The sequence below is a fragment of the Anomaloglossus baeobatrachus genome, chromosome 1 (assembly GCF_048569485.1).
Source record: "Anomaloglossus baeobatrachus isolate aAnoBae1 chromosome 1, aAnoBae1.hap1, whole genome shotgun sequence".
NCBI classification, from domain to species: domain Eukaryota; kingdom Metazoa; phylum Chordata; class Amphibia; order Anura; family Aromobatidae; genus Anomaloglossus; species Anomaloglossus baeobatrachus.
The window spans coordinates 105892576-106036754 of NC_134353.1; positions in this window are offsets into that span (position 1 = coordinate 105892576).

Below are 144179 nucleotides of genomic sequence, written 5' to 3' on the forward strand. Positions count from 1 at the left end.
TAAGGCAGCAAAAAAATGTTTTTCTCCAATTACAAAGATCTTTATTTCTGCACATTTTGCTAAATTGTATTTAGATCCTATGTTACAAGAGGTATAAGAAAATGTAAATTAAATGAGTTAAGCTAAAGGATAAAAAGAGTAGAAATTTATATTAGTTGAACCCAGAAGTTTACATACACTATCTAAAAAGACACATATGCATGTTTTTCTTACTATCTGACATGAAATCAGAATCAACCTTTAGGTCAATTAGGAACCAAAATTATTTATATTTGCCAAATGCCACATAAATGAGAGTGTGAGAATGTTTTAAGGTTTTTTTTTATTACTTTCTGAATAGTCAAAAGTTTACATACAGTAAGAGTATTATACCTTTAAACAATATAGGACAGCCCATGTGATGATGTTATGTCTTTGGAAGCTTCTGATAGGTTTATTGGCAACATCTGAGTTAATTAGAGACACACCTGTGGATGTATTTTATCGCACACCTAAAACACATTGCTTCTTTGTGTAGCATCATGATAAAGTCAAAAGAAATCATCCAAGATCTCAGGAAGAGAATTGTGGACTTCCTCAAGTCTGGTTCATCCTTGTGTTCCAGATACCTGAAGCTGCCTTCACCTGTACAAACAAGTATGCGCAAGTACAAACAAGATAGGAATATCCAGCCATCATACTGCTCAGGAAGGAGTCAAGATTCAGAGATAAATGTGCCTTGGTCAGACATGTGCATATCAAACCAAGAACAAAAGCAAAAGACCTTGTGAAGATGGTGGTGGAAGCTGGTAATATTGTGTCATTATCCACAGTGAAACGAGTACTGTATTAACATGTGCTGAAAGGCCACTCTGCCAGGAAGAAGCCATTACTCCAAAAGAAACATAAAAAAAGCCAGATTAATGTTTTGAAATGCACATAGGAACAAAGACTTTAATTTTTTAAGACGTAATGTGGTCTGAGTAAACTAAAATTGAACTCTTTGGCTGCAATGACAATCATTAAGTTTGGAGGGAAAAAAAGAGAAGCTTTGAAGCTTAATAAGTACGAGAGACGAGCGATCCTTTCAAAGTTTGTTTCATTGAGCCTTACCGAACAAACGCTACATTTGCCGAACGATTCGCCGATCCAAACTACGGACCTTTTCGAACCCCATTGGATTCAATGGGAGGCAAAATGAAAGGCAGAAAAACACCTTTAAGGGGTCAAAAAACTTCCTAAGAAGCAAAAATACATTTTACAGTGTAGCCCCACTGTTTTGGCCTAGCCATTAGCTTCCTAGACTATTGACATAAGAAATATAGAGGTGAATGAGAGACACGGGTAGGGCTGGTGCTCCAAACCCCTGCCAGTACAGACAAAACAAGATTTTGAGACCCATCTTGGAGTCTTGACATTTAAAAACCATTCAGGCAGGCAGCAGGACACTTCCTGATAGTGTGTTTGCACAGCAGGGAATTAGGTCCATGCAACACACAGGATGTGGGCTGGCATTTTCATTTTAAAAAGTGAGCACATAGCAACAGCAGCGCATCCAGGTCGGAAGAGTGCCCTAGCAATTTTGTTACAAACAGGTTGATCCATGCAATGCATATGTGATGTCACCAAGATGTATTGCCACCATCAGGTTTGCACCATTATCGCACATAGTCTTTTTAGGCTCCAGATTCAGTTGAGCCATTGATCAAACTAGGCCTGGATAGTGGTCCACAACTTTGCAGCTGTGTGACTACATTTTCCAATGCATATTAATGTAAGCACTGCCTGATTGCCTTGACTTACATACAGGATGTGGCCTCTCATTTTCACTTTAAAAATCAAGAGATGCATGAGTGGCAGGCATAGGCCTCTTGCTCCCAGAACCCTGGCACTGCAGACAAGACACAACTTGGAGACCCATATCGGAATCTTGATATTTAAAAACATTCCAGCCAGACAGCAGGATAGTGGCATCATTTCCCACCACCACCATTTCCCCATAATGTGTTTGCACACCAGGGAAGTATGGTCCATGCAACACACAGGATGTGGGCTGCTATTTGAATTTTTAAAAATAAAGAGATGCATGAGTGACAGGCATAGGCCTCTTGTTCCAAGAACCCTGGCACTACAGACAAGACACAACTTGGAGACCCTTATTGAATTCTTGATATTTAAAAACATTGCAGGCAGACAGGCAGGCCAAAACTTTCAAGGTGTGGCTGGCAAGCTTAGGCCACGCTTCCATTTTTGAAGACCAAAATGTAAAAGGTTCCAATCCCCTTTATGGCATCGTTATTGAGCTCTAGATACTCCTGCACCATCATCTTAAGTCATTCACTATGTGTCAAACTTCTACTCTGGTCTGCTGGTGCATGCATTCCTGCCAGTGTATTGAAGGATAAGTGCATCCGGCTGTCCTCTGAAAGCATAGACCGACTAACTTTCATAAAGATGAACAAGTCATGGATGTCCAATGACTTTCCCATACTGAACAGAGTAAGCGATGGTGTATTGCCAGGGTTCTGGGAGCAAAAACCATACGCCTGTCTGTCATCTTGCTGTCTCTGGTGAAGGTAGAAATGTTGGTTGAGGCTTTGTTACAGGGCAGGTACCAAGCATCCATGTTGCGTTGTTGGACTATTTGTACTCTGTCCCAATTGTCGACACTTTTTTGGACTGTTTGTAGTCTGTGCCAATTGTTGCCACTTTTCTAATTGCCTAACTTCATTTTTGGAAATGTGGAGACTCCATTGTATTTTGTCTGTAGTGCCAGGGTTATGGGAGCAAGAAGCCTACACCTGTGACTCATGCATATAATTTTTACAATAACAATGCCAGCCCACATCCTTTATGTAAGTCAACACAATCAGGCAGTGCTTAAATTAATATGCATTGGAGAACGCAGTCATACAGCTGCAGAGTTGTGGACCACTATCCAGGCCCAGTTTGCTCAATGGCTGTCTCCACTGAACCTGGAGACAGTGAAGGCCATGTGTGATAATGGTGCAAACCTGGTGGTGGCACTACGCCTAGGTGACATCACATATGCAATGCAAGGCTCACTTGCTCAACATGGTTATACAGAAATTTCTAGGGCACTATTCTAGCCTGGATGAACTGCCACAGAAGGCATGGTCACTGTGTGCTCAATTTCTAAAACGGGAATGCCAGGCCACAACCTCGGTGTTGCATGGACCATACCTCCCTACTGTGCAGACACTATGGGGAAATGGGGGGGTGCAATTGATGCCACTGTTCTGTTGTCTGCCTGAAATGTTTTTAAATCTCAAGAATCCAAGATGATCCCCCAAGTTGTGTCTAGTCTCTACTGGCAGGGGTATGGGAGCACCAGCTTTACACCTGTCTCTCATCCGCCTCTATATTTCTTATGTCAATAGTCTAGGAAGCTAATGGCTAGGCCAAAGCAATGATGCTGCAATGTAAAACCTATTTTTGTTGTTTTGGAAACTTTTTGACACCCCCTAAAGGTGTTTCTCTGTCTTACTTTTTGCCTCCCATTGAATTCAATGCGGCTCAAGATGGTTTCCAAAAGGTTCGGAGTTTGGTTTGGCAAACGTAGCGCTTGTTCGGTAAAGCTTGGCGAACTGAACTTTGAAAGGTTCACTCATCTCTAATTATTAGATCTTTAAAAGGTACTCCTCTCTTGGTCACATTGAAGATAGCATCTCTCGCTTTGGAGGACTTCTACATATGCATCCAATGGATTGTTTGGAGACAATGTAATCCTTCATTTCCCTTCTGGTCGCATTGCATTTATTGCTAACAGAAAAATATTTCCTGCTTTCCACACAAATTACATCTGATCACATGGATATACAGTACTTTATCTGCTTATTGCATGCGATCCTCCTAAAAAGCTGTTCTCTCAACCAAAGTGGACAACCTCTTTAACCTCCCTTTTACCAATTCTTTGTATAGCAGGAACGCCATTTTTTTTATCATCCTGTATATACAAAATGTACTTCATTCTAGAGAAGAGAATCATTTTTTGCTGCAGAGGCAATGCAGAAATAGCTAAAAAGAAAAATAAAACCAATGATTCATGGAGGAAGGTTTCTAAAAAATGTGCCCATTGTTAGTACTGTCACATCCCATAATAAAACTTGTCAGCGACTGCAGGAACATGAAGTATGTCAATATGACATTTTATTCTACCACTGATACACTTTGTATATCTCAATGGAGAAGAAATTCCATTAAAGGGAAAGTATTACGCTATAATCATGTGATTCAGTTATCCGTTATCATAAAACAATACGGCTGAAGCCTTGAATCACCAAGGTTCGATAAGCAGTGTGCCGTAATGAGCAGAGCGCTCCATGACCCACTGGTGGGTTCACCGAGCAAGTAATGCAAAAATAAAAAATGACGATTGTTAACGGGAAGTGACTTCCGCACAGATAGCAAGAAGCATTATGTTGTGTGTGTCTTAATAGGAGTAAAAATGGACATTAACAATGTCCAATTATATGATACAGCACAGGAGAAATGCACAAGGTCATGACCTGTAATTATCGTATTTGTCACAAAACTCGCAATTAAAATGCATAAAGATGACAATTCATACATTGACCATGCTCTTGATATTCAGCTACATGCATTATTCACTGTTCACCTACACCTCTGAGATGTCAGCCATCCAGTGCTTAGCAAATGGGATTAGAAAAGCTGTTTGGAGCTTTTCTCTTGCTGTACTCAACAGGAAAATCTGACAAATCCATACAAATGGATACATATATTTTATTTATTTCTGTTGCTTATACTCAGCCCACATATTCCACAGAGATACTCAACACTGACATCAATCCCTGTTTCCAAATGAGGCTTAAATTCTAATATTGCTATCTTAAAGGCACACAGTGATGCATCAGGGAAAATTTTAGCAGAAAGCAATTAATACAGTAGTTTTTGGAATGTTGGGGGAAACCATAAACCAGAGGAAATTCTACACCCTCTGTGTTGAAATCTCGGCACCAATTCTGTAAGGCACCAAAGCTAACCAGTGGGCCACTATGGGTAAAAAGAGTATAGCCCCACAGACAATGAATTTTGTATTTTGGTTCATTGTAAATGTAAATAGCTTAAAGAGTTCAGCCACTACTTCTTTATTGATGGCCAATTCTTATGTGGGCTTTACACGATACGATAGATTGTGCAATATGTCGTCGGGGTCACAGTTTTCGTGATGCACATCCGGCATAGCGCACGACGTCGTCTCGTGTGACACCTCTGAACGATGCAGTATCGCTCATAAATCGTGAGTCGTGTGCTTGTCGTTAACTTTCATAATCTCGTTTATTTTCATGGGTGCAGGTTGTTCATCGTTTCCGTGGCATCACATGTTGCTCCATGTGACACCACGGGAACGATGAACACAGCGTACCTGCGTCCCACGGCACCCACTTAATGGAAGGAAGGAGGTGGGCGGGATGTTTACATCCCGCTCATCTCCGCCACTCCGCTTCTATTGGCCAGCTGCCGTGTGACGTCGCTGTAACGTCGAACGTCCCTCCCACTTCAGGAAGTGGATGTTCGTCACCCACACTGAGGTCGTCCGGAAGGTAAGTGCGTGTGACGGGGGTTAAACGAGTTTGTGCACCACGGGCAGTGATTTGCCCGTGACGCAAAAATGACGGGGGCGGGTACGATCGATTGTGAAATCGCACAATCGGTCGTCCCGTGTAAAGCAGGCTTTAGGATAGGCCATCAATATCTGAATGGCCGCAGCAACCTGAGGTCAAATAATAACCTCCGGGTTTGCTGTCTACAGTGGCCTGTTAGACTATGCCAAGAGCATGATCAAAAAGGCATTCTGTCAGCCGCTAATTCTTTATTGATGGCTGATTCTTAGGATAGGTCATCAATATCTAAATAGCCACAGCAACCTGAGGTGAAATATTAACCTCTGGGTTTGCTGGCTACAGTAGCCTGTTTACCATGCCAAGAGCATGGTAAAAAAGGAGTTCTGTCGGTGTTACACTGACGTGTAACACATTGCAATGCTTGTGCATGTTAATGCTGTGTACTAGCGATAAAACTAATAAAAATGAATGTCCCATAGGCCCCTTTCAGACATCCATGTTTCAGGTATGTGTGACATCCGGTTTTAACACGGATGCCACACGTACCCTTATCGTTCTATGGTGTTACTCACATGGACCATGTAGCCCTGCCCACACACAGACATGTCCGTTTTTTCTCTGGCAGTACGGGTGTCACACGTACCACACACTGATGTGATCTGTGTCACATCAGTGTGACATGTACCATAGAAAATATGTGTCTTTGAAGTAAAATGCTTTTCTATACTCACCTGTCTCCACCTGTCTCGCCTGTCACCTGCCCTCCTGTCTTCGGCACTGCTGTCACTTGTTTTCGACCCCCGCTCATTATGCTCATTGCATATGCACTGCACCAAGGACCTGGAAGCAGCAGCATTGCCAGAAACATCAGCGCTAAGGACAGGTGAGTATCTAGCAAGCAGTTTGTGTGCAGTGATATCAGGAGGTCATCGGAGTATGCAAGGAACTCAGATGACCTCCTGACAACACCTCCGTTCATTGTGAACTCTGATTAACCCGTGATGTCACTGCCGCACCCACACACACACTGGGCTCACCTTATGAGGTCAAGGTCACAGCAAGGAAGCACACACACTGCTGAGGGCGCCCTTTCAGTGACATGGGCTGACCTTATAAGGTCCAGGTCACTGCAGGTAAGCACACACAACAGTCTGTGTGTGCCCACAGGGGTTGCTCTCACAGTCAATGAGGAACGTTCAGTTCTCCATTGAATTTGCCAGCAGTATGGGATCGACATGGGTTCCCCTAATTGGATTACGGCGGACCAGGATTTGGGCTTTAACAGGGAACTAAATTGTAAAAGAGGGTGTCTCTTGTCTTTATTTATTGAATAAATTTTCTCTTTTTTATATCTCTCCAGTTTTGTTTTTGAGGAACGTCATGGGACCTCACCATGGATTATGGTGGATGTTTTTTAAGGTTTTTATTATTAAAAAACAAATACATTGGTTTATGAGGGACGGAGTATGGGGGGTTTTGTTCAAATAAACCTTTTAATTCTCCTTTCCACTACTGTGTTAGTAATGAGGCTGTCTGCTAGACACCACCTATTACAAATAAAAAGGTTTGATGCCAGCTGGAGCTGACATCCACCCCACAAATATTACCCTGTTTGACATCAGGGCAATGGGAAGAGCCGTGTCCAACACCAGAATTGGCGCATCTAATGGATGTGCCACTTCTGGGGCGGCAGTGACCTGCTATTGTTATGCTGGAAAGGGCCAGCCCCCAGTTTTCTGCTGCACCTTGGCTGGTTTTAGTAAAATGGGGGGGACCCACATCATTTTTTTAAAAAATAAAATCTTAAATTTCAAAAATGAGCTTGGGATCACTTGGGATTTTTAATAACCATCCAAGATACAGCAGACAGCTGAGAGTTGCAGCCCGCAGCTGCTGCTTTTCCTGTGCTGAATATGAAAATTGGGGGGACCCCACGTCATTTTTTTTTTTAAATTAAAAGATAAAAATGCTGCAATATAGCTGGCCAAGCTAGTTACCTCTATATATATTAAGCTATTCTATCTGTTCTTTCTTTCTGTCTATTTTATATGTTCTTTCTTATTTTCTTTCTTTTTATCTCTCTATTTATTTTATCTATTCTATCATTTATCTATCTTATCTGTTCTACGTATCTATTTATCTATCTATCTATTATCTATTTTATCTGTTCTGTCTTTCTATCTATATCTAGCTATAATTTTACAGGCTTTGCCCATCTTTTTCACATTAATAAAACCATTCATTTTAGTATCATGCATATTTTACTGGTACCAATCACATGGACGTCACACATATGACACACGGATGTCACACGGATGACCATACCGGTACGTGTGGCTTGCATCTGTTTAAACACGGATGTCTGAAAGGAGCCATAGGGGGACTAGGTAAAAAAGTGCAAAATATAGTAAAAAAAATAAAAGTAAAAAAAATCCCCAAATAAATAACAAAAAATGATTTTTTTTTACCAATAAACGAGTATATTTAAGTGAAAAAAGTACACATATTTGGTATTGCCACATCCATATCAATATGTTACACTAGTCTAGCCCTTCAGTGAACATTGTAAAAAAAAATATATATATATATTCCAATTAGACTGTTTCATCAAACTGATGGAAAAAAATGGAATAAAATGTGATCAAAAAGTCAAATATAAATAAATATGGTAACTCTGCACAGTTCATCTCATCACTAGTGATGAATGAACACTAAAATGCTTGAGTACTCGGTACTTGAATCAAGCAGGTCGGATGCTCGGATGGGCTTGATTCGAGTAACGAGTATAATGGAAGTCAATGGGAAACTCGAGCACTTTTCCGGAAGACCCCCAAGGAGGGCTGTGGGGAGGTAATCACTGAAATGGATGGAAACAGCTCTCAAATGGAATGGGCACAGCATGAGGAAGAAACCTTGATGCATCTGACTCCAAGGTCGCTGCTGGAAACATTTTTGTCAGGGTATTAGGAATCTTGATGCCTGCAAAGTTAATCAGAATCCTGAAATGTCGTGCACACATTGTTATTTAAGTCATACAGATTTGGTGCAGAAAATACTCCACTTTTACAGACTGACAATAAAACATATAGGATTGAAGATAAAATGTATTTAACATGAGAAAATGTTACGAAACATTATTTTCTGTGTAATCATGTGAATATAAGGCACTGCAACATTAAAAAGGGAAAAAAGCCTCCTCCACCCCTTACTAGATGGGCCATCTCTCAGTGTATTTACCTATCACCTATGGCTACAGTAGATAACATAATCAAGGGAAAAATAAAGCAAAAATAAAACAACCTCCACTACTAGTCACTGGTAAATGTAATTTTAGTATTTTACTATTTTATCTGTACATGTGGTGTGTGTGACATGGTTAGAAACATCCTGTTTAATTTATGAAGGAGAGACCCCGAAACTCACAAAGACTTTGCAGACGATGCAAGAAGTGCCAAAAATTAGAAGGAAGAGGGACTCAGATACCCCATGTATTAGACATAAGGAAAGGTCTCATACACATTCTGGTAAAATTGTTAGGCAGTGGTACACATAAACTCATAGAAGACAAATAGAGGAGGGCCTCAGAAAATATTTTTTTTTTTCCATTTATAAGGAGTTAGATGCCTAGACTGGAAAAGTCTATGCAAAGAGTGCAAGAGCTGCCAAAATTTTTGAGGGAGGAAATACAATATAGCCTCCAAGACATATAGAGAAGGGCCTCAAAAAAAAAATGTATTTCCCATTTTGAAGGAGTTGGACACCTAGACTAGGAAAGCTAATTGTCACACTGTATTCTAAGATGTTCTATAGCAGTACAGCACAGTAATGTGGTACAGAGAAAATTCCTGAAACTACCTGAGAAGGTAGTTAGCAGGTAAACCACTAGGGGGCGGTAGACTGGAGAAAACGTATCAGCAGAGTATTCCCTAGCAGAGGTAATACTAGTCAAGCCCACGAAATGGCAGTAGAATCATCAGAACGCTGGATCACAACACGAAGTCTTGTAAATACACAGGGGAAAAGTTTAAATGTAGTCAGGTGGAAGCAAGGAGTCAGTAGCCGGGAAGCCAGAACTCAGGAGCAGGGAAGAATAGGAAGAGGACAGGAACGGAATCAAGGTATGCAGACAAGGAACAAACAGGGAGACAGTGGGAGAGACGCTAACAGGATGGGAACAGAGAACAGAGGTCAACAACAGGTCAGGTGAACACAGAGGTCAGAAGGGGGCAGGGCAGACAACAGGTCACTCACAAGCAGAACGCAGCAGAGCCGGAAATATAACTGGCGTAGTTTCAGAGAAATAGTTCCCTAATTTAGTGGCCTGACCTCCAGAACGAGGCAGGAAGGATTAACACCTAACATGACCTGTATCAGATGTGAAACTAAAAAAAGGCTCAGCTGCAGCTGAGCCTGGTGTAAATCATGACACTAATGCAGTAAGTGCAAGAGCTGCCAACATTTAGAAGGAGGGACTGCAATGCTTCTTGGAAGACAAGTAGAGTAGGGCCTCAGGAAATATTTTTTCCCCATTTGAAGGAATGGGACTCCTAGACTGGTAAAGTCTATGCAGTAAGTGCAAGGGCAGCAAAAAAATAGGAGGGACTGCAATACACCCTGTAACACATGTAGAGGAAGGCCTCAGAATTTGTATTCTCCCATTTTGAAGGATTGGGAAACCGAGACTGGGAAAGCCCATGCAATATTTGCAAGGGCTGCCAAAAATTAGAAGGAGGAACTGTGTGACGCCCTGGCTTATCAGATCGTCACATGGTATTATGCAATCTGCCCTTCTGCATGATATCCGTCTCCTCCTTGGTTACGGGTCCCTGACCTTTGGTGCTGCTAAGAACAAGCTAATCAAAACCCTATGAACACTCTGCACCACACCCACCAGACACACCAGTGGACAGCCTGAAGGGAATAGGGTTGGCCACTTGGGGGGTTGGTTAAGGGGAAGTCAGGAGTGTCAGGAGACAGTAAGTTGTGTGGTCACTCTCAAGAAGAGAGGTCACAAGTTGGTTGAGTGGTGACTCTTGAGAGGAGAGGTCAGTAGCTGGGCTCCTTGAGACTACTAGATGGCAGACGTTGGTCTGGGCCTGGTAGGAGCTAGACCCCAGTCGCAGGGGATCGTGACAAGGGGCACGGACTGTCGAGGAGGACAGTCAGCAGCCTTGTGCCACCACTGCGCAGGGGCCAGGGCACAACGGGGTATGTGGACCCTGGCCGGGAAGTAGCTTCAGGCATCCTGGTAATTTACCCGACGAGGACGGAGCCTTCAAAATCTGTTCTCAACCCGCTCCAAAATCGGGGTACTAGCGCAACAAGGGGGATAGGACTTTCCCACTGTATAGTCCAGAAAATACCAAGCGTGAACCCTGAGAGCAAGCTCACTCCGTTAGCCATACAGGTGAGCGGGACCCATTTAGTTTCATGCTAAAAGGGACCAACTACAGAAGAGAGGTGCCAAGGTTAAGGTCACAGGCTAACAAGCAACACCAATGGGCACAGGATCCAGGCGTGCTCCCTCCCTGCTGCATCGGCATTAAGAACGTTGGTTTACCACGGTTGTTAGCATCAGCGTTATTGTACTGAGTGAGTACGCAATTAACCCTTACCGGCCCGACGGCACCTCCCCAGCACCATCACCGAGTCCCAGGGCATCCCCCCTACCCGTGGAGGGGTTAAACACCTGGCAGCCAACACCATCGCCACCGGGTACTCCCACCTGCAGCAGTGGTACTTCACCCGTACCACACACCATGGGTGGTGTCACGAACGTTCCACACCATCCCCTGTACATAGCCCCCCTTTATTTGAGTGGCCGCATGACCCCCAGGTCCGAAGACCCCTCGAGCCACCCCGGATCCAGATCCGAGCATCCCGGCTGCTGACGCGGGGGTGGCACAACTGCAATACACTATGGAAGACATACAGGAGGGTTTAGAAACTCTTTTTCCCATTCTGAAGAAGTGGTACTCCTAGAATGGAAAAGCCTATAAAAAAAAATGCAGGGGCTGCCAAAAATTAGAAGGCGGGACTGTAAAACACTGTGGAAGACATGAAGAGGAATCCATCAGAAAACATTTTGTCATATTTTGAAGGAGTTGGATGACTTGACTGAAAAAGCTAATGCACTTAGTGCAAAGGCTGCCAAAAATTAGAAGGGGGAACTGCAATACACTGTGGAAGACACACAGAGGAAGGTCTCAGTAATTTTTTTTCCCTTTTTGAAGGAGTAAGGTCTCTGTATATGGAGTCTGCAAACTAGTCTAGGAAAAATTGTACTCCAAGGGTCAAACAGCACTCCTTCCCTCTCTCACAAGTCTCGCCGTGTCACTAAGCAGTACTTTAAAGCCACATATAGGGTATTGCCTTACTCAGCAGAAATTGCATGACTCATTTTAATGCCATTGTTACCCATTTACATGTGTGAAAATGTAAACTCTGGGGCTAAAATAATTTTTTTTTGGTAAAAGTGTAATTATTTTTTCTTCACTGCCCTATGATATACAATTATGACACACCTGTGGTGTCATTATCATCACTTCACCCCAAGATGAATTCAATGAGAAGTATATTTTGTAAAATGAGGTCACTTATGGGGTTCTGCTGTCCTGACACATTAGAGGCATTGCCAATGTGACATGGCACTCGAAAACTATAACAGCAAAATATGCACTATAATATGGTGCTCCTTCCGTTTAGAGCTTTTGACTGCCTGAAAGGTAGTTCCTCATAACATGGAGGGTATTTGCACACACAGGAGAAATTGCACAAAAATCTGTGCAGTCCATTTTTGTCCTATTTAGTCATTTTAAAAATTAAAAACTTCAGGCTACAAAATTTTAGTGTTAAAAAGTAATTATTCTTTTTTACCACCAAATGGTATAAAATTCTGTGAGGCACATTTGGTGTTAACATGCTCACTAGATAACTTATTTGAGGGGGGTAATCTGTAAAATGGAGTCACTTACGGGTGGTCTGCTTTTCTAGTTTTTCAGGCACTCTGTCAATGTTACATGGCATTATGAACCAAAGTGATTCCCATAAAATAAAGTTCATTCAATTTACATCAAATTAAGGTACATAAATACCAAAATTATCATAGAGGACAAGTAAACAAAAGGAGTGGTAGTCGTCCTGGGTACTACAAGGTGACTTAGTACCCTTACCCAGTTTGGTCTATTTAGGCATGGAGGAAATATGCCCAATCAAGATGGCACCCCCAACTCAGCGGCTACACATGCACATTGTTTTCCAACATGGTGCTGTACATTACAACACCTCGGACTAGCGGTAATGTTATTATCATTTTCAGCTGTGCGTATTACACGAATATAAATGGGAGTGTTTGAATCACTCGATTAGAGTACCTCCTCCCTGTTACATCTCATGGATGGCCCCTTACCAGCATTATTTGGCTGCTCTATATCAGTGACTTGATAGTTCTGCTGTTGGGGATTGATATCCGGACTCTTCATGTATTTATCTTTTCCATCAGGGTAAGTATATTACTCTGATTTGTTTACCTGTTTTGATCTATCTTTTCATGTATATTGTCATATTGCCATATTGTTATGCTGCTATTTTATGGCTATTTTATTTTGCTTTCATCTTTTGTTATTTGGTATTGGATCTCTAATAGACCAATTCTTCTATGATAGCCTCCTGATGCACTGTGTATAACGAAGAAACGCATCGAGGCATGAGGCATGCAACTGTGATCCTCTTCTAAGCTGCTTGGCATGATCCTGGCTGTCAGTATTTCCTGGAGCGTGGCTGGGGAGAGTGCCTCGTTCCTGGGATCATGGTGCCTTTATCTTTTGGGCACTTCCATTCATTCGATGCCAGTTATAATTCTGCTCTGCAGTAAGTAAACAGCAAGTTTACTAAATGGCAAGTAAACAGATGACAGGGGCTGCGGTTCAAGATGTTTACTCACTGATTGTTCTTTTTGCCCATGGGGTGCTGGTCTCTACCAAGATGGGCTCCAGGTGATCCGGAACTCTTCAGATCCCGGTGCCAGTATTGTTACTGGTGGGCCCTTCCTCTATGCGCTCTGTTGTTGGCGGGTCCCCGTGGCTTAAAGCTACTTGGGGTCCCCTTCTTATGTGTAAAAAGTCATGGTTCGTTCGCAGGCAGTGTGAACCTCTAGTGGGCTAGCTTTAAGTCTCAATTACCAGGCTCTATGTGCTGCTGTACCCCGAACACTGTGGTAGGTGAAGAAACGTGAATTCTTCTCTCCCGGTAGATTTATTTGGTGAGCTTGAAGCATCCCCTAAGCTAGGGCTCTACACCCCGACTACGCCAGTCCCGGGGAAATGACACCATATCTCACCGGCGACCGTGACTCCTATGTCCCACCGACGTCACTAAGTGAGCTCCTCTCTCGAATGAAGTCCCTGTTTGACTCTCTCACTCCAACTGTCACTAACGGTTCTTTGGCTCCTCCCACTCTCCGGTGACTCCTCTTCCCTGACGCTAAAGTTGCGCTAGGCTGTAGTCATGTGTAAAGGATTGACTCCGGATGCATCTGCATGCTACATACAAGACATCGTCCTAGCTGGGTATGTGGACTTGTATTGTGTGGATTTTACACTCGAGTAGGCTACATGTTTCCATTGGCGTCAGCTGGCCAGAACCAAAAAACGACTTGATTCCACAAGGACATGACAGTTCAGTTCAAATTACAGCTCTTTATTTAACAGTTCATCGTCACAAACTTTATACACAAGAGAATGGGCACACTTCTTCCAGCAAGTTTCAGTTGTGCCAAGCATAGACACATTTTCAGTCCCCCGCTGAGTTTCTGATCTTACTGGTCCTGTGAGTCCAAGCTCAATGCAGCCTAATGCTACAGTCCAATTCATGATGGTAACCTTACCATCCAGTGGCTCCACGTCCAGTCTCCTTGTAGAGGAGGATGTCAGAGGTTCTGTCATTAAGGTCAGAGCATTGTGCTTCCAGATGCTTTAGTATCTACTTCCCTTTTCTTCGTAGAGGATGGGGGTAAGAAGTACATGCGACCTCCATGACCTACAGACTACCCACCCTTATCTGTTGCACACTAGGTCTTCACTAACTATTCTAGAAGTAACCATCTTTTACCACATCAGCAAACCACGCCCATTGTGAGTTAGTCCCAACAATTAAGTAACTCTTACCTTACTGCTGTCTCTGGAACTACCTATACACTGCTATATATTATTCATAAAACATTACAATACATCACATTACCATCATAATGACACAGAATATATCACACTTTACACTGACAAGCAAAAGGGTAACAATGTTTTCAACTTTTACCTTTCAGTCTCCATATCTCACCATCCACTACAGCTTCAAATGTGAGACTGCCTTTCTTTTATAGACAATCATCTTGGCTATCTCATACATAATTTGACTTGCAACTATTTAGCATATGATTAGTTATGTAGATTTTTTACATGTCACTGCATTGTTACTGTTTTGCTCCTGATAGTGGCAAACTCCTAGACCCCTTCCTTACATATGCAGTATGGTATATAGTACAATTGTACTTACTGAGGGCTTACTGAGATTGTATAAATCACTTTGTGTCATTCATAGTGATTTTCATAATCACTAAAATAATAAAAGCAAACAATAAGACATTAAAGGGGTTGGCCACTACTTTTTTTATTGATCGCCTATCCATAGGGGGTGCATTTGTAGTAATTGGCAGTATTTACTGCGGCCACTATTGAATTGATGGAACAGCATCTGAGAACTTCTGGTGGCCATCAGGTGTTGCTCAGTTATTGATGGCCTATTCAAAGGAAAGGCCATAAATTAACTGGTAGCGACCAACCTTTTTAATAGTTTCTACTTATTCCTTGGTAATTATAGGTTTGAAAAAGAGTCATATGCAAGAAGTGATCAATGAGTTTCTAAACTAAGGTTGCCAAATGTTTACAAATGAATTTCTGTGGTTAAATTAGTTATTTTTTTCAAGTAAACATATTTCTTCATTTGTTAATCACATGTAAAATATGAATGTTAGCAGATCCAGCTTATAAGTGTTGTCATTTCAATTTACAATGGCGCCGTGTGTGTCTGGGGAAGAGTTTATTTTGTGAAACTTGAATCTAAAGTATGTAGAAGACTTAAAATAAAGCACAGAAGGCTTAAAAACACTGTGGAGACACATTTCTGCAATATTTTTTTCTATATTATATAATACACCTCTCCCTTATGTGCAATGACTGGGGGCCATTACTTTGTTACAGCCCATATGACAGCAAGTTGTTCATCCATGTTTAGACATTAGTGTAATGTTATGGTCACCTCGGGGAGAAGAGAGATACACAACATAGGCACACACAGTGCAGTCTACCTATTTAGACCCTTTCTGTTAACCAGACCAAAAACAGCGCTGACAATTTTACTAGAAGTAAAGCCTGCTTTACACCTTGCAATTAAGCATACGACATCGTATGCGATCATACCCGCCCCCATTGTATGTGCGGCATGTTTAATTTGTTGAACGTGTCACACAAACGAATAACCCCCCGTCACACGTACTTACCCGTCCATACGACCTCGATGTGGGCGGCGAACATCCACTTCCTGGAGTGGGAGGGACGTTCGGTGTCACATTGACGTCACGTGGCAGCAGGCCAATAGAAGCGGAGGGGCGGAGATGAGCGGGACGTAAACATCCCGCCCACCTCCTTCCTTCCGCATTGCTGGCGGGAGCCGCAGGACGTATGTAAGATCTGTTCATCATTCCCGGGGTGTCAGACACTGCGATGTGTGCTACCCCGGGTACGATGAACAACCTGACGTTCAATTTCTAGGAATTGAACAACGTGCATGCGATGAATGTTTTACCGTTCAATCGCAATCGCATGTAGCTGTTACATGCTACAATGTAACTTATGATGCCGGATGTGCGTCACTTACGACGTGACCCCGCCGACACATCGTAAGATATATTGTAGCGTGTAAAGCGCCCTTAAGGCCTCCTTCACACCTCCATTTAAAAATGCTTGTGTTGCATGGTCTGTTTTGTCCATCCGTGTGGTCATCTGTGTGTATGTGCGTGTCATCCGGAAACCAAATGCATGATACTGAAATAAATGGTTTTCTATACAATGTGTCCACCCATATCCTGTCCACCGCCATTAACTTGAGAATGGCGGCAGCTATAGGAATAGAAGATGTGTCTAGGTATAGTAAAGTGGCCATGCGCTACGCAATGAAACCACCTATAGTGCCACCTGGTGGAAAACAACGGAGTTAGCATTTTTATCTCGAAAACGGAACGAGATAGAGAAATAAAGTGAATTACAAAGTTGTAGGGCATCATCAATTCCATACAAATCAACACCTTTCATACAGAAATGCTATGAATAGAATGTGTAAAACTCACAAGGCTGCGGACGTGAAGAGATACCTCATGGAGACCTTCCTACAAGTCATTGGGTATGGTGTCTGTGTGGAGTGGCCTCCACACTCACCTGATCTGACCCCATTGGACTTCTTTCTGTGAGGTCACATCAAACAGCAGGTGTATGTGACCCCTCCACCAACATTGCAGGACCTACGAAGATTGTTACAGATGCTTGTGCAAACGTGTCACCTACCATATTCCCCAATGTGCAGCAAGATACAGTATGCTGTCCAGAGTCCAGATGTGCATTGCAGCTGACAATGGCCATTTTGAGCATAAAGGTTAAATGAGTGCCATATGCGTGACCAGCATTCAATGTTTTTTGGGGGGGTCATGGGTTTCATATCATAGCATGTGAGAATCTACTCGGTCCTATATATAGCTCACCAAGACACAACCTGTGTCTTGGTGAGCCTGCCTGTGGTCTCCTGGATTTCCTTCACCAGCCTGTCTGCAGTCCCCTGCAAGTCTCCCACCTGTTTATATAGCAAGATACCAATTCACACGATCAAAAGACAAATTTAAATAGGAAGATGTGTGGACATTGTGCAACCGCACACTAAACATAAAATATAACTTTTAATGGTGCTCATTTAAAACGAGTAAACCTCATAAAAACGTGAGTATAAAATGAGAATACCCAAATCAGTGGTCACCAAGCTCAAATGGACCCTGGTTTGGGTACACTGCACAAAACACTATCTGGACTGGGTCACTATTATGTCACCTTAGTACTATATTAGAGGTCATATGTACAGGGAACTGCCCTCCACTCTGTACCTCCAATATTATCTAATGTATAGATAACTGGTGTAAACGACCGCCATTAAACATATACCATTTCTTATATAATATGGTTATAATAGTTGGAACGGTCTCACCAAGGATGTGTGGGCTTCAAAATTCTCATGGATAGGATATTCACTGATAAACCTCCTTCATGTTTATCTTTCAAAAAATGTTAGCAGCAGACCTCTGGTCACAACCTACGCGTATCATCCCCACATAGAAATCATCAGGGGAGCCCGTGCTCATGGAAACCTTCCAGCTCTGCAAGTCTCCCACCTGCCAGTGGATTCCAGTATCCCACCTGCTTACCTGTTGTCTCCTAGATGTCTTTTGCCTGCCTACCTACGGTTTCCAATTTCTCAGCTGTAAGTGTCCGTATGCCCCACCTGCCTACTGCACTGATGCCTGTTGTATGTGTGCCTCCCCTAGATTTTGGGCTTGGAGGATCCAACTTACTCAATGAGTCTAACAGATGATCACAATACAATACCATCAAGCTTATGTTCTTCACTGTGAAAAAAGAAGGAATTTCATGCTTCTTCTCTACACTGCAAGGGATGGATAGAAGAGTGTACAAGTAGTCAGAAAATAAAGTTTTGGACATCACATAGTAGTTGAGCAAATGTAACACACTAATTGTGAAACTGACCTCTGTTCTGAGTATGACCTAAACTTGACAGCTTTTCAGTCTGACTGACAGGGATATCATTGAGTGCAACCAGTGGGAATTTTCTTTGAGCCCAATCTTTCCATGGCTCCTTGAAAGGGCAAAGGTTCTACAGGACTATATCTAATGATGAAGCATGCTGGCATGAAACTAAGAGATGAGAAATGCTTGTTTCTGGGTGAATTCCAGGAGGTCTAGGCATAAGGGTCAACTTCTAGGAGCGTACGGAAGATCTCCCTTTTCTTGAGGAGGCTCTCGAATGTTTCCAGACAGTTGCTAGTAGTGAGGAGACTTTATACCACAATGCTCCTCTGGGAAATATGGAAATTGTCTCTTCAGTGAATAAGTAGAGGAATTCTAGTGCCATCTACTGGAGGTAGCAAGCCTAAAAGTCAAAAGTGACTCTTTAAAGAGCCTTGTCATGTGACTTAAGATTAATGCTTGTTAACGGGTCATTTTTTACTTTTAGGATTGCTACCTCCAAAACATGGCACTAGAGTTCATCTGCTTCCTCACCGAAGAGACAATTTGCATATTTCCCAGAGGAGCAATGTGGCATAAAGCTCCTCACTAGTGATGGGCGATCCCGAACTGTAAAGATTGGGGATCGTACCAATTACATAAAGATCGTGTACACAATCCCGATCACGAGCTTTCCTGGGAAGCTCGTGTTACAGATCTGGGCCAGATCGGTTCAAGGGGCTGTAGAAAAAAAAAAAGCACATTACAAAAAACATTATGATCATACTTACAGGTCCCGCGACGCATCCTGCAGACTCTGTCTCCTGGCCGGCCGCTGCTTTCGCGTTCGATCATTGCTGTGCCCTTGGTAAGCACCACTGCCTAAAAGACCGTGTATGACGTAATAGCCATGTGACCAGTCTGGTGTGAATGTTGTACAGACATTGGCTTACAGACTGGTCACATGACTATGACATCATCATAGGTCCTGGAATCAGGAAGGTGGAACCATACCCTCACTGTCAGCCTGTTTCTTGCTCTGTACAGAGCAATGTAGCAGAGCTGACAATGCTCTTTGCTTCTCACTGTGTACATTGGACTAAGGAGTTTTTTTATAATAAAGATTGAGTCTCAAAATGTTTTTTTTTGTTTTATTTCTGATAAAAACATTTTTTCTATGCGTTGTGTTTTTTTTACTGTTTACTAGAAATTCATGGTGGCCATGTCTAATTTTACATGACACCATAAATTTCAGGCTTAGTCCCGTCTGAGAATACAAAGCTGGTATTAACCCCTTTATTACCCAGTGTGCCACCGCATTAGGGCCACTGGACGAGCCAGGTAAAGGTATTTAAAAAAATATGTGTGGGCTCCCACTGTATTTTGATCACCAGTCAGGTAAAACTAGGCTGCTGGTGGCTGGGATTCTCTGCAGCTGCCCCTGGAAATGGTGCATTGTTTCTTAGCGCCATTTTCAGGCGCTTTACCCGGATCCTCCAGCGGCCCTAATGCGGTGTCACGCTGGGTAATAAAGGGATTAATACCAGCTTTGTATTCTTAAATGGTACTAAGCCCAAAATTCATGGTGTCATGCCAAATGAATTTTTAGTAAACAGTAAAAAAAAACCACACAGAGATTTTTTTTTTATTACAAATAAAAACAAAAAAAACATTTTAGAGACTACATCTTTATTTCTTTATTATAAAAAAAATCTCCTTAGTCTGACGTAATCCACAGGGACAGCAATGTCAACTCTGCTTCATCACTCTGTACAGACAGTCTATACATAGTGAGAAGCAGAGAGCATTGTCAGCTCTGCTACATCGCTTTGTACAGAGCGATGTAGTAGAGTTGACAGTGAGGGGATAATTGCACTTGCATATCGCAATGCATCACCCCGCAAAGCCTGACACTCTCCGGACAGGAGTGCCTCAGTTGCATAGAAGTATATGCAGCTGATCGCTCCTGTTGGGAGATTGTGCACCGTGATGCAATGCGACACTTGCACAGTGACAATCTCTTAACAGGAGCTTTGATGATGTCATAGTTATGTGACCAGTCTGTAACAAACAAGGTAATACAGCATTCACAAATGACTGGTCACATGGCCATGTCATCACAGAAGGTCCTTTAACTCGGGGACACAGCAATGATTGGACTCAGAAGCAGAAGTGGTCGGGAGACAGAGTCTGCAGGACGCGTCGCGGGACCTGTAAGTATAATGACAATGTTTATTATTAACTATATTCTTTATTTTACAGCCCCTCACCCCATCCCATAACTGTAAAGCACGAGATCGGTGATCGGATGCAAGATACGATACGATACGATACGGTACACTTTATTGATCCCGTGGGAAATTATGGTATCACAGCAGCACAACTTAAATAATAACATGAATTACTTAATTGACAATAGAGTTGACAGAACATTATACATTAGATTAGGTCATACACAGTGGGTGAACTGAAAGTAGAAAAAATAAAGTAAGTAGACATTCACCTTGATGATTTAACACTAATGTTATTGTTGTACATTCCCATAGCATTTGGCACAAATGATTTCCTATACTTTTCCTTATTACACCTCAGAAGGATTAGCCGGTTACTGAAGGGGCTCTTCTGTCTCATGAATAGCTCATATAATGGATGTGCATTATTATTCATAATCGCCATACACTTTTTCAGAGTTCTTCTCTCCACTACCTCCTCAAAAGAGTCAAGATTGCAGCCAACAGCGGAGCTTGCCTTCTTGATAAGCTTATTCAGCTTATTAGCATCAGAGACCCGCACACTACTACCCCAGCATATGAGTGCAAAAAAGATGGCACTTGCCACTACAGACTGGTAGAGCATTTCTAACATTTTGCTGCACACATTAAAAGACCTCAGTTTCCTTAGGAAATACAATCTGCTCATCCCCTTCTTGTAGACCCTCTCTGAGTGGCATCTCCAGTCCAGTTTGCTATCTAGGTGGACCCCCAAATATTTGTAACTCTCTACCTGCTCCACCTCCTGACCAGCAATAGTGATCGGTAAACATTCCATCTTTCTCCTGCTATAGTTGGCCACCAACTCCTTACTTTTCTCAACATTTAGTTGTAGATAGTTACCATGGCACCAATCCACAAAATTTGACACCACCCTTCTATATTCCTCATCACCCTGGTCCCCCCTAATACATCCAACTACCACAGAGTCATCCGAGAATTTTTGAAGGTGGCAAAAATCAGATTTATACCGAAAGTCTGATGTATACAGTGTGAATAGAAAGGGCGCTAGCACCGTTCCCTGAGGGGCACCTAGACTGCTCAATAATCTGCTAGACACAACTGCTTCCATCTTTACAAACTGTGGCCGATCTGATAGGTAGTCAGTTATCCAATCATGTTATCAAGATCATGTTATCTCGATCCCGATCACAATTTTCACAAAACAATCAGGCGAATCTCTCGACCCCAACCATCGTGGGGATTGCCCATCACTACTCCTCAACTCTGGCATGCTGGAATGATGTGTCAGTCTCCACAAGGAGAATAGCTTCCCCTTTAGACACCATCTTAGCCTCTCATACAGCTAGATCAGATGATACACCTTGCACTGATGAGGGACAACCATCCCGAAACACCGTGTCTGCAAATTGAGGTTCTGATCTGGCATAAGTCCTAGGTCATATGAAAAGGCTTGTTAAAGGGTCACTTTTGACTTTTAGGATTGCTACCTCCAATACGTAGCACGAGAGTTCATCTACTTCCTCACCGAAGAGACAATCCGGACAGTTGGCAAGATTTACTAAATTGCAATGGTCCTGGGCAGTGATCAGCGTGAATTGACATGAGTTCATGCATTGTACCAGGACGGGAAAGGGAGCAGAGGATGTGGCTGCGCACACCTCTTCTAATATTGGTCAATCCCTTATATAACATATTTGTTTTATTATTATTTTAATAAAGGATATGATTTACTGAGATTGGTATTTTATTTGGCCATCTCGAACAGATGTGCTGGCCCCCTAATCATTTTTGGAAGTTCATGCAACAGAATATGAAATAGATTTATGCTAAATTTTAGTCCAATTTCTGGTGTTAATAAAAGTAAGTATGTCGGAAGTTGGGTTTACATGTTCTTTTCCAGCCAAACCCAGCCCCTTCTGATACAATTTTGAGGAATTCAACCAGAAAGAAACAATATGGCTGGATAGCAGATCAAACATTCGGTAAGGTGTGGGACCTGAGTTAATAACTGACTTTGGAACAGTAACATTTTTAATAATTTGAGTGACAATAATAATTCTTATATTTTTTTTCATTATTTGTATTAGCACGTTCCTGCCCTGTGTACTAATTGCACATCACAACAGGTGACACCTTATATCCAGGCAAAGTTGCCAACACTATTATTTTTTCTGGACAGATTATCAAAATATCAAGGACGGCCAACTTTTTTTATGGACACACTGTAAAGCAATAATAAATCTTTTACATTTTAAGTGATATATGTCTAAAGCCAATAATTTTGAAATGAAGACATTAGCTGCATTTACTGTAAACTGTAAAATGATGATAAATAGTCATAACAATCTATACAAGCTTCATCATCTTCATAAGTGTCACAAACACAAAAATTGTTATGGACAGGGAAAAAAGTGTCCTATATTTGTGGATTACACAAAAAATGTTGGTACAGTTGGAAATTCTGCATCCAGCCTTCTGAATTTCTTTGGGAACTGGAAGAAAACTCTAATCCCTTAGGGGCCTACCCGGAGCTACTGCCACTCTTATCTGTACTGGCGTATACAGCGCACAAATATGTTTAAGTTCTGCGGTACAGCAGGGAAACATGATCTCCCTTCACTACCACTCTCCATTCTGTAGACCACAGGTTGTTTTAATCCTGCGGTCCACAGGACGGCAGTGCATCGGCACACACAAAAGACAAGAGACTCCAGGCATAGTGACATTGAAGCATTGGTCAGTCCATGCTTTGCCGGTGGAATCATCAGCCTTCTGGATTAAGTGAGTATATGATGCTTTTTATTTTAATTAAAACTTGTGCTGTGACTATAGGGACATCATTAAATATGGGAGACCCTTATATAGTGTAAGCACTACTGTACGTGGACCTCATACAGTGTGCAACGCCATATACATTATAGGGACTACTTTGGGAGGTTTCATTAAGTGTGGGGTCATTATATAGCATGGAAGGTAATGTTGGGATCATTATACAAATTGGATCTACTATGGAGGCCATCATATGGTATGGGGGACTACTGTGGGGGCAATTATACAGTGAGGGAACTACTGTAGGGGCCCTTAGTCATTTTGGTGGTCCTCAAAATATAGGGACTACTGTGGAGGCCATTATACAGTGTAGGGGCTAATGCAGGGGCCATTACACAGTTTGTGGGCTACTGTGGGGGAAAATATACAGTGTGAGAACTACTGTGGGGACACTTATTCAGTGTGGGGGCCCTCAAAGAGTGGAGACAAATGTTGGAGGCATTATACAGTGTGAGGGACATTTTACAATGTGGGGACTACTGGTGAGGCCACTATACAGTGTGAAAGCTAATGTGAGGGTTTGGACACTACTATAGGGGACTACTATGCAGTGTGAGGGCCCTCACGAAGTGTAGGGACTACTGTGAGTCCCATTGTACAGTGTGAATGTCATTACACAGTATAGGGGTTACTGTGGGAGTTATTATACAGTGTGGGGGTCATTATACTGTGTGGGGGCCATTAGACAGAGTGGAGGCTACTGTAGTAACCATTATACAGTGTGGAGGCTATTATACAGTGGGGGTGCTACTGTGAGGGGCAATATACAGTGTGGGACTATGGAGGCTACTGTAGTAACCATTATACAGTATGGAGGCTATTATACAGTGGGGGTGCTACTGTGAGGGGCAATATACAGTGTGGGACTATGGAGGCTACTGTAGTAACCATTATACAGTGTGGAGGCTATTATACAGTGGGGGTGCTACTGTGAGGGGCAATATACAGTGTGGGACTATGGAGGCTACTGTAGTAACCATTATACAGTATGGAGGCTATTATACAGTGGGGGTGCTACTGTGAGGGGCAATATACAGTGTGGGACTATCATACAGTGTGAGGAATATTTTGGAAGTCATACTGTGTTTTAGGGGAACAGTGGGAACTTTATATAATGTATAGGGGAACTGTGTGGGTTTCATACTGTGTATGGGGGAGCTGTGGGCCCATCATGCTATGTATAGAGGGTTGTGGTGGGATTATACTGTGAATAAGGGAACTGTGGTCCCATCATATTGTGTATAGGGGAGCTGTGGGACCATCATACTACGTACAGAGGAGCTGTGGGCCCATCATATTGTGTATTGATGTTGAGCTGTGGATCCATCATGCTGTGTATAATGGAACTGTGGTCCTATTATAATGTGTATAGGAGAGCTGTGGGCACATCATACTGTGTATAGGGGATCTGTGGGCTCATGTACAGGGGAAATGTGACCCCCATCATACTGGGTATCATTGAGCTGTGGGTACATCATGCTTGTGTATAGTGGAGCTGTGGGCCCATCACACTATGTATAGGGGAAATGTGGGCCCATCATTAGAGATGAGTGAACCTTTGGAAGGAATAGTCGAACCTTAAAAAAGTTCGGTTTGTGACCCCTGACTTGATCAGAACACAAATGGAAGTCAGGAATTGGGCAGTTCATGGCTCCACCCACATGTCGCCTGCCATAAGCAGAATGTGACGCCCGGGCAAAACCAGGTTGTCACAGAGCCTGCAGAAATCCAGCAAAGTGCAGGCCATTCTCCTCCTTGGTAACCTGATCCCACACCAGTGCAGCAGGACAGACACCCCCCCCCCCCCAGGGTAAGAGCAAAACAGAGCAGCAGGGGAGGGGCTGGAGCAGAGTGTGTGGGGAGAGGGAGAGGAGAGGAGTCCGGAGTTGTAGCTCCCGGGCTGCTACAGAAACGTGCTCCAAAAGGGCCGGGACAGGCTGTTAGTGAGGAAGGGACTTGAGGTGACCAGGGCAGGGTAGTGGCCCGCCGGTATCGAAAGAGATCCCGGATCACTGCAGGGGAGTGGACTCCCCATTCCCGGCCCAGGAGGAAAGAAAGAGAAAGAGTGGAGAAAGAGGCACCTGACTGCAGGGAAAGAACAGGGGTCTGCTGCACCGTGTGTGGGACTTAAACACCCTCCGTACCGAAGGCTGCAGACTCCGGCAGTTTCTAGTTTACCAGTGAATCTGTGTGGTTCAATTGTGAGTACAACAGTGCCATCAGGCACCGCACCGCAGCACTGCGCCCTGCAGCACGCTCCCTCCTACCGGGCCCCGGGACACCAGCCCCTACCCACGGAGGGGCCAACACCTCAGCTGCTCCCCGCCATCGCTTCCAGGAACCCCCGTCACCAGCAGCGGTGGTGCCCACCATCACCACAACCCGGTAGGTGGCATCACAACTTACATCCCACCACCAAACCTCCCCCTTTTCACTCATGGGCGAGGAGGCGCTGCTCGAACCCCTGGTCTGTCCCCGTGCTCGAGCCACTGAGGAGCAGAAGCACTGGACCCGAGCGCCAGAGATTCCCCTGGTGAGCGGCGTTCCCCAAAAAACCCTCTCCGCCCGCGACAAGAACACTTCAGGGGAGGGTGGGCAGAGTTTTAAAAAAAAAACTGAAAAAAAAATTGTGTGCACACACTACATCTGATCACGCTCCTCTTTCTCCCAATGTGAGCCATTCAAACACTGCACGCGGCTCGCACAAGGCAGAGCATCACTCATATCCAAGAACAGTGCTGCTCTCTTGAGTGGTTTGCACTCGTAACTCACTTGAACTTTGAACCCAAACTTTGTTTTTCGTCAAGCCAGTCGGTTTCTGAACCTTAACCTCGAACCTCAGGTTCACTCATCTCTACCCATCATACTGTGTATAGGGGAGCTGTGGGACTATCATACCTTGTATAAAGGAGATGTGGGGGTATCATACTGTGTATGTGACAGCTGTGAGCTCATCATGCTATGTATTCGGGAGCTCTGGACGCATCATGCTGGGTATAGAAAAGATTTGGGCACATCATACTGTGTACAGGGGAACTTGTAAATGGGTGACTCAGGGGACATTATTAATTAAGAACCATTATAGTTATAGGTGAACTCAGGGTATTATGACCGTCAAAGCTGCTCATGGGGAATTATTGCCTTCTAGGTGCAAAATGTGGACACTGTTTTCTATGGCACTTTTACAGGGCATTAATATTTTCAATAGGAATATTTTAACATCTAGAGGGCACAAATTATATTGTGCACCATAAATTGTAAGATGCACAATGAGGAGCATTAGTATGTGGAGCAGTAAGAGGAGTCTTGTTATTGTTCCACACGGCAGATGTGTGACGCCCTGGACTAGCCAGGTAGTCACAGTTAGGCCCCCGCACAACACCCTTCCCCTAAAAAGGGTACCAGCAGCCAACCTAAAACCCTGAGTCACCCCTCTCAGGTTCTGACATACACAGCAGGTGGGCGGAGCCAGACGGTTGGCCACGCCCACCGAGGAGTTTGGATGGCCTAAGGCAGGAAAACACAGAGAGTTCAGAAAGGACAGTGAAAGGGAGAGGAAGGAGAGGAGTAGGGAGAGTAACAGAATAGGATGAGGAGTTTGTTTAGATTGGGAATAGATGAGGTCGGAGATGGAAATGTGAGAAGTCAAATTAGTCTTTGTTGCAATCTGTGCAGATGAGTTGTGGCTGGTGAAGTTGTCATGTTGGTCTGGGCCAGATGGAAAAGATCGCAAAAGTGAACAATTACATAATAAAAATGTTACCCATAAGTCTCTATCTATAACTGTATTGTGATATATTATATGCTCTGCATTACTTGTATCTACCATTCTATGTTCACATATTGGAGGTAATATCAGTGTGGCGCCTCTGAGGCTTCTGTCGCCACAGAGACATTGCACCTCAGCCAGAGGTGTGATATCCCATCCTGGGTAAGGAAAGGAGTAAACGCCGGTCCACAGGCAAATTCACACTACACCCATTGTTAGGCATATTTTGGGACCGGGGATAGTGGCAGCTACCCTCCCATGCTGCATGCTGGGGGGGCCGTAAGACCCATCCCTTCTCCCATAGGGTGGGGCCTAGCAACTGGGTGGGTGGGAGGAGCCAAGAGCCAGATAGAGCAGTGACAGGAAGGTCAAGTTTAGTCTGTGAGGAGAGTTAGTGGAGAAGGAAGAGGAGTGAGGAGTGAAACAGAGAGAGATTGAAACCTCAAGAAAGCAAGAGAAAGTGACGCTTCCTGGTGGAGAGCCTGGGGCCCAGCTAGGCCCAGGTGACACCACAGCAGAGAACTTCAGAAAGGATTCCAGGGCCACTGCAAGGCTTTCAAGCTTGTGGCCTGTTCCACTAAGTCATCAGGTGGAGGGATCAGGCTGCATACAGGGAACGGTCTCTAGAAACTGGAGGAAGAGAAGTCATTTCCAAAGGTGAACACCGAGGCCCAGGGTGGTTGCAAGCGCCCAGGGCTACATCCCACTGTAGAACCCCTGGGAAGAGGGCAAAGTTCCATCCAGGCAAGCCTTCTTGTCCAGAATCTATAGTGGAGGCCAAGACAGGTTTATCCAAAAAAAGTCTAGGCTCTGAAGACAGCCGAGGGAAGAGACACAACAGCAGGGTGCACCGGCTTTTACTCCCCAAATTACCCGGGATCGGCGGAGGTCCCTGACAGTGGATCCCAGCAATCCAAAGGCACCAGTGTGCTGCAGCCCTGGAACTGTGAGTAAACATCTTGAAACTGCACCCCCTGGTGTTGCCTCCATTATTTTGCCTGCACTGCACCAACTACCACACTACCATAGACTTTAATAGGCACCAACAGTTGCCCCAGGGTACCGCTCCACCTGTGGGGAGCAGAACCATCCTAGCTGCTAGTCCATCAGCTCCGGAGGTCCCATTCAGCAGCGGCGGCTCCATAGCCACAATCCACAGGTGGCGTCACAAATATTCCACAAACTTTATTATTAATTACCACCCACACTGAAGCCATATTAGTTGACCCCGCCAGGGTCACGGAGTCGGGCCCCGCCACCACTGATTACCCCCGAACTAGTCCGGCCTGGCACCGGGTGTCCCAAAGCCCTGGGGTGGGCGAGTCATCAGCGTTGTTTTTTATGTAGAGATTTATTTTCAGTAACAGCGTGGTCATCTGCTGAGGTTCCCCTATACCCATTATCAGGGTGTGCCACCATAGTTGTAATCAGGGTTACCGGTTATGGTCCCACTCAGATGTCTCTCCCCCCAAAGCTGAACATCTAGGTACACATCTGCCGCAGTTCAATGCTTAGGTTGTGTTCACACTGCAGTCACACGTTCCATTTTTTTCCCTTACACAGTGAGCCTTTACTCCTCTGCTAATTCTCATACATGTCTCACAGTTACTAATAAATTGGGAAAAAAGGGCCCAGAAAGTGAAATTAAATTAATTTCTATTTTCACTATTGACATTTTTAACAAGTATTTGAACTTTGTGTAAATCCCATGGGTCATGGACTGAAGTGAAACCCTACTGGCAGCTTTCCCACTGTGTCATATTCTTTATTCCCCTACTGGCATGCATAGAAACATCATACACCAAGTCATTAGAATAAATCATTAAGCATGTGACTGCATATAGTGGCGTATATAGAAATCTCTCAAGAGTTCATGTCATCATCCCTAGTCAAGATCACAATTGCACCATTGATATTAGATGGGGAAGGACGTGACCTCCCTGGTGCACTGGGCCCCACTATAGAATGCAGTTCACACATAGAAATGGCAAACACATCCATTTTCACAAATTCCAAATGCATACATGAAGATAAAAGAAAACAGCGGATTGTTTTTGTATAAAAGGATTTTTAATTATATTTTGATTTGCAAAAAATCAACTTCTAAAATACTCGGATTTGCAAATATTTTTATAACAACACCAACAACTTTTAGTATACCAGTATTGGGGAAATGCAGACAATCAATAATAAATCACCAGCAAGAAAAATATAGTCAATATAAAAATTAACTTTTATTGATTAAAAAATATTAAAAGAAACAGGATGTCTCAGGAAAACAAGCCCCCCAGAAGGGGTTAAAAATTGTATCACAACTCTCACTCCTGGAAGAAGCGCTATAAGTGCGAAACGTGCGTCGGAGAGAGTGTGGGACACTTATTTGCACTTTTGTGATACCCCGTTGGTATATGTTCTGTTACTTGCTTTGTCATCAGCTATTTGGAATTATTGCTTTTTTTATAAACACACTCGTGTTAGTATATCTATTTATTAGTATATTGTTCCAATGTTGTATACACCATTTATACAGGGTGACATTAACTATGTAAATTCTTTTTGTGTTCCCAACATAACAACAAGTTGTGATACAATTTTTAACCCCTTCTGGGGGGCTTGTTTTCCTGAGACATCCTGTTTCTATTAAAATTTTTTATTCAATAAAAGTTAATTTTTATATTGACTATATTTTTCTTGCTGGTGATTTAAATATTTATATAAGCAACAACAGGCAAAGAGATCAACTGATACGAGGGACTGCTGATGAGTCTTTGGCTTTACCCAGAAAGAAACGAGATAGGATGTTGAAACTTTACATTTATTCCACATACTCGCTAATGATGTCAACACACTTCTTACATCAGTTTTCTAAGTCCTGTAAACCTAGCAAAAAGAAGGATTTCAGTTGTGCCTCAAACCAGGAATCCGTAGCAGCCATGGCATCAGAAATGGTGTGAAATTTGGTTCCCTTGAGGTGTTTCTTCAGGTTTTGAAACAGATGATACACAGAGGGAGCTAGATCTGGTGAATAAGGTGAGTGGTCAACCAGCTGGAAGTCCAGCTCTGCCAGTTTTGCCATGGTCACTTGTGCAGTGTGAGCAGAGGCATTGTTCTTGCAGGAACAAGATTCCTTTGGACAGCTTGCCGTACCTTTTGGCCTTCAGAGCTGCCTTCAGTTGGTCCAAAAGTTCAATGTAATACCTTGCATTGATGGTGGAACACTTTTAAAAGGTAGTCCACTAGCAGCACACCCTCCTTTTCCCAGAACACAGATGCCATCACCTTAGTGGCAGATTTTTGCACCCTGAACATCTTTGGACGAAGAGAACAACTGTGCCTCCACTCTTTTGACTATTCCTTGCTTTCAGGATCATACAAATAAATCCAGGTCTCATCCATAGTGACCAGTCGATCCAGGAAGTTCTTATCAGTCTGGAAACACTGACAAATGGACCGGGAAGTTTTCACTCACATGTTTCTCTGATCTGTTCTCAAACATTTGGGGACCCACTTTGCAAATAGCTTCCTCATGTCCAAATGTTCATGGATAATGACACAAACACGTTCATGGGAAATCCCCATGATGTCTGCAATTGCTTCAGCGGAAATTTGTGGATTCTCCAGTATGAGGTTGTGGACAGCATCGACAACAACCACTATCGCTTGTCCAGGACGTTCCTCATCATTGGTGCTGAAGTGGCCCGTTTTAAATTTGGCAACTCCGTTCTAAACTGTGGAATATGAAGGGCGTTGATCCCCCAATGTCTGTGACATATCACCATGAATATCCTTTGCGGAATTTCCTTGGAGAAAGAAGAATTTTATCACTCCTCTGCTCTCAGTTTCTGTGAATATCACATTAGACTTCGCCATTTGGTTTTTCTGTGTTGCCATAAGCAACAAACACAAAATTTTGAAAACATATATCAGATACATAAGGCTTTCATGTGATGTAACATTCGTTACCATAGAAACAAAAAAATCACAAAGCCAAAGACTTATCAGCAGCTCCTCGTAGAGGTCTGCCATTGTTTGGTGCTTGACATTGGTGTAAATGTATATCACACAGTGGTGGAAGGAAAAGTAGCTAGTATGGTGTACCAAATTTAGCCAGCAATGTATACTGGTTTGATAAATTTTAATCATTTATGATAAAGTTTGATTAATCCTCCTTCTTTTAAAGGACCTTTGGCAAAGTCCGTTGCTACAAGAATCAAAGTAAAATCCAAATCCAATCAGCTCGTTGAAAAAACAAGGTCAGTCATGAAGGATGAAGAAATAGCTGAATTCTTCACTTGCATCTCAGGTTTACTCCTGCTGCTCAGTTATTTTTACACTGAAACAAACAATTTTGAGGTTCTGTTCTACATGGATGATCACCACCAATAGCGTCATGTGACAACTGATCTAGCAAAGGTTACCTTGACTGAGGTAACAGAGCACTGGGATATCATGGAACAAAAAAGTGACATCAGTCAATGGCTTCTTCTTTTGTGAGTATTCTTAATATTCTTAAGTGAGATAACCTTCTAACAAGTTATCAGGATGGAGCGTTGTGAGTTATGCTAACTTTTGCTGCAGCTATATGTTAAGTAAACTTTATATTCATGCCTAATATTCATTACTTTTATGGAATTCTTTTTTTCCACATTTTATACCTTTTTGGATATTTTTTTTTTTTAGATTTTGCATACCCGTTATTTTAATTTTACACAAAATTCATGTATTAATAAGCTACAACAGTAGACTGGATGGTATATACTATAGGTAAGGATATAATAACGTGCTCTACAATCATAAACAATAATCCCTGCAGTCACCCGTTCACACGTGGTGTTTTTAAGGATTTTTTTTCTGCAGCTAAAACCTTTCCTCTTGGCAGTAAAAACAATATGTATAAAACATAGCAATAGCTATATTTTTTGCTGTGTCTTAAAAAAGGTTTTCCCATGAACAAAGTTCATGTTAATCAATGTATCTTGGCATAAGAATAAGTTAGGCAACTGGATGGGATTATAAATAATGTTCCTGTGCTGAGATAATCTCATATAAAGTGTGTCCACCCATATCCTGTCCACTGCAATTAACTTGAGAACGGCGACAGCTATAGGCATAGAAGTGGTGTCTAGGTATAGTAAAGTAGCTATGCACTATGCAATGAAACAACCTATAGCGCCACCTTGTGGAAAACAACGGAGTTAGCATTTTTATCTCGAAAACAGAACGAGATAGAGAAAAAAAGTGAATTACAAAGTTGTAGGTCATCATCAATTCAATATGAATCGACTCCTTGCATACAGAAATGCTATGATATGAAACCCATGACCTCCAAAACATTGAATGCTGCTCACGCATATGGCACTCATTTAACTTTGATGCTAAAAGTGGCCACCGTCAGCTGCAATGCACATCTGGACTCTGGACAGCATACTGAATCTTACTGCACGTTGTGCAATATGGTAGGTGACACGTTAACACAAGCACCTGTAATACATCATCGTAGGTCCTGTAATGTTGGTGGAGGGGTCGCATACACCTGCTGTTTGATGTGACCTCACAGAAAGAAGTCCAATGGGGTCAGTTCAGGTGTGCGTGGAGGCCACTCTATGAAGCCACCATGCCCAATGACTTGTAGGAAGGTCTCCATGAGGTATCTCTTCACGTCCGCAGCCTTGTGAGTTTTACACATTCTAATCACAGCATTTCTGACTGTAAGGTGTCGATTCATATTGAATTGATGATGCCCTACAACTTTGTAATTCACTTTTTTTCTCTACCTCGTTCCGTTTTTGAGTTCTCAAGTTAATGGCGGTGGACAGGATATGGGTAGACACACTGTATGTGTCCCTGCTATGTACTGTGTAATGGCTGTGTCTGACCGTATCAGGACATGGTCTGATCATACCACAGCTCCTGGGCCAGGGATGATGCAAAAGAGTATAAAGAAATTATAGCACAGGATTAAAAATAATTCTTTATTTGAGGTAAAACATTTTTTAAAAACAGACAGGGAAATGTTTTCTGTCACAGAAAGAATTGGCTGTGATCCCGTGCGGTAATGTCTGTATAATCTCTTTTGCATCCTCCCCTGTCCAGGAGCTGTTGTATGATCAGACCATGGCCCTATATGGTCAGACATGGCCAGTCAGGTGAAAGAATTAAAAAAAATCTGAAATCTTTTAGCTTTTGCTGTTACCATAATATGTAGCTTCATTTCCGCCCTGAAAATATGCACCAAAAAAGCCACATGGGAACACATACTAAGAAAATGGCAAAAATTAACTATGTGGACCTAAGGGGTACTTTACATGTTGCGACATCGCTACCACTATATCGTCGGGGTCATGTCGTTAGTGACGCACATCCGGCGCCGGTAGCGACATCGCAACATGTAAATCCTAGGTGGAACAATGAACGAGCACAGAAGCGTACAATATCGCTGATCTATGTAGCGTCGTTCATTTCCATAATGTTGATGCAACCACAGGTACGATGTTGTTTGTCATTCCTGCAGCTCCACACACCGCTGTGTGTAAACCCGCAGGAGCGACAAACATCTCCTTACCTGCGTCCGCCGGCAATGCGGAAGGAAGGAGGTGGACGGGATGTTACGTTCCGATCATCTCCGCCCCTCCACTTCTACTGATCGGCCGATTAGTGATGTCGTGGTGACGTCGCTGTGACGCCGCTGTGACGCCGAACGCACCTCCCCCTTGAGGGAGGGATTGTTCGGCAGTCACAGCAACGTCGCCGTGCAGGTACGTGTGTGTGAAGCTGCCGTAGTGATAATGTTCTCTACGGCAGCAATCACAACATATCTCATGTGCGACGGGGGCGGGTGCTATCGTGCTGAACATCGCTAGCATCGGCTAGCGATATCGCAGCGTGTAAAGTACCCCTAACGATAGCTCTGTAAGCTAAAGTATTGCTAAAATATGTTTGCATAGTTGATTATACACACAATACACACTGTATACCTATATTCTTCTGTCCTTAGTATATAGTAGATAAATACATCATAGTTGATGGCCAAGAAAAGAATGATTATTTGAAGCTTTTATGAAACAAAATGTCCCGCTCGAAGTAGACCGTGTTCAAAAACACTGCGTGACCGCTGTGCACAGACCCACAGAAGTCTGGCGCACTACACAACACACAACAGGGATAAGGGGGACTTTTAAAATGATGTACCCTGCATCTAGGGAGAGAGGTGAGGAGACACCTCATGGACTCACCTCACGCTGTTTCCTGAACTCTCTAGCATCCCTATACGGAGTGTTTCAATCCGTTGGCGATCCAGATACCTAATCCCTCACTAGTCCTACAAACACCTGGCTAGTGTAATGGCCGGAAAGAGACACTAGTCCCACCACTGTACTAATAAACATGCAGGGAAAGGTAGACAGACAGGGGAATATGAAACAACACAAACGTGATAGCTGCAACATCACGACTCCAACAACAGGAAAGGCAGCAGAAGTCCAACAGCTCCTAGAGACGAGCAAGTCAAGGTGGTCAGGCATAGAAGATTCTATTTCCAGCGGAGGCTGAAGGATGGAGAGGCTACTTAAAGTAGATGGGAAGGGTAACTCACTGGTTGCACATAAGGTAATTAGCAAGGAGCTTCTAGCAAGAAAAAAACTGACATTAACTCCTGAAGTGCCAACAGAAAGCAAATGCATTTAATATGCTGAGCCACCCAACAATAAGTGAAGCTCAGCTCGTAGGGACATCACGCATCTCTCAACTGCGAGACACACTTGTCACACAAAACCTGTATCAGGGACCCAGGGAGCCTTAGCTATGACGTGCCATTGATAATGAAGCTTTCGTTGTCTGGTATAAGAGCCCTGAGGAAGCTACAAATTGGTGATTCCTCAAGTTATTATGTTATTTGGTTCCGAGAAGAACATTGGAAAACTAATAATTGGTTCCAAAGCCCCAAAAATGTAATCCAAATGTAATTTAACTCCTGTCTCAACAGTGGCACTCTTCCACCTCAAGCACCATTCTCATCATGTTTTGTCCTACATTTAGTGGGTGTGCCAGAGAAGCTTCATGAGTAGACTGGGCTCTACCAGAAATTGTATAATGTTAAAAAAACAAATATGGATACTATAATAATCTATGCGAATGCCTTAATATGCTTTACAATTTAATGCCTACTTCTTGGGTGTGTCAATACCTTTTTTAAGAGGTATTATAGTCTATGGAAGATAGGAACAATATATTCTCTCTTTAGTCCAAATGATAGTTTTAATTAAATAATGTACCAATAAAATATGGATCTGAAAGCTGCATCTCTAGGGATTGATTTTGATTCTACTACTACATACTGGTTCTAAGCAAAATCCGTACTTTTTGGAAATTTGAAGGTCGCCTGGACTTTGCGACCTAGTCTATTGCTTGATATTTATATGGCTATGGATTAGTGTTGAGCGGACCCGGATCGGCAAAATCCGGATCCGCACGGTTTGAGCGGCAGATCCGAGTCCGACCTGGACGCGGGATCTGGGTGCACGATCCGGATCCGTTTTTTTTTTTTTTGTTCTCTCTCACTCTCCTCTCTCCTCTCTCTCTTCTCTCTCTCTCTCTTCTCTCTCTTCTCTCTCTCTCTCTCTCTCTCTCAAGGAGGCAGTTTTAAAAAACTCTCTCTCTCTCAAGGAGGCAGTTTTAAAAAATTACTAAATTATTCTCTTCACTCAGTCCTCCGCTCACTCACTCCAGTTTTTGGATTGGTACTTGGATAAATCTTCAGATTGGACTTTGGATCCTCTAGTGCTGATTAGGCCTCAAATGGTCATGTGGGGTGTGGAACAGATCAATGTCATAAATAACACATAACCAGCTAAAGCCTAGTTAGTGCCAGAGGATTCAAAGACCAATCCAAAACTGATCTGAAACCTGAGGGTGCTAAATGAGTTAAGGATGGGGAGCTGTCTCTGTAGGACAGGTGAGGGGATGAGAGGTACAGTTAGGTCCAGAAATATTTGGACAGTGACACAATTTTCGCGAGTTGGGCTCTGCATGCCACCACATTGGATTTGAAATGAAACCTCTACAACAGAATTCAAGTGCAGATTGTAACGTTTAATTTGAAGGTTTAAACAAAAATATCTGATAGAAATTGTAGGTACACATTTCTTTACAAACACTCCACATTTTAGGAGGTCAAAAGTAATTGGACAAATAAACCAAACCCAAACAAAATATTTTTATTTTCAATATTTTGTTGCGAATCCTTTGGAGGCAATCACTGCCTTAAGTCTGGAACCCATGGACATCACCAAACGCTGGGTTTCCTCCTTCTTAATGCTTTGCCAGGCCTTTACAGCCGCAGCCTTCAGGTCTTGCTTGTTTGTGGGTCATTCCGTCTTAAGTCTGGATTTGAGCAAGTGAAATGCATGCTCAATTGGGTTAAGATCTGGTGATTGACTTGGCCATTGCAGAATGTTCCACTTTTTTGCACTCATGAACTCCTGGGTAGCTTTTGCTGTATGCTTGGGGTCATAGTCCATCTGTACTATGAAGCGCCGTCCGATCAACTTTGCGGCATTTGGCTGAATCTGGGCTGAAAGTATATCCCGGTACACTTCAGAATTCATCCGGCTACTCTTGTCTGCTGTTATGTCATCAATAAACACAAGTGACCCAGTGCCATTGAAAGCCATGCATGCCCATGCCATCATGTTGCCTCCACCATGTTTTACAGAGGATGTGGTGTGCCTTGGATCATGTGCCGTTCCCTTTCTTCTCCAAACTTTTTTCTTCCCATCATTCTGGTACAGGTTGATCTTTGTCTCATCTGTCCATAGAATACTTTTCCAGAACTGAGCTGGCTTCATGAGGTGTTTTTCAGCAAATTTAACTCTGGCCTGTCTATTTTTGGAATTGATGAATGGTTTGCATCTAGATGTGAACCCTTTGTATTTACTTTCATGGAGTCTTCTCTTTACTGTTGACTTAGAGACAGATACACCTACTTCACTGAGAGTGTTCTGGACTTCAGTTGATGTTGTGAACGGGTTTTTCTTCACCAAAGAAAGTATGCGGCGATCATCCACCACTGTTATCATCCGTGGACGCCCAGGCCTTTTTGAGTTCCCAAGCTCACCAGTCAATTCCTTTTTTCTCAGAATGTACCCGACTGTTGATTTTGCTACTCCAAGCATGTCTGCTATCTCTCTGATGGATTTTTTCTTTTTTTTCAGCCTCAGGATGTTCTGCTTCACCTCAATTGAGAGTTCCTTAGACCGCATGTTGTCTGGTCACAGCAACAGCTTCCAAATGCAAAACCACACACCTGTAATCAACCCCAGACCTTTTAACTACTTCATTGATTACAGGTTAACGAGGGAGACGCCTTCAGAGTTAATTGCAGCCCTTAGAGTCCCTTGTCCAATTACTTTTGGTCCCTTTAAAAAGAGGAGGCTATGCATTACAGAGCTATGATTCCTAAACCCTTTCTCCGATTTGGATGTGAAAACTCTCATATTGCAGCTGGGAGTGTGCACTTTCAGCCCATATTATATATATAATTGTATTTCTGAACATGTTTTTGTAAACAGCTAAAATAACAAAACTTGTGTCACTGTCCAAATATTTCTGGACCTAACTGTACAAACACTATAAAAAAGGAAAAAAAAATAGAACCAAAAATAATTATTTTCACTGCAAGTTTTGCGCCTTACATCTCACTGGTACATCTCTTCAAATTGGTTCCTTTTCTCACCAGGTCAGGCAGTTTATTTCCTGCAAGACGAAGTATGTGGTTTATGTGATTGTATGCCCCTGTGGAAGATTTTATATAGGGAAGACAATAAGGTGCATGTACATACGCTTTAGGGAGCACTATAAATCGATTTCCACAGGTAAAGGTTCTCCTAGGCTAATAGAACACATTCGCACAGCACATGAAGGTAATCCCAACATCTTGCGCTTTGCAGGACTAGTCCAGGTTTCCCTGCCTCCACAAGGGGGCGATCTCCATAAGTTATTGCTACGTAAAGAAGCAAGTATGATAATAAAATTTGGAGCGCAGGGAAACCTGGGTTTGAATGACCGTAACGACCTAGCGGTATTCTTATAATACCGGCTTGCATAAAACTGATTTTTTGCAAATTATTTTCGAGTGATGGATTCATTTTGGATCTTTTGATAAATGAGTGGTTATGTCATTAAAAAGAATAATATGAACATAATGGGTTATGTATTGATATGACATTGATAAATGCCTCTGTACCTTTCAGGTGAATTTTTTCCTTTTTTTTTTTTTCCCCTGTTTTCATGTTTGTTTTTGAAATGTGTGTCACATTGATTATATGACCATGTTTTAAATGGGATGTGTTGTCTGCACTTATGTTAATCACTATCATGTGTGCATTCCTCTGTTTTTAATGTGCGGTGATGTGGCCTGGATGCACTCCCCTTTATAAGGTGCGTGCGGCCATTCCCCGACGTGGACCCGTAGAAGTCTGGCTTACAGACGAAACGGCCGTCGTCCTTTGGAGGGACTCGCATCCTAGTCACCTCCCGCATTTTTATCTGCACCGATGAAAAGAACGCTTGAATAAAAAAGAAATTGTTTGGCATAGCAGCTGTTTGCGGTCGATTTTTCATCTTCCTGTTGTAAAATAAAACTTGTGTCACTGTCCAAATATTTCTGGCCCTGACTGTAGATATAGGCAGGTAATTACTATTTTTTTTTTTACCAGTTTCCTAGAGGGCTGCCATTCTGCTTGATGCATATCAATCCAATCCTGAAAATGTTAAATGTTTTCAAATCAGACATTTGGGAGAAATTGGTAACAAATTAAAATTGTTATGAATCGATTCACTCATCTCTAGTGAAAAATTCCAAACTCTGAAGACAAAAGATCCAAGGTAGATCTGCTCAGATGAGCTTCTCTGTATTACCACAATCACCAAAGGTTCATCTCAGGTTCACAACTATGTTGAAACATAGAAAACTACAGTAATTTTTATCAAATAGAGAATAAAATGACAAAATTCTCGAGTTGGACAAAAAGAGTCACAGGAGCCTGGTCAAAGCACTGGGAACCTTTTACTACCTGTGGCCTTCCTGGTACCTCTTCTCGGTTATAAACCCCCCATGTCTTTAGGTTGCAGCATGACACACACAAAGTTGTGAGAGCCTACAAATCAGAAAAATAAGATCAAAATCATCAAATACATCATTGTAAATTACCATGTATATGTGGAAACTCCAACCATATAGAAACTCAGAAACAACGGAGTCATATTCCAGATTTTCAAGTATAAAATATAATTTTTATTAAACATTCATAAAATCACAGAGTATGCAATTAGCAATAATAAAGGGGAAATAAAGTGCAGGAAAAAGGGCATGCAAATACCCCGGAATAGAAATAGTAATTTAGCACGGTATCCAGTATATATATTGCACATGCGCAGCAAAAGACAAATTGTAAACAATTTATACGTTTAAAAAAATGGATTTAATGCGCTACTGCCACAGATGCTGGAGGAAACCTTGTGAGGTATCTAACACACAAAAGTGTATAATTTTATATAGGTTTCAACTCCAACAGGTGCGGGCATAAGCACATAAAAGGTCATATACTAGATAGAATAATGTCAACCACTAGGGGCAGTATAAAGCAGTGACAAAAAAATAAACAAATTGTAAACAATTTATACGTTTAAGAAAGTGGATTTAATGCGCTACTGCCACAGATGTTGGAAGAAACCTTGTAAGGTATCTAGCACACAAAAGTGTATAATTTTATATAGGTTTCAATTCCAACAAATGCGGACATGAGCACATGAAAGGTCATATATTAGATAGAATAATGTCAACCACTAGGGGCAGTATACAAGCAGTAACAGAAGGATCAATCATGCTCACCTATAATAACAATTCCGGCTGGTAAATGCTGTCCATGGGCCCCGATGTGCGTTTCGCGTTGGGCTTCCTCGGGGGGCCTTGATATAAAATTATACACTTTTGTATGCTAGTTACCTTACAAGGTTTCTTCCAACATCTGTGGCAGTAGCGCATTAATTCCACTTTCTTAAGCCTGCTTTACATATTTCGATTCTGCATACGATATCATATGCGATCGTAACCGCCCCATCGTATGTGCAGCATGTTCAATTTTGTTGAATGTGCCGCACAAACGATTAACCCCCGTCACACGTACTTACCCGTCCATACGACCTTGAAGTGGACGGCGAACGTCCACTTCCTTGAGTGGGAGGAACGTTCGGCGTCACATCGACGTCACGCGGCAGCCGTCCAATAGAAGCGGAGGGTCAGAGATGAGTGGGACGTAAACATCTCACTCACCTCCTTCCTTCCGCATTGCTGGCCGGGAGCCGCAGGATGCAGATCAAATCTGTTCATCGTTCCCGGGGTGTCACACACTGCGATGTGTGCTACCCTGGGTACGATGAACAACCTGACGTTCAATTCATGAGGAATGAACGACGTGCATGTGATGAACGTTTTACCGTTCATTCGCAATCGCACGTAGCTGTTACACACTACAATGTACCTTACGATGCCGGATGTGCGTCACTTACGACGTGACCCCGCCGACACATAGTAAGATATATTGTAGTGTGTAAAGCGGGCTTTAGACGTATAAATTGTTTACAATTTGTCTTTTTTTGTCACTGCTTATATACTGCCCCTAGTGGTTGACATTATTCTATCTAGTATATGACCTTTTATGTGCTTATGCCCGCACCTATTGGAATTGAAACCTATATAAAATTATACACTTTTGTGTGTTAGATACCTCACAAGGTTTCCTCCAGCATCTGTGGCAGTAGCGCATTAAATCCATTTTCTTAAACGTATAAATTGTTTACAATTTGTCTTTTTTCTGGGCATGTGCAATATATATACTGGATCCGTGCTAAATGACTATTCCTATTCCAGGGTATTTGCGTGCCCTTTTTCCTGCACTTTATTTCCCCTTTATTATTGCTAATTGCATACTCTCTGATTTTATGAATGTTTAATAAAAATTATATTTTATACTTGAAAATCTGGAATATGACTCCGTTGTTTCTGAGTTTCTAAATCAGAAAAATAAAAGCAAAAAAGAAAAGAAAAAGTGTTGTGCGGAATGTTTTCACAAATAAGATTGGAGACATTTAGGTGTGGAATGCGTTTATCAGTAAAATCAATGCGTTTCAAAATCAGACCGATTTCGAAATGTGTTGCTTCTTTAAATAAATGCATTGTCTTTCTGTTTCTACTAATCAGAACACTGCAAGTAGTAGTGTAAAGAGTTGAATGTGCTAAAATCTCTACTCTTATCTGAATCTGAGCTATTGTTTATCTAAACTAAATGGTTTGTTGCTCTGTGATTAACATTGGTGTGACCCCTCACTGGTGCACAGCAGTCAGACATGCCCCCTGCTTTGATTGACACCTTACAGTCAATGCACAATCTCTATAGAGAGTCTGGTGTGGATGAGGACAGCTGCCAGCTCTGCTGCACTCAATTCTTAAATAAAGTCAGAACAGCTGCACACACTGATTTTAGTTAAACATGGTTAGACTCAGAATCTCTTTGCCTACAACATGCTGCTCTCAGATGAAGTAGCAAAAACCTGCTGACAGGTTCTCTTTAAATGTATCTGTTGATTGACTTGTATGGAGTCAGGCACAAGTGGGGTTCATGTGTGAATCAGGAGGAGGAAAATGAGAAGACAAGTGGGTTGCTTCTAGGTAGGACACAGCCAGTTAGAAGTCAGAGTTCATGGTTAGTGGTCCTAAGTTCCAAATATGGGCAGACTGCTGAGTTTGGGTGTGCTGTGATGAGAGACCACTATAGATACGTAGTACGATTCAAATACTGAGAAACTGGAGAAGACCGTGAGAGTGACAGAGTTAGTAAATGATAAGAGATCAATAGATTGCAAAGCCAAATAAACCACAATCTTTGCCAGGGATGACGATTGTAAGTATAGAGAGAGAGGTCCAGGGGAACTGCGAGACCTGTGTAGACAAAGAGTTGATTGGAGAAAAGGACTTGTATCAGAGGATGGTGAGTTACATTAACAACAGAGTGAAACGTATTCTAATTGGGTACGTTGAAGTGAATAATAGTCACCATAACAGGACACAAATTTCTCTATGGGGGATGGAGGATCAATCAGAGCCTGGAGCCTGTGACCCTTAGAAAATGGACTTTATATGTAATTGTGCCGCCCTGTGCTCGGCTGCAACGGCGTTGGGTGCGGACACGGGCGACGAGGAAAAAGGCGTGGCGGACGGGAGCAGGCCGGGCCCCTCGGCCGGAATGGCTGGTTCCTGGGGCACATACATAGGGGCGTGGGTCATTGCTTACCCGCTCCTCCTTCGCGCGCCCGGATGGCTGCAGCAATGCCCTTCATCTCCGACGCCCACTTTGCCAGCATGAAGTGGGCTTGGGCCTGGATACTCTGACACATCCTGCCGCGTTGGTGTCCAGGAACAGGTTTCTGCAGAGTCCTTGTGTCCCTGCACTTATCAGCCGAGGTTACATCAGCTCTTCCCACTTCTCCCCCTTGGTCTTTTCACGGCCTTCCTCTCTCCAACCGGTAAGTTTCGTTTTCTGACTTCCGGCCTTGCTTTACGGCCGTATTCCCAGGGGGCGGGGCTTCAGTTTTTGCGCTCTTTTCGCGGGGAAGTAGACTCTGGCGGGAATCTTCGCGCCAAAAGATGGCGGCAAGATGGCGGACTTCAAAACTTTTACAACGGATCACCACTGACTGTCCATACAAGGCGCACTTCACTAGGTAAGTGAATGGGTAAGTATCCTGTTCGTGACACCAGGAAATCGGTGTGTGCCGCCTCGTGATCGGCTGCAACTGAGCCTCTCGGATCCGGGCTCACTGGTGGGTGGCTCAAGCGTCTCCGGACCCGGGGGCCCCTGTGGTCACTCCGATCTAAAAGGGGGGATGGCGTTCTTGGGACGTAGGTGTATGGCCAGAGCCGTGTTTTAAGTTTGTGACGCCACCCATGGGATGTGGTGAAGGTGGACACCACTGCTGCAGTCACTGGGCACCCGAGGAAGATGGTATGCAGCAAGTTGTTATCCCCTCCATGGGCAGGGATGGTGGCCCCGGGACCCATTGGGGGTGCTTTGACGGTGCAGGGAGATGGGCGGCCGGAGGGCACTGGTGTACTCACTATTAGAATGAAACACTCGAGTCTCTGGTAAACCAAGATGATGGTGGTCGGTGCCCGCAGCCAGCTGCATTCGTGATCCCCCACCCGGTTGGTGGTCTCTGCCTTTCTCCTGCACCTTTTTGAATTGTTGGGCTGCCTGCGCTTGCAGCGTCAGGAGTCCGCTCCTCGGCTTATGGATGTCGGGAGAGCCCGTTTGCCCACAGATGCTGGCCCGTGGGATCTCTGAGCCTTGGCGGTGGCTTTCTATCCCCCTCGTTGGGCTGTTGTCTTCTATGAGGGACTTTGGGTGGGAAAAGACATAAAGTCCAGACCGCAATCAGTTAATTAACTCAGTCCAGAAGTTTCTAGACCTCGTTTCAGGGTCCGAGTACCCCCTCTTGTGCTTCGGTATCCGAGTCGGATCTCCGGGTCGGTACCGGCGGACCACTACCCTGTCCCGGGCCACTACCCTGTCCCGGTCCACCACGGTTCCACCGAACCGTCTTCCCGGCTCCTGCAGGCAGAGGCCTCGGTATGCCTCCTAGCCAAAGGCACCAGGGCTCCTACCCTGGCACCTGTCAGACAGTTGCAGACCTGACACCCAGGTCTGCTTCCACTCTACTTCACTTCTTAAACTGATCTGCACTGTGTTTCCTGCCTCAGGCGCTCTGAACTCCTCGGTGGGTGTGGCCAACCTTATGACTCTGCCCCCTGGTGTCTCCATCCAGCCCTGAGGGAGGTGACTAGGGTTTAATGTGGTTGGCTGGTGTTACCTAGTTAGGGACTGGTGTAATGCGGGGCCCTATCTGTGACTACCTGGCTAGTCCAGGACATCACAGAATAACGAGAAGTCATATCAACTCAACCTCTCTAGCGGAGGCCTCACAGGGAAAAACAGGATATATCAGAACTGTTAACGGAACTGTAGTGGGAGAAAAATTTGTGGGAGCTTTCGAAAGTAACCATTGAGCAACATAATAGAGAAGGGTTTGTGCCTACTACTAGTAAGGGAACTGTACAAGAAGAATTGTACCTACTATCTGTTCTGCATAGTTGTGACTAAGCTAAGGTTTAATTAAAATCATATCTGTGGACATTGCTCTCTCCCTTGACTGTGAACCATCTGGTCTTGTCCTGTCATATCCAGCAGTAATAAACAGTCTGAAGAGGCGTTTCACCTAGATGAGGAGAACCATGGAGACCCACATACCTAGCCAGGACCTACATTTTCATGTAGCATGGCAGGGCGTAGGCAACAAGCACCTCATCCCCGACTACTGCCCACGACCACCTTATAGTAGGACGTTCGCAGGGCTCTTGTCCAGAGGTCAAGGACTAATGATTTGGACCAAGGTTCTGCAAATCTTTTTCCTCAACTCTACTAAAAACAACTAAACCACTAGCAATGACAGGCTCAAATACAGCTTTAACAAATCAGTTTGATTCTAAAAAGTCTTCAGAGACTTTCTTAAAAATCTCTCGAAAAGACCATATTGGATTCAAACCAAAATGTATTTTAATGTACTTGTCTCTCCACAGTTGATAACTACATCAGCTCCAGCCACAAACTGCAAACATTCAGTCTCATATATTTAAGACTAATCCCAATGTTAGCCATATCTCCAACAGCCAGGGCTGCGGGATTCAATATCTGTTATCCCTATTGCATATTCCTATCAGCTATGGAAACACCTGTTCTCTGCCTGTATTTCACGATGCATTCTGTAACGGGGACGTATAAAGCAATCGTGAGATGGGTTCTAAAGGAAGACTAGATATAAAATGCAGAGAGACATGCGGGTCATACAATCCTCACAATGATAACTTGGCTTTGTCCTTTTGCACGTCATTATATCTCACATCTCTATGGATTTCAAGGATGACACACTTTTTATGACACTGAGAATATGCTGCATAAGAGATCGTGCACTTTACATTTTTCGTTTTTTTTTAGTAGACCTATTTGCAGTAAAAAGGATCATTTACCTGCTTCTATGTGATGACTTTTAAAGGGAATGTTCTTACTGACCTTCCAGCTTCTATTTTACATAATCTGAAGCAAATAAAATGAAGTCAGATAGTCTTGGATATTTTATATTACAGATTTCTCATTTTCAATGTTGGAAGTCCCTTTAGAAATCCAGTTAATATTTTGCAATTAAAGTAGAACTAGACCGAGGCCTGAAGCTGCCTATACACAATGTATTAATGTTGGCTGAATGATTAACGATCAAATCATCAATGATCTTATTAGTCTGGGGACTTCCCGATTCCCCTCACTCTCTCTTTGCATGTCAATATGTCTGATTCTTTCTTTCTTCTATTGGTAATATTAGGGAGGGACCAATAGGCAACGCTACCTTCATAGCCACCTTTACATTACATAGATCTTATACATAAAAAGGATGATTTATCAAGACTGGTATGTGTTATGCCAGCCTGAAACCCAGTATGATGCAGTAGGATTCACCAAGTTCATTTAAGGGGTTGTTTGGTACTTTAATATTGATGACCTATCCTTAAGATAGTCCAAAGTTGAAGAACGGACGAAGTAGCAAGTTTGGTGTGAAGTCAAGTCCAAGACCTGTAGAAGCGCATTTTTGAGCAAATGGGCCATCGCAAAGTTGTGACCCTCTTCTACTCACCAGCTCATTTTTATGTGGAATAAGCAATAGAGGACTTGTCTTCCCACCGGTAAGTGCCACTTTGTTTGTTCTTCAACTTTGGATTGTGCTGTGCTGCACAGTTGGAAGTTGACGTTTTGCTCCCACTGCTAAGTCTCCCACCTGCTCACAGATTAAGCTCTATGTATTGATGGTGCTGGACCCCTTTCCCTTTCTTTGATGTTTGCTATCCTTAGGATAGGTAATCAATGTCTGATTGGGCACCCTTGCCAATCAGCTATTCCAGATGCCACCACCGTTGGCCAGAGCTACTAAGTTGCGTTTTCCAGATGCCACTGCCACAGGCCAGAACTACTCAGTTTCAGCGCTGCACAGCACAAATCCATCAACTGTATAGTGGTCAAGACTTGCTACTGCATATCCACTTCTATTTGAATCAATAGAGGCTGGATGTGCAGTATCTGGCCTTGACCACTCTTCCGTTGACGGAGCTGTGCTTCTCCTCAACTGAATATTTCCGGCTGGTTGTGGCACTGTAAACAGCTGATCACCGGAGATGTCCACTCCCACCAATAAAATATTGATGACCTATCCTATCTAAGTATAGTTCATCAATGTTAAAATCCTGGACAACCCATATAATAGGAATGTGTCTCTTAATGAATTTGTTGCATTTAATATCAGGCATGTGCCAACATCAGAAATTAAGTCTGGTCATCAACTGGATTATATTTCTGTCTTAATTTATGCCACTCTCGTGGCATTGATTAGGATGAATTTGACAAACTGTATTAATCCCCCCACCTTCCTCCATAAAGCTCTTACTTGCCAAAAAGTTTGTTAGAACTGGCAAACAAAGTCACAAAATTATTGTGCAGCAACGAGTTGTGCAACAATTTTGCTACATTTCAAAAAGCTGTAATCGAGATTTCTGTCGCAAACTGATGAATTGACCTTAAAGTTCCTAGCCAAATAGTTGGCATAAGCACCATGGCGCTCTTGAGCCAAAACGCTATGTGGACCCCTTGTTAGTTGCTACTTTGAAAACTATCAATATTTATATGTAAATTAGGTAGTGAGAAGAGTGATAGAATGATACACTATGTATAAAAAAAATAAAATACCATCCAGGGAAACTGCAATAGTGAATCAAAGACTATATATGGTGAAATGGACAAATCAGCAAACTCACGAGAAAGAAGAGAAAGAAAAAAAGACAAAAAGTCCATAGTTTGTAAATTACAGTATAATGTACTCTATTGAAAGACCAATTAAAAGAAATAAACTACATGCAATAAATAAGATCACAAATCAACAAAAAAGTGAATGAAACAACAATAATAAATAGGGTAAGTACTGGAGCACCAGAGCGTGGACAACTTGGTATGATGCCTGAATTTCAATAAAAAGTGGAAAATATATTAAAAAAAAATGAAAAATAAGAACTCTGATGAAGGTACTATTCTGCCGAAACACGAGTCAAGGGAGAAGCTTTCCGACATTAGGACCACTATACAGTATGTGCAAGTACATTGCCTTATACCTCATTTCTGACATTCCCTGTGACTTGTGAGCTATTTACCATTCATCATTTCTAATGAGAGCAGATTATTGGGCCAGATTTACTAATCATATCTATCCTAACATATTAGCACTGATTCCTCAAATCTTTTCCGCCAGAAAACTGGATTAAAATGCTTTGAAAAGCCGTATGCGAGGATGCCTAAAAATATTTTGACTTTTGGCATTTTCATAGCTGTGGCGTGACATGGAAGGGACGGAGTGGTGATGCCTACTTATCTCACTCACTCACTATTTGACATTAAAAAGGTACATAATGTAATCTGTACTGTGGAAAGGTATATGTGTCATACTTGTCAATATTCTAGATTTAGGAGGACATTGCCGAATTGGAGAAATATCCCCCTGTCCTGGGAGGTCAGGACTTTGTCTGTAACTCTACTCTGAGACCTCAGGTCCAGTATTTTGTTCAGAGGCAGCACGGCAATATTTTCATGTCTCTTGGCGATACAGGCTCACTATATGTATTTTAATTTAATTTCTCCTCCAAGTCAGGCCAAGGCCTTGAATTGCTAACAAGATTTATTATTTTGCACACCCAAAAAAAGTACTTTCCCTAACAAATTAATTGAATACCATGTTGCCTAAATAAGTACACCCCATTGAAAGACTTGGGATCAAAGTTAAAGTTTAGACTTTAAGAATTCAATTTAGAATTCAGCACTAATTATTCATCACAGCAGACAGCTGACAATAAAAGACCGTTACTTAGAGAAAGCCCTTCCCTTTTCATGCTGTCAGCAGTGGCACAACATGGAAGAGAAATGTCACAGGATCTGCAGGATTTGAATGACTGACACTGGAGGTAACAGTAGCATTATCACATGTAGTGTGCTACCCCTCAAAAAACAATGAAAAAAACACTCCCTCCCTTCCCCAGAAAGGATCTGTTTATGGCTGGCTGCATGTGGGGAGAGACTTGAATTGCCCAATTAACCCTGCTGTACTGTTCGGGTCAATAAGACCCAAAATGATATTTGAGACCCTGCAGATTTTATTTAATGAGGATTTGAAACTAGTGGTTCCTTGACTTCTCCTCATTTGTGGAGCTCTACATTTTTTTTTTGTTTTTGTTTTTTTTTTTTTGTTTACTTTTTGCTACACGCTGATTGTTACACTTGTACTGTTCGGGTCAATGTGACTCGATAGCATTTTATACTGTTCTACAGGTCTCTGATTATTTCTAGAGTACTGCGGTTTGATTCTAAAACAGATAGAATGGAAAGAAGAGCTAAAGATAAACTAGCCCCTATTAGAAATGTTTGGAATCAATGGGTAGAGATTCTACCAAAATTGTATAACAGTGGTAAAAATGTAACTGTTGATGAGCAACTGGTGGCATTCCGAGGTAGGTGCCCATTCAGACAATATATACCAAGTAAGCCAGCAAAATATGGCATCAAGATCTGGACACTTTGCGACAGCAAAAGTTCATATGCTCTAAATGTTCAAGTGTATACAGGAAAAACCCTGATGAAAGACCTGAAAAAAATCAGGATATGCGTGTTGTTCTAGATGTGACTCATGGACTAAAAGGACAAAATGTCACATGTGACAACTTTTTTACATCCTATCAACTAGGCCAGATGTTGAAGAAAAAACAACTTACCATGCTGGGTACTATGAGAAAAAACAAACCTGAACTACCACAAGGTATCCTTAGCAAGAGAGAGGTGTACAGTTCTACTTTTTATTTTTCTGGAAATACAACTGTTGTTTCTTATGTTCCAAAAAAGAGAATTTTGTTTACTTACCGTAAATTCTTTTTCTTATAGTTCTGACATGGGAGACCCAAACCATGGGTGTATAGCTTCTGCCTCCGGAGGACACACAAAGTACTACACTAAAAGTGTAGCTCCTCCCTCCGAGCATATACACTCCTCGGATGACAAATCCAACCAGTTTAGTGCCAAAGCTGAAGGAGGACATCCACCCATAAGTAGAGATAGAGTAAAACCCGGAATAACCGGAACCTCTGTCTACAACAACCGCCGGTGAAAACACACGGAACAAGAAAGCTGCCAACAGGCAACAGGGAGGGTGCTGGGTCTCCCATGTCGGAACTATAAGAAAAAGAATTTACGGTAAGTAAACAAAATTCTCTTTTTCTTCATCGTTCCTTATGGGAGACCCAAACCATGGGACGTCTCAAAGCAGTCCATGGGTGGGAAATAAACAGAAACTGAGAAGTAGGCAAACCTAACTTCACAAATGGGTGACAGCCGTCCGAAGGATGCGTCTGCCCAAGCTCGCATCTGCCGAAGCATGAGCATGCACTTGGTAGTGCTTCGAAAGGGTGTGCAGACTAGACCAAATGGCAGCCTGACAGACCTGCTGAGCCGTAGCGCAAGAGGCACCGACAGCTCTGGTCAAGTGCGCCTTAATCCCCGGCGGGGGAGGCACCTGAGAACATTGGTAGGCATCGGAAATGGCCGACCTAATCCAACGAGCTAGGGTCGGTTTAGAAACCGAGAAACCCTTGCGTTGACGTGTGGTCAGCACAAAAAGAGAGGTGCACCGCCTAAAAAACAGCGGTGCGTGACACATAGATCCGGAGCGTCCGCACCAAATCTAAAGCATGCAACGCTTTCTCAAAGCGATGCACAGGGGCCGAACAAAGGGAAGACAATTGAATGTCCTGGTTAAGGTGGAAAGGAGACACCACCTTAGGGAGAAGGCCCGGAGTCGGACGGAGAACCACCTTGTCTTGGTGAAAAAAACCAAAAGGGGTGACTCCGAAGAGAGCACAGTCAAATCAGAGACTCTCCTGAGAGAAATTATGGCCACCAGAAAGACCACTTTCTGTGAAAGACGAAACAACGAAACCTCCCTAAGAGGCTCAAAGGGGGGTTTCTGTAAGGCCATGAGGACCAGATTAAGGTCTCAGGGATCCAGAGACCGCCGGAAAGGCGGAATGATGTGAGATGCGCCCTTCATGAAGGTGCGCACCTGGGCCAGCCGGACGATATGCCGCTGGAACAACGCTGACAGAGCCGAGACCTGTCCCTTGAGGGAATGAGGGACAGTCCTAGCTGCAGGCCGGACTGTAGAAAAGACAGGATGGTCGGCAAGGAGCATGGCCGGAAGAACGACACCAGGACAGGAAAATTCTCCAAGTCCTGTGGTAAATCCTGGCCGAGGAAGACTTCCGAGCCTGAATCATAGTGAAGATGACCTCAGAAGGAATGCCTGAAGCCGTAAGGATTCAGGGCTCAAGAGCCACGCCGTCAATCTGAGAGCCGCAGAATTCTGGCGGAAAACGGACCTTCTGAGAGAAGGTCTGGCCGGTCCGGGAGATGCCACAGCACCTCTACGGACAGACGGAGCAGGTCTGGGAACCAAGCTCGTCTGGGCCAGTCTGGAGCAATGATTATGACCCGATGGCCCTCCATCCTGATCTTGCGCAGGACTCTGGGCAAGAGAGCTAGAGGGGGAAACACGTAGGCCAGACGGAACTGGGACCAATCTGGAACCAGCGCGTCCGCTGCTAAGGCCTGAGGATCGTGGGAGCGAGCCACGTAAACCGGGACCTTGTAGTTGTGCCGGGATGCCATTAGATCCACTTCCGGAGTGCCCCGCCTGCTAGATTGACCGGAACACTGCCAGATGCAGGGCCCACTCGCCGCTGTCCACGGTTTGACGGCTGAGATAATCTGCCTCCCAGTTTTCTACGCCTGGGAAGTGGACTGCGGATATGGAGGACTTGGAGTCCTCCGTCCACTGAAGGATACGTTGAACTTCCAACATTGCTAGGCGGCTGCGAGTCCTAGGAGTACAGCCCTGAATACCAGCACATTGATCGAGAGGGCTGATTCGGACGGAGTCCAAGTGCCCTGTGCTCGGTGGTGGAGAAAACACTGCTCCCCATGAGAATCACCCGGGACGGAGCCAGAAAGGAGCGTCCCTGGGACAGAGAGAGGGGCCGAAGCCAATACTTAAGAGAGCTCCTGGTCTGTGGCGACAGAGCCACCAGCCTGTGCAAGGAAGAGGTCCCATGTCCCAACAGCGGAGAATGTCCAGCTGCAGGGGACGCAGATGGAACTGGTAAGGGGAACCGCTTCCATTGACGCCACCATCTGACCCAGCACCTGCATGAGGTGCCTGATGGAATGACGGCGGAGCCTCAGCAGAGAGCGAACCGCCAGATGAAGGGACTGCTGTTTGACTAAGGGCAGCTTCACAAGTGCCAGCAGAGTCTCGAATTGCATCCCTAGGTACGTAAGTCCTTGGGTCGGGGTCAGAGTGGACTTGCAAGCGTGGCGAGAGTGAGCGAGACACTCCGCTGAGAGTGAGCGAGACACTCCGCTGAGAGTGAGCGAGACACTCCGCTGACAGTCTGCACTGGAGGAAACCCTGACTAGAAGGTCGTCCAGGTAAGGAATCACTACCAACCCCTGGAGGAGCCGTGGCTAACCCAAAGGGGAGAGCCACGAATCGGAAATGTTCCTCTCCAATTACAAAACGTAGCCAACGCTGGTGTGAAACTGCGAATGGCACACGCAGATAGACATCTCTGATGTCGATGGATGCCAAGAAATTTCCTTGGGTTATTGACTGATCGCAGAGATTCCATGCAAAATTGCCGCACCTGAACATTCTTATTGAGAAGCTTGAGATCCAGGTCGGAAAGCACCGTCCTTCTTGGGGACTAGGAAGAGATTTGAGTAGAAATCTCAGAACCGTTCCCAGTCGGGAACTGGTACAATTATTCCATTGACCTGCAAGAATGCCACGGCCTGTGAGAAGGCGGCGGCCTTGGAGCAGGGGGGAGTTGACAGAAAACATCTGTTTGGCGGCTGGATAGAATTCTATTCTGTAGCCGTGGGAGATGGTAACCCACACCCACTGATCGAAGACGTGCTGAAACCACACGTCGCCCAAGAGGGAGAACCTGCCACCGACCAAGGACGTTACTGGCGCGGCCAGATAATCAAGGGGAGGCTGCCTTGGTGGCAGCAGCTCCTGCCGACGTAGGACGCAGCTTCATGCGCCAGTTGGTTTACGGACCTTGGCTGAGTTAAAGGACGAGGCCGAGGGCTTAGAGGACGACCAGTTAGAGGAAACGAAGGGAACGAAACCTCGACTGGTTCCTGCCCTGGAAAGGTTTCCTGGGTTGTGGCATGGAAGTACTCCTCCTGCCAAAAAACTTCCTTAATAATTTCATCCAGTTGTTCACCGAATAGACTGGTCCCAGCAAAAGGGAGTCCAGCAAGGAACTTCTTAAGAAGCATCTGCCTTCCACTCTCGAAGCCACAGGAACCTGCGGATAGCGAGGGAAGTAGCCGAGGCCACCGCAGTGCGGTGACAGTCTCCAGCTATAGGATCAAAAGACTGAAGCCTGGAAGTTAAGACAACCATGTCGGGCATAAAGACCCTGGTGAGGGAACGCATCTTCTCCCGAGAAGCAGAGATGGCTTTGAGAGCCCGCACTGCTGGAAAAGATGGGGAGAACGAGGCCCCTGCCGCCTCATATATAGATTTGGCCAGAAGGACAACCTGGCGGACAGTGGGATCCTTAGAGAGGAGCCGTCAGCCACTGACACAACTGTCCGGGATGAGAGTCTAGACATCGTAGGGTCCACCCTTGGTGAATGAGCCCACTCCTTGACCACCACTGGTGGAAGGGGGAAACAGTCATCAGAACTACGCTTTGGGAAGCGTCTGACAGGACAGGCTCTGGGCTTGGTCACAGTGGCCTGAAAGCTGGAGTGGATAAGGAACACACTCCTTGTTCTCTTAGGCAAGGTATACTGATGCTTTTCTGCCAAAGAGGAGTTGCTCCCCTGATACAGGCGGATTGAGGTCCAGTACAAATATAATGGACGCAATCAAATCATTAGCATCTGCGTCACTTTCGGACAGATCAAATGGAGTACATGGAAAAGCGTCCGAGCCCCCAGTAAAGGCATCCTCCTTGTCCTGCGAGTCAGCTCGTGAACCAGAGCCGCGGGGCGAGGAGGGAAAGGGGACCCTGCGTCTCCATTTTAGGAGGACGGGGTCTGAGACCAGATGAAGAATCCTCTGTGAGCTTTGCTGAGCGAGCCGTAGCAGCAGAAGCGCCCTGAAAAGGGGGCTGATGCATGCTCAGCAGTGTCCTGGACAGCTGTCCCCTGGAGAGAGGGATTCTACTCAAGCCGGGGGTTCAGCCACCGGAGCCGGAGCAGCCGGAGGGACCACTGGGGATGAGCTTCCAGGCTGCGGCACCAGTATGTTAGAACAGGCATCACAATGTGGTTATGTGCTCGGTACAGACAGTACGAGCCTACATGCGGTGCATAATAAAAACAGCCTTGCAGCCCTGCTCTGATAAGAGACATGCTGCAGAAGTGGGGGCTCTGTCCAGAAAGACCCCCAGCAGAGTATATAAACAGGGTATATAAGCAGCTGCACAACCGGAGGTTGTGGCTTGCCAGACCGTTTAACATAGGAACATCTCTGTGCCCTCCAGATCCCCCAGAAGTGGGGGCTCTGTCAAGAATGACCCCCAGCAGAGAATATAAACAGAGTATATAAGCAGCTGCACAACCGGAGGTTGTGGCTGCCAGACCGTTTAACAATCTCTGTGCCCTCCAGATCCCCCAGAAGTGGGGGCTCTGTCCCAGGCCCCCATTTGCCACAATGTGTTATGCAGCATTGAGAACGCTGAGAAAATGGCGTCCGCAGCGAGGAGAGGGGTCGGGGCCTACTCTGAGAGCAGGACGGAGGGCAAATGAGGCATACAGGGGAGGGAATCTTTCCTCAGTGAGGAGTGTCCCTTTCCTGTGCTGAATAGCCGATGGGCGGAGCCACACTGTCCCCTGCACTGACTGACATGCAGGGGTAGAGAATCGAAACTAGGCCTCAGGCGAAGCCGGGGCCTAGATTTAAACATGCGGCCAGCGTGCAGGCACCATCGGCGCGGTTCTCCAGTGAAAACTGGAGAACCGGCCGGAAATGTTAACATAGTTATAAAACACACTCTCCCCCAATAATAAAGTACAAGGGACCCCTGGAAAGACCACCGTCTGTGGTAATAACGTCTCAGTACTTAGCTTGTGAGACGCAGGTGCCAGGTCCCTGGGGGATGATCGCTCCGTCCGTCAGGGTCCTGAAAAGGGCTGCAGATGGAGACCGGTCTCCTGCAAAGCAGAGAGAACCGTGATGGCTCCCACTTCAAGCCAGAGCCCGAGGGATGGTGAAGGAGCGCGGCATGTGAAGGCTCCAGCCTTGTAATATCAACCTTAACAGCACCGCCGACACAGTGGGGTGAGAAGGGACATGCCGGGAGTCCAGATTGGACCCGCTTTTCTTCCAAATCTTTGAAATCAAAAATCAAAAATCAAAAATCAGAGGATGCATGTGTGTGTGTGACCTCCTGAACACAAAGCATTGAACTGGTTAGATTTGTCATCCGGGGAGTGTATATGCTCGGAGGGAGGAGCTACACTTTTAGTGTAGTACTTTGTGTGTCCTCCGGAGGCACAAGCTATACACCCATGGTTTGGGTCTCCCATAAGGAACGATGAAGAAAAAACCAAACAGGTAATTCTAATGAGCACAATGCACCATGACAATGCCGTAAGTGATAAAGACAGAAAGCCTGACATTATTTTGGATTATAATGCCACAAAGGGAGCAGTTGATACTTTAGACCAAGCAATATCAACATATACATGCAAACGCAAAACCAATCAGTGGCCAATGATTTTATTTTATAACATACTGGACGTTTCTGCATACAATGCATTTGTCTTATGCAGAGATATCGACCCCGATTGGAACCGGAATAAACTGCATAAAAGAAGATTATTTCTTGAGGAATTGGGAAAATCCCTGGTGAGGCCATATATTGAGAGCAGAAAAGTGACCCCCAGAAGTGATGGAGCAACAGCCATTGTAAAAAGTGTCCAGCATGCTCAAGAAAGACTCCACATCCACGGCCTCCACCAGCACAGCTACCAGCAAAAAAAGGAAGAGATGTAGCTTCTGTCCATCTTCCTGTGACAATAAGACTAATCTGACATGTGCTGGATGTTCAAAATATCTGTGTAAAGGACATGTGTCTTATTATTGTGTTCAGTATAAAAATGCATGAACATGTTCAGTTTATTTTTTCTTTCTAAAAAGGTTGAAGTTTTTATGATTTTTCATTTGTTGATTTATAAAATTTGTTTTCAAAAAGTTAAGTTTCATGTTTTAGTAATAGTAATGTAAAGCTTCTTTATTATTTGTGTGCAGAATGTGAACAATCGAAGATAATTGCAAAAAGCCTGTGTAACCTTTTTATGAAAAAAAAAAAAAATTAAGTTTGAATTTCAATTTTTTATTTGTTTATGATCAACTATGTTCACATACAGTATTTCAATGAAAAAAGTATTCAAATAAAACAATTAGAGTAGCTAAAAATCAAGAATTAATAGGTCGGGTCATATTGACCCGGGAACAGTACAAGTGTATAGCAAATGTGAACAGAACAGCAGGGTTAATGACTTCCGTTGGGATTCAGGTCGAGTCCAGGTCCCAAACTGAACTTTATCTAAAATCCTGCAGAACCCACCAAACCAAACTTCAATGGGTCAGCTCATCTCTAATTGTAAGTACACAATTCCATATAATATGTAGAGATGAGCAGATACATTGAAATTCGGTTCTGCGAGTTCAGTCGATTTGGGAACCAGATTTGACCTGAACTCCAATGGCAGTCACTAATTGGGCAATTCAGGTCTCTGCCCACATGAAGCCAGCCATAAACAGAATGCTTCTAGGAGAGGGAGAGCTGGGCATTTCCATTTTTTTTTTTTTTTGGCGGGGTTGCACACTACATCTGATAACACTGTTGTTACCCCCAATGTGTGCCATTCAAACACTGCAAGTGGCTCACACTGGACTGAGCACCGAGCGTCACCGAGCACAGTGATGCTCGCTAGAGGAGTTTGCATATGTAAAGCACCAGAAGTCCGAACTTGAACACTGATTTTTAAGTAAGGCTCGAGTTCGGTATGAACGCGGCACCTCAGGTTTGTTCATCTCTTATCATATGATGATTGCAATATATTAAGAGGATAAAAACTTTGAGGGGAGTGCTTCTTGAACATTCTAACATGGAAATTTTGTATTTTTTACCATCCCCATATTGAGGCGAGGCCTGCTGTGAAAATCAGTTTCCCATTCAATCGTGACTCAACTTTTGAATGACAAATTCTGGATTTCTAAGTAACTCACTGTACAGTGTTCTTGGGCTTTTGAAAATAAAGGCAAACTTTTTTCAATAAAAGAAAGACTGATCTTCTAATATAGTATGATTAACCGTGAGTGGTAGTATTAAATGGAGAACATTTTAGGAACCACAGCAAAGCAGCCATGAAGTGCAGACCACATAAAGTTACAGAATTGGTTCACCGAGTGCTGAAGACAAGAGGGCAGAAAAGTCACCAACGCTCTGCTGACTCCATAACTGCAGAGTCCATACCTACTCTGGCATAAAAATCAGCATGAAACTGTGCCCCGCTGGGAGTTTTCAAAGCCGAGCATGAAAGTTTTCCATTAATAAGCACAATGCCAAGTTTCGTAAGGAGTAATGTTAAGTTGTCACTGGACAGTGGAGCAGTGGAAATGTGATCTGTGGAGAGATGGATCAAACGTCTCTACCTGATATCTGATGGACGAGCCAGGGTTTGGTGAATACCAGGAAAGCGTTACATACCTGACAGCTGTAAAGTTTGGCACTGCGTGGATAATGATATGGTGTGCATTTTCAGGGGTCAACCAAAGCCCCTCAGTTCGAGTAAAGAGAAATCTTAAAGAGGTTTTCCACTACTAGTACAACCCTTTCTGATTTCCCCCAGGAAAAATAAAAAAGCCTATAGTCACCTCAACAGTCGAAATGATTCCAGCAGTGACAGAGCTCGCGTTGCCGGTGCTCACATGACATTGTGACACCATGTGAGCCCCACATCCAATTAGCTCTGGCTTGTGTCTACTCTCTTTCAGACAAACAAGTTAATCAACAAGAAGTGAGCGCTGTGGCTGCCGCTCACTTCCTGTTGATTGCTCCTGTGTCAAAAGGTGGGGAGAGAGAAGCCATCACTGATTGTAAGCGGGGCTCACGTGACGTCACGTGAGCCCCGGGAATTTGTGCTGAGACACTACTGGAACCACACCCGCTATGGAACTGAGTATAGGCTTTTTATTTTACCTGGAGGACACATGTGGATCCAGAAGAGGTTGTCCTAGTAGTGGAAGACTTTGTGGGGACAAATTGAAGAAGGACCTTTTCTTCTCCCCTAATCTAAGTGTATGCTGTCTATTTTCTTGATCCATCGTGATGGGCGTTATTCACAGCATTTCTTTGAAGGCCTTTTAATTAATCAAACTCATCTTAAAAGAGCTTTAATGCAATGCACCTTAAAAGACACAGCTACACTATGGTGGAGATCAAAATTATATCAAAAAGGGGAAAGCAGTTTCTTGAAACAGAAAGCATTGATACAATGAAATGGGCAGTTCAGAATTCTGATCTAGAACCAATAGAAAACCTCCTTGGTGACAAAGTTATGGCCAAGAAACCCACAATAGTTGAAGAACTGTGGAAGAGACTGGAGGAAGAGTGGACCAAAACCACTCCAGAGCAGTGTGAAAGTCTAGTGATGTCCTGTGGCTGCAGATGTGCTGAAGTCATTCAAAGCAAAGGCCTGTACACGTCCTACTGATTGGTGGCTGTTGTTACTTTCAGAACATGTAGTTATAATCTTTCTCTGTGCTACAGTCATTGTTGTTCTCTAATTATGATCATCACCTTTTGGGCAAAATAAAGGTTTAATGTTGATAAACTTTGGATATGTTGTAAAACCCTGTTCTAGTGGCATGGTGCACCCCTTACAAAAACCTTCAAATGTTGATCAATGTAAATTACATCATTTCTGAAAAAAGCAAGTGATCAAACATTGTCCTCTAATTTTGATCTACAGTGTATATATAGATAAGCACATAAAATGGCCACTGAATGCTTCATCCGGAACTGTGGTTTTCTATTGCTATTATTATCATTATTATTCAATCATGGGAAAAATAATTCAGCAACCATTAAAAAACAATTATTTTCATTCTAATGAGATCTCAAATGAATCTGTCAATAGTATGTAAACTTTGAATGAATCATACCTAATATCTTGCTAATTAATTCTTGCGTAACAGGGAATTCTGTTATATTTTCCAAACTTACAGATGTAGCAGAGCTGAAGGGTGAGGTAGTTTATGGAGAACTGAGCTTGTAATTTGGCACAACTCGACTTGATATCGTAATGATTTCCTTATGACCCTATGTAAATTATCTGAGCTTTCACAGGTTTTGTACCGTGTTAGCCAGTTGAAAAATGATTGCAGAAGAGAAGCAGTTAAATGATTCGGCTCTGCTACATCAGCACGCTTTGGTTATTGACCAATTAAACCACCACCGCTGTGGACCTTGCTAAAAATACAGTATATGCGGTTTCCTTATTTACACTCCACGGCTTTATCGCCTATCAAAGACGGTTATTGCGATGAATAATTTAGTGAATTCAGTTGAGTTTCGTCTTTAAATGATTAAAGTTGGTGTTAGCCTGTACAAAGTGCTGGGAAGTATACAGCTCCGAGTGTTAGCAATGTAATGAAAAACAAGCGCCGGCACTGGGAATTCATGTATTCTAACTTAAAGAAGCTCTTCACACTTCACTGATAAAATGTGTAGGTTCTGTCCTAAATAGACGACAGGTCACGGAAATAACCTCCCGTTGGGTGTGATTGCAGCGGGCTGTCCCTAGGTGGAGCTGTTGAGTTAGATTCTTCTCCTCGCTCTTGCAGCTTTCTGCAGATTTCCGCTCTCTCTCTGAATCATCCTTAGTATTGAGCGTTGAGCCTCTTGTTTAAATGAGTGTTAATGTAGTATCCATTTTCTGAGAAGGAGACTACACAGGAGAGTCATTTACCTCTCTATATTTATTAGGAGGCCAGGCACTGAATTGCTTTATATATTGATGCTAAAATATGAAGGCAAGAACACCCGAGCATGTACACGTTCAGATAGACAAATGCAGAAAGAGGAAATGAATTATTTCATAATAAATTACTTACAGCAAAGATGGGCTGCAGTGTGTACATCGCCCAGGCCAAAAACTAATACTCTACCAGGATACAGCTAAACCCCCACTAAGTGGAGGCATCACAGGTGCAGGAGGAGCAAATCAGCCACACACTTCCATGCAATGGAGGGGAAGATTGCTGGATGAGAAAACTGCACACTGATGGCTTGCATAAAGCGCTGTTCACACTTGCAGACTCACAAACCCGCAGCCTATTAAGTGATGCCCATACTATTAGATCAGGCGGGCTGCCAATCCATACCCCACCTGTGTACCAAGCAGGGACAGAATCTCTAAAATGCAAGGCCTAGCAGAAAAACGCCTGGCTGTATCCTGTACAAAAAAATATGAGGTTTTAGTTGGTATTATGGCCATAAAACAGAAGCCTACAATCTTCGTCACGGAAACCCCATGCTTGTAAGTCCCTACACTAAATAAAAAATAGCAACAAAAAAAGGAATAGGAATTAGGCCTTGCATTTTAGAGTTTCTGTCCCTGCATGATACACAGGTGGGGTACGGCTTGGCAGCCCACCTGATCTAATAGTATGGGCGTCACTTAATAGGCTGCGGGCTTGTGACTGTATCGGCATGTGTGAACAGCGCTCTATGCAAGCCATCAGTGTGCAGTTTTATCATCCAGCAATCACTCCCTCCATTCTTTGGAAGTGTGTGTGTGTGTGTGTGTGTGTGTGTGTGTGTGTGTGTGTGTGTGTGTGTGATTTGCTCCTCCTGCACCTGTGATGCCTCCACTTAGTGGGGGTTTAGCTGTATCCTTGTAGAGTATTAGTTTTTGGCTTGGGCGACGTACACACTGCAGCCCATCTTTGCTATAAGTAATACTTAATTTTTTGAGGATACTTATTCCTCTTTTTGTTGCTATTTTTATATTTCAGAATAAAAATCACATCTAAATAATCCCTTCAGTTGTCACAAAACTTTCCCGAGGTCATAAATATGAGATCGGCGGTACGAGATCTGCTCCGATCACTTCATGCTCTCTTTCCTTGTAGCAGCAGATCAAACAAAGTGCTGGATGCATGATGACTTAGAATTTTTCTTTTATTGCCTCCATCTTTTCCTTTTCTGGTAAATATGAAAAATCTGCAACAATGCCCCCAATGTGAATGTGACACTATCAGTATTTATTTTTCTTACTTGTATTCATTTCCACAATGTTTTACAGACATCACCGATAGACAACTTGTAAAAGTAAAGAAAGCTTTGGACATACATTGAAGGCTAATTTCACATCTGCTTTGGGCTTTTCTTTTTTGTCATAGGATCAGAAAACTATAATTCAAGACAGATCCTTTGTGCTTTCAACAAGATTCCCTTCAAATTACTGGATAATTCCTTATTTATCCTGTGGGGGCGCTGCAGGGTGATTTAACTCTTACTACAGAGTTTAATTTAGCTTTATAGCTGATTGCTGGAAGTTTCAGTAGAGGAAGATGCAATAAACTTATTGTCATGGGACCCTTTGTCTGTCCAGTGCCTTAAAGAGGACCTGTGACTTGCCATAAATTTGCTATTTTTATGTACTGGTGTAAATGCTGCTGTTCTCCTGTGTTTCGGCTTACCTGATGAGGAGGATTCTCTAAGCCCAAGGTCTGAGTGGGCATATGAGCTATGGGTGTTGGTGCAGCAGGCAGATTAGGCACGTAGAAAATGGTGTAGAAGACCGTGAAGCTGCAAGTAGACGAGAGATCAGAAAGCAGGTTACTACTACACAATAGTGCTTCTACTGAAGCACTAGAGACTGTAGGCAGACAGGAGACTGGGAAACAAGTAGTAGAAGCACTAGAGACTGCAGGCAGACAGGAGTCCAGAAAGCAGGTAGTTGAAGTACTGGAGACTGCAGGCAGACAGGAGACCAGGAGTCAGGTATGAGAAGCACTGGAGGCTGCAGGCAGACAGGAGACCAGGAGTCAGGTATTAGAAGTACTGGAGGCTGCAGGCAGACAGGAGACCAGGAGTCAGGTATGAGAAGCACTGGAGGCTGCAGGCAGACAGGAGATCAGGAGTCAGGTATGAGAAGCACTGGAGGCTGCAGGCAGACAGGAGACCAGGAGTCAGGTATTAGAAGCACTGGAGGCTGCAGGCAGACAGGAGATCAGGAGTCAGGTATGAGAAACACTGGAGGCTGCAGGCAGACAGGAGATCGGGAAGCAGGTATTAAAAGCACTGGTGACTTCAGATAGACAGGAGACAGGTAAACAGTTAGTAGAAGCACAGGAGGCTGCTGGCAGAGAAGAGACTGGACAGGAGACCAGGAAGTAGGTTGTCAGATGTTTTGGAGGCCTCAGGCAGGTTGGAGACCAGGAAGCAGATAGTAGAAGCACTGGAGGCCACAGTTGAAGGGCTTTATATATTCCTATTTAGACAATCATATGGGTGCACACTGCATCATCTGCAAAGCCTGACATGGGGCACAACTGAGTTCAGCTGACCTGGGTGAGTGGAGCAAAGAACATATCCAGGACAGGTGTGTAACATCCTGAATCTGGTCTTGTTTTTCTTTTGTTCATACTCCACTCCATTCCTGAGCTATACCTCCCTCTTTCTATATGTAAATCTACTATTTTTTTTACCACGATGTAATCCTAAAGAAGACGTCCATAGAGAAGAGTTAAAGGCCACATCCACATAGCTAACAAGCCTAGTTTCATAAACAGGCAAGTGTGGGCCATATCTAAGGAATTGGGACACGCAAGTAGCGTTGGACTGCCCCACCGGGACACCAGACAATGCTTCAGTGGGACCTCGGTGCCTGGTTGGCTCGAGCCAAAAGTAAAAGGGGCTCACCGGTAAATGTTCTGCAAGTGTTAAAATGGACTTTGGCAGACTAAGCACATTGCACAAGGCTTTGATGTTACTGCCATGTGCCAGAGCTCCTGTTTATTTCACAGATGATCACTGTATTATCGGTACACTATACACTATATACAGAGCTCCTCTGCATAATGTAAAGGTGATCACTGTATTACCTGTGCATTATACACTATATAAAGAGCTCCTGGCTATAATGGTGGTAATATTAGTGTTATTAGTATTGTGGTTTCTATTTATGATCAGTGTTGTATTAGTAAGTCACTAAATGGTGATATGTTATGGTCATGGTGTGGCAATATTTGTCTCTTGTATGTGATATTATTTGGTACTATATGATGGTATTATGTGTCAGGTCATAGTTTTGCGTTTTTTCTCTCTTCTATGTGGTGTTATTTGGTCCCTATATGGTGGTAATAAGCGGTCTGGTCATGGTATGGCAGTATTTGTTCCTTATATGTGGTATTATTGGTCTTGATATAGTAGATTGTGTTGTGAATGGCAGTCATGAGTTGTCTCTTATATTAATTAGGAGCAGATTATTTATTCACATTGGAGATTAAATGCTTGGAAGTTTAACCCCTCCCTGTCCTGTGAAATTCTGCTGCACAAAAGCAAAGATGCTAATCCCTTCTCCACAGGATTAGTAATAGCTTATTGATTGATGGGTGTCCGAATACTGGGACCTGCTTGGATCAGCATCATGGGGAACTCCTCATGAGGGTACGGTTCCACTTGTATATAGTTTCCAAGAGCATTGAAAGCGATATGCTAATGATCCTTTGCTGCAAGCGTCAGTCGAGAGTCATGCAAATTTGGTCTGATCTTGTGATCGGATCACAGCTGTGGAGAAGAAGGAGCACTTTCTCCCCATCTCTTCCCCGGCCTGTCTCTACGTATATTGCACTGCACTCGGATTACGTGCAAGTGCAGTGCGATGTTTCACATGCATCCATAAAGTTGTATGGGTGCGTGTGAGCCAAGACTCGCTGCCAAACGCAGCATGCTGCGATTCATTTCTCATGCCGATATGGCATGATAAATCAATAGCAGATTTCTACTGCCCCATAGTTTTGCACTAGAGTGAGAGCAATACGATGTTTTATTGGATTGCACTCATCCGTGCAAAACGCAAGTGGAACCGAGTCCTTAGAATGGTTTTCATGTTCCCCCCGACCACTGATCCATTCATTTCCTCAATTACTGCACTTGGCTTTTTCTGGAAGTTCCAAAGAGGATGAATGGAGCTGTGATCTGTCAGGGATAAAGTTCCTCATTATTCCGATTAATGCTGTTTCCAATGGTTGGATTCCAAAGATTAATGAGTTATCAATCCTGTGGATTCCATGGATTGGTGATAACTTGTTTTCACCAAAGAACCCCTTTAATGCAAACTACCATAATTGTACATCCCAGTTATGATGTGCGCACAGTAGATGTGCAGGACTCTCCCCTATTTTACAGTCAATGCTCCACTATAACAGAGATAATGCTGAACAGGTACTTGCAGATAACTTTAGCATTGGCCCCTAGAGTCAATGCACCCTGCAGGCCCCAGACAAACAGTCCAACCCTGTTTTTATATTCAAGAGAAAAGTAGCATTTGCAAAAGTGACATGTCCATGGCACTTCGCAAATCCTCTTTAAAAAGAACTTGTCACAAATCATGACATTATGTTATAGAGCAGGGGAAGCTGAGTAGATTTATATGTGGTTTTGTGTGAAAAGTTTCAGTATAATCTGTCTTTAAATCATTAAAACCTCTGTTCTTTGTATATTTTCAGTGGGCGGTGTCCTATCAGTGACTGACAGCTTCCTTTGTGTAGTTGTGCACAGAGAGATAGCTGTCAGTCATTGATAGACTGCCCACTGCATCGAAAAACCCAGAAAGCTGAGGATTAAATGATGAAAAACATAGGTTATGCTGAATCTTTTCTTCTTATTATTATTTATTATTATAGCACTATTTATTCCATGGCACTTTACATGTGAAAAAGGGGTAAACATGGTCAAGTGCAATCATCATGAACAATACAAGGCACTGAATGGTTCAGAAGGAGAGAGGACCCTGCCCGCAAGGGCTCACAGTCTACAGGGAAGGGTAAGGATACAGTTGGTGATGGTAGAACTGGTCAAGCAGCGGTATAGTAGACTGAGGGTTACTGCAGGTTGTAGGCTTGTCAGAAGAGGTGGGTCTTCCGATTCCTTGTGAAGGTTTCCACGATAGGCGAGAGTCTGATATGCTGTGGTAAAGAGTTCCAGAGTATGGGGAAGGCACGGGAGAAATCTTGTATGCAATTGTGGTAAGAGGAGATAAGGGAGCAGGAGAGAAGGAGATCTTGTGAGGATCAGAGGTTGTGTGCAGGTACGTACCGGGAGACTAGGTCACAGATGTATGGAGGAGACAGGTTGTGGGTGGCTTTGTATGTCATGGTTAGTGTTTTGAACTGGAGTCTTTGAGCAATGGGAAGCCAGTGAAGAAACTGGCAGAGTAGCGAGGCCGGGGAATAGCGGGGGCACAGGTGGATTAGTGGGGGGAGTGTGGGATAGATTGGAGGGGTGCGAGAGTGTTTGAATGGAGGCAAGAGAGCAGGAGGTTGCAGTAGTCGAGCAGATTCTTGGTCAAGGAATGTAAATGTGATGCCCTGGACTAGCCAGGTAGTCACAGGTAGGCCCTTACACAAACACCTTTCCCCCCCTAATAAGGTGACAGCAGCCAACCTACAAAACCCTTGTCACCTCTCTCAGTGTTCAATGGTCACACCAGGGGGGCAGATCCAGGCGGTTGGCCACACCCACCTATGAGTCCAGAGATCCTGAGACAGGAAACAAACAGTCAGTTTTAAGTTCAGTTGGTTCAGGGAGTTGTGAGTGGAGTGGAGTCAAGTTCAAGTGCAGCAGACCTGAGGCGTCAGGTCTGCAGCGACAACACTGACTGGTGTCGGGGTCATAGCCCTGCTATCGTGACAAGGAAGCAGACGGTGGTGGCTGCCTGCAAGAGCTGGGATTACAGCCGTTAGAACCGGGACCGGGTAGTGGCCCACCAGTACCGAACCGGGGAACCGATTGGAAACCGGAGCACCAGGAGAGGTACTCAGACCCAGTACGAGGCCCAGAAACCACTGGACTGAGTCAAATCCACTGATTGAGGACTGGACTTTAGGTCCTTTCCCACCTAAGACCCGACTGAAGACAACAGCCCAATCATAGGGGTAGAAAGCCACCGCCCAGGCATCGAGATCCCATGGGCTAGTGTCTGCAGGCAAACGGGCTCTACCGGCACACACAAGGCTGGGGAGCTGACTACCACTGCTCAGGCATAGGAGTCATCATTTCTACCAAAAGTGAGGTGCAGTAGAAAGGCGGACACCACCAACCTGAAAAGGGGAAAAGCGCAGCCGGCTGCGGGCACCGTCCACCATCTTGTTTGGTTTACCAGAGACTCCAGTGTGTTTGTAATAGTGAGTACAACAGTGCCCTCGAGCCTTGCACCGACACGCCAGCACGCATCCATCCCCCAGCCTCATCACCTCCCTCGGGCCCCTGGGACCATCACCCCCTACCCACAGAGGGGTCAACACCAAGTTGCGCAACACCGTCCCCAGGAGCCTAGTCAACGGCAGCGGTGGTGTCCATCCATTCACAACCCACGGGTGGCATCACGACCTTAATCCCCAAACAACCGCGGCCCCGGCCGTGGACCTCCCCACCAAACACCACACCTCACGTAGCGCCAGCATCACCTTCAGAGTGACGTGACCCCCCTGGGTCCGGGAGGAGCTCGAGCCACCCACCAGAAACGAGCCCGGATCCGAGCGGCTCGGCTGCGGCTGTGCGCGGGGCGGCACATACAGATCCGGGAATTATTTTTGATTTGGAGTCAGCAGGAGGTGGAAAGAGCTTGGAAGTGTGGCTTGAAGGAGAGCAGAGTCAAGGGTTGGGCTGGGGCTAAAATTCAGCCCTGGCATTTGGGGGTACACAGGCCCACTTTTCGCGTGTTGAATGTGCATATCTTTGTGCACTTGTAGATTCTGTAACACGACCATATAACATGTAGTCACGGCTACATCCAGTATTACAGCTCAGGCCTATTTATTGCTCTTAGTTGCAGGACCTGGTAAAGCTGCTATTTTCTCTACAGAGCTGGGTCTCATAGATAATGAAGAGGATGCTGCTCTCCATATAATGCTGCGGTCACACAGCTGATGGGCAGAGATACAAAATCAGATCCCCCTGAACTAATATTGATGACCTATTCTACAGATAGGTGATCAGGGAAGCTGTTGTTGTCACTGGTGATAATTTTGACAAATACTACTTAGGAAATGTGCAATGACATTTTTTGGGGGCAGATCCCACCATGGAAACTACTATGAAAAATACTCAAATGACCATATGCATCTACTCGCTGTGCACAGGTTCAGGATTTTGAGCATCTCTTACCTACGTACTTCTTATTTCGAAAACCACCAAGTGATTAAAAGAAGTCACTCCTCCATTCTTCTGGTGTTTTCCACTCGGAAAACGCTTTGTATCTTACAATGCAGATCAATGGGAAGGCTCGGAAGATGCCAGAATGTACACCTACCAGCTTGTCCTTAACAATGGTAAAGAGATGCTGGGAGTTGTTGTTATCAGACTGTGGACCATACAGGAACCACATTACTGATAAGACGCAGGCAATATCGCAAATAATCATTTACATCCGGGTACCTTTATAGGTGACATCTTCTGAGTCATTCCCATCCTTTTTGTCTCCACGCAGTATAGACAACCAGATTAGGTTTCATGCCCACTGCACGTCTCTGAAGACCTCCCTCTTTATTCTTCAGCAGCACTTCCTGACACAGGGCCTTTAAAAATAAAACTATCATTATACTGTCCCATAAATATAAATACTCTGCCCTACGCTGTGCCCCTGAATAAATAATTGCTGTGCTTCCTTCACAAAATATCCACCCACACTGCCCTTATCCAAAATACCTTCCACATTGCCACTCTCCTTAATATACCCCCACGTTGCCTCCTTCCATGATGTCCCCATACACAGCTTCTCTCCATAATGTCCCCCCCATATTGACCCTCTTTTTTATTATTATTATTTATTTATATATTACCCCCAAAATGCTCTTTTGTAAACCCCCCCCACACACACACAATACAATGCACCCTCCATTACCCCTCCCCCCCACACACACACAATACAATGCACCCCCATTACCCCTACACACACACACACAATGCAATGCACCCTCCAATACCCCTCCCCCCACACACACAATACAATGCACCCCCCAGTAGCCCTACACACACACACACACACATTGCATCCTCCAATACCCTTCCCCCCACACACACGCACAATACAATGCAACCTCCATTACCCCTACACACACACACACACACAATTCAATGCACCCTCCATTACCCCTCCGCCCTCCCCCCCACACACACAATACAATGCACCCCAATTATCCTACACACACACACCCACACACAATAGAATGCACCCTCCATTACCCCTCCCCCCACACACACACACTACAATTCACCCTCCATTATCCCTTCCCACACACAATACAATGCATCCCCCATCACCCCATACACATACACACACACACACACACAAATATAATGCACCCCTCATTACCCCTCCCCCACACACAATACAATTCACCCTCCATTACACCCTCCCCAGAGATAATAGAATGCACCCAGCATCATCCCCTACACACAAAAATTACACTACCCCATCACTACACACTCCTGCCTCTCCCCCTCCCTCGGAATACAGTACTCCCCCTCTGCCTGTCACAAAGCTGTGTTCATTCACAAATGTTCCCTGTTATGTGTCCTCAGCCCCTCCCCACTCATCCCCATTAATTAAACCTGTCTCTTTGGCTCCTCTAATGGAGCGCTTTCCGCTGCCTGATGTATCCTGTGTGGCACCCGCAGCACTGTGATGACGTCAGCAAGGTGCTGAACTCATCACGTTGCTGCGCGTCAGGGGCGGGGTCCAGTCCCAGCATTACATTGTTCAAATGTATTTACGTCTGAAAAACGCAAATACATTTGAATAGGAAGGAGGAAGTTGCGGTCACCGGCACCGGCACCGCCGCGCTCCTCAGCAGTGTGTGCATGCCGGGCACACTATCACACAGCAGGGCTGGCACAGCGCACTGCCTCCTGGTCCTGCTGCAGCTAGTTTGCCCGGCATGCGCACACTGCTGAGGAGCGCGGCGGTGACTGCAGATACAGCGGCCCACTACAGGCATCGGCCCACTACAGGGACTGGCCCATCTGGCATTTGCCAGAATTGTTCTATGATCAGTCTGGGCCTGCCCCCAGGCAGCGAGCATACGGGACTAGGGAGAGTGAACAGCCATTGACTTTGATGGATAGGGCAGGTGGGGTGGTACTATATACCATTCTGCTCAGCTCCCTCTCCTTTATAACATAGAGACTACCCATTGGACTGCATTGTCATCTGGACAGCTTCCTTTTAAGATGACCTGACACATCTAATATTCTCACCTAAAGCCTGCTTTACACGTTGCAATTTCGCATACGATATCGTATGCGATTTGCAACGCCCCCATCGTATGTGCAGCACGTTCAACAAATTGAATGTTTAACAAACTATTAACCCCCGTCACACGTACTTACCTTCCATACGACCTTGATGTGGGCGGCGAACGTCAACTTCCTGAAGTGGGAGGGAGATTCGGCGTCACAACGACGTCACGCGGCAGCCGGCCAACAGAAGCGAAGCTGAGCGGGACATAAACATCCCGCCCACCTCCTTCCTTCCGCATTGTGGGCCGGGAGCTGCAGGACGCTGGTAAGATCTGTTCATCGTTCCCGGGGTCTCACACATTGCAATGTGTGCTACCCCGGGCACGATGAACAATCTGACGTGCAATTCTAGAGAAAGGTATGATGTGTATGCGATGAACGTTTTACCGTTCAATCGCAATCGCACGTACCTGTCACACACTGCAATGTACCTTACGATGTCGGATGTGCGTCACTTACGACGTGACCCCGCCGACACATTGTAAGATACATTGCAGCGTGTAAAGCGGGCTTAATTCAGGCATTCTATTGAGGTGCAAAAACCTTGATCTGATGCCTCCCATGAAGAAAAAGGATTGGAAAAGTTGCTGTTTACCTGTTCAAACATGTTTTTGGCACATCCCACGTCTGATACCTGCTTATCCGCCTTCTATTGAAATCAGTAACCAATTTGAGCATACATGTTCATGGTAGAGTCGGGAATCGTACTTGTTGGCTGAATGACCACGTATCCAGCTTTAACCTTTGTTTTCTATGTGGATTTATAAGTGCATAGATATCTTCTGTACGGAGATGAATTACTGTGAAGGATCCTTTACAAACATTCTGCATTTACGTCCAATAACAGTATGAATCAGATGAATCAGACAGCCCCTATAAGCTCCAGAAGCCATTGTTAGGATGGAACATCTTGCTTTTGTGTATGTAGAGACGGAGGCAGAGAAGAGATCTGCATCTCTAACAAACCAGCAACACAAACTGCCCGGACAAAGTGCAGGTCAATGAGTGCAAATCCAGCGCTGCCAATGCATGAATATTTCATCCCCAGCTGGATATGCGTGCTGGTTCTTATTCAAAACGGGCTTTTTACAAGGAATTCATGAACTCAATTCCTTTACTTAGGGGATTCTGCACCAGAAACTGGAATGCACATGTAAAACAAGGGTTTTTTTTTCTTTCTCCCTGTTGTGAGCATTTCATACATAAAGAACGCAGATATCTTATATCTACGAGCAGCTCCATCACTTCATAAGACAGAAAATTAAAAAGAATCAATAATATGATGTATTTCATATGACATGCAGTCTATTTCCTGAATAAAATGAATGTTTCTCCAGCAACGTGAATCTGAAAACTGATGTTGGAAACACTCATTCTGAATAATGAATGACTTTCAAAGGGAAATTCCGGCTAATAAGAAATGGCTGCTGTAAGCTATATCAGCATGTATTCTTCTGCAGGAGACCTGCATATTTTATGCCATTAAATGGACTTCCAATATTAATCTTGGTTCAATGGCTACCATTACATTGTGCTAGAGAAGGACAGAAGTGCAAGGTGGCATTAAAGGTTATGTACTAGATTATGAAGGGTGTACAATAGCTCGGACTGGAGTTGACACCAGCACCCGGTGAAACAAGCAAGTACCTGGGCCCATAATGCCTTGGGGCCCACGATGCCTGCTGGACCCACAATGCCTGGGGGGCCATAAATCCTCCTGAGTCCATATAACTGCTGGGCCCACGATGCCTGGGGCCCCACAATGCCTGCTGGGCCCAAAATGCCTGCTGGGCCCACGATGCCTGGGGGACCCATTATGCCTGCTGAGCCCATAATGCTTGGGGGGCCCACGATGCCTGCTGGATCCATGATGCCTGGGGGGCCCACAATGCCTGCTGGACCCACAATGCTTGGGAGGTCCATAAATCCTCCTGGGTCCATAATGACTGCTGGGCCAATGATGCCTGGGGGCTCACAATGCCTGCTGGGCCCAAAATGCCTGCTAGGCCCACGATGCTTGGGGGGTCCACGATACCTGCTGGGCCCACGATGTCTGGGGGGACCACAATGCCTACTGGGCCCACGATGCCTGGGGGACCCATTATGCCTGCTGAGCCCAAAATGCTTGGGGAGGCCACGATGCCTGCTGGACCAATGATGCTTTGGGGCCCCACGATGCCTGCTGGACCCACGATGCCTGCTGGACCCACGATGCCTGGAGGGCCCACGATGCCTGCTGGGCACATAATGCCTGGGAGCCCATAATGCCTGAGGGCAAACGATACCTGGGGGGGACCCACTCTGCCTAGTTTTCAATTTACAAATATCAAAAAACTAACCAGCACCTCCAAGATTAAGACAAGTGTGAACAGGTACAAGTTGAGACTACTAGTCAACATAATAAAAAATATACAGTTGCACTGTGAAATGCTATAGTAGGTAAATATTGAATATATGAAATTGGAATTGCATTACTGCTATAGAAATTATGTTAAAAAATGAGGTTCTTAGCTCAACAGCCAGTGACAAGGCGTACCCTTTATGAGATCCTAACCTTATATACCTCTACCTGAGCTGAATGCCTACAATTTTAAGGGTAGGCAGGATCCAGCTCTAATTAAAAACGCCCTTGGCTGATGGGTGGAGTGCTCAATCTGGAGGGAGTGTACAGCTCCATACTGCGCAGGTGAAGGCTGTGTTATACAGTCAGCACTTGAATATTGCTACTTCATGCAGAGCAGTTTAATACCTTCCAAGACATCAATAATCATAACTGCAGCATTTAAAGGGAATCTGTCAGTATGATTTTGCTAATTTGCTACTCCACCTGAGAGCTATATGATGGAGTCTCTGATTTCAGTGATGTATCACTTACTGAGCTACTTTCTGTACTTTTTTTTATGAAATCACAGTTTTACCTGTTACAAATCTACCAGTTCTCTGAATTCTAAGCTGATTGACATATTTTTGTGTATACTGTGCGAGTGGTGGGTATCAATAGGTATATTAAAGTCACCCATGATGATGGAAGGAATTTCAGAAAAGAGAAAGTGCAGAAGCCAGGTGGAGAAATGGTTGATAAAGAAGGTGGTATTGCCTATAGGTCAGTATATGATGGGCACTTGGAGATTGGTGAAAGAGTGGATATGTACAGATTGCACTTTAATAGCAAGGAGGGTAGTGGTGGGATTCGGTTGAATGCAGAAGGATGAAGACCAACTCATTCACCATGTTTATTGCCAGTGCAAGGTGTGTGGGAGAAGTGAAGGTCACTATAACACAGCACAGCAGCAATAGCCATGTCAGAGGGTGTAAGCCATGTTTCTGTGAGGCAGAGAACGGATAAATTACAAAAAGTGAAGAAGTCGTTATGGACATGGAACTTATTTCAAATGGAACCGGCATTCCATAGTGCTCCAGTGAGAGGGAGCAATGGAGCAGGAGTCAAGTGGATGGGTTTTAGGTTGGAGAGATTGGGATAGTTTCTGGTATCTGTGGAGTGATGAGAAGGAGAAATAATAAAGGGTCCTAGCTGTGGAAGTCTGGGATTGGGAGATATGTAATCAGCAGTGAGAAAGAGCAGAGAGAGGGTAGGGAATTGGAGGAAGGAGAATGCACTGTTTGTTTTGGCTGTTAAAATTAAAAATTGCATATCTAATATTGCTGCAAACATGACTATCCCAACATATTATGATATTTATCCCATACAGTGAACACCAACATGAAAAAATGGCGTAATTGCTTTTTTGTTAGAAATGGTGGTCCATTATCCTGTTGGCCCTAAAAGTGCACACCTTCCACCCCGGTTACCAGGAAGGGGTCTGTTTTCATTGAGAGCACAATGCACATAACCTGTTTGGAGCTGCACATAGTGGAGTGTTGGGTTGTGTGGGGACGCGGGACACTATGTCTTCCATGGGTTTCACTGGCCAAGGAACATGAGAAGGCATCAAGGGGACTTATCTGTTGAACAGAGAATATTGGTGTTTGTCCTTGGGTAAAGATGTTGAAGCCTATGTTGAGGCATGCAAGACCTGCACCTGGAACAAGGTGACTCAGGGAATCTTTTTCATTTTCCAATTCCTGTATGTCTTTGGTGCCACATATCCATGGACTTAATTACAGATCTCCCTAACTTCAAGGGTATGACTACGGTGTGGGTTATTGTGGACCAATTTTCCAAACAATGCCATTGGGTTCCTCTGGCTCAATTGTTCAGTGTGCAGGATTTGGTAGACTTGTTCCTGGTTCAAATGGTTCAATTACACGGAATCCCAATATTGTCTCCAAACGAGGGTCCCAGTTAATCTTCAGATTGTAGAGGGCCTTCTGTAAACGTCTCAGATCAGAACTCTCTATTTTATCTGTGTAACATCCTCAAACTAATGGGCAGAGTGAACCAACAAGTGTCTGGAGGCCATCTAAGATGGTTTTGCTCCCATACTCAGCATAATTGGGAACATACTTAGCCCTGGCAGTTTGGCCTTAATAAAAGACACAGACACAACGATGTCTTGGGATTTTCCCTCTTCTTCAATAATCTTGAGTCTACTTCTTCTACTAAGAATCTCAAGATTAAGGTACCATCTCTAGCTGACCCAGGTTTATACAGCAATTCCCCATTATTGAGGTTATCAAAAAGGTGGCTCTTCAGGTAGTTTTACTGTCTTCCATGCGGGTTCCCAAAGTTTTTCACAAGGCTTTACTAGAAAAGGTAGTCACTCTTCTTGTGACTCTGATCCTCCTCCCCCTATTCTGGTAGACAAGAAAGAAGAGTATGAGATAAAGAGTATTGAGGATTCTCATAGGGCTCGGGACTTCATTTAGTATTTGGTTCATTGGAAGGGGTATGGTATGGAGGAGAGGTCCTGGATCCCAAGAGTTAATGTATACCAAATGTCTCATCGCTGAGTGCCACAAAAGTGTACTGCACAAAGTGGGCGGTGAGAACCCGGAGGTTGCTTATAGGGAGTCGGGTACTGTTAGAAATGGTGGATAACTGATTCCATCCGCAAGTGAATCTAGTCTAGTACTGCACTATTCTGGTCATAAGCACTGCCATTATCCTGTTGGCCCCAAAAGGGTACACAATCAGCCCCTCTGGTTACCAGGAAAGGGATCTGTTCGCATTGGAAGCAAAGCTTCCACAAGGGCAGGTAACTGATGATTTCTCTAGTGTCTGGGATCAACCCAGGCAGACTTGGGCGTCAACCTGTTCTATGCTGATTCATAGGCAGGCTAGCAAGAGTTAATTTCTTCTGGTCTGCTTGCTTCTTTAAATCACATGTTGTGGGGAGACCGATCACATTTGCTCCCCTCCTATTTATACTATTGGAATCCTTCTTCCTATGCCAGCTATAGTGTATTCTGTGTTGGTCTATGAGATATGGTGTCCGAGACTCTCACTTGTGAAAGTGGTGTTTATTGGTGCTTTGTGCGGATAAGTAGTGTACCCCTATTGTTTTGTACTTCCTTCCTGCTGTTGTTTTCCTCCTGAATCTCTTATTTTTTTATCCTGTGTGAGCGTGTTGTGTGACAGGGTTTTTCTTTTACAGAGTTTACAGAGTTTTACTATTACAATGCAGTGGCTAGCCAGCTACTACATTGTAATAGTCAGCAGAGATGCAAAGTCCCCGAAGGGTATTTTAGAGTATATCATACTTGACTGCAATCATGCAAAAAGTGTCTGATTTGCGCTGCCAGTGGTTAAGGGAATCATGAGTCTGATGACAGTGTTCCTTTAAGACCCGCAACACACATCCGTTTAATTTGTACGTGTGCGGTACGTATTTGCACGTACCGGAGACACGTACACACGGAGACCCATGTTACTCAATGGTAGATGGCACACACACGTAAAATCACACGGAACGTGTAACCGTGTGGTAAGTATGTGTGTGCGCTTTTCTACACGGACATGTCCGTTTTTGGCCGGCAGCACGCAGGCACGGACCCGCTTTAGTCTATGGGTCCGTGCCTTCACGTACCGCACACGGAGTATGTCCGTGTTCAGCACGTTTCGTGCGTGTGCGTTTTTACACTACCGATCTTATTTTTTTGTTTTTTTTAAATTAAAGTCAGTATACTTACCTTTTTTTCTGCTGTTCTCAATCATACTTACATTGGCGCTCGGTTTTTTTCTTCCCCCTGCTCATACCGCTCCCCGATCACCAGCGCGGCGAGGAACAGCTGTGCAGAGAATACGCAGCAACAATTACTTTGAATATGCCGGCCGCTCATTAATCAATCTCATATTCCCTGCTTTCCCCACCCACAGACGCCTGTGATTGGTTGCAGTCAGACACACCCCCCACGCTGAGTGACAGCTGTCTCACTGCACCCAATCACAGCAGCCGGTGGGCGTGTCTATACTGTGCAGGAAAATAAATAAATAATTTAAAAAAACGGCGTTCGGTCCCCCCAAATTTTAATACCAGCCAGATAAAGCCATACGGCTGAAGGCTGGTATTCTCAGGATGGGGAGCCCCACGTTATGGGGAGCCCCCGAGCCTAACAATATCAGTCAGCAGCCGCCCAGAATTGCCGCATACATTATATGCGACAGTTCTGGGACTGTACCCGGCTCTTCCCGATTTACCCTAGTGCGTTGGCAAATCGGGGTAATAAGGAGTTTTGGCAGCCCATAGCTGCTAATAAGTCCTAGATTAATCATGTCAGGCGTCTGCCCGAGATACCTTCCATGATTAATCTGTAAATTACAGTAAATAAACACACACATCCGAACAATCCTTTATTAGAAAAAAAAACACTAACAAATTGCCTTGTTCACCAATTTAATAAGCCCGAAAAAGCCCTCCATCTCCGGCGTACTCCAGGATGGTCCAGCGTCGCTTCCAGCTGTGCTGCATGAAGGTGACCGGAGCTGCAGAAGACACCGCCGCTCCTGTCAGCTCCACGCAGCTAATGAAGACAGCCGCGCGATCAGCTGAGCTGTCACTGAGGTTACTCGCGGCCAACGCTGAATACAGCTGATCGCGCTATTCCCTTCATTAGCTGCGTGGAGCTGACAGGAGCGGCGGTGTCTTCTGCAGCTCCGGTCACCTTCATGCAGCATAGCTGGAAGTGACGCTGGACCATCCTGGAGTACGCCGGACATGGAGGGCTTTTTCGGGCTTATTAAATTGGTGAACAAGGCAATTTGTTAGTGTTTTTTCTTCTAATAAAGGATTGTTCGGGTGTGTGTGTTTATTTACTGTAATTTACAGATTAATCATGGAAGGTATCTCGGGGAGACGCCTGACATGATTAATCTAGGACTTATTGGCAGCTATGGGCTGCCAAAAACTCCTTATTACCCCGATTTGCCAACGCACCAGGGCAAATCGGGAAGAGCCGGGTACAGTCCCAGAACTGTCGCATATAATGTATGCGGAAATTCTGGGCGGCTGCTGACTGATATTGTTAGGCTGTGGGGCTCCCCATAACGTGGGGCTCCCCATCCTAAGAATACCAGCCTTCAGCCGTATGGCTTTATCTGGCTGGTATTAAAATTGGGGGGGACCGCACGCCGTTTTTTTAAATTATTTATTTATTTATTTTCCTGCACAGTATAGACACGCCCATCGGCTGCTGTGATTGGGTGCAGTGAGACAGCTGTCACTCAGCATGGGGGGCGTGTCTGACTGCAACCAATCACAGGCGTCTGTGGGTGGGGAAAGCAGGGAATACGAGATTGAATAATGAGCGGCCAGCATATTCAAAGTAATTGTTGCTGCATATTCTCTACACAGCTGTTCCTCGCCGCGCTGGTGATCGGGGAGCGGTAAGTATGAGAGAGGGCTGCTCACTTCTGTCACTCAGGGGAGTAGCGGTCACTGGTGAATCCTTCACAGGTGACCGCTAATCAGTACGCGGCACACAGACAGAGCCGCGGCATGACAATGAAGTCGGGTGAAGTTCACCCGAGTTCATTCTCATCGCGCAACTCTGTCTGCTGTCAGCCGACATGTATCAACGACATTGTGCAACACACAAACGGACATTCCAGATGGACATTCCACGTACACATACACAGGCATTTTACACACAAACACGGACGTTTTACACGTACACACGCCTCACATACGCCATCACACGGATGCCATACGTACCGGAGAAACGCACCAAAAAAACGGAACATGGACCCAAAAAACGGACCGTGTGACACGGACGTTTTTTTTGGGGGAAGTGTGTTTTAAGCCTAAGGCTAAGTTCAGACTGAGTTTGAGGGAGAGTTTTCCTATTTTTTCATTTTGAAACTGTCAAATACATTTTCTACAGCTTTGTTTTCTAAAGCATTTTGTGCAGCTTTTTGATTTTATGTTTCAAATTGAAAGCAGATTATTGGAAGAATCCATCTCAAAGAAGGGACATGCACTTTTTTTAACTAAAAAGTTTTTCAAAACCAAAAGTGAAAAAAATGCTCAAAAAACTGGACATACAGTCATGGCTGAAAGTGTTGGCAACTTTGAAAATTTTAGAGAAAATTAAGTATTTCTTCCAGAAAATTATTGCCATTATTACCCATGTTTTATTATGCACATGTTTGCTTCCTTTGTGCGTATTGGAAGAATACAAAAAAACCCAGAGAAAATGGTAAGTTTGACATAATTTCACAAAAAAAACAAAATGGGGTTTACAACATTGTGGGAACCTTTCCAAAATTATGGGTAAAAAACTTTGTTTCAAGCATATGATCCTCATAGAAACTCCCTGTAGCAATAACAGATATGGGCAATAGGAAAATCACATATGAAAACAAATAGAAAAGAGAGAAGTTGACTCAGTCTTTGCATTGTGTGTCTGTGTGCCACACTAAACAAGGGAGAACAGAAAGAGGAGAAGAGAACTGCCTGACCACTTGAGAACCAAAATTGTTAAAAAAAATCAACAATCTCAAGGTTTACAAGTCCATCTCCAAAAATCTTGATGTTCCTTTGTCCATAGTGCGCAACATAAGCAAGAAGTTTACAATCCATGGCATTGTAGATAATCTCCCTGGACGTGGATGGCAAAGAAAAATGGATGAAAGGTTGCCATACAGGATGAGCTGGATAGTGGATAAGCAGCTCCAATCAAGTTGCAAAGAAATGAAAGCTGTCCTGCAGGCTCAGGGTGCATTAGTGTCAGCACAAACTATCCATCGACATTTGAAAGAAATGAAATGCTATGGTGGGAGACCCAGAAGGACCCCACTGCTGACACAGAGGCATAAAAAAGCTATACTGCAGTTTGCCAAAATGTACATGAGTAAGCCAAAATCCTTCTGGGAAAGATGAGGCCAGATGAGACCAAGATAGAGCTTTTTGGTAACGAATATCATTCTACTGTTTACAGAAAATGGAATGAGGCCTACAAAGAAAAGAACATAGCACATAGAGTCACATATTGTGGAGGATCAAAATAAAAGATTTTTTAGGTTGTTTTACTGACTCTGCTGCCTTGACTGTGTGCAAGGCATCAGGAAATCTGAAGATTATCAAAGGATTTTCGGTTGCAATGGCGTGCCCAGCATCAGAAAGTTGGGTTTGCATCCTAGGTCATGGGTCCTCCAACAGGACAATGACCCCAAACATACTTCAAGAAGCCCCCAGAAATGGATGGAAACAAAATGCTGGAGAGTTCTGAAGTGGCAGCAATGAGTCCGGATCTAAATACCATTGAGCATCTGTGGAGAGATCTTATAATTGCTGTTGGGAGATGGTGCCTTCCTTCATATATGAGAGATCTTGAGCAGTTCGCAAAACAAGAGTCCAAAATTCCAGTTGAGAGGTGTAAGAAGCTTGTGGATGGTTATAGGAAGCAAATAATTACAGTTACTTATTCCAAAGTGTGTGCAACTAAATATTACGTTGAGGGTGCCAGCAATTTTGTTGGTTCATTTTTGGATTTTTTTTTTTATTAAATTATGTACAATTTACCTTTTTTCTTAGTTTTATTGCTTGTTCCAATACACACAAAGGAAATAAATGAGTATGACAAAACATGTGTGATTGTAATAACTTCCTGGGAGGAATAATTCATTTTCTGGAACAGTTTCAAGCATGCCAACACTTTTGGCCAAGACTGTATGACCTGTCAAGTGGATTAACACTGTAACAAATTAGAGGCGTCTTCCAAGAGATTTTGTAACTTTTCAGGCGGATTTTGGAGCTTAACTCCATAACTTCCAGAGCACATACAGTACAGACCAAAAGTTTGGACACACCTTCTCATCGCTAGAACAACTATTAATAGGAGACTTTGTGCAGCAGGCCTTCATGGTAAAATAGCTGCTAGGAAACCATTGCTAAAGACAGGCAACAAGCAGAAGAGACTTATTTGGGCTAAAGAATACAAGGAATGGACATTAGACCAGTGGAAATCTGTGCTTTGGTCTGATGAATCCAAATTTGAGCTCTTTGGATCCAACCACCGTGTCTTTTGTAGAAAAAGTGAACGGATGGACTCTACATGGCTGGTTCCCACCGTGAAGCATGGAGGAGGAGATGTGATGGTGTGGGGGGGGGGGCTTTGCTGGTGACACTGTTGGGGATTTATTCAAAATTGAAGGCATACTAAACCAGCATGGCTACCACAGCATCTTGCAGCGGCATACTATTCCATCCGGTTTGTGTTTAGTTGGACCATCATTTATTTTTCAACAGGACAATGACCCCAAATACACCTCCAGGCTGTGTAAGGGCTATTTGACTTAGAAGGAGAGTGATGGGGTGCTACGCCAGATGACCTGGCCTCCACAGTCACCAGACCTGAACCCAATCGAGATGATTTGGGGTGAGCTGGACCGCAGAGTGAAGGCAAAAGGGCCAACAAGTGCTAAGCATCTCTTAACTGCTTCAAGACTGTTGGAAGACCATTTCCGGTGACTATTTCTTGAAGCTCATCAAGAGAATGCCAAGAGTGTGCAAAGTAGTAATGAAAGCAAAAGGTGGCTACTTTGAAGAACCTAGAATATAAGACATATTTTCAGTTGTTTAACACTTTTTTAAGTATTTCATTCCACACGTGTTAATTCATAGTTTTGATGCCTTCAATGGGAATCTACAATTTTTAGAGTCATGGAAATAAAGAAAACTCTTTGAATGAGAAAGTGTGTCCAAACTTTTGGTCTGTACTGTAAGTTAGAGAGAAAAGTGATTATTATGTGTTATGCTTTTCCAATTATCCTTTTAGGGTAAGTTCACACAGTGCATTTTTCGCGGCGTTTTTGCGCGTTTTTCGGGTGCGCTTTTGCTCAGAAAACTGCATGACTTTGCTTCCCCAGCAAAGTCTATGAGTTTTCATTTTTGCTGTCTGCACACAGCGTTTTTTTTCAGTTGCGTTTTTGTGGTGCCACAAAAACGCAGCATGTCAATTATTCCCGCGTTTTTCACTGCGCTTTTCATCCATTGAGTGCAATGGGATGTTGAAAGACGCAATGAGAAACGCAAATTGCAAATATAGCTGCGTTTTGGTGCATTTTGGTGTGTTTCTAAGACCAAAAACGCAGCTATAAACGCAGGAGGTGGGTAGTAAAGTAACGTGCACAGGAAGAGGATTCCTCCTGTCAGTAAACACAGAAGCGTGAATCCTCCCGGTACCGTCACCGCCGCTTCCACCTCCGGTCCTGTGCATGTATGCTGCTGTGCGGCGCCATGTCTGGGCGGGAGGTGGAAGCGGCAATCAAAAGTGAACAGTAGAAAAAAAAAAAAGTTATACTCACCTGTCTGCAGGGTCCCGGTGCCATGTCCGCTCCCAGATTCTGTCACGGTATCGCCGCTCCGGCAGTGTGCAGTCTCCCCGGGTACGTATGCCTGCAGGATGCAGGACCTGTCGATGGATCACCTTATGCAGTCACCTGACGCATCAGCTGATCGTAAGTCTCGGGCTGACGCCAGCGGCCGGCCGGTTTACCTATCAGCGGATGCGTCAGGAGACTTCATCCCTGATTACCGGCAGCTGCTGCAGCGATCGGACGGGATCAGGCTGCGCTGCAGGAGCTGCCGGTAATCAGCACATAAGTGAGTATTTTTTTATTTTTTTTTGCACCGATGCATCAGCTGATTGTATAATCGGCTTTTATACAATCAGCTGATGTGTGATGTGCTTCAGCCCCTAGAACCTGACACATCATCAGATCGCTTTGCCTTCCAGCAAACCGATCAGATGATATTAGATCCGGATTGGACGGCGCGGGACCCTTGACCCAGGATTACTGCGGAGGGGGCTTCTTTATTTCAATAAAGATGGAGTCACTAATTGTGTTGTGTTTTATTTCTGATAAAAATATTTTTCTGTGTGTTGTGTTTTTTTTTTATCTTTACTAGAAATTCATGGTGGCCATGTCTAATATTGGCGTGACACCATGAATTTCGGGCTTGGGGCCAGCTATACAGCTAGCCCTAACCCCATTATTACCCAGCGAGCCACCCGGCATCAGGGCAGCTGGAAGAGTTGAATACAGCACCAGAAGATTGCGCTTCTATGAAAGCGCCATTTTCTGGGGTGGCTGCGGGACTGCAATTCACAGCGGGGGTGCCCAGAAAGCATGGGCACCCTGCACTGTGGATTCCAATCCCCAGCTGCCTAGTTGTACCCGGCTGGACACAAAAATTAGGTGAAGCTCACGTCATTCTGAGCCTTGTAGTTCGACAGCTGCTGTCTGCTCTCCTGCATACACTATTGGATGGAGGATGCTGAGCCTTGTAGTTCGACAGCTGCTGTCTGCTCTCCTGCATACACTATTGGATGGAGGATGCTAAGCCTTGTAGGTCTGCTCCCCCTGACTCTCCCTCCAGCATACAGTCCTGGATGGAGCATGCTGAGCCTTGTAGTTCTGCAGCTGCTGTCTGCTCTCCTGCATGCACTATTGGATGGAGTATGCTGAGCCTTGTAGTTCTGCAGCTGTCTGCTCCCCTGCACACATTAGTGGAGAATGAAGAACATATTGAAGAAGGAAATGACATCAGACCTTTTTTTTTTGTTCACTGATAAAAACGCATAAAGACGCAGTGAGCAAAAACGCAGCAAAACGCAGCAAAAAACGCACCAAATCGCAGCAAAATGCGCGTGTTTTTTGCCGCGGGTGCGTTTTTGTGCGGTTTTTGCCGCAAAAAAACGCAGTATGTGAACCTAGCCTTACCTGTAAATCTATACCCAGGGTAGCAGGTAGGGGGCAATGTTTATTTATAATTAACTGATAGCTAGGATTGCTCTGATCACTAAATTCATGCCCAGACATGCGCACAGTAGGGCAGTTTTATGGACATGGATCATGTGAGCTCTCATTCTCTGCCTCTATAAAAATGCCTTTAAAATCTTCTTTATATGACACCATTAGTGTCTAAGGTGTAGTGGCCCTTTAAAACAATAAGATCCCCTCCTCATACATCAGATGCTGCTATGACATTTCGCCAGAAGCCTTCTAATCTCTGTAGCATTATCATTGATCGGGTGAAATGTGTGTATTTTTTCATTGGTGAGCTGATATAAATCAGGTATACAGCACTCTATATGGAGCATTGGGTGTTTTGCTGCACAAGGATTTTCCGAGTTGACTATACAGCTCAGTGAGCAGAATTCTCAGAATTGTCACGTACGACATAATCCAATAAATTAATTTTTGAGTAGGTGATTTTTCACTGTTAAATTTCTCATGCCTATGCATTTTTACCACTCAAGTTAGAGTACTATTACATTTGCATTGCATAAATGCGGCAGATAATCCTACAGACATTGGAATCAGTGAGAAGTATCTGGGTTTATTGGATGAGATTATCAATTGAACCTTATGGAATCACGCTAAAGGGTCAGAGAGAAACTCCGCTTAAGCCTAGTGCGAAGCTAAAACTCTATCCAAACACCCGTCGATCACATCTGCGTATAAAATAATGGTCCCATTCTGATCCAGAAACATGGGACAAGTGAAAACCATTTGATATTCTATGTGTCATGCGACTATGTGATTTTTTTTTCCCCGCCTAGCATCTGTATGCAAGGCATTCTTTTTTTTCCAAAGCTATTAATCAACAATCATTTACGTGACCATTTACATTGTTCTATGCTACAGAATGGTGATGTATCTGTTTTTTTTTCTCTCAGGCTGGAGTCACACTTAGATATGACTCACATGAGTGCAATGTGAGAAAATCTTGCATTGCACTCGGCCCCATGTTAGACAATAATGCAGCTCAGATCTGCATGTTTTTCCTCAGCCCTAAACGGGATAATGGCCCTGTCACACACAGAGATAAATCTTTGGCAGATCTGTGGTTGCAGTGAAATCATGGACATATTGTTCCATTTGTACACAGCCACAAACCTGGCACTGATTGTCCACAATTTCACTGCAACCACAGATCTGCCACAGATCTGCCACAGATCTGCCACAGAACTGCCACAGATCTGCCACAGATCTGCCACAGATCTGCCACAGATTTATCTCTGTGTGTGACAGGGCCTTAAGGAAAAAATTGCAGCATGCTGCGATTGTCTGCGAGAGCTGTGTCAATCGCACCCATACAAGTCAATGGGTGCGAAAGAAACATCGGACTGCACTTGGATGTTATCCCAGTGCAGTTCGATGTACACACAGGCTTACAATGGAGGAGATGGGGGATTAACCCCTCCTTCTCCTCCGCAGCACTGGCAAGATTGGATCATAGTCGCCTGACACTCAGCTCACATTCGCAGCAGAGCCTGTTCCGAGGGTCATTAGCATATCACATCCATTGCTTTCGCATCGGATGCCATACGCTAATGTGACTCCAGCCTCACTCTTAATCTTTTATTGGAGAGTCTAAGCTGTTTTACGCGACCATATGCACATATGCAGCTGTGACGCCCTGGACTAGTCAGGTCGTCACAGGGTTCTGCACAATCTTTCTCTTCCCGTGCAGGATTCAACACCCCATGGTTCTGGGAACCTAACCTGCAGTACTGCCTCCACCAGCATTCACAAATCCTAGTGTACCCTGCACCACACTTGCCAGGCACACCAGTGGGCTGCTTAAGCGGAATAGGGTCGCCCACCTAGGGGTCAGGCAGGGAGGTGGGAGATGACAGAGTAGTGGAGTGCTGACCCTCGAGCTGTGAGGAGCTCTGAGGGAGCTGGGAGTTGGAGCTCCCAGAGGAGAGGAATCCTAGGTTGCAGACAGTGGTTTGGACCTAAAGTGGTTGGACCCCGTCTCAGGGGATTGAGACTAGGTGCCCGGGACCGGTCTTGGTGGACGGTCAACAGCCTTGACCTAATCACCGGTGTAGGACCAAAGGCACGGCGGGGTACACGGACCCTAGGTCGGGGAGAAGCTGCATGCAACCCGGCAATTAACCTGCGGAGGACAGGACCTCTATGGACTGTTCCCACCAGCTCAAAGATCAGGGCACTGGTGCAATGAGGGGGATAGGGCTTTTCAAATAAGCAGCCCACTAAAATCCCAAGCAAGAGCTCCTGAGAGCAAGCTCCTTCACTTAGCCACAGTGGGGAGCGGGGCCGGAAAGCTCCAGGCTGACGGGCCACAAGATAACATCTAAATTTTGGTGCCAGGAGAGAGGCCATAGACCATTAGGCAGTGGACGGAAACCGGACGAGCTCCCCCCAGGAGACAGCGGCAGTCAGAGACTGACTTGGCTCATCCTGCTGTCAGTGTCTGCTTTATTGCTGAGTGAATTGATCCCTGCAACCAGTGAGCCTGCTCTTTCCCTGCACCCCGCAGCACCATCCTGAGTCCCGGGATCATCCCCTACCCGTGGAGGGCCACATCCCCTAGCTGCCCCCTTCCATCACCCCGGGTACTCCCAACGGCAGTGGCGGTATTCCCAGTTACTGTACACCACGGGTGGTGTCACGAACTATATATACCTCCCCTGTAAATACCCCCCGTCTTCATTTGGAGAGTGGCCCCTAGCCCCTGGGTCTGGAGACCCTCGAGCCACGAGCAATCACCCCCGGATCCGAGCGGTTCGACCACTGTAGGGGCGGCACACAGCATGCTGTCATTTTTACCTCAGGCTAAAAACTGCTGAGGAAAAATAATTGCAGATCAGCACTGCCTTATTGTTTAACTTTGGGGCGAGTGCAATAGGATTTTCTTTTCTCGAATTAGACTCAGTGTCTTTATACGCAGGTATGAGAGATCACTATGCGTTTTGAACTGCAGCGTTTTCATGCCAAAAGGAATGCGATTTGATTTACAAGCAAAGTCTATGGGAAATGGGAATTTCTTGTGTGCACTTTGCAGTTCAAAATGCTGCGTTTAATTTGCATAATTTTGGGCAAAAACTAAGCGTTCAAAGAAGCAGCATGTCAATTGTTTTTGCCATTTGGGCTGCGTTTTGCTAACATTGAAGTCAATGAGAAGTTGCAAAAAGCAAGCAACATCAAAATTCCAGCGTTTTACCTGCTTTTTAGGTGCAGAAAACATGCGCTTTGGATTACATCAACGTATGCATTTATGACATCAAAATAATGGAATGATATGTCCCTTTACACACACATAGTCCAACAATTATAATAATAAAAAATATTAATTTATTGTTATTTTAGCCATAAATAGTATAAAACTGCTATAATTATATTAAATATAACTATTTTCTTTATGATGTAAATAATTATTTTTGGTTCCATTTTTTTTTCCTTTTTTATAGTGTTTGTATGTCAAAACTTTATTTAGTAGTGTCTTTGTAATCAAAACTTATCTGACTTTAAGCAATGGAAACGCAGGTAAAAAGCGCTAAAAATGCGGCTAAAATGCACGCGTATTTATCTCGTTTTTGTGGCCAAAAGCAACTTTGGCAAAAACCATTTCTGTCAAAGGATGCGTTTCAAACTGCAACTACCTCGACGCAAAGTGCGCACAGAGCCTTAGTCACATTTACAACGGAACGGAAGGATATCACTCTAAGGGCTCTTTTCCACTTGCAATTTTCTGGTGCGAGTGTGATCCGATAATACATCGGATTGCAGTCGCACCAGTGTTAATCAATGAGCCAGTGTCCTCTTTCCTTTTATTTCTCCACACGAATCGTGCTCTCGGTGTAATCACAGCATGCTGTGTTTTGCAGCGTGTCTCAGCTCATGCACCCCCATACAAGTCTCTGGGAGTGTGTGAAACATCGCACTGCACTCGCATGTTATGCGACTGCAGTGCGATATACGCAGAGACAGACAGCAGAGGAGATGGGGAGAAAGTTCTCCCTCCCTCTTCTCCGAGGCTCTGATACGATTGCAAGATCACATCACAGTCACATGACCTTCGGCTGACGCACACAGCAGAGGGTCTTTAGCATATCGCTCCTGATGCTCTCACATCGGAAGCTATGCGCAAGTGGAAAAGAACCCTAAGCCTAATATACTGTAGGTGCTGTGCATTGATTATGCAAATGTAAGAGTGCAGTGGAATATGATGGCGATATCTAAGGACACATAATAAATACATTATTATAGTATCTGACATGGGGTACTCTTAGGTTGCCATCAAACTCTGGTATGAAACTGCAGATGGGATCTGTAAGGCCATGTTCCCACAATGAGCTTTTGGTGAGTTTTTGATGTTGCAGAATTTCTGCACCTATTAGTCCATGTTCACATGTTAAGAATTTGGGGAGATTTTTACCTCAGCATTTGTAGCCCGAACCAGAAGTGGGTGATATATACAGAAGTGGCGCCCATTTTTCTATTCTATGTTTCCTTTGCTTGTTCCACTCCTGGTTTTGGCTACAAATACTGAGGTAAAAAAATCACTAAATACTCAATTTTTTTGATATCGTGAAGAAAGAAGGGTAAGAAAACTCATCGTGGGCACACAGCCCAAGGTCCCTTCACACATGTGTATAAAACACGTAAGTGAAAATATGTTACTGGTGTCATCAGTGTTTTCCATCAGTGTGTCATCAGTGTGTCATCCCTGTACCCTGACGGCACACGAATGACACACTGATGCCGTCCGTGTGCTGTATGTATTCTTCACGGATCCATAGACTCGTATTGGCCCCTGTCATCCCTGACAAATGTGAAAACACCACAGGTTATAATGTGTACATGTGAAATCTGTGAAAAAAATGCATGCCACAAATACAGGGAATACGCACATGTGAAGGCGGACTATGGCTATATTCACACTGCAAAATTATCAAAAAAATGGACCTTTTAATTGAAAATGACTTGCTGTTCATCGATTCAGGCTTTTCAATGTCGCTTGAATGCTCACAAGTGTTTAATGTTCAGTATTTGCTGAGTTTTCGGCATCATTTCTGCACTTATTAAGTAATTTGCTACTAGCATTTTGGGTTTTTTTCATTACATTTATTTACATGCATTTTTATTGAGTTTTTGATGGTATGGTTCTTGTCTGTTGTTGTTATGTCATGTTTTAAATAAAGCTGCTTTGCTTTTGACTCTTCCTGGTATTTGGTTTTGACTAAACTTTATTTAGACAGTCACGCACAGATTACATATATTGTTTTCCGTCCAGATTTTCCGCATCTAATGCAATTCAATGGCGAAAATCCGCACATTAAACTCTGCGTACCGGCATGAGAAATTGATGTTGCGGAATGCAAAAATGCACCACAGGTCAGTCTACGCAGTATAAAAAACAAATTGTAAAGCACAGTGGGCATTTTTGTAACTCTCATCCACTTTGCTGGAACTCTTAAATAATGCATTTTAATGTGCAAGGAAAATGCGCAGCATCAAAAACCCATTATGGCAACTGACATGTACAGTCTTCTGTATTTTTCTGCTAGCAAGACCCTTAAGGCCCCGTCACACGCAGCGATATCACTAGCGAGCTTACCCGCCCCCGTCGTTTGTGCGTCACGGGCAAATCGCTGCCCGTGGCGCACAATATCGTTCGGAGCCGTCACACGGACTTACCTGCCCAGTGACGTTGCTGTGGCCGGTGAACAGCCTCCTTTCTAAGGGGGCGGTTCGTGCGGCGTAACAGCGGCGTCACTAAGCGACCACCCAATAGAAGCGGGGGGGCAGAGATGAGCGGGACGTAACATCCCGCCCACCTCCTTCCTTCCTCATTGCCGGTGGCCGCAGGTAAGCTGTTGGTCGTCGTTCCCATGGTGTCACACGTAGCGATGTGTGCTGCATCGGGAATGATGAACAACCTGCGTCCTCAACAATTAACGATATTTTGAAAATGAACGACGTGTCAACGATGGACGATTTGGTGAGTATTTACCATTGTTAATGGTCGCTCGTTGGTGTCATACGCAACGACATCGCTAACGATGCCGGATGTGGGTCACGGAATCCGTGACCCTGGCGATATATCGTTAGATACGTCGTTGCGTGTGACGGGGCTTTTAGTATGAGCTCCATAACATGCGCTCATGCTATATACATGAGCGTATAAATCGGAAAAGTACAATGCAGCTCAGATCTGCAAATTTTTCCTCAGTCTTAGGGGCACTTTGCACGCTGCGACATCGCAGGCCGATGCTGCGTTGCCGAGCGCGATAGTGCCCGCCCCCCGTCGCAACTGCAATATCCTTGTGATAGCTGCCGTAGCGAACATTATCGCTACGGCAGCTTCACATGGACTCACCTGTCCTGCGACCGCCGCTCTGGCCGGCGACCCGCCTCCTTATTAAGGGGGCAGGTCGTGCAGCGTCACTGCGACATCACACGGCAGGCGGCCAATAGGAGCGGAGGGGCGGAGATGAGCGGGACGTAAACATCCCGCCCACCTCCTTCCTTCCGCATACCCTACGGAAGCCGCAGTGACGCCGGTAGGAGATGTTCCTCGCTCCTGCGGCTTCACACACAGCGATGTGTGCTGCCGCAGGAGCAAGGAACAACATCGGACCGTCGCGTCAGCGTAATCATGAACCTCTCCTTACCTGCCTCCCGGCCGCTATGAGGAAGGAAGGAGGTGGGCGGGATGTTCAGGCCACTCATCTCCGCCCCTCCGCTTCTATTGGGTGGCCGCTCAGTGACGTCGCTGTGACGCCGCACGGACCGCCCCTTTAGAAAGGAGGCGGTTCGCTGGTCACAGCGACGTCGCCGGGCAGGTAAGTATGTGTGATGGGTCTGCGCGATGTTGTGCGGCGCGGGCAGCGTTTTGCCTGTGTCGCACAACAGATGGGGGCGGGTACCCACGATAGCGATATCGGGACCGATATTGCAGCGTGTAAAGTAGCCTTTAATCAGACTGAGGAAAAAAAATCGATGCAAGTCTCGGATCACTCGCACCCATACAAGTCTATGGGTGCGAATGAAACATCGGATGGCATTCGGATTAGTGATGTGTCAGTCACAAAGGATCTGACAGAAAGAGTCAGCTCTCTGCGGTGAATGACGGGAGCTGGCACAATAGTGAGAAACTCTAAATTCTCTTAATGGTTCTCATTGGGCATAAAATTCCAGTGACCGATGCACAAACTCCGCCCGCCCGATCAAACCCCGTCTATTCTACATTTTAATTGGTCCGTTATAGGTGGGCTGTGATTTGTCAGTCGGTGGTTTGTCAGAGTTTCAATCTTGATAAAATCGCCTTAAATTTGTGTTCAATATATATTTAATAGGGATCCATTTTGGATCCCAAACAGCTGGCTCTTTTTGATGAACGGAGTTATGTGAGCCGGATCACCAAAAAGACCCAGCCTATCACTAACTCAGATGACATCCAAGTGCACATGCGTTATACACACAAGCTGACAATGGAGGAGATGGAGAGAGTAATCCCTCCATCTCATCCACAGCTGTGATCCGATCGCACAATCAGATCACAGTTGCATGACACTTAGCTCATACTTGCAGCAGAGCGGGAGCTGAGGGTTATTAGCATATCACATCTGATGCCATCTCCTCCATTGTCAGCCTGTGCGTATATCGCACTGCACTGGGATAACATCCGAGTGCAGTCCGATGTTTCTCCAGTACCCATTCACTTAAATGGGTGCGAGGGATACGGCTCTAGCAGAAAATCGCAGCATGCTACTTTTCTTGCATCCAGATTCTGGATGTAAGATAAGCTGACCAACTGCTCTCCCTAAAGGCCCTGTCACACACAGAGATAAATCTTTGGCAGATCTGTGGTTGCAGTGAAATCATGGACATATTGTTCCATTTGTACACAGCCACAAACCTGGCACTGATTGTCCACACTTTCACTGCAACCACAGATCTGCCGCAGATTTACCTCTGTGTGTGACAGGGACTTTATTGACTAACATTGGTCAGAGCGCAAGGCGAGATTTCCTCCAGATTTTTGCTAAGCTGAAGTCATCAGTCTGCAAGGGTTAACACAGAGAATTTAGGGCTGCCTGTCTTGTCACAGTCCAATCTGTTGTTTGCTTGCTATGTTTGTTTAAACAACAGGACAATTATCAGTGCTCAGACTTTAATGTAACATGCAAGGCAGTCCGACACATCCCTAAGGGGTACTTTGCACACTACGACATCGCAAGCCGATTGTAGCGATGCCGAGCACGATAGTCCCCACCCCCTTCGCAGATGCGATCTCTTGTGATAGCTGCCGTAGTGCCCATTATCGCTGCGGCAGCTTCACATGCACTTTCCTGCCCTGCGACGTCGCTCTGGCCGGTGAACCGCCTCCTTCCTAAGGGGGCGGGTCGTGCAGCATCACAGCGACATCACACGGCAGGTGGCCAATAGAAGCAGAGGGGCGGAGATGAGCGGGACGGAAACATCCTGCCCACCTCCTTCCTTCCACATTGCAGCCGGGACGCAGGTAAGGTGATGTTCCTCGTTCCTGTGGCTTCATACACAGCGATGTGTGCTGCCGCAGGAACGAGGAACAACATCGTACCTGTCGCTGCAGTGACATTATGGAAATGCCCGACGCTACACCGATCATACAATTTCGACACTTTTGCGCTCGTTAATCGTATTAAAAACGATTCACATACTCCGATGTCGACAACGACGCCGGTTGTGCGTCACTTTTGATTTGACCCCACCGACATCGCAGCTGGGATGTTGTATTGTGCAAAGTACTCCTAAATCTTATTGACATCTCACTGGCAATGTACAATCTCTATAGAGAGCATGTTGTGGGCGGGACAGTTCTCTCAGCTCTGCTAGATGGCTTAATCTACAAACTCTGATTACCTTGGTGAACCTGTTTCTAGCACAATCAAAATGATACATTATTAGATTCAGGATCTCTTTGCCTACATCATGCTACCATCAGATAATGTAGCAATATCCTGCTGACGGATTCCCTTTAACACTTTTCAATAGATGTACATGGTAAGGCTAACATGATGCCCAGGGATCTATTCGAGCATTTCTTCCATATTTCTGCTTCAAAAAATAGTGGTGCTTTACATATATATATATATATATATATATATATATATATATATATATATATATATATATATATATATATATATTTATATATTTAAAAATATGTCTGTATAATACAAGTAAAAAGACGTACAAAGGCTAAAAAAAACAAAACATTAAAAATAAGTGCTCAGCAAGCAACAACAAAGAAAACTTTACAAAAGATGTTTCATGTTCACAAAACTCTAGAGGAAAATATTCCTGAAGTGTTTCTGCTTTAAAAAAAAGTTTTTAACCTCCAGAAAAAGAAACAGTGTAAACATACCCTAATCCAGATAGGAAGACGGTCACATGGTGGTCACCAATAAACTTTGATCACTTTCTCTAAAGGATAATACTCATGCACTCAGCCATATCATGGTTTTAGACAACCTCTGATACACAGCCATAATACGGCATTCATACACGTGTGTTAACTAAGATAGAAACAAAGAAACCAATTAGCCTGTTTACACCTCAGTGGTCTAAAGCTGGTGTCACACATAATGACGACGACAACGACGTCGCTGCTACGTCACCATTTTCTGTGACGTTGCAGCGACGTCCCGTCGCTGTCGCTGTGTGTGACATCCAGCAACGACCTGGCCCCTGCTGTGAGGTCGCCGGTCGTTGCTGAATGTCCAGCTTCATTTTTTGGTCGTCACTCTCCCGCTGTGACACACACATCGCTGTGTGTGACAGCGAGAGAGCGATGAAATGAAGCGATCAGGAGCCGGCACTGGCAGCTGCGGTAAGCTGTAACCAGCGTAAACATCGGGTAACCAAGGGAAGACCTTTCCCTGGTTACCCGATGTTTACGCTGGTTACCAGCCTCCGCTCTTGCTGCCAGCGCCGGCTCCTGCACTGTGACATGTGGCTGCAGTATGCATCGGGTAATTAACCCGATGCATACTGTAGCAAGGAGAGCAAGGAGCCAGCGCTAAGCGCGGCTCCCTGCTCTCTGCACTGTGACATGTAGCTGCAGCACACATCGGGTTAATTAACCCGATGTGTGCTGCAGGAGAGCAAGGAGCCAGCGCTAAGCGCGGCTCCCTGCTCTCTGAACTGTGACATGTAGCTGCAGCACACATCGGGTTAATTAACCCGATGTGTGCTGCAGGAGAGCAAGGAGCCAGCGCTAAGCGCGGCTCCCTGCTCTCTGAACATGTAGCACAGCGACCTTATGATCGCTGCTTCTGCTGTGTTTGACAGCTAAGCAGCGATCATAACAGCGACTTACAAGGTCGCTGTTACGTCACCGAAAATGGTGACGTAACAGCGACGTCGTTGTCGCTGTCGTTTAGTGTGACACCAGCTTTAATGAAGTAATGGAGATTGTGTTCTGATCTGTTAACACTGTGAGTAATAAAACCCTCAGAAACATGAACAATCCATTATTGTCGCCCCTGCAACATCGCGCATATAACAGTGTATTATTTTATCTATATATATATATAATTGCCTTATTCTGTCTGTCTGTCTGTCTGTCTTGCTCTAAAATGATGTTGTTACAGTGACAACCGCCTCGGCTTCGCCCCCACGCATGGATTGGCTGCTTGGCCAGGCTCCGCCCCCCGCACGGATTGGCTGCTTGCCCCAGCCCCCTGCACGCATTGGACGCTCGCCCTGGCCCCGCCCCCCACAAGCATTCCCTGAACCCACACGGAGCCCCGACTCCCAGGTGACTTACCTTTTCTACACTTTGTCGGATCGGCTGCGCTCCCGTGCACTGTGTACACTACAGTGGCCATGCGACCAGCTCCGATCACGTGTTGTCATGTGACCGGTGCATGTGACCAGGAAGTTGCGGCGCGGCCACTGTACTGTACACAGTGTATGGCTGCTTTCAGACGTCCGTGTTTAATCAGGTACCAGTCACACGCATGGTTATGGTCATACGTGTGACATCCGTGCTTGCATGCGTGTGACAGGGACCGGAGAAAACACGTGTCTGTGAAATAAAAATATTTTTCATATTTACCTGCTTTCTCCGGCTCTGCTGCCTCCCGCTCCTGACCGCCTATCAACACACACACACACACACACACACTGAGCACATACACACATAGCAAACACACATAGATACACCGTGCGCATACACACATAGCGCACATGCATGTATACACACATAGCGCACATGCATGTACACACACTGAGCGCACACACACTGAGCACATACACACATAGCAGACACACATGGATACACCAAGCGCATACACACATAGCACATATGCATGTATACACACATAGCGCACATGCATGTACACACACACACACACACTGAGCACACACACACTGAGCTCACACACACATATATGTGTTTTACACTGATCACATCAGTGTGCGATCCGTGTGAAATCTGTGCTGCCGGAGATGCCTGCGTGTGTGCGTGCGGGGTCATGAAAAGTCCCACGGTTCATGTGCAAACACGGACGTGTGAGGCACATCATAGAATAACATGGGTACGTGTGACACCCGTGTTAAAAACGGATGTCACACGTACCTAAAACATGTACGTCTGTAACCAGCCTACGGCAGCGCGCCGGATCCGACAAAGTGAAGGAAAGCCGGATGTGTGAAACCACTAGCTTACCCCGGCTCCCGCCACACGTGTGCCGGAGCCGGCGTAGGCTGGTAACCATGGTACACATCGGGTAACTATAGAAACCGCTTTGCTTAGTTACTGTCATGATTGACTCCTGGCTCAGCTGGAGCTGAGCCTTTTTTTTTAGTTTCACTTCTGATGCAGGTCACGTTAGGGGTTAATCCTTTCTGCCTCGTTCTCGAGGTCAGGCTGCTTTATTAGGGCACTGTTTCTCTTGGACTTTGCCAGTGATACTTCTGGCTCTGCTGTGTTCTGCTCTTGAGTGACTTGTTGTCTGCCCTGCCCCCTCCTGACCTCCGTGTTCACCTGACCTGTTAACCTCCTCTGTTGTCTGTTTCCATCAGTGTCTCTCCCGCTGTCTCCCTGTTCGTTCCTTATCTGTTTACCTTAATTCTCTCTTGTCTTCCCACTCCCCCTCTCTTCTAGGCTCTAATTTCCTGGCTACTGACTATTTGCTTCCCTCTGACTACGTTTAGACTTTGCCCTTGTGTACTTACAAGACCTCATGTTGTGACACGGCTTTCTGATGATTCTACTGCCATCTGGTGGGCTTGACTAGTATTACCTCTGCTAGGGAATTCCCTGCTCATACGTTTCCTCCACTTTTACACCCCCTAGTGGTTTACCTGCTAACTACCTTCTCAGATAGTTTCAGGAATCCTCTCAGTCCCACATTACTGCGCTGTACTGCTATTGTACATCTTAGAGTACAGCGTGACAGTTACCCAATGTGTAACATGGTTACTAGCTTACCCCGGCTCTCAGCACACATGTGCCAGAGCCGGCGTATGCTGTTAACCAGCGTACACATCGGGTAACTATGGAAACCACTTTGCATAGTTACCCGATGTGTACCATGGTTACTAGCTTACCCCAACTCCCTGCCCATTCAGATCGTTGGTCTCCCACTGTCAAACACGCCGATGCGTGCTGCACAGCAGGAGACCAATGAGCAAAAAATGAACCATCATTATTCAAGACTTACTGATTATATTATTATTCAATCTGCTAACCTACATACACATTCTAGACTACCCGATACGTTAGAATCGGGCCACCTTCTAGTTCCATATAAAAAGGTTATTCAGAGCTTGATTTGTCTGTTATTGTCACTTGCAGTCTCGGACTGGCCCACAGGTAAGCCGGAGAATACCCTGGTGGGCCCTTATGCAGGAGTAAGCCACTTATCTCTTAACATTAGGAGGAGTTGCCCCAATGCATTTCATTTCCTATATACAGACAAAGCAGCAGCTCATCCTTCATCCACTAAAATACCTAATTTATTATTATCTAAAAGAAAGGTAAATTTATTAATGAGGGTAATGTAATATTTGCAGGTAGCTGAACAGTGGGTTCCCTGAGCCATTGTTAACAGTCAGGCCTTTGCCACCACAGCTTGACACTAGTCACTTGTGTGCCATTATAGTGGTTTATTAATGTTTTTATTACAATCATTTTTTTAATTTACATTTATACTATCATTACTATATCATCCATAAATTTGTACATAATGCCGCTACTATTCACTGTTTTCACCCTGTGCTCCGCACTCCCTTGCACTACCCATGTTAGTGCAATTAGAGCTAATTATGTTTGTTGCCGATATCTCCATGGTTACCAGTCCAGAATCACAATTTTACCTTCTGTCTCTCCATTTTCCTCCCACCCAGGATTATGTTTTAGCTTTATAAAACAATATGCTTATGCACATTTTTTACTAACATCCTATGGATTATCCTCATATACTGGACATTGTTTTTAGCCACATTTATTATTTATTATACTTATGTTTTCTTTTGCACGAACTATAACTTGAACCCTGTGATGTCATCATTAATATCATTCCCTCCTTTTTTGCCTATTTAAGCCTAGCCTATAAAAATCTATATATATAATTGCCTTATTCTGTCTGTCTGTCTGTCTGTCTGTCTGTTTGCTCCAAAATTGTGTCCTTACGGTGACACAAAGCTGATTGGCTGCTGAGCTCGCCATGGCCTCGCCCCCCCGCACGGATTGGCCGCTTGCCTCGCCTCGGCTCCTCCCCCCCACACGGAATGGCTTCTCGCCCCGAGGTGAGCGCATCAAGGTCCTGCAGCGGCGGAACAGACACTCACACTCAGACTCACACTCAGACTCACACTCAGACTCACACGCACACGCACACTCAGACTCACATGCACACTCAGACTCACACGCACACTCAGACTCACACTCACACTCACTCAGACTCACACTCACACGCACACTCACACTCACATCAGCTCGCATCCACGTCCTGCAGTGGCGGAACACACACACCTCACACACACATCAGATCGCATCCACGTCCTGCAGCGGCGGAACACACACACCTCACACACACATAAGAACAGACACACACACACACATCAGATCACACTCACTCTCACACACACCTCACACACACATCAGATCGCATCCACATACTCACAACATCCCGTGATATCGCTTGCTTCTCGGCGGCGATACTGTGCAGTGATCTTCCAGGACCTGCCGGAGGATCACATGGCCGGAAGCATGTGGTATCTCCGGATGTTGTGAGTGTGTCAGCGCGTATGTGCGATATCGTCAGTGTGTGTGTGTATGCGATCGGATGTGTGTGAGTGTGTGTGTGTGAGTGTATGTGATCGGATGTGTGTGAGTGTGTGTGAGTGTATGCGATCGGATGTGTGTGAGTGTGTGTGTGTGTGTGTGTGTGTATGCGATCGGATCTGTGAGTGTCGGCAGAGGAGCATGGCGTGCAGCACAGCTGCTGGGACCACCCACCGGTGGGCACAGGGAGAAGTGGGGTGTGTGTGTGAGTGTATGCGATCAGATGTGTGCGTGTTTACTGTCTGATGTGTGACTGTGGAGCACGATGGGGGGTGCACAGCATGGGGGATGGAGCACGATGGGGGGTGCACAGCATGGGGGATGGAGCACGATGGGAAGTGCGCAGCATGGGGGATGGAGCACGATGGGGTGTACGCAGCATGGGGGATGGAGCACGATGGGGGGTGCGCAGCATGGGGGATGGAGCACGATGGGGAGTGCGCAGCATGGGGGATGGAGCACGATGGGGAGTGCGAAGCAAGGGGGATGGAGCACGATGGGGAGTGCGCAGCATGGGGGATGGAGCACGATGGGGAATGCGCAGCATGGGGGATGGAGCACGATGGGGAATGCGCAGCATGGAGGATGGAGCACAATGGGGAGTGGGGATGGAGCACGATGGGGGCTGCGCAGCATGGGGGATGGAGCACGATGGGGGGTGCGCAGCATGGGGGATGGAGCACGATGGGGGATGGACCACGATGGGGGGTGCACACCTCCCCGCAAAACACACACACACACTGCCACACACGCACTGCACAACACACCACACACACTGGGAACCACAAACACCGCCCTACACAGACACCCACACACAGACAACGCCGCAGACACACAACACCCAACACACAAACACCACGCACACACAAATATACGCACATACCGCACAACACACACATTGCACAAAACATACCTCCCCCCAAAACACACAGACACACCCACACAAATCGCGCAACACACATACACAACGATACAGACACACAGCGCTCCACAAATAACGACACACAACGCAACACACAAACAACACCGCTCTCACCCCCCGCCACACCCAGACAACACCCAGAACATGTACAGCCCCTACACAAACACTTGATAACTACACACAACAACCTCTATATATATATATATATATAACAAAAATCATACATTAACTACACAATACGTAAATTCTAGAATACCCGATGCGTAGAATCGGGCCACCTTCTAGTATATATATATTCTTAAAGGGGTTGTCCACTACTAGGACAACCCCTTCTAATTGCACTTGTTTCCTGTTTTCCCCAGTTAAAATAAATTACCCTGTACTCACCTCCAATTCTAGCATTGTTCCAGCTTTGTATATAATCGTGGTTCGGTGCTCACATGACATTTTGACATCACCTGAGCGTCCAATCACCACCAACTTCTCTCTCCCCACCTTTGGACTAAATGAGTTAATCAACAGGAAGTGATGCTGTGACTGTCCCTCACTTCCTGTTGAGTGCTTATTTGGTCAGAACGTGGAGAGAAAATTCGGCAGTGATTGGATACGGTGCTCGTGTGATGTCACAATGTCATGTGAGCACTGAACAGACAATGCTTGAACTATGCTAGAATGGGAGGTGAGTACTGGGTCTTTTATTTTAACTCGGAGAAACATGTGGAATCAGAAGGGATTGTCCTAGTAGTGGAAAACCCCTTTAATGAAGGGGTATACCTCTATATATACATGATACATGTAAGATTGTTGGAGATCTGACCACTGAATTCCCCATTGCTCTGTAGATGGTGACTTGAAGACGTTTACATGAAGCAGTAATCAAGCAGTAGTTTACCACTCCATTCAGAATCTAAAGGCCCTCAATACACAATAAAGTTGCCCAAACCCAATTACATTGATTGATTTAGACAACGGTCTGATGTCTATGGAAGTGTGACGCCCCTGGACTAGTCAGGTCGTCACAGGGTACTGCACAATCTTTCTCTCCCAGTTCAGGACTAAACCCACCCATGGTTCTGGGTCCCCATTTTGCAGTACTGCCTCCACCAGCATCTACAAATCCTAGTGACACCTCGCACCACACCCTGTCAGGCACACCAGTGGGCTGGTAAGCTGGAATAAGGCCACCCACTTAGGGGACAGGCAGGGAGGTGGGAGGTGACAAGTCAGTTCAGTGGTAGCCCTCAAGCTGTTAGGAGCTCAAGGAAGCTGGGAGTTGGAGCTCCCAGGGGAGAAACAGACTAGGTCGCAGACGGTGGTCTGGACCCGGAGGAGTCAGATACCCGGTTGCGGGAGATTGGGAATGGATGCTTGGCTAGTCTTGGAGGATAGCCAGCAGCCGCAGTTCAATAGCCGGGCTGGGACAGAAGGCACGTTGGGGTACATGGACTCTAGGTCTGGGAGAAGCTTCAAGCAACCCAGCAATTAATCTGCGGAGGAAAGGGCCTATATGGCCTATTCCCATGAAGTTCAGAGATCAGGGGCACTAGCGCAATGTGGGGGATAAGGCTTTCCAAGCAAAGCAGCCCACTGGAATCCCAAGCGTGAGCTCCTGAGAGCAAGCTCCTCTGCTACTTTTAGCAGGGAGTGGGGCCCGGAAAGATTCAAGCTGATGGGACACTTGAACACTCTAAAATTACTGTGCCAGGAGTCAGGCCACAGACCACCAGACAATGCTGCAGGGGACGGACCCCCGGACAAGCAGCGGCACCAAGAGACTTGATTTAACTACGTTGTCAGCGTCTGCTTTCTTGATGAGTGAATACCTGATTAGCCCCTGCTACCAGCAAGCCTGCACTCCCCCTGCACTACATTCCACCATCCGGGGTCCCGGGGCCTTTCCATACCCATGTAGGGTAAAGTCATCTAGCTGCCCCACTCCATCACCCCGGGTACACCCAACGGCAGCGGCAGTACTCCCTATTACCACACACCATGGGTGGCATCACGAACTATATATCTCCCTTGTAAATAGCTCCCTTCTTCATTTGGTTGTGACCCTTAGCCCCCGGGTCGGAAGACTCTTGAGCTACGAGCAGTGACATCCAGATCCGAATGGTTCGACCGCTGCTGGGAGGTACAGAAGCATCTGACAGATGATTGCCAGAAACCAAGATAAGGGTCCAGTATGTATGATTTCAGACTTCCAATCCTTCTGTTCTCTAGAGATAAGCTACCACCAGAGATGTCTTGCAATAGTTCTCCCATGGAATACACCGGAGTGCCTGGCCGATCAAACACTTCTGTGTATGGGAGAGTTGGACGAAATAACTGCTGGCTAAACAATTAGCTGAACCATCAATTGGTCAACAGCTATCTAAAATGTAGGTTAAGAAAATGGCAAAATCAAAGCAATGCATGAGACTGCTGCAGGTCCCAGCAGACAAATTCACACCAATTTAGCATTTACTGCATTTTTAGGAGAGAAAAGCTAAATGCTTTAGGTTGGAATATCACTCTCAGAAATTGGGCGGAAATCCTGAAGAGAAAATATGTTCTTAATAAAAGAACAAAATTCACCAGTGACCACAATATTATCTGAACCTTGAAAATGTCAAAATAAAAAACTTCTGATCTGATCAATTTCTCTACAATTACCTTTATATTGGATAAATTCTAAAAGGACTTAAAAAGATTCCCAATGTTTTTCCAAACGTCTTTAAGGGTATTTAGACCACTATGAATCCCTAGTGCCAGGAATACTAAGGACGATAGTGATAACTGGTTTACAATAGTGCCTAGTAGTAAGCTGGTCACCTGTAGACATTGATAAGAGGAGTATTCATTCTGGGAGGAACAATTTAAAAATCTTTTAAAAAGGCCTTAATAAGAATTTGTCTATTGTTAGAATTGCCAAGGAATAGTAAGGCTATGTGCCCACGGGGACAGTGTCCTGCAGTTATATCCGCAGGACATTCCGCAGGTGCTCCCAGAATTCCGCAGCACAACTTCTGTCTGTTTCCATGCTGCGGATGTACAGCGGAATGTCCTGCGGATATGCTGCGGGCATTCTGCATTGATGATACAGTACCATGGCTTCGTCACTGCATTTTCAATGCAGAACAAGTGCTGCAGTGACAGGGAGTTCATACTCACCTCCATCACGCAGCACCTCGCTTTCCGGCGGCCGGGTCACTTTGTCAGCGTCTGCAGGAGAAGGTGGGCGGGCCTGAACTAGCTCCGGCTGTCACATGACCAGAGCTCGCGCAGGCCCCACCCACCTCTTCCTTCCTGTACCTGGATCCACCGCGCTGCTGTACACCAGACGGAGAAAGTGATTCGGGTGTCTGCTATGGCAGGTAAGTATATGGGACCCTGTGGAGAAATCTGCAGGAATAATTGACATGCTGCTGATTTTTCCGCAGGGAAATCCGCATTATTTCCGCTGCGGAAAAATCCGCAGCATGGGCACAGCAGTTCCCAAATGCAATAGAAATGGCTGGGGAGTAGCTGTGCTGCAGATTTTTGAAAAATCTGCGGAATTTCCGCGAAAAATCCGCAGCAAATTCCGCGCATTTTCCACAGCGTGGGCACATAGCCTAAGTGTGTCTTGAATAATCCCCTGAATGCCTTAGATTCAAGCAGCTCTCCTGAAATGTAATAAAATGGTCTAAATCATGGAACTCCAGTTGCAGCTCACCCTAATCTATATAAATGTGACTTAAATATGAGTGTCTGAAAAAAGGGTCTGAATACTTATGACCATGTGATATTTCAGTTTTTCTTGTTTAATAAATTTGCAAAACTTTCTACATTTCTGTTTTTTCTGTTAAAATGGGGTGCAGAGTGTACATTAATGAGAAGAAAAATTAAGTTTTTTGAATTTACCAAATGGCTGCAATGAAACAAAGAATGAAAATTTTAAAGGGGTCTGAATACTTTCCATACACACTGTAGATATACAAGTGCATCTCAATAAATTAGAATATCATCAAAAAGTTTTATTTCAGTAATTCAATTCAAAAAGAAAATCACATATATTATACAGACAGACAGAGGGATCTATTCCTATATATTATACAGAGTCATGACACACAGAGTGATCTATTTCAAGTGTTTATTTCTGTTAATGTTGATGATTATGGCTTACAGCCAATGAAAACCCAAAAGTCATTATCTCAGAAAATTAGAATATTATATAAAACCAACTGAAAAAATGATTTTAAACTGTTGGCGCCTACTGAAATTCTGTACAGTAAATGCCTCAATACTTGGTCGGGGCTCCTTTTGCATGAATTATTGCATCAATGTGGCGTGGCATGGAGGCGATCAGCCTGTGGCACTGCTGATGTATTATGGAAGCCCAGGTTACTTTGATAGCAGCCTTCAGCTCATCTGCATTGTTGGGTCTGGTGTCTCTCATCTTCCTCTTGACATTACCCCATAGATTCTCTATGGGGTTTAGGTGAGGTGAGTTTGCTGGCCAATTAAGCACAGTGATACTGTGGTTATTAAACCAGATATTGGTACTTTTGTCAGTGTGGACAGGTGCCAAGTCCTGCTGGAAAATTAAATTTCCATCTCCAAACAGCCTGTCAGCAGAGGGAAACATGAAGTGCTGTAAAATTTCCTGGTAGACGTCTGCGCTGACTTTGGTCTTGATAAAACACAGTGGAGCTACACCAGCAGATGACATGGCTCCCCAAACTATCACTGTGGAAACTTCACACTAGACCTCAAGCAGCTTGGATTGTGGCCTCTCCACTCTTCCTTCAGACTCTGGGACCGCAATTTCCAAATTAAATGCAAAATTTACTTTCATCAGAAAACAACACCTTTTACCACTGAGCAACAGTCCAGTTCTTTTTCTCCTTGGCCCAGGTAAGACGCTTCTGGCGTTGTCTATTGGGCATGAGTGGCTTGACATAAGGAATGTGACAGTTGTAGCCCAAGTCCTGGATACGTCTGTGTGGTGGCTCTTGAAGCACTGACTCCAGCAGCAGTCCACTCTTTGTAAATCTCTCCCAAATTTTTAAATCACCTTTTCTTAACAATCCTATCAAGGCTGTGGTTATCCTGTTTGCTTGTGCACCTTTTGCTACCACACTTTTTCCTTCCACTCAACTTTTCATTAATATTCTTGGATATAGCACTCTGTGAACATCCAGCTTCTTTAGGAATGACCTTTTGTAGGTTACCCTCCTTATGGAGTGTGTCTTCTGGACATCTGTCAAGTCAGCAGTCTTTCCCATGATTGTGTAGCCTAGTGAACCAGACTAAAGGACCATTTGAAACACTTAAAAAGGCTTTACAGGTGTTTTGTGGTAATTCTAATTTTCTGAGATATTGCCTTTGGGTTTTCATTGGCTATAAGCCATATTCATCAACATTAACAGAAATAAACACTTGAAATAGATAACTCTGTGTGTAATTGCTCTATATAATATGTGTTTCACTTTTTGTATTGAATTACTGAAATTAACTTTTTGATGATATTCAAATTTATTGAGATGCGCGTGTGTGTGTGTGTCTGTGTGTGTGTTTGTGTGTGTGTATTTCTTTAGACTTCAGACGGTACTGATACGTGACTAGTGTATTCGAATTTTATGAAAGTGGCCATTTTATTACAGTCTTGGAAACCCCTTTAAAGAGGCATTTAAAATTGAAACTAATCCTTAAGATAAGGATTACTTACTAATCGATGGTGTCCAACTGCTAAGACCCCATTGATCCATTGAATAGAGCTCATGCTAGACTCTTGCTAAATAATGGTCTATGGTACTACAGGAGAGTACAGAATTCAACACAATGAATGGAGCTGAGGTCAAATATGTGCACCTCAACTCCACTCAAGATGGGGCTTTAAAATGTGATGTTCTTGAGAGTGAGAGTCCTGGTCTAGGGATTCTTTAAGGTCTAGGAGGTCAGACACCCAGCAATGATTAAGTAATATGTGATACCTTTCAATTCTTGGAATATTTCTTTAATTTTGGCCAAAGCTGATGGTCTACTGTATATGGGGGCTTTCTGACTCCACAAATATTGTTGTAGGCAAAAAGTATCAGACAGGTCGAAGTTTAACATTTGATCCTTGTGTTAAATTTGTGGCAGATGATCACTCCCTTATCCCTATGAAAAATTAATGCACGCTTGGCTGATTGTACGAGCGCATGGTGGGTTCTTGAGAAATGGTAACTGAGTGACAGCGATCCAAATTGTATGGACACTTGACTGTGTGATAGATGGAGCCATAGAGCATCCATAGAGGTATATGGGGTCCTACTGTACTGCTGTATGCCGTAGACTGTAGGAATATGGCCGAAAGGCACAAGAATACAAGGAGCTCCGCTTAGTAAATGGACTCATTGTCTGCTTTCTACTACACTGCTTGGCAAATGAATTAATTGTGTATCTTGTATTATGAGTGCACCAGGGGATTTTATGCTCGAGACTTATGGGTCTCCACAGATGAAAGGATTACAAATAAATATAGATCTATGTGGTAAATCTATAATGTAAATATAAAGGTGCATTAATAAAACACAAATTAATAGCACAAAAACACATTTAATTATGTGTCTTGATATGTTCTAGTGTGTGCGCCTGCATTAGTTGAACGGCTGCTTGTTCCTCCATAGGACACGCAAGTAAAGCGCGGGATGATAAAATCAGACATACAGAGAAGACAGCCAGTAGCTAATTATTGATTCTGCCAGGTATGTTAGAAATTCAGTGTAGGATTTATTGCCATTTGCGCTCATTGGTGGTCAGCGGAGAGCCACATGCTCAGAGCTGTTGTGTAAATCATCCAAGATGGTTCACAGAATCAAGAATCAATACATTCCCAGCCATGGTGTAGGTATCTGCTGGTCATTTAGACTTCACAGCAGGGGTAAAGCAATCATATACATGCAAGAGGGATCAGGTTGTTCTTGATCAGTAGGGAACCAATTGCTTCTCTTTGTTTGTTAATGTGATTGTAATGATCCAGACCACCATAGCTGCCAGCTCCATGTCACTCAGAGAGCCTAATCCCATGAGTGACACTGCTGGCTCAGGTCTGCGATTATAGACTGCCAGTCATTGCTCTCTCACTGGTACAACTTCAAGTGGAGAACGCAATTGACTATTTAGCTACTGAGAAAGATCTACAGCAGCTGAGGATATATATATACAGTCATGCTTGAAAGAGTTGGCACCCTTGAAATTGTTCCAGAAAATTAAATATTTCTCCCCAAAAACTATTGCAATTACATGGTTTGTAATACACGTTTATTTCCTTTGCGTGTACTGGAACAACACAAACAAACAAACAAATAAATAAATAAATAAATAAATAAATGGAAAATTGGACATAATTTCACAAAAAAACTCCAAAAACGAGCTGAAATAAATAACTGCAATGAATCGCTTCCTATAACCATCATCGAGTTTCTTATACCTCTCAATGGAAATTTAGGACCATTCCTCTTTTGCAAACTGATACAGGTCTATCAGATGTGAAGGCGTCTTCTCCCAACAGCAATGTAAAGATCTCTCCATTGGTGTTCAACGGAATTGCTGACCACTTCAGAACTCTCCAGTGCTATGTTTTCATCCATATCTGGGGGCTTCCTAAAGTATGTTTGGGGTCATTGTCCCACTGAAAGACCCATGACCTAAACTACAAACCCAGTTTCAGACACAGAGCACTACATTACAATCCAAAATCTTTTGGTCTTCAAATTTCATGATGCCTTGCACACAGTCAAGGCAAACAGTGCCAGAGGCAGCAAAACAACCCTAAAACATTTTTCAATCTCCACCATATTTGACTGTAGGTACTGTATTCTTTTCTTTGTAGGTCTCATTCCATTTTCAATAAAGAGCAGAATGATGTGCTTTACAAAAAAAGCTCTACCTTCATTGGAGCACAAGACATTTTCCCAGAAGGATTTTGGCTTAGGCCCCTTTCACGTTGCGTTTTTCCCTACATCCAGTGGTCCCGTTGGGGCATCAGTCCGAACCGCCCCTCCCCCACCCCGCAAAACGTATTTCGGATGCATGTGCCGACAGGGCCATTGACTATAATGGAGCAGACTTCGTTAGCGTGTGCTCTGTCTTGCACCCTTTTCGCACATATACATTTTCTGCAGGCGTACACCTGAATGTAGTCGACTACGTAGTCTCTCTGATAAATGTGTTGCCTCAGATGTGAGAGAAAGCAGGCTCTATGGTGGAAGGGGACAGCCCCCTGAAAGGAAATCTGAAAGAAAAAATGGAGTGAGTGACAGGTCACTAGCCAAAGATGGTCATTGGAAAATGTGCAGTCGGAGAGACAACTGAAGATGCCCAAGAGGGAGAGGCCAAAGGAGAAATGCAAAACAAGAAAGCTGGGGATCCAGCTATGTCAAATCTTCTGTCAGCTTGATGCTGAAGTAGCCTTGTTAGTATATTAGATAGCTCAGAGTCAGGCCAGACAATAGATTTGACTGTAAAGGCCCCGTCACACACAGAGATACATCTTTGGCAGATCTGTGGTTGCAGTGAAATCATGGACATATTGTTTCATTTGTACACAGCCACAAACCTGGCACTGATTGTCCACAATTTCACTGCAACCACAGATCTGCCGCAGATTTATCTCTGTGTGTGACAGGGCCTTTAGTGATTCTCTCTACCACATTTTCTGTAGGAGGCAGTCATGGAGAGAGAAGTCTGACAAAAAGGCATATCTAAGAGGTGCGTTGACTAAAAAGGGTTGGGTTTGGTCAGGATTGGGGAGACTCGCCCGATCATTTTGTAAAAATAGGGATCGGGATTGAAGTAACACGATCTTGCGTCCGATCACCGAACTCGAGCTTTGCAGTTATGGGATGGGGCAGTGGGGGCTGTAAAATAAAGAATATAGTTAATAATAAACATTGTTATTATTGTGGCGCCCTGGACAAGCCAGGGGCCACAGAGCACAACACCCACACACCCCACACTCCCAGCAGGCACACCAAAGCCAGAACACAAAACCCTTGTTGCCTTCCTCCAGGGGCTGATGTCCACACCAGGGGGTGGGCCAGGCGGTTGGTCCCGCCCACCGAGGAGTTCACAGTCCTGGAGGCAGGAAACTGTGGTCAGTTTAGCTCAGGCAAAGCTTGAGTGCAGAGCAGAGTCTAGTTTGGACAGCAAAAGTGGAAGGAGGAAAAGTGTTGAGAGAGGAGAAAAGTGACAGCTAAGCAGCCTGAAGTTGGTCCGGGTGTGTGGCCCGGACAGATCAGCAAGGTTGGCAGACGGTGGTGACCGTCTGCAGGAGTGGCTGATTGGAGTCTACCGTAAGGACCGTTGACGGGCGGTGGCCCGGCGGTACCGGACCGGTACACAAAGAGAAGCCAGCACCATCTGACAGGGGCTTTTCGGACCCCGGCAAGGCTAGGAGTCGCCGTGAATTTGCCGAATCCGTTAGTGAAGGGGACTTCCTGGGTTTCCAAACAGTCAAGTCCCAACAGAAGGCAACAGTCCAACCAACAGAGGGAGACACCGCCACCGCCAGGGCAACCGTTTCTCAGGGCCAGCGCCTGCGGGCAAAAGGGGCTCCTCCGGCCAATATCCCAGCCGGGGAGCGGGTTACCGGTGGGAACCCATTGGAACCATACAGACATCTTAGGTGCAGGGAAAGGCAGTTGCCACCAACCTTCTGGGAGCAGCAACACCGCAGCCGTCTGTGGGACCCGTACATCCAGCCGTTTGTTTCATCAGAGACTCCGTGTGTGTTACTGGCTGAGTGAGTACCACCGTGCCGTGTGGCACAGCGCTGCCCCCGTGACCCTGCACCTCACCAGGCCCCGTAACCCGCCTGCAATCCATCCCTACCCCAACACCGGGCCCCGGGACAACCAATCCCCCTACCTACAGAGGGGAGAACTAACATCCAGGCTGCTCCCTGTCATCGCTCCCGGGATCCCCGTCCAGAGCAGCGGTGGGGTCACCAATATCACCACAACCGTGGGTGGTGTCACGGACAATAACCAAATCCCCACAATCCAATCCCCACCTTTTTCACTCACTGGCGAGGAGCGCCGCTCGAGTCCCCGGAATCCGGCCCATCGCTCGAGCCACCACCGAGCAGCCGCAGCAGCCGTGGCCGAACCCGAGCAGTGGGAGAGCGCAGCGTCCCCTCCTCCGCTCGCGACATTATACTTACCAGTCCCGCAACACGTCCTGTAGACTGTCTCCCAACGCTTCTGCTTCCGGGTCCAATCATCGCTGTGCCTTCCCAGTAACCACCGCTGATGATAGGACCTTCCGTGACGTCATAGCCATGTGACCAGTGATGTGTGAATGTTGTATTATCTCATTGGCTACAGACTGCTCACATGATGTCATGCAAGGTCCTGTGGATAGGGATGGACGAGCATGCTTGTCGGTACTCGGTGCTTGCGCGAGCATCTCAGTACTTGGGATATATATAATGTCCACAATATATAGTTGTATAAAAATAAAGAAATCATTTGAAAAAATTACGTAGCGCTCTGCGGTATTTTTGATTCTCAGCGCAGATAAAGCGGACGGCTATGGGGTTCCACCCCCACCCCCACCTGCCTCGCATTAACTTGACTCGTGATCAAAATACAGGGAAGCCCATTGATTTTTTTTTATTTAAAAAAATAATAAAAAAAAAAATGCCTGAGCTCCTGTATTTTGATTGCCAGTCAGGTAAAGCCAGGCAGGTGGGGGCTGGGATTCTCTGCAGTCTGCAGCTGCCTCTGGAAATGGCACATTGTTTCTTAGTGCCATTTCTAGATGCTATACCCGGCTCGTCAAGGGGCTCTGGTGGCTCTGGCACGCTGGGTAATAAAGGGGTTAATACTAGCTTTATATTCTCAGATGGTACAAAGCCCGAAATTCATGATGTCACGCCAAATTAGACATGGCCACCATGAATTTCTAGTAAATAGTAAAAAAAAACAGAACACAGAGAAAAAATTGTTTTATTAGAAATAAAACAAAAAAAACATTTAGTGACTCCATCTTTATTATAAAAAAAATTCTTAGTCCAACGTAATCCACAGGGACAGCAATGTCAGTTTCATCACTCTGTACAGACAGTCTATACACAGTGAGAAACAGAGAGCATTGTCAGCTCTGCTACATCGCTCTTTACAGAGCGATGTAGCAGGCTGACAGTGAGGGTATGTATAATTGCACTTGCGTCTCGCATTGCATCACCCCGCACCTGACGCTCTCACGACAGGAGCACTTCAGCTGCATGGAAATACGTGCAGATGACCCGCTGCTGTCAGGAGATTGTGCGCCGTGATGCGACACTCGCACAGTGACAATGAATGTTCAGTTACCAGGACCTTAGATGACATCATAGTCATGTGACCAGTCTGTAAGCCAATGAACATTCACACCAGGCTGGTCACATGCTATGACGTCATTGAAGGTCTTGTAAGTCGGTGCTGGTTACAGGTGGCAAAGCAATGATTGGACTCGGAAGCAGGAGCGGCCGGGAGTCTGCAGGATGCGTCGCAGGATCTGTAAGTATAATGACAATGGTTTTTAATAATGTTCTTTTTTTTTAACAGCCCTTAGACCCGATCTGTAACACGAGCTTCCCAGGAAAGCTCATGATCGGGATCGTGTACACGATCACTATGTGATCTGTACGATCCCCAATTTTACAGATCGGGATCGCCCATCACTAGTTAAAGCCTCTCAGAAGTGAATCCCTGGCAGAAGAGAGGGTCCGCTTCATCTGACCGAGGTCAGTGTATAGAGGGGCTGCGATACCCTGGAAAGAAACCTTTGGAGAAGGTAATGGTCTTTAAAGCCAAATATGAATACTGCCCAGGGTCGGTGGGATACTTGAGAAGACTATCTGAACCTGTGCAGACCTACCACAAGGTTAAAGAAAGGAAATCTGTGGGTTAATACTGGTAGGAGTCAGTGGGATACTTGAGAAGTGTATCTTAACATGTGCTGGCATACCATGAGTTACTGGATGTGAAATCCATATGTGAATACTAGCCAAGGTCAGTGGGATACTAATGTGAAGGCCTGTATCCAAACCTATGCAGGCGATCCGCGGATATTACAGACTTGAAATCTGGGATTAATGTTATGTTCCATGAAAGCGATATATGTCTGTTTTAATAAATCAGTAGAACGCTTCAATGGTCTGTACTACCTGTAAGACGCAGTCAAGTGAGTGACCCCCCAGACCCCTATCACGTGAGTAAGCGAAATCTCATAATATACAGTATATAGCAAAAGTGAGTACACCCCTCACATTTTGGTAAATATTTTATTATATCTTTTCATGGGACAACACTGAATATATAACACTTTTATACAATGTAATGTAGTCAGTGTACAGCTTGACTAACAGTGCAAATTTGGTGTGCCCTCTAAATAACTCAATACATAAAACTGAGTACACCCCCTAATGGAAAATTGCCAAAGTATGCCCAATTACCAGTTTTCTCTCCTCGGTGTCAAGTAACTCATTAGTATTACAGGGTTTCAGGTGTGAATGGGGAGCAGGTGTGTAAAATGTCCTGGTATTGCTGACATGCTCTCTAATACTGCTCACAGGAAGTTAAACATAGCATCTCATGGCAATGAAATTGTTGAGGATGTGAGCAAAAGATTTGTTGCTCCATATAAAGATGGCCTAAGCTATAGAAAAATTGCCAACACACTGAAACTGAGCTGCAGCATGGTGGCCAAGATATACATCGGTTTAACAAGTCAGGTTCCACTCAAAACAAGTCTCGCCATGGTTGACCAAGGAAGTTAAGTTCATGTGCTCAGCATGATATCCAGAGGTTGTTTTTTCATAGGAGGAGTGCTGTCAGCATTGCTGCAGAGATTACAGGGGTGGGGGGTCAGCCTGTCAGTGCTCAGACCATACACTCACTGCACATTGCACACTGCATCAAATTGGTCTACGTGGCTGCCATCCAAGAAGGAAACCACTTCGAAAGATGATGTACAAAAAAGCTCGCAAACAGTTAGGGGTACTTCTCACATAGTGAGATCGCTAGCGAGATCGCTGCTGAGTCACGTCTTTTGTGACGCCCCAGTGACCTCATTAGCGATCTCGCTGTGTGTGACACTGAGCAGCGATCTGGCCCCTGCTGTGAAATCGCTGCTCGTTACACACAGTGCTGGTTCATTTTTTGGACGTTACTCTCCCGCTGTGAAGCACACATCGCTGTGTTTGACAGCGAGAGAGCAACGATCTGAATGTGCAGGGAGCCGGCTTCTGGCAGCCTGCGGTAAGCTATAACCAAGGTAAATATCGAATAACCAAGCAAAGTGCTTTGCTTGGTTACCCGATATTTACCTTGGTTACTAGCGTCTGCCGCTCTCAAGCTGCCAGTGCCGGCTCCCTGCTCCCCACACATGTAGCCGGAGTACACATCGGGTAAATAAGCAAAGCGGTTTGCTTATTAACCCGATGTGTACTCTGGCTAGGAGTGCAGGGAGCCAGCACTAAGCGGTGTGCGCTGGTAACCAAGGTAAATATCGGGTAACCAAGCGCTTGGTTACCCGATATTTACCTTAGTTACCAAGCGCAGCATCGTTTCCATGCATCGCTGGTGGCTGGGGGCTGGTCACTGGTCGCTGGTGAGATCTGCCTGATTGACAGCTCACCAGCGACCATGTAGCGACGCACCAGCGATCCTGACCAGGTCAGATCGCTGGTGGGATCGCTGGAGCGTTGCTAAAGTGTGACGGTACCCTTAGCTGAAGACAAACAGATTAAGGGTACCTTCACACTTTAGCGATGCAGCAGCGATCCGACCAGCGATCTGACCTGGTCAGGATCGCTGCTGCATCGCTACATGGTCGCTGGTGAGCTGTCAAACAGGCAGATCTCACCAGCGACCAGTGACCAGCCCCCAGCCAACAGCGACGTGCAAGCGACGCTGCGCTTGCACGGAGCCGGCGTCTGGAAGCTGCGGACACTGGTAACTAAGGTAAACATCGGGTATGGTTACCCAATGTTTACCTTAGTTACCAGCTCACACCGCTTAACTTAGCGTGAGCAGGGAGCAGGAGCCGGCACTGGCAGCGTGAGAGCTGCGGAGGCTGGTAACGAAGGTAAATATCGGGTAACCACCTTGGTTACCCGATGTTTACCTTGGTTACAGCTTACCGCAGGCTGTCAGACGCCGCCTCCTGCTCCCTTCACATTCAGGATTGTTGCTCTCTCACTGTCACACACAGCGATGTGTGCTTATCAGCAGGAGAGCAACAATAAAAAAACGAACCAGCACTGTGTGTAACGAGCAGCGATCTCACAGCAGGGGCCAGATCTCTGCTCAGTGTCACACACAGCGAGATCGCTAATGAGGTCACAAAAAACGTGACTCAGCAGCGATCTCGCTGTGTGTGAAGTACCCCTTAGGACATGGATTACTGGAACCATATCTTGTGGTCTGATAAGACTAGATAAACTTATTTGCTTTAGATGGTGTCAAGGGTATGTGGTGGCAGTTAAAAGACGAATACAAAGACAAGTGTGTCCTGCCTACACTCATTTACCTTTTTTTAATCCCTAAACAACAATCCAGGTCCGAAGTAATCCACACGACACTGTCAGCTCTGCTACATGAAGATGACAGGGAGCGATCTGTGTCCTCTCCACGTAGCACCTGAAGTGAGCCGCGCTGTCACCAGACTTCACTCTGCAATGTAGACGTGAAGATTACCAAATCTGCCTATGTTTCTCATTAGAGCCAGTGGCTCAATGGTTAGAGCTCCTGTCTAAGAAGCATTAGTTCATGAGTTCAAGTCCCGGCCGTCCAGGTGAAGAATTTAATTTATTTTTAATTTTAAATTATACCGTAAATATTATTTATTTATAATTATAATTTAATTTAATTATGCACTGGGGGAGGAGCCGGACATCAGCTGTGAGCCGCGGGACACACCTCTAAAATCGGAGCAGTTCACGGAATGAGGCTGCATTGCTCTCTCTCTCTCTCTCTTTCTCTCTTTCTCTCTATCTCTTTCTCTCTCTCTTTCTCTCTCTTTCTCTCTCTCTCTTTTTCCCTCTCTCTTTTTCTCTCTCTCTTTCTCTTTCTCTCTCTCTTGCTCTCTCTTTCTTTCTCTCTCTCTTTTTCTCTATCTTTCTTTTTCTCAGTCTCTTTTTACCTCTCTCTCCTCTCTCTCTTTCTCTCTCTCTTTCTCTCTTTCTCTCCTCTCTTTCTCTCTCTCTCTCTCCCTTTCTCTCTCCCTCTCTCTCTTTTTCTCTCTTTCTTTCTCTTTCTCTCTTTTTATCTCTCTCTCTGTCTCTCTCCCTCTCTCTCCTGTCTCTTTTTTTCTCTCTCTTTTTCTCTCTCTCTCTTTTTCTCTCTCTCTGTTTTTCTCAGTCTCTCTTTTTCTCTCTCTTTTTCTCTCTCTTTTTCTCTTTCTCTCTCTCTTTCTCTCAGTCTCTCTTTTTCTCTCTCTTTTTCTCTTTCTCTCTCTCTTTCTCTCTTTTTCTCTCTCTCTTTTTCTCAGTCTCTCTTTTTCTCTTTCTCACTTCTCTTCTCTCTCTTTCTTTTTCTCTCCCCTCTCTTTCTCTCTTTCTTTTTTTCTCTCTCTTTCTCTCTCTTTCACTCTCTCTTTCTCTCTCTTTTTCTCTCTTTTTCTCAGTCTCTCTTTTTCTCTTTTTCCCTTTCTCTCTTCTCTCTCTCTTTCTTTCTCTCTCTCTTTCTCTCTCTCTCTTTCTCTCTCTCCTCTCTCTCTTTTTCTCTCTCTCTCTCTTTTTTTCTTTTTCTCAGTCTCTTTTTCCCTCTCTCTCTATTCTCTCTCTCCCTCTCTCTCTCTCTTTTTCTCTCTCTCTCTTTTTCTCAGTCTCTCTTTTTCTCTTTTCCCCTCTCTCTCTTTCTCTCTCCTCTCTCTCTTCTCTCTCTTCTCTCTCTCCTCTTCCTCTTCTCTCTCTCTTCTCTCTCTTCTCTCTCTCTCTTCTCTTTTCTCTCTCATTTTTCTATCTCTTTTCTCTCTTCTCTCTCTCTTCTCTCTCTCTCTTTTTGTTCTCGCTCTCTCTCTCATACCTGGCAATGATCAGCTGATGCGGTCACCTGACGGCATCAGCTGACACTATAAGTCGAGCGGTGAGGCCAGCTTTTTACCGCCCGGCCAGCTAAACTATCAGCTGATGCTGTCGGACAGGAGTCTGCACAGAAGTGTCTAGTTTTTTTTGGGGGGGGGGTTTGCACTGATGCATCAGCTGATTGTATAAAAGCCGTTTATACAATCAACTGCTGTGTCATGTGATTCAGGCCCTTGAACCTGACACATCATCTGATCGGTTTGCCTTCCAGCAAACCGATCAGATGATATTGGATCCGGATTGGACGGTGCGGGACCCTTGACCCAGGATTACTGCGGAGGGGAGTTCTTTATTTCTATAAAGATGGAGTCACTAACTGTGTTGTGTTTTATTTCTAATAAAAATATTTTTCTGTGTGTTGTGTTTTTTATTATCTGTACTAGAAAATCATGGTGGCCATGACTAATATTGGCGTGACACCATGAATTTCGGGCTTTGGGCCAGTTGATAATATACAGCTAGCCCTAACCCCATTATTACCCAGCGAGCCACCCGTCACCAGGGCAGCTGGAAGAGTTGGATACAGTGCCAGAAGATGGCGCTTCTATGAAAGCGCCATTTTCTGGGGCAGCTGCGGACTGCAATTCGCAGCAGGGGTGCCCAGAAAGCTTAGGCAGCCTGAGCTGCGGATTCCAATCCCCAGCTGCCTAGTTGTACCTGGCTGGACACAAAAATTGGGCGAAGCCAACGTCATTTTTTATAATTATTTCATAAAATTCATGAAATAATTAAAAAAAAAAAGGCTTCCCTATATTTTTGGTTCCCAGCCAGGTACAAATAGGCAGCTGGGGGTTGGGGGCTGCCCGTAGCTACCTGCTGTACCTGACTAGCATACAAAAACATGGCGAAGCCCACATAATTTTTTGGGGGGGGGGGAAACTCCTGCATACAGTCCTGGATGGAGTATGCTAAGCCTTGTAGTTCTGCAGCTGCTGTCTGTCTGTATGGAAGAGAGCAGACAGCAGCTGCAGAACTACAAGGCTCAGAATGCTCCATTCACTAGTGTATGCAGGAGAGCAGACAGCAGCTGCAGAACTATAAGGCTCAACATACTCTATCCAGGACTGTATGCAGGAGTTTTTGCCCCCCCCCAAAAAAATGACATGGGCTTCGCCATATTTTTGTATGCTAGCCAGGTACAGCAGGCAGGTACGGCTGCCCCCAACCCCCAGCTGCCTATTTGTACCAGGCTGGGAACTAAAAAAATAGGGAAGCCCTTTTTTTAATTATTTCATGAATTTCATGAAATAATTAAAAAAAAAATCGACATAGACTTTGCCCCATTTTTGTGTCCAGCCAGGTACAACTAGGCAGCTGGGGATTAGATCCGCAGCACAGGTTGGCCCGAGCTTTCTGGGCGCCTCTGCTGCGAATTGCAGTTTGCAGCCGCCCCAGAAAATGGCGCTTTCATAGAAGTGCCATCATCTGGCCCTGTATCCTACTCTTCCAGCAGCCCTGAAGCCGGGTGGCTTGCTGGTTAATAATGAGTTAATACTAGCTTTGTTTTACTAGCTAGTATTAAGCCAGAGATTATTAACGTCAGGCAAGTTTGACCTGGCCATTAAGAATCTCCAATAAAGGGTTAAAAAAAAGACACCACACAGAGAAAAAATACTTTAATAGAAATAAATACACAGACACACTTAGAGACTCCATGTTTATTACTCCCTCTCACCCCTCCACGATCCTGGTCTTCTGTCTTCTTTCTCCTTCAACCCATGCAGCTCTAGTACATCAGACAGCACAACATGGGAGGAAGACGATGCTGCTCCCCGTGCAATCTAATCACTCAGTGAGTCAGCAGAGGCTGCGGGCTGTAAGCAGTAACCTCACCGCTGACAGGCGGGTTACCATAGCAACGGTGCTCTGATCACGTGATTCCCGGTGCCGCAATTCACCGGCTGTGGCATCTAGTCCCTGAATGTGGGCTGACTCTGTAAAGAGCGCCCACATGCAGGAACGGGGAAGCTGACCAGAGCATTTAGTCGGTACACGGAGATGCTGGAACGATCACCGCGTACCGGAGAGATGCACTGACAGGACCTACCATGACGTCTAGCCAATGAGATAATAGACACGTGACTGGTCACATGCTTTTTTTGACATCACGGAATGTCCTATCATCAGTGCTGGTTATCGGGAGGACACAGCGATTATCGGAAGGAAAAGCGGCGGGAGACAGAGTGCAGGACGCGTTGCGGGGACCTGTAAGTGTTATGGCAATGTTTAATAACTTATGTGTACATGTATAATGTGTTTTTATGTGTTTGTGTTTGCCTCCCAATGTTTTCAATGGGGCTCGAATGGTTCGTCAAACGGTTCATCGAATGTTCGTTGAACGGAGCCTCCGTTAGACGAACCAAACCGAACTCAAACGCTAGGGGGGTGGCTCATCTCTAGTCTTCAGACCTTAACCCTATTGAGCATCACTGGGGTATCTTCAAACATTCAATTATTTATATCTCCCAAATGCCATAATAATGAGAGAGAGAATGTTTTAAGGCATTTTTATTACTTTCTGCAAAATAAGATTAGATACACTGAGTACTAAGCCTTTAAACAATAAGGGAAAGCCTATATGATGATGTCAGGTCATTGGAAGCTTTTGATAGGTTTATTGGCAATATCTGACTTAATTAGAGACACACCTGTGGATGTATTTTAATGCACACCTGAAATACAATGCTTATTTGTGCAGCATCATGGGAAAGTCAAAAGAAATCAGCCAAGATCTCAGGAAGAGAATTGTGGACTTACACAAGTCTGGTTCATCCTTGGAAGCAATTTGCAGATACCTAAAGGTGTCTCGTTCTTCTGTACAAACAATTATACACAAATACAAACAAAATGGGAATGTCCATCATATCGCCAAGGAAGGAGACGGGTTCTGTGTACCAGAGATGAATGTGCTTTGGTCAGACATGCATAGTTACCTATAAAAAGGTGTCTCATTACCAAGGTGCCACACAAGTAACATCTCATAATAGGTAAAACCACTGAGCAGTCTCAACTCTTTTTTAACCTTCTTGTTGCAAAATATACTGATGGCATTGGTTACAGAAGAATTTCTAAACTACTGAAGGTCCCAGTTACTGTTGGGGCCATATAAAAAGTGGAAAGAATATCCTGTCATCATAAACTGGCTATGACCAAGATTTTAGACAGAGGAGTAAAAAGAATTATCAGAACAGTTGTCTAAGTTGTGTAAGAGCCAACTGTGGAGAGCTACAGAAAGACCTGGAAACAGCAGGAACAATTTTTTCAAAGAAAACAATAAGTAATGCACTCAACCCCCGTGCTCACCATGCAAGCTTTCATTGATGCACAAAAAGCATGTTCAAGTGTGTTTATAAAGTGTGTTTATACTTTGCGCAACAACATATAGACAAGACTGTTGTCACAAACCACCGGTGGGGTCACTCAGAAATCCCCCGCGCTGGCTACCAGTACGTCACAATCGGGGGGTAACAAGTGGGGGTCACCCCTCCTTTATACCTCCCGACCGACAGACAGAGCACGTGACGCGCTCTCTAGCGCCCCTCTTATAGTCAGGCCAATTATGGAATTGCCCGACAATAAGCAAGGAGGCCGCTATACTACTTATGCCGATTATTGAAGGGTCCCCGGTGAGAGTAGGGTATATATTCCCCCGACCTCCACGGGCGGAATATATAAAATCTCCCCGAATCTCACTGGCCTCCCCACAATAATCCTTGGCACAACTCGCTGCCACCAACCGCTTCACGGTAACTATTAGCCGAACACACAGACGTGGGATTCAAGATCGAGATAACAGAACAGCCCAAGATTAATTATATAATTTAATCAGCCTAAAGCACACTAGAAACTACAATATATACAATAGGGAATCTACAGAATATACATATGTCAGAGTACAGTTACAGATAAAGCATGGTTTACAGACAGGTATGCAATTCAATCAGTTACCTTGTGCGTCTGGCCACAGGGGGGCGCTGTAGACCAGGTTTCCAGGAACTCCCACAGATGTTTCCTACACGTGACCCCCAGCGAAAGAACACTGGAAAATGGCCGAAGTAGGGTTATCAACCTGGGCAAATCCAGGTCCCCTCCTACCTTCGTGACCTCAGAGGGAGCACTGCTCCACCCCTGGCTGGAGTTATGGACAAAATCCACAACATGGAATATGGCCATAAGTTGGCCTGGGAGCGTCGTAGGCGGACGCCAATGCTCTCATTGTGACAGTTATGAATTTAGCTACAGAATGAGAGGTTTCATGACTTGTCTACTAGTTCCACATTGGCTGATATCACGCCTGGGGTATTTCCCAAGCTCCCGCTCCCATAAAAAAGGTGTGCCAGCATCGTCCGCATGCGAAAACACCATTTTTATGGTTGCCGTATTTATCGGAAATATGGCTTGCGAGATATGAACCATTTTTTACTGGAGTCGTTCTGTCTGGCTAGTTCCAGAGCCTTATAATGAGATACAACTCTTGTTACAGGGTGACGGCAGGGAGTCATCCTGTGTCCTTTGTTCCCACATCATCTCATCTCCATATCACAGGAGATGGCCATGGAGGTGTAACACCTTCACAGATGCTGGACATTTAGGACAAGAAGGGAGGGGGGCACTGCCAGGGAGTGATGAGCGATTATGACTGGAAGTCATAATTCATCTTCATATCCCGGGATTTGCCTCACACCTCCCCCCTTTTGAGGGCGCTAGGGGGCAGCACACTCCGGTGTTCCCCCGTGCGCCCGTCCGCGACCTCTCCTTGTCGGGACAGCCCGTCTGCGTTACCGTGGTCACGGCCCCTTTTGTGGCGAATGGTGAAGTTGTATTGCTGGAGCGCAAGGCTCCATCGCAACAATCGCCCATTCGTCCCAGAGACGGTGTGCAACCAGCTGAGGGGATTGTGGTCCGTCTCCACGATGAAGTGGCGCCCGTATAGATAGGGTTGCAGACGCTGCAGGGCCCACACTATGGCCAGGCACTCCTTCTCCATTGTGGAATAGGCCACTTCCCTCGGTAACAGCTTCCTGCTCAGGTACAAGACTGGGTGCTCTTGGCTCGCAGAGTCCACCTGGCTGAGCACCGCACCGAGGCCGAAGTCACTGGCGTCGGTCTGTACTACAAACGGCCGCGTGAAGTCGGCTGCCTGTAGCACGGGCGGGCTGGACAGGGCGTCCTTTAGGGCCCGGAAGGCTGTCTCGCAGTCCATTGTCCAATCGACTGCAGAGGGCAGCTTCTTCTTGGTGAGGTCCGTCAGGGGCTTTGCCAGGCTACTATAGCATGGAACAAACCTCCTATAGTACCCAGCGGTCCCCAAGAAGGACATCACCTGCTTCTTGGTCCTGGGGGTGGGCCAGGATGCGATGGCCTCCACTTTCTCAGGCTCGGGCTTCAGTGTTCCCCCGCCTACCCGGTGACCGAGGTACTGGACCTCGCTCATGGCCAGCTGACACTTGCCCGGCTTGATGGTCAAACCTGCCCGGTGGACCCGCCTGAGCACCTGTGCTAGATGCTCTAGGTGATCTTCCCAGGTGGGACTGAAGACGGCAATGTCATCCAGGTACGCGGCCGCGTACCCTTCAAGTCCCTTGAGCAGGGTGTTGACCATCCGCTGGAAAGTGGCAGGGGCATTCCTCATCCCGAATGGCATCACCGTGGACTCGTACAGTCCAAATGGGGTAATAAAGGCAGAGCGTTCCCTGGCCTTGCGAGTCAGGGGGATCTGCCAATATCCCCGGCTCAGATCCATGATGGTCAGGTACTGAGCCCCGGCCAACTGATCGAGCAGGTCATCGATGCGTGGCATTGGGTACGCATCGGCGACCGTGACAGCATTGAGCCCCCTGTAGTCCACGCAGAACCGAGTGGTTCGGTCCTTCTTAGGGACAAGGACTACAGGCGAGGCCCAAGCGCTGTTGGATGCCTGGATCACCCCCAGCTTCAGCATCTCGTCAATCTCCTGGCGCATGTGTTGCTGCACCTCCAGGGAGACCCGATATGCTGAACGCCGGATCGGGGGATGATCCCCAGTGTCCACGTGATGGACAGCCAAGTCAGTCCTTCCGGGCTGGTTGGTAAACAACCCCCGGAAGGGGTGTAGGGTGGCCCACAGCTGGGACCGTTGGTCCTCCAAGAGCTGGTGGCCAACCTCCACATCCTCAATGGATCCGCCTGCCCTAACCTGGGCTAGCATATCCAAGAGGGTTTCCGCTTCTCCCTCCTCGGGCAGGTTGCACACGGGGAGCGCACATGCCTCCCGCTCATGATGTGCCTTCATCATGTTCGCATGGAAGGGCTTCCGCCTTCCACGGGCAGGGTCCAGGGTGACCAGGTACGTTACAGGGTTGAGCTGCTGGTACACGAGGTATGGGCCTTCCCAGGCTGCCTGAAGCTTGTCCTGTGGTACGGGGACCAGTACCCACACCTTTTGACCCACTTGGTAGGTCCTCTCACAAGCGTTCTGGTCGTACCAACGCTTCTGATCGGCCTGGGCTTGAGCCATATTGTCGTGTACCAGTTGCGTCAAGGCCTGCATTTTGTCCCGGAAGCGCATGACATACTCGATAACCGACACTCCAGGGGTGGCCAAATCCCCTTCCCAAGCCTCTTTCACCAGAGCCAGGGGGCCCCGCACACGTCGCCCGTACAGGAGCTCAAACGGTGAGAATCCTGTTGAGGCCTGTGGAACCTCCCGGTAAGCAAATAACAGGTGTGGGAGATACCGCTCCCAGTCACGCCCATGGGAGTCGACCAACATCTTAAGCATCTGCTTTAAGGTGCCATTGAACCGCTCGCACAGGCCATTAGTCTGTGGATGGTACGGGCTGGCCACCAGATGTCGCACCTGGACTTGCTTACAGAGGGCCTCCATCAGCTGGGACATGAATTGGGTCCCCCGGTCAGTGAGCATTTCCTGGGGAAAACCCACTCGGGAGAAAATCTCCAGCAATGCGGTGGCCACCTTGTCAGCCCGAATGGACGACAAGGCCACTGCTTCTGGGTACCGGGTGGCATAGTCCACTACCGTCAGTATGAAGCGTTTCCCGGAGCTGCTGGGGATGGCCAGCGGGCCGACCAGATCCACAGCCACCCTCCTGAAAGGCTCATCGATGATTGGCAGAGATACTAGTGGGGCTTTGGGGTGTGGCCCCGCCTTCCCCACTCTCTGACAGGTTTCACACGAACGGCAGTAGGCAGCCACATCGGCCCCCATTTTTGGCCAGTAGAAATGCTGGTTTAACCTGGCCTTGGTCTTAGCGATCCCTAGGTGTCCGGCCATCGGAATCTCATGTGCGATCCGCAACAACTCCGTCCGGAACGGATAGGGTACCACCAACTGTCGGTCCCTGGGCCACGCCTCCGGTGAACCCTGCTGGACCGTGGCCCGGTACAGCCGTCCTTGGTCCCAGACCACTCGCTCCGGGTCCGAGTCCGAGGGAGGCTGTGCCGCCTGCTCCTTAAGAGCTTTCAGGCTGTCGTCAGCTTCTAACGCTGCCTGAAACCCCTGACTAGATGTGGCCAGAATCGACGAGACTGTCACATCTTCGGTCAGTACCCCGGGACCTGTGTCCTGGCCTCCACCTGACTCGGCTGCCACTTGGTCAGAAGGGGAAGAGCTATCGGACCTCCGGGAGGCCCCTTGGCTTCCAGCACTCCCACTGCGGGTGACAGCGGCCACAGCCGCTGCGACCGTGGGTCGTGCCTGCTCCTCCTCCGTTCCTGACCAAGTCGCCGGTTCAGGCAGACCTACCTGGCTTCCTGACACCCCGGTTGTGGGGGAACCATGCACCGAGATCTTACCTGGGAGCACTTCCGCTCCTGGACCGGCCCCAATCTCACCTGCCTGTTCCCCTCCTGCAGCAACAGAACCCCGCTGTGAAATCTCTGGGGACCCCACATTTGCTGTGGTAGCCCCCATCCCACACACTGGTCCTCCCCCTGCAGCACCCTGCTCTCTGCTTATCCCTGCAGAGGGCAGCAGATCCCAGCTCACAGGCTGATTACTTGTAGAGGCATTGTCACACCTTTCTCTGACCCCCTCCCCTGTCACAGCTGCAGCTGTGTGTGTGTCTATGGTGTCTATGCAAGCAGAAATATCAGAGTTCACTCCCTCCTCCCTTACATCATTCATAGATAACACATTAACATTGTCCGGAGGCATGTCAGTACTGGCTGAAGGTTCAGCCCTTGGTTGGGGCCCAAACTGGGAGGTTATCTGCCCCAAATCTGTCCCAAGTAGCACGTTTGCGGGGATCCGATCAGTTACCCCCACCTCCCTCACCCCTCGCCCTGCGCCCCAGTCCACATAAATGTCAGCAACAGGCAGCGCCGGGTCAATGCCTCCAATCCCGGAGACAGCGAGGGTTTTTCCAGGGATCAAGTCTTGGGGGGACACCATCTCAGGCCGCACCAGAGTCACCTCCGAGGCGCTGTCTCGCAGTCCTATGGTCACAGACCGGCCGACGGTGACAGGTTGGAAGCTGTCCAGGGACCTACCACCACCCCCACCCACACAATACACCTTGGGCGGCCCTTGGGACGGGGACGGAGCCGGGGCCTTGGGACGCTGAGGGCACATGGCCTTGAAGTGTCCAGGTAAGTTGCACTGGTGGCACCGTCTTGGTTCTGCCACGGGCCTGGAGAGGGGAGTTGAGGGGGACACCCCCTGCAGTCTAGGGGCAGGTGGGGCAGTCGCAGAGTTCATCTTACCCCCTCTCCAGGTGCTGCTGGTGGCTGCTCTCCTGGCCTCAGGAGCCCGGTTGTTGGTGTAGTCATCGGCCAGGGCAGCTGTAGCCGTGGACCCCTTTGGCTTCTGGTCTCGGATGAACTGGCGGAGATCCTCAGGGCAGTTCCACAAGAGTTGCTCCGTGATGACCAAGTCCAGGATCTCCGGTCCGGTGGAAAGCTGCAGGCCTTGGGTCCAGTGGTCGGCAGCTCGGGCAAGTGCCCGCCGGTGGTCAGCCCAGGAGTCCTTTGGTCCCTTCTGTAGGCTCCGGAACTTCTTGCGGTAGGACTCTGGAGTGAGGTTGTACTGTTGGATCAGGGCCCGCTTGATGGTGTCGTAGCCCTGATCTGCCTCAGCAGGCAAGTCCCCAAGGATATCCAGGGCCTTACCCCTTAAACGGGGGGTCAGGTATTTGGCCCACTGGTCCTTGTCCAGATGGTGCTGCAAGCAAGTCCGTTCAAAAGCAGTCAGGAAAGAGTCCAAGTCTCCATCCTTCTCCAGCACTGGGAAGTCCTCAACACGGACCTTTGGAAGTTTGGTGTCTTGAAGGTCACGTGTGGCTGATGAGGGCCGGAGCTGAGCTAGCTGCAGCTGGTAGTCACGCTCTGCCTGTTGCTGTCGCTCTTCACGTGCTGCTTGCCGCTCCGCAGCCTCACGCACTGCTTGCCGCTCCGCAGCCTCAGCGTCACGCGCTGCCTGCCGCTCTGCCCTGCGCTCTGCCAGGAGTTCCTTGTAGCCCTCCTGGTCTCCAGCCTGGAGAAGGGCCATAGCCATTTGAAGAAGGCTATCCGAGCCTCCCAGGCTCGGTGGAATGGCCCGTGGTGATCTGCGGCCCGCTGCGGAGCCTGGTGATTCACTGTCCATTGCAGAGCGGAGTGCTGGCATCTGGCTCGTTGAGGACCCTTGGGTGAGCTGCTCCTCATTTTGTCCAGCAGTCCCAGGTTGTGCGATGTCCTCTGCAGAGCGGTTTTCTGGCGTCGAGCTCCTGGAGGGCTCGTGGACAACCTCCTCATCGTCCACAGCACCGTCCTCCCTCTCTTCGGCTCCTGCCTTAGCATTGGCCAGTTGCATAGCTCTGCTCCTGGTGCCATCAGCCATTCTTGCAGACTTTTGGTCACTGACACAGAACTGACACCTGATGCCTCCACACACCTTACAGTATCTGCACTCTGACACTCTAGTGTTGAGCTAGTCTGAAGACCCCAGCAGCCACAGCTGCTGCAGGCAGTCTTTAGTGTCTGGGAGTATGGGTCTCACACTCACACACACTATTATCTCGATCCCACCGCTATGCCACCAATATGTCACAAACCACCGGGGGGGGTCACTCAGAAATCCCCCGCGCTGGCTACCAGTACGTCACAATCGGGGGGTAACAAGTGGGGGTCACCCCTCCTTTATACCTCCCGACCGACAGACAGAGCACGTGACGCGCTCTCTAGCGCCCCTCTTATAGTCAGGCCAATTATGGAATTGCCCGACAATAAGCAAGGAGGCCGCTATACTACTTATGCCGATTATTGAAGGGTCCCCGGTGAGAGTAGGGTATATATTCCCCCGACCTCCACGGGCGGAATATATAAAATCTCCCCGAATCTCACTGGCCTCCCCACAATAATCCTTGGCACAACTCGCTGCCACCAACCGCTTCACGGTAACTATTAGCCGAACACACAGACGTGGGATTCAAGATCGAGATAACAGAACAGCCCAAGATTAATTATATAATTTAATCAGCCTAAAGCACACTAGAAACTACAATATATACAATAGGGAATCTACAGAATATACATATGTCCGAGTACAGTTACAGATAAAGCATGGTTTACAGACAGGTATGCAATTCAATCAGTTACCTTGTGCGTCTGGCCACAGGGGGGCGCTGTAGACCAGGTTTCCAGGAACTCCCACAGATGTTTCCTACACGTGACCCCCAGCGAAAGAACACTGGAAAATGGCCGAAGTAGGGTTATCAACCTGGGCAAATCCAGGTCCCCTCCTACCTTCGTGACCTCAGAGGGAGCACTGCTCCACCCCTGGCTGGAGTTATGGACAAAATCCACAACATGGAATATGGCCATAACTTGGCCTGGGAGCGTCGTAGGCGGACGCCAATGCTCTCATTGTGACAGTTATGAATTTAGCTACAGATTGAGAGGTTTCATGACTTGTCTACTAGTTCCACATTGGCTGATATCACGCCTGGGGTATTTCCCAAGCTCCCGCTCCCATAAAAAAGGTGTGCCAGCATCGTCCGCATGCGAAAACACCATTTTTATGGTTGCCGTATTTATCGGAAATATGGCTTGCGAGATATGAACCATTTTTTACTGGAGTCGTTCTGTCTGGCTAGTTCCAGAGCCTTATAATGAGATACAACTCTTGTTACAGGGTGACGGCAGGGAGTCATCCTGTGTCCTTTGTTCCCACATCATCTCATCTCCATATCACAGGAGATGGCCATGGAGGTGTAACACCTTCACAGATGCTGGACATTTAGGACAAGAAGGGAGGGGGGCACTGCCAGGGAGTGATGAGCGATTATGACTGGAAGTCATAATTCATCTTCATATCCCGGGATTTGCCTCACAACTGTGAAATACTATTAGAATATAGTTTGGTCAGATGAGAACAAACTAACTCTTTAGATGCAGTAAAACACACCATGTTTGAGACTAAAAGGCACTGCATGTCACCGCAGAACACCATACCAACAATGAAGTTTGGAGGTGGTATTATCATGGCGTCAGACTATTTTTCAGCATACAGAACTGGAAAGCTTCATATAATTGAAGGAAAGATGAATGGACAAATGTACCGAGACATTCTTGATAAAAATCTGCTGCCATCTACATGGATGATGAAGATAAAATAATGGTGACCATTTCTTCAAGACAATGATCCCAAAGCCACGGAAAGTCTCAACTGGTTTCAGAGAAGGAAAATAAAGCTGCTAGAATGGTCGAGGCAAACAACGGACCTGACCCAATAGAAAACTTAATGAAGGAACTAAAGCTCAGAGTTCAAAGAAGGAAAACAGGGGACCTTCAGGATTTGAAGATGTGTGCAAGAATGGTCCAAAATCACACCTTAGCAATGCATGCAACAATTTTCTCCACACAGGAAGTGTCTAGAAGCTGTTATAACCAACAAAGTATTTTGTGCAAAGTATTTAATCAATTTCATTAGGCGTGTTCAATACATTTTCCTGGATCATTTCTCATTATTACACATCACTAAATTTATGGACATCTATGGTTTAATTTCCTTGTCTGTGTGGATTGGTTGTTACTGTCATCGAGTAAGAAATTCATGTCAATAGCACCGTCAGAAAGATATTTACTTAGAAAATTAGAAAATTGGTTGTGTTCAAAACTTATTTCTTCACCTGCTGTATACATTGTATACAGAAAGTATTCAGACCCCTTCACAGTTTTCACTCATTGCAGCCATTTGGTAAATTCAAAAAAGTTCATTTTTTTTCTCACTAATGTACACTCTGCACCCCATGTTGACAGAAAAAAAAAACAGAAATGTAGAAATTTTGGCAAATTTATTAAAACAATAAAAACTGAAATATCACATGGTCATAAGTATTCAGACCCTTTCCTCAGTATTGAGTAGAAGCACCTTTTGAGCTAGTACAGCCATGAGTCTTCTTGGGAATGATGCAACAAGTTTTCCACACCTGGAATTGGGGATCCTCTGCCATTCTTCCTTGTAGATCCTCTTCAGTTCCGTCAGGTTGGATGGTGATCGTTGGTGGACAGCCATTTTCAGGTATCTCCAGAGATGCTCAATTGGCTTTAGGTCGGGGCTCTGGCTAGACCAGTTATTTTAGCTGTGTGCTTAGGGTCATTCTCTTTTTGGAAGGTGAACCTTCGGATAAATCTGAGGTCCAGAGAACTGTAGAAGAGGTTTTCTTTCAGGAAATCTCTGTACTTTGCCGCATTAATCATTCCTTCAATTGCAACCAGTTGTCCTGTCCCTGCAGCTGAAAAACACCCCTATAGCATGATTCTGCCACCACCATGTTTCACTGTTGTGATTGTATTTGGCAGGTGATGAGCAGTGCCTGGTTTTCTCCACACATACCACTTAGAATTATCACCAGAAAGTTATATCTATGTCTCATCAGACCAGAGAGTCTTATTTCTCATAGTCTGGGAGTTCTTCTTGTGTTTTTTTTGCAAACTTTATGCGGGCTTTCATATGCCTTGCACTGAGGAAAGTCTTCCGTCAGGCCACTCTGCCATAAAGGCCTGGCTGGTGAAGGGCTGCAGCGATAGTTGACTTTGTGGAACTTTCTTTCATCTCATTACTGCATTTCTGGAGATCAGCCACAGTGATCTTCAGGTTCTTCTTTACATCTCTCACCAAGGCTCTTCTCCAATGATTTCTCAGTTTTGCTGGAGAGCCAAGTTTCAGAAGAGTTCTAGTGGTCCCAAGCTTCTAACATTTAAGGATTATGCAGGCTACTGTGCTCTTAAGAACCTTGAGTACTGCAGAAATTCTTTTGTAACCTTGGCCAGATCTGTACCTTGCCACAATTCTGTCTCTGAGCTCCTTGGGCAGTTCCTTTGACCTTATGATTCTCATTTGGTCTAACATGTACTGTAAGGTCTTATATAGACAGGTGTGCTCCTTTCCAAATCAAATCCAATCAGTTTAATTAAACACACCCGTACTCCAATGAAGGAGTAGAACCATCCCAAGGAGCATCACAACGAAATGGACAGCATGTGACCTAAATATGAGTGTCTTAGCAAAGGGACTGAATACTTATGTCCATGTGAGATTTCAGTTTTCCTTGTTTAAAAAATTTGCAAAAATTTCAACATTTCTGCTTTTTTTCTGTCAAGATGGGGTGCAGAGTGTACATTAATGAGAAAGAAAATGAACTTTTTTGAATTTACCAAATGGCTGCAATGAAACAGTGAAAAATTTAAAGGGGTCTGAATACTTTCCGTACCCACTGTATATATATATATATATATATATATATATATATTTATATATACAGTACAGACCAAAAGTTTGGGCATACCTTCTCATTCAAAGAGTTTTCTTTATTTTCCGGTGACTACCTCTTGAAGCTCATCAAGAGAATGCCAAGAGTGTGCAAAGCAGTAATCAATGCAAAAGGTGGCTACTTTAAAGAACCTAGAATATAAGACATTTTCAGTTGTTTCACACTTTTTTGTTAAGTATTTCATTCCACATGTGTTAATTCATAGTTTTGATGTCTTCAGTGTGAATCTACAATTTTCAGAGTCATGACAATAAAGAAAACTCTGTGAATGAGAAGGTGTGTCCAAACTTTTGGTCTGTACTATATATGTATATATATATATAATCTTCTAAAATCAGTTTATGATCTATTGTGACCTTTATTATCATACCATGTGGGGCTCATTCAGATGTAAATTGTTTATGTACTATTTGTTGTTTTTAGTGATAGAACTTATATGTTTTACAGTCTATGAGGCTGGTCACATCTCCATCTTTTTTCATGTACTGAGCACAAATCAGGTCTGTTTAAGAGTCTAAGATCAATCTTACCAATGGAAGTTTATGGGTCCATGAAAAAAATTTACAGCACTTGAATGCCATCTGTGTCCTGTCCGCTTTTCATGGGAGAGGCTTTATAAAACTTCATAGTTTGTTTTTTTTCAACTCTGATCAAAACGTTGATAAAACTCTGATGGTAAAAATTGACACTGACCAAAGTCATCAAAAGCAATGATGAAAAATCACTGACATCTGAATGAACCTTTACTTTAATGTCACATTAAACATATGTTAAAGTCATCTGCAACTGTTCAAGGTCGCACATAGTTTTGACAATTGTACAACTATAACATTGGGTGTGTTATGGTTGAAAATGAACGAATCTTTTGGAATTTGAATCTGACAATGTCAGCAAATTTTCGCAAAAATGTGAGATGCGGGTCATAAATTTGCAAAAATCTCAATACTAGAAAGCTTGGAATTTTTCAGAAAATAGACATGTGGGAGAGAAGAGAAAGAAGGAACTTTGCTGTCTATAAAATCTTACACTTTACAGGAGACAGGAGAGGCCCAGCTGACCATATGGGATACTTTGCACACTACGACATCGCAAGCCGATGCTGGCGATGCCGAGCGCGATAGTCCCCGCCCCCATCACAGCTGCGATGTCTTGTAATAGCTGCCGTAGCAATCAAGGTCATTTCCTTCTGAGATAGATAGCAGACAGATAAATAGACAGATAGAGGAATAGATAGAAGAATAGACAGAGGGATAGATAGAGGGATAGACAGAGTCCCTGTGAGCACACGCTGCATTTCTCCCGAGTGGTAATGTGAGTTCACATTACCGGTCGTGGGAAATGCCCTGTGGTTACCTCTGCAGGCTCGCTGCGAGGCTGCATTCAGCCTGTGTCTGTGTCACTTGCTTCTGGATGCAAGCATCGCCGGACGTGGATTACGCCGGAGCTGTGGATTACGCCGGAGCTGTGTGTTTTGGGGAGGGGTTAATAAAAGGGTGAACGAGGTGGCTTATTTGTGTTTTATTTAAAATAAAGGATTTTTCGGTGTGTGTTTATTGACTTTACTTACGGTTTGATCATGTCAGCTGTCTCATAGACGCTGCCATGATCAAGCCTGGAGTTAATGGCAGCGATGTGCTGCCATTAACTTGTTATTACCTGGATAGCCACTGCATCATGGCATCTGGAAGAGCCGAGGACACTCCGGGACTGTTGCATAATGCATGCGACAGTCCCGGGGCAGCTGCGGCTGATTTCTCGGCTGCGGGAGGGGGGGACATTAACCCTGCCCCCCGCCCTCCCCAGCCTGAGAATACCGGGCCGCCGCTGTGTGCTTACCTTGGCTGGAAGGTAAAAATACGGCGGAGCCCACATTTTTTTTTTCTATATTTCAGTTTGATTTGTATGTGTATTCTATATCTCTGTGTGTGAGTGTGATGTGTGTGTGTTCTATGTCTGTGTGTGAGTGTGATGTGTGTGTGTTTACTCTCTGCTCCGCTTCCTCTTCCTGTAATGACATCACTTCCCTGCGGGATTTCACGATTACAAGGCAGTCAATGGAGTGAAATCCCGCAGGGACCTGAGGAAAACAAGTGACATGCAATTGTTTTTGCTGCGAGAATCCCGCAGCAAAACATGCAACTGTCAAATTCCGCATAGTGCGCACAGGATTTTTTTTTCCCATAGGTTTTGCTGGTGAATCACTGCAGAGATGTTATGAACATTTTCTGCAGCGAAACATGCAGCAACACCGCAGGAAATCCGTGGGAAAAAACGGTAAGTGCGCACAGGGTCTTAGGCTTCCTTCACACATCCGTGTCTCTGGGACGTATGACATCCATTTTCACACGTACCAGAAACACGTAAACATGCAGAGCCATTAAAATCAATGGGTCTGCGCACACATCCGTGTTTTCTACATGTACCGTGTGTCCATTTGGAGCACATGCACATTTATGTGCGCCACACGGCGAATTGTCCATTTTCTGCCAGCAGCATGGGTATCACACGGACCGCACACTAATGTGATCCATGTGACATCACTGTGACAAGTATCGGAGAAAACACAGGTGACATAAAAATAAAGTATTTTTAGACGAAGTTCACACAGGGCATCTTTTGTTGCGTTTTTGGTGCATTTTTGAGATCCCAAAGATGCCCCTAAATGCCTGCATTTCCTTCTCCCAGCAAAGTCTATGACATTTCTATTTTGCTGTTCACACTGTGCATCTTTTATTGTCTGCATCTTGGCTACGCTTTTTGAAGATGCAGCATGTCAATTCTTTTTGCGTTTTTCCAGCGTTTTTGAGCCCTTCCAGGCAATAGATTTGACTTAAAAACCGCATTTGGCAAAATGTGGTTAAAAACACGGCAAAAACGCATAAAAAATGCAGGCATTTTTTATGCGTTTTTGCCGCAAGTGCATTTTTTGGGGCTAAAAACGCTGCATCTTTGTGGTTAGAAAAGATGCACTGTGTGAACATAGCCTAATACTTACCTGTCTCTGCCTTTGCTGTTACTTCCTGTCCTGCTCATTATGCTTATGAATATTCACTGCACTCATTGTGGACCCAGAAGTAACAGCAGCGCCAGAGACAGGTAAGTATGCAAATTCATGCTGTTCGTGTGCTATCCGGATATGTCTCATGGACAGCACACACAACACACACACACACAGACACACAAACACACATATACTGTACGCACCTTCACAATGGACTGTAAACAATGTTAGTGTTTTGCACAGATGTGTGAACGAGGCCTTACAGCGCCTTATCAGCATTTTTTACCCATTCTAAAGAATGGGAAAAAAGGAATCCAAAACTCACACAAGAACACACGTTTTTATGCAGCGTTTTTCCTGACATGAGACACGTTTTTAATGCAGAAATCTGTGTAACAAACACTGTATGGGGTACTTTGCACGCTGCGACATCACTAGTGATAGCACCCGCCCCCATCATATATGCGACATTTGGTGATTGCTGCCGTAGCGAACATTATTGCTATGGCAGCGTCACACACACATACTTGCTCGGCGACGTCGCTGTGACCGCCGAACAATCCCTCCCTTAAGGGAGAGGTGCGTTCGTCATAGTGACGTCACTGCGGCGTCACTAAGCGGCTGTCCAATAGAAGAGGAGGGGCGGAGATGAGCGGAACGTAACATCCCGCCCACCTTCTTCCTTCCGCATTGCCGGTGGACGCAGGTAAGGAGATGTTCGTCGCTCCCGCAGAGTCACACATAGCGATGTGTGATGCCGCAGGAATGACAAACAACATTGTACCAGTGGCAGCAGCGATATTAAGGAAATGAGAGACGTGTCAACGATCACCGTTTTGGAACGATTTTGCGATCGTTGATCGTCGCTCATTAGTGTTACACGCTGCAATGTCACCAACGGCGCCGGATGTGCGTCACTAACGACGTGACCCCGACGATATATCGGTAACGATGTTGCAGTGTGTAAAGTACCCCTAAATGTGCACATTCCCTTACAGATGCTGCAATGCCTCCTGAGCCCCTCCTGGTATATCTCGAGCCCCTCCAGGCACAGACAGCAGAAGGGTTCCAGGATTATAACCCTGATTGTCTCATACAGGCTAGAAGTTGTCGCTGACAGTGATACTTTCTCCATAAGGGAAGAATTGAGGTCACACGTGCACTTTTACCATTATTCGTTCATATCTACCCATCACCACATAGCCTGAGGCCAGCGCCGACGTATTGTGATGTACACATGTTAAACATGATACTCGCCTCTGCTACATCTGCACAATAGACATGACATCAGATAACTAGAACAAAAGTTTGGGATTTCTGGGAGATTTCTATTTGTGATGTATGAACCTGTTCTTGACTTATCAGCGGCGTAAATACACAGACGTGCAGAAAACAAATGCAAGACGATAATAATAATTATTAGCATATGATGTGGTGATTAAAGCGTTCCCCTGCCTCCTCTCTGCAGCATTAATGCTCAGCAGTTTTCTGTCCCTCCCCATACCTCCAGCTCTGAAGGAGATAGGAAGCCCCGGTGGGGGCGGAGGGGAGGGGGGAGGATTTCAGCATCACGTTTGCGAGTCACTACATGACTACCAAGTCATCCATTGCCATCGTCAGCATGCACGGCACGTCCGGACCATTCCCACGCCTGGAGAGAGGGGTTACCTTTACTGAGCGAGAAGATCAACCCATCCAGTGTGAAGGACGGATTCAACTTCTACGACACACGGAAAAACACACACAAACTGGGTCTCTACGCTGCGAGCTGAGCCTCCGCTTTAACTGCCTCCGCGCTGAGGCTCGTGACACAGGGCGAATGAATTATACATCCCCGCTCATCCTCCTGTTTACTGCTCCCATCCACTGCGCCTCAATAAAACCAGAAATGAGCCTCTCCGAAATCCAAGCCATTAACCCCTCCATCGCTGAAAATGTCCTAAGGCCCATCTCTGTCTCTTCTTAAGATGGTGACGCTGAATGATAACATAACAAGATCTCCGGTAGAATAATCGCCCATAAGTCCTTGACTTCTGATTATGACCACTGCCGTACATCCCCGAGGACCCATAACCCTACTTTCCATGGAATCCTGAGTGGCCTCATTTTTAAAGCCCATCTATACCGCGCCATAACATCTATACAGTACAGCAATCTGATTTATCTAGAAATCTCATGGTGATTTTGACAGTATCACCATCTTCAAGGCATACCCCTACACAAGCATCTATTGTGTCTGATGAAGACCCAAAAAAAAGGGTCGAAACGTGACTTTTTTTTGCGATTGTCTGTACAATAACAACCTTATATTCTTTTTGGTGTCCCAACTGAATCTAATGACAGGCTTCAACCCTTCTTAATCACGCATATTTCCAAGTATGCCATATACCTTATACTACTTGTCACCAGTATTGCTGTTTTATTGGGTGGACGTGAAGGCACAGTGATGAGTCTTGAACGATATGTAGTGGTAGACATATAAGTTGTAATAGGACATGTATAGGGGTTTTCTCTGCATGTCATAAGGAATGTGTATGGTGGTATTTGAGGACACAAACAAAAAAGGGCCCTTGTGCAATAACAGTATATGGGCCCTTTTCAGTCCAATAACTAATTGAAATGTAAAATTCCTCCTGGTTTGGAGGTAGTAATGGGCCCCCTGACTTCTTGGGCCCCCTTACCTCTTGGACCCCCTTACCTCTTGGGCCCCCTGACCTCCTGGGCCCCCTTACCTCTTGGGCCCCCTTACCTCTTGGACCCTATTACCTCTTGGGCCCCCTGACCTCCTGGACCCCTTTGCTTCTTGGGCCCCCTGACCTCTTGGACCCCTTACCTCTTGGGCCACTTGACCTCTTGGCCCCCTGACCTCTTGGGCCCCCTTACCTCTTGGTCCCTTTTACCTCTTGGGCCCTTGTGCAGTCACACACCTTGCACCAATGACATGTCTTCCCCTGATTGAGAGGATACGCTGCATAGCGCCACCCTCTGGAGAACAGCAAGGAGACTTATAAGACAATCCCTTTAACAAGAAAGGAAATAATTTGACTGATTTCTTATTGAATTTTAGGGAAGACATTTCTTTATACCTTATTATTATCATTTGCTTTGGTTGCCATAAACATTAGAATAATGTGGCTCCCCGTGTCTGAGTCGCCACAAATAATACCTACGTGTGTATTTGAATATGTATAACATGTATTGCCAGCTTTAATGAGATTTGGTTTTCTCTGCTTTACACTACATAACACATTTGCCCACACTCCCTTACTGGGGCTGTTCACCTGAGCTAATAACATAGCTTGATTTTGCGTCCTAGAAGGAGAAAGGGGAGGAGCTTAGGTGTGAGGTAAGTACAGAGAGTGGCAGTTGAAGTGGTGTGAGGTAAAGTGAGGAGTGTAATATGGAGATGGTTCTGTCCCGAGGTGACTGAGCAAACCTCTGGAGGGGCCAGCTACACATTGGCAGGGTATCAGTCCCTAGGCCACCTGGACTTTCAATGTCAGTGGCAAGCTGAGAGACCGCTATTAGCCTTTTCATAAGTAGCAGTAAATTTTCCAAGGAGTTCAGTGACGTGATTGAGTCTGGACATTTCTAGAAGAAACCGTGCTTTGATTCAAGTCGCCTGCTCGCTGAACGTGATTAAAGATCCAGAATTCTCTTGTCTTGGAAATCCGAAGATTTAAAGACACCTATTCCCAGGTAGGGAAGTAGCGGCAGGAGGAATACACAACCACCACACAGCAGAGAAGCCAAACTCTCATTGGGGCAGGTCAGACCACCACCATTGTGAAGGCTGTAAGGAATGTTCCGGACTGTTCTGCAGAGCGTCAGTATAAGGTAAAAGCTCCCTATCCTGTCTCTGGCTGAATTATTCTCTGCTGCGCCATCCCTACCTCAACATCCCCAGGAACCAGCCCTAGTTGGGAGAGCGAGAGGTCAACCCTCTGGCACTGCGCATCATCACCTAACTCCTGGGGACCTCCAGCAGTGCCCGATCATACCAAAGCCGAACATCCCAACTGGCATCACAAACTATTTATTTATTTATGTTATTTTTCACTCTCCTTTTTACTATTTTTAACCCCAATCACAAAAGCCTGTCGCACATGCCTGGCATGGCCACTTCGCCACTTGGACCCACCACCGTGACATCGGAGGTTTACCGGGGGCGGCAATTAACATTGGATGAACCTGGACCTTTAGTGGGATCGGGCACCCTTTTCATGTGTTTGAGGTCACCCCAAATCTCCCAGAAAAGAAGAAAGATCAGGCCTTCTGGATTTCAAGGTTTCTTCATTTTTGTTCTTCTTAAAGTTGAGTATTCTTGTGTATAAAGGGACTGGGGGTCGGGAGGAGAAGCACAGCTATCTAAGGTGTATGGTGTGATACCCTGCACCATAAAGTCACATCCATGGGAACACATGGCGCTGACCAGTGTGTGCGACTGCCCTATTAGGTCAAGCAAAAGTCCCGGCTGACTGCACTCCAATGGAAATCGATGATCATCCATGGTAAATTTCATCTGACCTTGCTGGTCGCACGTAATTTATATTTGACTTCAACTGGAGTGTGAAACAAAATGATCCAAATTTGGGTTCAGGCATTGCACTGATCATTTTAAGCACCACCATATTAATACAGATGGTGTACCATTGTGGCCCCCCATAAACATACTGTCATTGGCTCGGAGATATGGATGTAAAGTTCTAAAGACAAGGAGAGGGAAGCAATGAACTGGAAAGACCCAACATGGTCGATTCCTTTTAACCCTGAGGGAACGTATGCATCAAGTAGAAGACAGACAACCGGCGGACACCGGTGTATGGGCCCCTTAATCTCCCACAGCTAATTTGCTGAGTGAATGCTGATGGCGGAGCACCTCCCTCATGGCTCTCTAGATAATTGCTAATCAGCGTGCCAATTCATTGAAATCATTAGTGCAGTCCCTCGCATCCCAGCTAATAGACCACAGGAAGACGCGGGATATTCCTCTGAAGGTGGCGGCCGGTCCATCTTACATAGAGCAATCCTGCGCACGTCGCATGTCCACCCCTGTATACATTATTGGCAGATCCAGATTAATAACGATGGGATCCATTGATCTTCACCTAATGTGTGTAGGTGGCTTTGAGCAGCGCGCGGCACATACTCGCAGCAGATGGCAGCCGGCAGGTTTTATTTAACGTTCCCTTCTGTCTACAGATGACCTATGTGATCTGTGCACGGCTATAGGACTGGGATATGCTTCTAATATACATTATTGATTGCTCTTGTTCTCGGCTTGGGTTCTAGTTATTAACTAGATGGCAGAGGAAAAGGTATCCTGTATAATCCAGATACCTCTGTGGCCACTAACGCCGGCAGCGTCTTACACAGGCGGTGGACATTGCTCTGCTCCAGGCAGATAAGGAGTGAGATGTCCCAGCGTGTACAATACAATACATCACACGTGGGGCGCAATCACATGTACGGCTGATTATAACACGGACTGCGAGACAGACCCTGCTTAATGAATTGCAGATACAGCGAAGTAACATGTCTGAGAGCAGCACGGAGCTACCGCCCGCCATACAACATTTATACATTTATACTCACTGATACAGCGCTATTAACTCCACTGACGTGATCACCACTGTCCCCATTGGGGCTCACAATCTACATTCCCTATCAGTATGTCTTTGGAGTCTGGGAGGAATCTAGAGACTATGGAGAACCCCCAGGCATACATGGGAAGAACATACAAACTCCTTGCAGATGTTGTCCAAAGTGAGATTTCAACCCAGGACTTCAGCACTGCAAGGCAACAGTCCTAACCACTGAGCCACCGTGCTAACCACTAAGCCACCATGTTAACCATTGAGCCACCATGCTAATCACTGAGCCTCCATAATAACCACTAAGCCACCAAACTACCCACTGAGCCACCATGTTAACCACTGTGCTAACCACTGAGCCCCCATGCTAACCACTCAGCCATCAAACTAACCACTGAGCCACGTGTTAACCACTCAGCCACGGTGCTAAACACTGAGCCACTGTGTTAACTACCATGTTAACCACTGAGCTACATTGTTAACCAATGAGACAGTGCTAACCACTGAGCCATTGTGCTAACTACTGAGCCACCATGCTAACCACTGAAGCAGTGTTAACCACTGAGCCACCATGTAAGCACTGAGCCATTGTGCTAACCACTGATCCAAAAGGCTCACCACTGAGCAACCGTGCAAACAAATGAGTCACCGTGCTAGCTACTGAGCTGTCATCCTAACCACTGAGCCACCATGCTAAACACTGAGTTAACCATTGAGCCACAGTGCTAAGCACTGAGCCACCATGCTAACCACTGAGCCAACATGCTAAGCACTGAGCAACTCTGCTAACCATTGAGCCACCCACTGAGCTGTCATCCCAATCACTGAGACACCGTGCTAACCACTGAGCCACCATGCTGTCCATATGTATGATTTAAGTGCAAAAGGCACTTATAGGATTTTATGAACTTCCACATAAAAAATGGTGGCATGCTTCACTAGACGACAGTATATTATCACTAAATATCATTGGTTTCAGAAGATATTACAAAGAAAGGAGGAAACACTGGCACCATTCAGCGAGCTAACCGCTCAATCTTCCTATTTCAGGTTTATGCACGCATTATATGGCTTGTAAATTTCTTTCCATTCTGGCCACGGTGCTCATTCCAAAATACAACAATCCATCCAGTCCATGTGAACAGAGATGGAAGGCACTCACCAGATATGCGGTAAAAAAAGCTGTTTTATTCGACCATCGGGTCAGGGGGAAAGGTGTGAGGGAGGTGGGTACACACAATCCGTCGGACGACGGCCGTTTCGCGTCTTTACAACTGACGCTTCCACGAGTCCAACAGTAGATATTAACACCATTTTATGGCAAGGTACAACATACACAATACTGGCCAAGTACATACGGGGCTGTAGATTGGATCCATAGATGTTCCGTGTGCAAATGTGCAAGAGACTGAAGAAAATGTGGCATCAATTGTTTAATTGTAGTTTTTATGGTAAATCTGTTTTTTAAAGGGAACCTGACAGTAGATCATACCTGCCCGGACTATGGAAGCATGCGCAGCACTGGCTGCATGTTTGTATTCTGAAAAGCTGCGGACTGTCAGAGAAAACTTACTTTGAGAAGCCGCCATAAACTGTGACTTGTCTGACAAGTGTAATGCGGGTCCCCAATGGGTTCTCCCCATCTGTCCCCATACACTGACCGCTCCTCCTATACACATAGAGGCATAAGAATTGGGGAGTACTGCTGGGAGCTGGCACTGGGCTTTTCAGATGGGATACATAGACCACAGCCGGCTTTTCAAAGTATGTCTCCTAATATAATATTTATTCACTTATATAGCACCAATAATTCCACAGCGCTTTACATACATCATCAACACTGTCCCCATTAGCGCTCACAATCTAAATTCTCAATCAGTATGCCTTTAGAGTGTGGGAGCAAACTGGAGAACCCAGAGGAAACCCACACAAACACGGGAAGAACGTACAAACCCCTTGCAGATGTCATCCCTGGAGGGATTTGAACCCAGGACCCCAGCCCTTTAAGACTGCAGTGCTAACCACTGAGCCACTGTGCTGCCCCTACTATTGGACTGACACATCCTGCTCTCATCTTTATAAGCAGGAGTGGAATAACAAGTGACACTACTAAATACTGTAGATAACACAGGATCCATCAATCACAACAGGTGATGTCACAGCTCACCTCCTCCCCCGTACCACACAATGTCAGAGTATGTATAGAAAACTGTCCCATAGAAATCAATAAACAGCTACATATTATTGGTCCCCATGATCCCTGTGACTGCTGTAACGTATGTTGGCAATATCAGCTTCTTTACGTCCCTGTACACATTAGAACACACTCAGATGACCCTGCAGGACAGGCAGACCACCTCCTGAGCCTCCATTACTCAGTGATGTTAGGGAAGGGATGGACTGGGAGTGTCGCATTTCCTCGCCCTCTTCTTTTGTCCTCAGGGAGATGCATCCCGTCCGTGTTGTCTGTCAGTGTCTTACTCCCCTCTTCCATTGTGAGCAGGCTCTGCTGAATAGTGATCACATGTATGGTGGGAGTCAGGAGAGATATCTGTGAGCCCACAGCAATCCAGGGGATTCCCCTCCCCCCATTCATCAGAGATTTGTCATCAGAGGAGTCACCACCAGATTCAGCCAGCACTTATCTAATGTGTGTCCTCCTTAAAGGGATTTTCCACTCCTAGGATGTTTATGACTGCTCTTTAGTTAGCTCATGAGTATCAGATCAGTGGTGGTAGATAGTAAAGACTATGCACTGGCTAACACGGAACAAAGATATATTTTACCAAGATCATTCGTGATTCTTTTGAAATGAATAAGACGTAATCTAAAGCTTCCAGCAGCGTCCTCCAGACAGTTCCGCTCTGTATACCGCTTACACCCAGCCTCCGCCAGTGCCACTAACAGCAGATTGTGGGGGTGCCGCTGTCTGACTCCCACCCATTGATATTGATGACTTATCCCTGGGACGGGTCTTCGATAACCTAAATAGTGGAAAACCCCTGTAAAGGGTGCTCCCACCTGGTACATTTCTAGTAGATATACAGGATAGTCAGCAAATTTTGAACTTTTTTCGGACACAATCTCACTCTTAAAGGGGTTGTCCGAGACTTTAACATTGATGACCTATCCTCAATGTCTGATCGGTGGAGGTGCATGGTGTCGCTGTTCCTGGTGGCGCCACTGGCACTGGCTGAAAATACTCAACTGTGGAGCTCTGTCAATGAAATAGTGGCCACAGCCGGGTACTGCACCTCTGTCCCTTTCTGATGGGGGCAGATATGCATTATATAGCTATGGCCACTATACAGGTGACAAAGCTGTGCGGCTCCGTATATGATTAGTTCCGGCTGGTGGCGGTACTGGGAATGGCTGATCGGTGAGGGTGCCAGGTGTCCCTGTTTCCGGTGCCACCGCTGTCTGGAAATACTCAGCTGGGGAGCTGCACGGCACAACTCCGTCAACAGAATAATGGCCGCAGCGGGGGAACTGCACATCCGCACCTTATTGATTCGAATGAGGGGGGGGGCAACAATGCATTAGAAGCCATAGCCACTATACAGGCGACAGGGCTGTGCGGCTTAAGGCCCAGTCACACACAACAACTTACCAGCGATCCCGAAAACGATGCGACCTGATAGGGATTGCAGGTAGGTCGCAGGTGAGATGTCACACAGTCAGATCTTACCAACGACGCAGTAACGATACAGGTCACAGTAGCGACCTCTATAACGATCTCAGCAGTCACTGTGACCCTGTCACACAGTGTCATACCTGGATCATTCTGCAACGACCGGCGACCTCACAGCAGGGGCCTGATCGCTGGTAGATGTCACACATAACGAGATCACTAACGGGATCGCTACTGCGTCACCCAACTGTGACTCAGCTGCGATCTCGCTAGCGATCTCGTTATGTGTGACGGTACCTTTAGTTCCAGCTGGTGGCGGCACTTGGAAAAGCTCATTGGTGGGGGTGCCAAATGTGGCTGTTCCTGGTACTACTGCTGGCTGGAAATAGCTCCGTCAACAGAATAGTGGCCGCAGCTGAGTACTGCACATCCGCCCCTTATTGATTTGAATGGGAGGCGGACATGCAGTACCCACCTGTGGCCACTATACAGGTGACAGCTGTGCGGCTCCGCAGCTGGGTAGTTCTGGCTGATGGTGGCACTGGCAAAAAAGCAACAAAAATAGGAGGTTGAGCTCCCCCATAAATGTAATATACTTACAGCAACAAGAGGGCAACTGATCCAGTCAGCCCAAGCCAAGGAATCTAATGCACTGACAGAATGCAGACAAACCCCTCAATAATGATACAGGCTTCACAGGTGCAAGGTGTGGCAATCACGCACACACTACCAATCATAAAGGGGGTGATGCTAGATGATAACATTGCACACTAGTGGCGTGCATAGGGCGCTGTTCACACATGTAAGTGCATGGTGTCTGGCTAGCAGCCTATTAGTGACACCCATACTATTAGATCAGGCAGGTTGCCCAGACACTACCTAAGTGCAACATACAGGGACAGGGGCTCTGGGAACAGATGATTGGTGGAGATACGGGTGTCCCTGTTCCCGGTGCTGGCCCGCTGGCAGGAAGTACTCAATTCTGTCAACAGAATAGTGGTCGCCGATCGATGGATACTGCACATCTGCCCCTAATTGATTTGAATGTAGCGTGGAAATGCAGTACCTCGTCATGGCCACCATACAGGTGACATAGCTGTGTGGCTCTGGCTGGTGGTGGCACTGGGAATAGCTGATCAGTGGGGATACCAGATGTCGCACCCCTACTGATCAGACAATGATGACCAATCACAGGTATAGCTCATCAGTGTTAAACTCAAGGACAACTCGTTTAAGATACACGTGCTTCCATCATACATCTATGACATGTCCTGTGGCTATGCCATTAGTGTACAAATTGGAAATATCCCTTTAAAATTTAGCCAAGTACTAGACTTTAGCAAACTCAGACATCAATCCCAGACGTCTGTCCAAGGCACGAGGACTGGAGAGGGGGACGAGGCACGAGGACTGGAGAGGGGGACAGGGCACGAGGACTGGAGAGGGGGACGGGGCACGAGGACTGGAGAGGGGGACGGGGCACGAGGACTGGAGAGGGGGACGGGGCACGAGGACTGGAGAGGGGGACGAGGCACGAGGACTGGAGAGGGGGACGGGGCACGAGGACTGGAGAGGGGGACGAAGCACGAGGACTGGAGAGGGGGACAGGGCACGAGGACTGGAGAGGGGGACGGGGCACGAGGACTGGAGAGGGGGACGGGGCACGAGGACTGGAGAGGGGGACGGGGCACAAGGACTGGAGAGGGGGACGAGGCACGAGGACTGGAGAGGGGGACGGGGCACGAGGACTGGAGAGGGGGACGAGGCACGAGGACTGGAGAGGGGGACAGGGCACGAGGACTGGAGAGGGGGACGAGGCACGAGGACTGGAGAGGGGGACAGGGCACGAGGACTGGAGAGGGGGACGGGGCACGAGGACTGGAGAGGGGGACGGGACACGAGGACTGGAGAGGGGAACAGGGCACAAGGACTGGAGAGGGGGACGGGGCACGAGGACTGGAGAGGGGGACGAGGCACGAGGACTGGAGAGGGGGACGGGGCACGAGGACTGGAGAGGGGGACGGGGCACGAGGACTGGAGAGGGGGACGGGGCACGAGGACTGGAGAGGGGGACGGGGCACGAGGACTGGAGAGGGGACGAGGCACGAGGACTGGAGAGGGGGACGAGGCACGAGGACTGGAGAGGGGGACAGGGCACAAGGACTGGAGAGGGGGACGGGGCACGAGGACTGGAGAGGGGGACGGGGCACGAGGACTGGAGAGGGGGACGAGGCACGAGGACTGGAGAGGGGGACAGGGCATGAGGACTGGAGAGGGGGACGGGACACGAGGACTGGAGAGGGGGACAGGGCATGAGGACTGGAGAGGGGGACGAGGCAAGAGGACTGGAGAGGGGGGCGATGCACGAGGACTGGAGAGGGGGACGAGGCAAGAGGACTGGAGAGGGGGACGGGGCACGAGGACTGGAGAGGGGGACGGGGCACGAGGACTGGAGAGGGGGACGGGGCACGAGGACTGGAGAGGGGACGAGGCACGAGGACTGGAGAGGGGGACGAGGCACGAGGACTGGAGAGGGGGACAGGGCACGAGGACTGGAGAGGGGGACGGGGCACGAGGACTGGAGAGGGGGACGGGGCACGAGGACTGGAGAGGGGGACGAGGCACGAGGACTGGAGAGGGGGACAGGGCATGAGGACTGGAGAGGGGGACGGGACACGAGGACTGGAGAGGGGGACAGGGCATGAGGACTGGAGAGGGGGACGAGGCAAGAGGACTGGAGAGGGGGGCGAGGCACGAGGACTGGAGAGGGGGACGAGGCAAGAGGACTGGAGAGGGGACGAGGCACGAGGACTGGAGAGGGGACGAGGCACGAGGACTGGAGAGGGGGACGAGGCAAGAGGACTGGAGAGGGGGACGGGGCACAAGGACTGGAGAGGGGGACGGGGCACAAGGACTGGAGAGGGGGACGAGGCACGAGGACAGTCCCCTTATACATTTCTCTTGTGTATGACTTGTGCTATGAGACCCCTGGGATCCATCCATGTGCAGCATTCGGGGGACATCACAATGCATCACCCGCCATATGTATAGCATGAAAGGCTCCGCTGCAATGATGTCACTGCTACTATACAGCCAAAGTGTCTTTTCTTCCCCCTCCTGCAGGACTGACACAGACAGAGGAAAACATGAGCAATATATCTGCACTGTGGGGGGTCAACAGCAATAAATTAAAGAGTTAATTCCTTGTGAGTTCCCCGGGAGACGCTCAGGAGATCCTTATACTTGGGACCTATTGACTTGAGCTGAGCATGGACAATAGAGGAATGCATACAAATAAACAAGTAAATAAACAAATATAGAAATAGATAAATAAATAGAAGACACTGAGGGAAGCAGCAGAGCCTGTAACCACAACATAATCAGTGGTTTACATAGGACTGCACTATCAGTATGCAGAGCTGAAGCAATTCCCATAGACATGAATGGTGAGTTCAGCTCTGCAGCAGCCCCATCCACCGCTTTATAAAACACTCCTCAGAGGCAGCAGTGGATACATCAATTGATCCAAGGCAGGAAATGAAGCTGGCAGCATCCTCAGCATCTGATGGCTAATAACACATTGATCCCCCTGTGCAGCGAGCATTGCACATGGAGAGTGCTGCAGACAGAGGGGGCGAGGAGCTCTGCAGGACCCCGCTATCCGAGCAGTGTATGGAGGAGGGGCACTGAGGAGCACATGGAGGCTGCACTGCACACTGCAGCGCGAGGAGACGAGCCCTCCTGACACTCCTCACTGCACGGGACACAAAGGAGAAAGGCAGCTGATCACTTCAAGTCGCCGGGAAAATATAATGGAGGTTTTGTATTAATCCCACTTAACCTGCCGTAAAAGTGGCGACCCCCCTCCTCCTCCTCTGCTGTGTACTGCGGCGGTTACCAGAGCGCATGTGCGGGGAGCTGGGAGCTGATGCTGCAGATACAGCAGGGAGGGAGGATGGGAGTCAGCACTCAGCAGGAAGGGAGGATGGGAGTCAGCACTCAGCAGGGAGGGAGGATGGGAGTCAGCACTCAGGGAGGGAGGATGAGAGTCAGCACTCAGGGATCGAGGATGGGACTCAGCACTCAGGGAGAGAGGATGGGAGTCAGCACTCAGGGATGGAGGATGGGAGTCAGCACTCAGGGAGGGAGGATGGGAGTCAGCACTCAGGGAGAGAGGATGGGAGTCAGCACTCAGCAGGAAGGGAGGATGGGAGTCAGCACTCAGCAGGAAGGGAGGATGGGAGTCAGCACTCAGGGAGCGAGGATGGGAGTCAGCACTCAGCAGGAAGGGAGGATGGGAGTCAGCACTCAGGGAGCGAGGATGGGAGTCAGCACTCAGCAGGAAGGGAGGATGGGAGTCAGCACTCAGGGAGCGAGGATGGGAGTCAGCACTCAGCAGGAAGGGAGGATGGGAGTCAGCACTCAGGGAGCGAGGATGGGACTCAGCACTCAGGGAGAGAGGATGGGTGTCAGCACTCAGGGATGGAGGATGGGAGTCAGCACTCAGCAGGAAGGGAGGATGGGAGTCAGCACTCAGGGAGCGAGGATGGGAGTCAGCACTCAGCAGGAAGGGAGGATGGGAGTCAGCACTC